The 121,896-nt window shown below is 46.1% G+C and overlaps 4 protein-coding genes across 13 annotated transcripts; 2 read left to right on the top strand and 2 right to left on the bottom strand.

Annotated features, from left to right (window-relative positions):
* Nucleotides 1-3,162: 3,162 nt before the first annotated feature.
* Nucleotides 3,163-77,679, top strand: SIN3A (SIN3 transcription regulator family member A). 4 transcript variants are annotated; one of them, XM_086711245.1, is made up of 21 exons: nt 3,163-3,184; nt 23,542-23,763; nt 27,625-27,801; nt 33,004-33,110; nt 33,804-34,086; nt 35,140-35,391; nt 36,308-36,460; nt 36,602-36,760; nt 38,503-38,592; nt 41,458-41,576; nt 42,129-42,339; nt 42,632-42,748; nt 45,503-45,741; nt 47,289-47,472; nt 48,865-49,438; nt 51,978-52,147; nt 55,846-56,019; nt 64,245-64,337; nt 65,231-65,325; nt 72,234-72,441; nt 76,313-77,679. In XM_086711245.1, exons 2-21 carry the CDS (start codon nt 23,575-23,577, stop codon nt 76,541-76,543), a joined length of 3,825 nt encoding a protein of 1,274 aa, XP_086567371.1. In that variant the 5' UTR covers nt 3,163-3,184; nt 23,542-23,574; the 3' UTR covers nt 76,544-77,679. The 4 variants fall into 4 exon arrangements, with proteins under 4 accessions (XP_086567371.1, XP_086567372.1, XP_086567370.1 ...); XM_086711246.1 differs by lacking the exon at nt 3,163-3,184 and adding an exon at nt 5,492-5,514; XM_086711244.1 differs by lacking the exon at nt 3,163-3,184 and adding an exon at nt 7,388-7,572.
* Nucleotides 77,680-79,633: 1,954 nt separating this feature from the next.
* On the top strand, nt 79,634-91,816 carry MAN2C1 (mannosidase alpha class 2C member 1). Of its 4 annotated transcripts, XM_025918725.2 has the most exons (26): nt 79,680-79,882; nt 80,157-80,282; nt 80,731-80,854; nt 82,009-82,079; nt 83,606-83,783; nt 84,099-84,288; nt 85,354-85,460; nt 85,637-85,747; nt 86,139-86,231; nt 86,355-86,471; nt 86,653-86,748; nt 86,861-87,006; nt 87,371-87,494; nt 87,835-87,956; nt 88,059-88,144; nt 88,271-88,426; nt 88,632-88,723; nt 88,895-88,989; nt 89,245-89,349; nt 89,432-89,588; nt 89,682-89,825; nt 90,187-90,296; nt 90,399-90,478; nt 90,584-90,732; nt 90,815-90,924; nt 90,997-91,233. In XM_025918725.2, exons 1-26 carry the CDS (start codon nt 79,785-79,787, stop codon nt 91,121-91,123), a joined length of 3,114 nt encoding a protein of 1,037 aa, XP_025774510.1. In that variant the 5' UTR covers nt 79,680-79,784; the 3' UTR covers nt 91,124-91,233. The 4 variants fall into 4 exon arrangements, with proteins under 4 accessions (XP_086567375.1, XP_086567376.1, XP_086567374.1 ...); XM_086711249.1 differs by lacking the exon at nt 90,399-90,478 and having other exon boundaries at nt 79,634-79,882; nt 86,139-86,168; nt 90,997-91,816; XM_086711248.1 differs by lacking the exon at nt 90,399-90,478 and having other exon boundaries at nt 79,639-79,882; nt 90,997-91,816.
* Nucleotides 91,705-98,279, bottom strand: NEIL1 (nei like DNA glycosylase 1). 4 transcript variants are annotated; one of them, XM_086711253.1, is made up of 10 exons: nt 98,027-98,279; nt 96,166-96,622; nt 94,138-94,257; nt 93,985-94,048; nt 93,602-93,701; nt 93,078-93,205; nt 92,654-92,681; nt 92,421-92,482; nt 92,123-92,288; nt 91,705-91,978 (listed from the first exon to the last, which is right to left on the bottom strand). In XM_086711253.1, the coding sequence occupies exons 2-10, from the start codon at nt 96,597-96,599 to the stop codon at nt 91,932-91,934; spliced, it is 1,149 nt and encodes a 382-aa protein (XP_086567379.1). In that variant the 5' UTR covers nt 96,600-96,622; nt 98,027-98,279; the 3' UTR covers nt 91,705-91,931. The 4 variants fall into 4 exon arrangements, with proteins under 4 accessions (XP_086567379.1, XP_086567377.1, XP_086567378.1 ...); XM_086711251.1 differs by lacking the exon at nt 98,027-98,279 and adding an exon at nt 97,620-97,876; XM_086711252.1 differs by lacking the exon at nt 98,027-98,279 and adding an exon at nt 97,291-97,526.
* A 6,216-nt stretch (nt 98,280-104,495) lies between these two features.
* COMMD4 (COMM domain containing 4) lies at nt 104,496-110,656 on the bottom strand. Its single transcript, XM_086711242.1, has 8 exons — nt 110,575-110,656; nt 106,529-106,600; nt 106,236-106,301; nt 106,034-106,073; nt 105,606-105,725; nt 105,382-105,462; nt 104,878-105,054; nt 104,496-104,788 (listed from the first exon to the last, which is right to left on the bottom strand). The coding sequence occupies exons 1-8, from the start codon at nt 110,575-110,577 to the stop codon at nt 104,748-104,750; spliced, it is 600 nt and encodes a 199-aa protein (XP_086567368.1). The 5' UTR covers nt 110,578-110,656; the 3' UTR covers nt 104,496-104,747.
* Between the last annotated feature and the right edge of the window lie 11,240 nt (nt 110,657-121,896).

Raw genomic sequence — 121,896 nt, 5'->3', positions numbered from 1 at the left:
ATCATTTAGAACTATCTGGGGACACAATGCTCTTGGAATTAGGGAGGTAAGGTGGGTGGAACAGCAAGAAGGAGGCTGTTTTTCTCCAGAAGGTTCCAATGTGAATCATGGGCCCTAGTGTGTATAGAGACAGCACGTGGGGGAGTGGACAAAGCTCAGGCTTTGGGCCCAGACAGACTCAACTTGGACAAATCATTCTACTACTGCTCTGAGCCTCAGTTTACTCAAATATAATTACGATAATAATCCCTAACTCACACAAAAGAGGCCTCCTGGGAATCAGAACCTGGCTTCCCAATGTGACTTCTCCAAGGAAGGCCCTCATCTGTATCCATTCACTGTTTTGTCCTGATAGAGTGGGGGTGGGGTGGGGGTGGATGTAACCGTTAATTTAGCTGGTGGGCCAATGTCACCAAATCAAATACACACTTTCCCAAAGAGTCTGGGACTGGCTCTCCTATGTAGGCATCAGTGTACTGAGTCAGAAACAATAATCCCTGTGGACACTGGGGGCTCAGAGGTGAATTGGATAGAGTGGCTACCCTCATGGAGCTTTGTCTAGAGAGATCTGTTCAGGAGGGGACTGCCACCCGGCTGGTGTACCAAGGAGGGCAGGGAGTGTCAGCAACATCTGTTTCTCTGAGTGGGAGTAACTACTGTGGTTGCAAATGTTCGTAAGTAGCTTCATCCACAGAATACCACTTGCTGTTTCAGCTTACAGACAAATACTTGGGCCTTTGGCCTCCACAGCAGCTCAAAACTTTACTAGGTGTATTAAAGCACATTTTATCACCACACTGGATCTTCATAACCACGCAAGGATTGCTGTTACACTCTTGTGCAGGACAGGGGGCTAACCCACAGATAATAAGAGACTAAGTGAGAACCACGTGACTCAACTTCCAGACTAGTGTTATTTCGGCTCTACCACTCTGCCTCATCTGTGTCTACAGATGCATTCACACAGTAACTGTTATGCCTTCATCTAGGGTGGAACCTCTTGGGAAATAGAATAGAAATCTGAGATGGGGCTCCAGGCATCAGGGGGTCTCTGTTCTGAATTAGGAAAACTTGGTTCTCACCCTAGGGAACCCCCAGTCTGAGAAGGAACTTCAACCTCCATGGCCCTGCCAGGTGCTAGGCCTCCCACTGAATACACAGTCCTCACGTCCTGGCCTTCCAGCCTCCACGCCCTTTCCTTCAGTGATCTCATCAACCAAGTTACCTCCCAAATTCTAGTCCCCACTTCACCTGGGATGACCACTGCCCTTTCCAAATCAGTATTTCTTCCCATCTGTCCTCTCCCCTTAGTGGCAAGCTTCCCTCCCCAGCAGAAAACACCCTTCCCTATGGACCCTGAGTGGAGGAAGAGTCCTTTGGGCCTTTCTACTTCAATTTCCATCCCCATTTCACAGGAGGGAAACAGCCCCAAAGGGGAAGAAGTACTTGCCTAAAGATATATCACCAGTCACTGGCCAGGCGAAGTCTAGAACTCAGATTACCCAACCGTTAGCCTCAAACTCTCCCACCTCTTCACACACCAGGCCACTAACTCCCTCCATCACCCATATTGAATTAGCCACTCAGGCCCCTTGAATCTCTCTCAAATACATCTCTCCTTTTTTATTCTTTTTGCTTCCTATTGCCACTGCTCTGGTCAAGTCCTTGTTACAGCTCACCTGAGTTATTGGGCAACCTAACTGGCATCAGGCCCCACTCTGCCCACAGGACTCTAACCCCTTCACATTCTGCACACCCCACATCGGCCACACTAACTTCCTTTCATTGATGCCTCAGTCAACAGGTCTTTCTTGCTCACTCTGTGTGCTCTGACCCCAGGCTCAGCTCTGTTGAGCACAGATATGTAGGGTAGCTTCTTTCAACTTCTGGTTGAAAGTTAGGACAAACACTGCAAATGATTCAGGGAAGGATCTGAGTCAGAGCTTTTGACTTGAGGGCTTCTGAAAGTAGGCAGAGCTTTCTGCATTGGGTGGCTGGGAGAGAGAAAAGCAATTTTCCTTTGGCTCCATCACCTATGCATCCCACCAGAAGATGTACCTCTGGTCTCCAAACCCAGTATTAATGACAGCCTTTGTGCTCTGCCTTCACTGCCTACAGGCACCTCTCACTCAACTATTCTCAGCCCCTGTCTAGCTACTGGGATGGTGACCATCTTAAACCATAGTTCTGGGCCTGCAGTCCTGGGACTGTGCTGCTTGGACATTGTGTTGTGCAAGTCTAAGAATTTTAAACAGGTAAAACCAGGTAAAATGCTGTTTGCTTCCATCTTTCCAACCATGATTTTCACGACCACAGCCACACTCGAAGATCCTTAATAATGCCCTTTCTGCCCTTTGCTGAAAATTACCTGCCCCTTCACTTCTGCCTGATGAAAGCTCTAAGACCCTACGTGAGTGCCATCTCCTCCATGAAGACTGTCCCAGTTTTCCTCAACTGGATGAATCTCTCTGCTCTGAGTTCTTATAAATGTCTATTTATACATACATTTCTGCCTTGCCTTGCCTTACTTAGCTCTTGCCATAGCATCAACCTAGTAGCCTAGGTCTACTCTTGAAGGGTGTAGAGTGAGCATCTCATCCAGCCTCTGTAATTGCACTCAGAAGCAGATGCGGTATGAATGTGTCTGCCTCGCCCACTGTAGGTGCTCAGAGAAGCGCCTGTTGCCTGAACGCCGGACTTCCTGCTTACACCATTCATTTTTAGGCAGCCGCCTAACAGAATGGGCCGGACAAGGTTAGGTTGCACAGCCAGGGGAGTCGGGGGACCTTCCAGCCAGTCGCTAGGGTGTCCCTACCAACCTCCCCCTACCCAGCTCCAAATGGGGTGTGAGTGTGAAGGAAGTGGGGCCGGGTAGCTCCGCTAGCTCCTCCTCCTAGTCCACCCTGCGGATCTCTGAGTCTCAGGTCCCCTTCCAGTCCTAGGGTCTCAAACTCGAAGTGTTGGTACCGGAGAGATAGGGGTCTCTGCCACGGATGCGCTTCGCACTCGCGGGTAGTTTAATTTATTTATTTATGTGTTTTTGGAGGGAGGGAGCGTTCAATGAAGGGGAAGAGGTGGAGCGAGGGGAGGAGGCGTGCCCAGGCTGACTGACGCTAGTGCTGGGGAGCCAATGGCCCGTGGGGGGCGTTCCCCCCCATTCAGGACTCCTCGCCTGGCTCGGAAGGTATGTTAAACAGCTGCTTTTAATTTGGTCTCCCCAATCTCAGGCGTTTGGGGGGCTAGCTCGTTGGCCTGTCGCTCTGGCCGGTCCGCCACGGTGCGGGCGCCGCGGGCCCCGGGACGGAGCTAGGGGAGGTTCGGAGTCCGGCGGCCGAGGGAGGCTCGGGGCAGGCCAGGAAGGAGAGCTCTTGGCGCCGCCCGCTCACCAGTGTGTGTGTTTCCAAGCCGGGCCGGATTCGTGGGGAGGGGGTCGGCCAGGCCTGGGGTCGCCAGTGCGCCGGCCGTGCTGCCTAGTTTATTTCACCGAGCAGTCGGTTTCGGTAGGTTTCGGCGGCGGACTGGGTAAAGGGGCGGGCAGGGGGAGATTTCCCCCCACCTCGCTCCTGGAATGCCTTAAAAAAACATATTGTAAAGAAGGAAATAGGGGATATTCCGTACACCGATGGGAACTGAGCCCGGGCTGCGGCGCGCGGGCTCGGCAGGGGGCGGCGGCCTGAGCCCGGCGGGCCAGGCCCACTGAGCCCGCGGCGCCGGGAGTTGGTCGAGAGCTGGAGTTAGCAAGCGAGCCGGAGCCCGCGGCTTTCCCCGCTAACCATGCTGGGCGAGGGCGGCAGCCGCAGGGAGGGTTTTGTTTCGGTCCGCAAACTTGTAGGAGGGGGCGGTGGGCGCGATTCGGGAAGGCGCGGGCGCCGTGGGCCGCGGTTGTTATGGACTCTGGGGGCGGGGGCAACGCCGGACTTGCGGGAGGGGCGGCCGGGGGAGGAGGCCACCGGAAAGAGCCCCTGGCGCCTGGGCACTAGCCTCGCGTGTCGGTCTGTGTTCTTCGAACTCCCGGGCCGTGGCAGTAGAGCCAGCATTCGGCGCCGGAACCCACCAGGCCGCGAGCCCGCGCGGAACTCGGCCCGGGGGTGTGGAAAACCTCCAGGAACTCGGCGGCGGCTTCGACCCGCGGCCCCAGCTGATCCCCTTGCAAACATGGAGCTGCCTCCTTCCCCGCCCACCCCAAGGCGGCGGCGGCTCCCTTCCCCTCCCCCGGCCGTGCCGCTCGCCCGCGGATGGTGCGGGGGCGGGGGCGCGGGCGTGTGAGCGCGCCCACGAGGGGGTGGCCTGAAAGGGGCAGTGAAGGTCGGAAACTGGGAAAACAGTCTCCACGCTCGGAATCGGGAAAAGGAAATGCATCAGCGGGCGGGGAGGGGCGCGGGGGGCGCGCCTGTCAGCCGGGATGGCGGCCGCGGGCTGGAAGGCGGGGCGCCGGCGCTAACCGCCGGGGTCGGGCGGGGCGCAGCCGGGAGAGGAGGTGCCGGGGCCCGAGCCCACGGAGCGCCGGGCTGCCCCTGCCTCCACTCCTTGGCCTAGCCTGTTTACTATCTACTCCAGCCGCCGCTTGTGCAACCCGCCTGGAGGGGAGCTGAGGGGCGGGGCCTTTCCCTCTCTCTTCCACCCACCTCGGGCTCCTCCAGAGGGCCCGCCTTCTCTTGTCTTCCACTGGCTGGGCGAGACTCCCTTTTTGCCTTCTCGGTTCTCGACTGGATGACATTCTCTTGAGCTCCGCCTATCGGAGGCCGGGCTGGAGTTTAAGTTGCTAGGATTTTTTTCCGTGAAGGGCGGAGGGAGGATTCCTGCGGCTTACGTGAGGCGCAAGGTCCCACCCCCACTCCTGATTGGTGAGACGGATAGTCCCGCCCCCTCCGGCAGGGTGAGCTAGGAGAGGGGGGAAGTCCACCCTCTGTTCTCCGCCCCCTCCCCTAGCCTGTGTGCGCGCTCGGCACATGTGTGAGTCCCGCCTTGCTCCTTCGAACTGTCCTCCCGCCCGGAAGTCCCGGGTTTGGAGTCCTTGGCAAGGGGCGGGGGGGGGGGGGGGGGTGAGGAGGGCGGAGAAGGCACACAATGATTTCTCTAAAGCTGGAGATCTGGTAGCTTTGCGATGAAGTTGGTTTGACAGCATGAGTGGATTTGGAGGACCCCGGCTCCAGGGGTCTGCAGAGGCTAGAAAGAGGGGTAGGATCTGGCCTTCCTGGCCAAATACTAAGTTCTGACCCTGCGGCTTGGCTATTCCCGCGCCTCTTGATTTCCCGGAGATCGCTCTGAGCTTAAGCTTGAGAACGCCGCGGACACTGGCAGCCTGTCCTTAGTTGGTTGGCTTTATGTAAAACTCTGAGCAACCTAAGATTGGCCTGGATGCCTTTAGGCAAGATCCAGGGCAGTTCATCTCCTGTTGACAAAGAAGTCGGGGGTGGCCCAATCCTCCTTAGATTCGAAGTGGTTCTTGAGATGCAGATGGGAGCGTCGTGTGGCACCCAGTTCCAAGGAGCAGGGGACGGCCTAGAGTGAAAGGTAACCCTCGAAAGTTCTGTAAAAGTGCCGCTTCTTCCTAACCTCCTAGAGGCTTGGCCCGAGGGTCGCTTCAGTTGGTGTGACTTATTTTTAGAGCTCCGACCTGCTACAGGGCTTGAATCTCATCTGTTAGTTACTCATGGAGTTCCCAGTTTACTGCCTTGTCCTTGAGATTCGAAGCCATCCTTGGAGTCAGGCCCACCTGTTGCCAGCGATGGTTTCTTTGCCATCTCCACTGGGTTGCGGAGGGAGGACAAGATAGGACCTGGGAATGGGTTCCCAGGGGCCTGCCACTTGGGGACTGACACGGCTCTCTTGGGGGAGTAGCCTTTTTTGCTAGAGAGCGGGAAAACTCTAGTCCCGCCCCCTCCTTTCCTGGCGCTCCTTGAGCGCCCCCCAAAGCAGGTCCAGAGACCGTTCTCCGCCCGATTTTGGTAAAATAAATAAAAGCAAGTTAGATGTTGTAAGCACCTTTTGTGTTTGAAGCATTATAATGTACACAGAGACGGCCTAGGAACTTCCATTAATCCTCGTTGGCCAAAGGAGTAAGGTGAACAGTCGTTCTTATCTTTTGTCACTAACTCTGGAATTTTTATTCTTTCTATGAAGTGTGGGGTGAAGGTTCATTTATGTCGTGGGCTGTTTGATCTCCTTCAGTTCGAGTCCGAATGTGCCTACAAGATCTACCCCGGAGATCGCAAATGCCTTACAACTCACGCTCCGCCTTCCGGAGGCTTGCCAGGGCGGTGGCTGTTAGGGCCCTGCCTTCATTTTGATTATCCCCGCCCTCTTAGAACTGCATACTGAAGTTTAGGGATTGTCGGTGTTAGAAGTGTGCAGCCACCCCAACTGCGGGCTGGCAACCACTGGGGCGATTTTTCGGCTTTGGTCTCCAGCGCTTAATTCTGTACGTACTGAAAGCTGTACGGATCCGGTTGCTCCGGATATTTGTGTTTACAAGGAGGCAGCGTGCGGAAATGTAAATTGTAAAGAAAGAATTCGATAGGATGAGGTTCTTTCTTTCTCTCTCTCTTTTTTTTTTTTTTTTTTTTTTTTTTTTTGGTAAGGGGGTCCTCCACGGTGGTAGTGCTCTGCCTCTCCCTTTCAAGTCCCAGGGCATGGGATCCCGGCCGCTGAGCTCCGCGCCCCCTCCTGTTTCGGGCCCTGGAACTCTCTGCACTTCAGTCTCTAGTGTAAACATTCCACAAAAGGACTGCTAAGGTTCAGCCTCCTAGCGCGGGGCGGAGTCAACTCCTTCCTAGACGGACGTCCTGGCCAATGGAGGCTGCTACCGGCGCCGAGATATCCAATCAGACAGTTGGGGGCGGGGCCTGTCTCACTTACGGACATTTTACCCCACATCGGTTACTTACCTTCCTGGGGCAGCGAGAGAGCCAGGGGTAGCCTTCCAATGCGATGACCGGCGAGGGCGGGAGCCGACTTGTTGGGCCTGTGGCTGAGCCCGCACGGGGCGGGATGTGTGGAGTCCTCCAATGAGACGTGAAGAGCTCCCCTGCTTCCTCCAATAGTGTTGAGGCTTGGGGGTGGGATTCTGCAATTCGTCTCCAATAGGCGGGGTTGAGTTAGGGAAGCTCCCCGCCAATAGGGGCGTGGAGAAGGTGAGCGGCTCCCCCCCCTTCCCAGCAGAGGGGGAAGGGGCGGGCAGCCGGCAAGCAGGGTGCTGGGATTGGTTAAGTCTTTGACGGGCGGATAATGCGGCCTGTGGTGGAGCGAAGTTGAGTCTTCCCTCTGCGGGGCGGGCCGGGGAGTGGGCGGGATTTCCCGGGTAACAGAGAAGCGGCCGCGGCGGTAGAGGCGGCGGAGACGGTTTCTCCATCTTTCCCCCCCTCCCCTTCCCCCCTCGGAGTTTCCCTCCCTCCCTCCCTCCCTCCTTCCCAGTCTGGGCACCGGGGCCTGTGACCGTTTCGTTAGCGGAGAGGAGGCTGCCAGTCCGCTTCGGCGGGCCTGTGCCCTGCTCCGTTCTCGGGGCCTCCCTGCTGAGCCCAAGGCTCACGCCGAGAGGGACACGCAGTGAGGAGCGGCCGAAGCAGCTTTGCGGTGAGAGCACGCCGGGCCGGGGTCGGGGCGGGGAGCCTAGTGGCGGGTAACACCGGACTCGAGGGTGTGTATTTTTAGGGGGGGCTGACCTCCTCGGCTTCCCGTAGAGCAGGCGGGCGGGAGGTGTGTGGATGTGTGAGGGGGGTGGGGGGCGGAGCGGGGTAGATCTTCGTGCGGGAGGGGGAGGAGAGCGTAGTCCCGGTGCGCGCGGAGGGGGCGGGCTCTCGCGCCGCCGCTCAGGGGCGGGGCCGGCGCGCGCGTGCGATTGTGGAGAAAGGGGCGGGGCCGGCCCTGGCTAAGTGCTGTTTGCGGTCGACCACCCCGCCTGTCCTCCCGAGGTGGGCGGGGCCTCGGCTGGGCAGCCGCGCTCTGGCATGCTGGGGTTGGGGGACGGGCAAGGGGTCTCCCGCGTGTGGCTTCGGGGCGCGGCAGGGAGGGGCGTGAAGTCGGCTTGCCTCCGCCTTCTCGGGATCCGGTTGGCCGGAGGGGCCGTACAGAGCCGTGATGCCACTCCTCCTGGCCGTCTCCCCCTCCCCCCGGTTTCCGCCTCCTTGGCAAACGAGGCGGGGTTCGGGAAAGCCCGCTGTCCGGTCGGGCTGGGAGTCGCGGCGCCCAGATCTGCCCCGCCCTACGTCTCCGTGGGGTGGGAGGGGCTCCCGCCGACTCTGAGCTGCGGAGGTGTCAGGACTTACTCTTGTGGCTCGGCCATGCCTTTTGCCTAGGGCAGAAGGGCCTGTGCCAGAGCTGTTGTCTCTGCTTAGTTCCATGCAGCGTAGATGGCACCATGCAGCCTTGGAGGGTGGGAGCATGGTCACCGCCACTCCCCCCGGATTGTAATTATTGGGGCGCGGTGCTCAAGGTCCTTTCGTTGGAGCCTGCGGTGGAGTGGCTGCTCCTGCTGTGACCATGCTTCCGCAGCGGTGATGGTGGGGGGAGGGGCGGAGAGTTAGCAGAGACTAGAAATGTGGCCGGGGACAACCTTTCTTGGAGTTCCCTTGAATGTTCAATTACTGTGGCTGTACGGGGCGGGGTTTCCTTGGAGCCAATAGGGTGGTGGGTAGTTAGACTTGGCCACTGTTTAGGTGCCTTAGGACTTCAAACCGAGTTAGCCAGAAGTCTTAACAAGGCTTAAATTTAGAAAAGGGAGGGTTGGGTTTACATTTTACTATTTAAAATGACCTGTTTATAAAAGATAGTAATTTTAAAAAACCCTCAGACTGAATAAAATACTCTCATTTCTTCGATTCTTGCATTTTTGAATGTTTTCATTGTACAGATGTTTCTGCTATGTAAGCTTAATTTCACAAAGAAATAAGTTGCAATTTAGGTAACTATAGGTGTTCTTAAAAAATCTCTTCTGGCTTTAATGCAATTCTGTTAGAACATCTAGATCACTTTCTGTTTATATTCTATAAAATACAGTGCTCTTGTCCTGTTTTATTACAGAGAGGGTGTAGTCGAGGACTAGTGTAGCTTTGTGTATGTGACTTTGGTAGCAGTGCTCTCCGACCTGTATTGGGGAGTTGCCCTAGGGCATTTCATTTTTAATGAACTATTTTAATTTTACATTAAGTTTTTGCTCTGACTTGGTACATTCTCTTTTCTTAAGAGAAATTACGTATTTTTTATATTTTTCATGAGAAAATAAAAATGGAAGGAATATGTATTTATGGACTAATATCTGAGCAAGCCCTCTGGCTGATAATCTGAACTGAAGTTAAACTCTGGATTTGTGCTTTGCTCATTTGGGACTGAGAGCTTGGCCCTGTGCTATACGCATGTGAAGAGAGTCTCAATCTCAGTTAAGGCAGTAGCAATGGCAAAGGTAGCTTTTCCATTTGAGTAATGGTGACTGTATTAGAATTGCTGTGGAGACAAAAAAAACCTGGGTGTTTTTTTCTGGTGCATAAACTGACAAAGATATGGAAGGCAGTGGAGAATTTACCATGGAGGAAGGTTTGGTCAACATAGTTGTTTCCACCATTTGTGATGTTGTCTGTTGGGAAACATGGGAGACCTAATTCATGCCTTTAAAGAATATGTTGTCTGTTGGTGCACCAGGATCGGAAGTCCCACGATGACTGTAAGGATTCAAGTAAGAACCTGGATATACTATGTATGTTAGGAGAGTTTTCGTAAATGCTTCTTATCTCTTCAAATATCTGGGATATATATGTGTGTGTATGTGTGTATGTATATGTATATATATAATCTCCACACCCTATAGGTTTGCCAGAGTTAAAGACCCCAGATAGATTGTTGGCATTTTGTAATTAAGAAGATTTCACCTAAAGAGTAAGATTTTTTTTTTCTTTTTTTTTTTAAGGAAAGAGGTATGTAGTAATTTGATAAGATTCCTGGCAAAACATAGTCCTGTTGACATCTTCAGCGCAAACGATAACTGGAGATCTTTGCAAAGCAGATGTTAATGGCTGTGAATTTTAGTCGGAATTAAAAGATTACGTCCATGGCGTTCAGTAATCTAGTGAAGTGCTTTAAAAGGCTTTCTCACTCTTCTGAATAATGCCATTATTAAGAGTTTGTTAAGCTTTACTTTCTGTCGATTTCTTCTAAAAATGAAAGTTAACATGCTTTTTAAAACTATATCTTCTGTCTCCTTGAGTTATAACTTTCATTTATTGAGCCCTTATTATGTCCCAGGTGCGGAGTTGGGTACTGTTCATTTAGTAATCCACTTACTCTTCATAACCCTGTCTAGTGGGTACTATGAAATCCATGTTTTAAAGATCCAGAAACAGTGACACAGAGAGTAAGTAGCTACACTAGGGTGTGAATCCTGGTGTTCTGGTTCCAGAGTCCATGTTCTTAACTCTGTGTCTCATCTAAGGATAGTAAACAGAAGGAGCAGTGTGCTTTTAAAAACAATTGTGGTAAAATATATATAACAAAACTTACCATTTTAACCATTTTTATTTATTTTTTTTACTTTTTTTAAATACTTATTTTTGAGAGAGCACAATTGGGAGAGGGGCAGAAGCGGGGAGGGACAAAGATCTGAAGTGGGCTCTGCACTGACAGCAGTGAGCCCTGTGTGGGGCTCGAACTGATGACCTGTGAGAACATGACCTGAGCCGAAGTCGGACGCTCGAACAACTGAGCCACCCAGGTGCCCCCATTTTAACCATTTTTAAGTGTACAATTCAGTGGCATTCAGTACACTCGCTTTGTTGTGCAGCCGTTGCCACCATCAGTCTCCAGAACTTTTTCATCTTCCCAAACTGAAACTCTACCCATTAAACAATAGGCCCTTTAAATCTCTACCCAGCCCCTAGCAACAACCTGTGTGTTTGACTACTCTAGGTATCTTATGTAAGTGGAATCATGCCATATTTGTCCTTTTCTGTCTGGCTTATTTAACTTAGAATGATGTCTTCAGGGTTCATTCATGTTGCAGCATGTGTCAGACTTACTTTCCTTTTTAATGGTATGTAATATTCCATTACATGTATGTATCTTTTGTTTTATTCATGTGTCCGTGGACATTTGGGTTGTTTCCACCTACTGGCTATTGTGAATAATGCTGCATTATTATATTATTAAATATCTCTCCAAGTACCTGCTTTGAATTCTTTTGGATATATACCCAGAAATGGAATTACTAGATCATATGGTAATTCTGTTTAATTTTTTGAGGAACCAGCAGTGTGCTTTTTCCCTCAATAGGGAAAAAATTGGGACTCAGATTCTAAAGGGAAATAGAGTCAACACCCGTTTATTGACCACCTTCTTAAACAGCTCTGGGCTGACACAGGAAGAGTTTGTCCCGGAAAAGTTTATGTTCTTAGAAGGAAAGGCAAATATACACATGGTAAATTTTACTACGTATTAGTTTAGGTTGAGTGCCATAAGAGTCAAGTACAAAGAGCTGAAAGGAATTCAGAGGAGGGAGAGCCTGCCTTAGGGGTGGAGGAAGAGAGGACACTGAATGAGCAACAGGAGGGTGAAGTCTGAAATCATAGATCCAGTTGAAGTGGTTGTTGAATGAATGGCCTTAGACATCTCAGAGTACTCCCAGAAAGTGCTTTGGGGGTGTTAGAAGGGGTGGCATTATGTTGAAATTAGCACATGAATTGTAGTCTCTTCCAGAGTTTGTGAATCCTGTTCTCTTCAGTTTGCAGACCTGATTGCTTCTGCTGCTTTGGAAGGTATTTAAGAATGATAGTGAAGAAATTATGGACTTGGCACATATGTTACTGCTACCCTGTCAAGCTCAAGATATATTAATATGGTCAACTGTTGTTTCCTAATACTTTTCCTTCACATGTCTTCTTGTTTCTACTTCAATAAGTGAGTAGTAGAAGTAATGTCTTAAGGATTTTTATCTTGTTACAGATTTAGTAAATAATTCTGGATGTTTGTTTTTTGTTGAGGATAAGATTAGCCGACAGCATACTTGGGTAGTCTGTCATTCTGTCATTTATTACGTCTATTCTTTTCCAGTATTTCAAGGAATTTTGTTTTCATGCCATATTTTTTTCTTTCTTTCTTTCTTTCTTTCTTTCTTTCTTTCTTTCTTTCTTTCTTTCTTTCTCTTTCTTCCTTTCTTCCTTTCTTTTCTTCCTTCCTTCCTTCCTTCCTTCCTTCCTTCCTTCCTTCCTTCCTCTCTCTCTCTTTCTTTTCTTTCTTTCTTTCTTTCTTTCTTTCTTTCTTTCTTTCTTTCTTTCTTTCTTTCTTTCTTTCTTTCTTTCTTTCTTTCTTTCGAGTGTGTGTGCATAAGTGGAGGAGAGGGGCAGAGAGAGAGGGAAGGAGAGAATCCCAAGCAGGCTCCATACTCAGCATGGAGCCCAGTGCACACCGCTCAGTTCCACGACCCTGGGACCATGATCCCAGCGGAAATCAAGGGTCCAAGAGTCCGATCGATGCTCAAATGACTGAGCCACCCAGTTGGCCCTCTTTTTAAATGTGAATTCTAATTATCTTTAGAAAATTAACCTTTTTTTTCTTTTTAAATGTTTATTTATTTTTGAGAGGCGGAGGAGGGGCACAGAGAGAGGGGGACAGAATCCCAAGCAGGTGCTGTGCTGTCACCACAGAGCCCAATGTGGGGCTCAAACTCATGAACTGTGAGATCATGACCTGAGCTAAGATCAAGAGTTGGCATTTAACCGACTGCGCCACCCAGGTGCCCCAACAGGTACCTGTCTTGTCTTTTAACAAGACATTAAAAATACCAAAAAACCTTGGCTTCCTTTAATTTTGTAATTTTCTTTTTGGTCCTTTTTCTCCAAAAGACGTACCTAGTGAGATTCATTGTCATTCATAACCAAGTGCATAGAGGTTTTTGTTCTTAAACATTTGTGGGGCAACTAACTGGCTTTCCTCAGCGAGAGCTGCGCCAATAACAGTCCATCTAGACTGGAACTTAACTTTTTGTGGTGGCCTCAGTGCCTAGGATAAGATTGGCACACAGTAGGTGATAAAAAGTATACAAACTGAACTCTAATTGCATTTTAAAGTTTGTTAACTAGAGGCTACTTCTGTTTAGTTGCAATTGGCTTCAAAGTTAGGCATTTATGAGTAGCAGTTTCTAAGGCAAACCTCTCTTTTTTGCCCCTCCCTTCTTTTGCTTTCCTGTTACCCATGCCTTTCTGTCTTGTGTGTCTGCGTGTTATTTGTGCTTAGAGCATCATGGCTGAGGGCACTTCTTCCATCCTCCAGGGCGAGGCTTGCTGACTTGTGGGCTATTGAAGGATATACAGGCCCATAATCCCTAACCTGCAGCTCTGAAATGCAAGAATTTTTGTTTTGGTTTTTGATAAATTTGGTTCCACAACTAAATAAACTTGGTTCCACAACTAATTAGGGGCCACAACCTGGTTTTAGGCTGTCGTACTTGGTGCAGAAATCTGAATGCACTTAATTAAGGAGAATTACCTTCCTAAAATCCAAACCATGCTGGTACCTCCCAAATTTCTTTAACTGGGGACCTCTCCCCTGTACTATAGATAAGCATAACCAGCGGCCCACATCATATTTCCTCTTGGATATTTAATAGGCATCGCGACTTCTCTTTCTCTGTCTTTTTCATATTTGGTCTTCAACAAATCCCCCTATTTGCTCTGTATTGATCATGTAATGCCACCACCACTGCCACCCTACTCCCAACTATGGCAGTGAATGCAACTACATCTCTAGCTTGAATTATTTCAGTTACCTTAATTGTTCTCTCTTGCTTAGTTATTGCCTCTCTTCAGTCTGGTCTTAGCACAGCAATCCAAGTGAGTCTTTATTTACTTTTTAAAGTTTATTTATTTTTTTCTTTTGAGAGAGAATGTAAGCAGGGGAGGGGAGGGGAGGGGGGGGGAGAGAGAGAGAGAGAGAGAGAGAGAGAGAGAGAGAGAGAGAGAATCCCAAGGAGGCTCCGTACTGTCAGCTCAGAGTCGGACTGGGGGCTCGAAATAACGAACCGTGAGATCATGACCTGAGTGGAAGAGTTGGACACTTAACCAACTGAGCCGCACAGGTGCTCCCCAAGTGAGTCTTTTAAAACTTCTTTTAACTCAGACCATGACATTTTTCTGCTTCAAAGCCACCAATGGCTTCCCATTTCAGTCTGATTATTAAGCTCGAGTCCTTATGACCTCTGAGAACAAATACATATGCTCCCTACCTACTGTCCTCCCCACCGCCCATTACCTCTCTGATTCATTTGCTACCAGTCTATCTTTCCTCCATTCTGCTCTAGTTACACAGCCTTTTTGCTGTTCTTGGAAACTATCAAGCACGTGTATGCATCAGGGTCTTTGCATTTCCTGTTCCTTCCACATACGACGCTTCCTCGCTGATTTCTACATGGCTAGGTCTTCATTTCCTTTACTCAAAAGTTACCTTATCAGTGAGGTATTCTTTGGTCATTTGTATGTAAAATTTCAAAAACCCTTCTCTTCTTTTTCTTCTTAGTGCTTGCCACTGTCTAGTATTCTGAGCACTTGGTATATTGTCTTTTCTGCCACTAAAATATAAATTTTGTGAGGGAGGAGATTTTTGTTTGGTTTACTGCTATATCCCCAGCCTCTAGAGCAACACCTGACACATAGTATGTACTCAAATATTAGAGGGTGCATGCATGAATGAATGAGTGAATGATTTGATTTCTGCCATAGACAAGACCGTATGCTACGCACAGTGGAGGATACAAAGCTGGTTAAAGGTGTATATGTGCCCGTGCTTGTGTGGGGGCACACCTATAGCTAATAGGATAAAGGAAGGATGAGGTAAGTGACACATCTACCTACCCCTACTTACCCTTTAACTGTCTCCAGTCCTATTCTTTACAGTGCTTCCTTTTTTTTTTTTTTTTTTAATGTTTATTTGTTTTTGAGAAGGAGAGAGAGCACAAGGGGCAGATAGAGGGGGAGGCACAGAATCTGAAACAGGCTCTGAGCTGTTAGCACAGAGCCCGACGTGGGGCCCAAACCCATGAACCGTGAGAATATGACCTGAGCCACAGTTGGACACTTAACCAGTTGAGCCACCTAGGTGCCCCTGCAATGCTTTCTTTAGCTAGTTACCTTCTGTTAAACTCAATCTGTTGTTTTATACCATTCTCAGCTAATTTATACAAAACTTGTCACATAAACTAAATGTGTCCTTTAGACAGAGACACAGGATGATTTCCTTCTTTCATATTCTACTGTTAATGCTTAAATTTTTTTAAACTTTTTATTTTGAAATAATTTTAGACTTCAAAAGAAGTTGCAAAAGTAATACAAAGAATTGTCGTATAGGGGTGCCTTGGTGGCTCAGCCCATTAAGTGTCTTGAACTTTGGTTAGGTCATGATGTCACAGCTTTTGAGTTTGAGCCCCACGTTGGGCTCTGTGCTGACAGCTCAGCTCCTGGACTCTGCTTCAGATTCTGTCTCCATCTCTCTCTGCCCTTCCCCTGCTCATTCTCATTCTCTCTCTCTCTCAAAAATAAATAAGCACTAAAAAAAAAAAAAAGTTGTCATGTAGCGTTCATCCAGATCTCCCTAATGCATCTTACAAAACTAGTACAGTGAGGGGCGCCTGGGTGGCGCAGTCGGTTAAGCGTCCGACTTCAGCCAGGTCACGATCTCGTGGTCCGTGAGTTCAAGCCCCGCATCAGGCTTTGGGCTGATGGCTCAGAGCCTGGAGCCTGTTTCCGATTCTGTGTCTTCCTCTCTCTCTGCCCCTCCCCCATTCATGCTCTGTCTCTCTCTGTCCCAAAAATAAATAAACGTTGAAAAAAAAATTAAAAAAAAAAAACAAAAAAACAAAACTAGTACAGTGAGCTAGATCAAAAAGTTAACACTGATGCAGTTTTTAATACATTTTGAGTTGAACTAAAGTTTCCTGGTCATTTTTTGCCTACAGAATCTGTCTGTCTGTCTGTCTGTCTCTCTCTCAAAAATAAAATAAACATTAAAAAAAATTAAAAATATGTATTTATATTTGAGAGAGAGACAGAGTGCAAGTGGTGGGGATGGGGGGAGGGCAGAGAGAGAGGGAGACACAGAATCCGAAATAGGCTCCAGGTTCTGGGCTGTCAGCACAGAGCCCAACATGGGGCTTGAATTCACAAACCATGAGATAATGACCTGAGCCGAAGTCAGATGCTTAACCAACGTAGCTACCCAGGTGCCCCTTTGAGTTTCTTTTTGAGCAGTGCTAACTGCTTGTAAAGATTTATATTTCATGAGTTTTATTCTTTATTATATAGGTCTTTAAAAGAAGAAAGAGAGGGGCACCTGGGTGGCTCTGTTGGTTGGGCATCCAGCTTCAGCTGAGGTCATGGTCTCATGGTTCCTGGTTTGTGTTGAGCTTTGTGCTGACAGCTCAGAGCCTGGAACCTGCTTCAGATTCTGTGTCTCCCTCTCTCTCTGCCCCTCCCTGTTAATGCTGTGTCTCTCTCCCCAAAAGTGAATAAACATCAACATAAGCAAACAAACAAACAGAATTTACTTACTTTCTTTTTAATGTAATAAACTCATTTTAGCTATTACCATTTATAATTCCAACCTATATTATGGGATCTTAATGATCTTCATTTTTCTATAGCTTGAGACATTTTGGTATTACATCATCTTAGGAAGTATTTCATCATTGCTCATCAGATATTCCTAACTATGCTTAAAAAGACTAAGGGGCGCCTGGGTGGCTCAGTCAGTTGGGCCTCTGACTTCAGCTCGGGTCATGATCTTGCGCTCTGAGTTCGAGCCCCATGTCAGGCTCTGTGCTAACAGCTCAGAGCCTGGAGCCTGCTTCGGATTCTGTGTCTCTCTGCCTCTCATTCTCTCTCTCTCTCTCTCAAAAATAAATAAACCTTAAAAGTTAAAAAAAAAAAAAGATTAAAATGATAAGAAAAGGGAAGACTGATAGCATTGCCTAGAAAGATAATGCAGTGGTAAAATAAATCATCACTATTACACTTCAGTTTTCTTACTGCTCTGCCCGAAGCATTACAGCATCTTTCAAGAAAGTCTACAAGAATTGGGAGATGCCATCTTAAACATTCTGTAAGATGTTAGCATTTGGAGAATCTGAGTGAAGGATATACGACCATTTCTTATACTATTTTACAACTTTTTAAAGCTTTTGGTAAATATATTTGGTAGTTCAGAATTTTCCCCCCCCTGTAATGGCAAAGAGAGGAAAACTAACAGAGGAAGATATTACGCAGCAACTGGAGGAGCTAGTGGATAGATACAGTCCAGCAGACAGCAGGCTAGACTGGGATGATGATGGTGAAATTGATTGGGAGCCAGTTTGCAAACTGCGTAGTCTTTAGATGACAATATGATGAATTTTCTCAGACTGAAGACCTTATGAGTGCACAATGTATTTTTGAGGGGGGGGGGGAATAAATAATGATGTCCTCATCCAGGTAGTTCAGCAGGAAGGACTTTGAAACACAGCATTTCAACATGAATCAAAGCTATTTCAGTCTGCTTAAAGGGTATACAAGTGTATTCTTCTAGGATGTTCATGCACCAAAACTAACTTGTAAGTGGACACATGCTAAAGGCAGGTATACAGAGGTGATTGGAAGGAAACAGGATATAGAAATGAAAACACATCATTGGATTGAGCATTAAAAAAGTTTTTTAAATTTATTTTAAAGAGAGAGAGGTGTGGGGAGAAGGGGCAGAGAGAGAGGGAAAGAGAATCCCAAGCAGGCTCCACACCGTCAGTGCAGAGCTCAGTGCTGGGCTCAGACTCATGAACCATGAGATCATGACCCAAGCCAAAATTGAGAGTTAGACATTTAACCAACTGAGCCACCCAGGTGCCCTTTTTTTTTTTTTTTAATGTTTATTTATTTTGAGAGAGAGAGAAAGCGAATCCCAAGCAGAGTCCACACTGTCAGCGCAGAGCCCAGCGTGGGGCTTGAACTCATGAACTGTGAGAACCTGAGCTGAAATCAAGAGTCCAGTGCTTAACCAACTGAGCCACCCAGGCACCTCTGGATTGATCATTCTAATTGGTATTTAGTAGCCTAAAACTGAGAATGCTTGCAGTTATGGAACAAAAAACATGATTGTCCCCTCTTCAACAAAATTAAAAATTTTAATTTTCAAAGTATTATGTTTGGTGATGAAAGAAAAAAGATGTCATTCTGTAGCATTAGTGACGATAAGCTAGAACTTTATTAGAGATGTATCTGGAATCAAAATTTACAGATTTACAGAATGACTGTATTCCAACTTCATGCATGATAGTTGATGACTAATCAGTTGCACTTTAAAGGATATTGCCTAGTTGAGATATTTATATCTTCAAAACCAGGAAAATAGGGAATAAAAATTTGGATTTGCTATTTAAATTCTTACTGAGGTTTCTAATAAAGTTGCTTTTCATTCAAATGGTAAATGATACGTTTTTTCTGATACACCCGAGGGTTCAAGGCAAATCACATGTCATAAAAGCAACGATATCTTTTGCACAACCAAGATGACTATCCTGAGCTACCTTGGTAAAAATTGTCATACCACAGTATGACGTAGTTCCACCAAAGCTCATAAAAGGTATGTGCCAAATGATGTTGTCATTAATTAGATCCAGGTTTCTCAACTTGGCACTATTAATATTTTGGCTGAATAATTCTTTGTTGTGGAGGGTTATCCTGTGCATTTTAGCATGTTTGGGAATTCATGAGATGCCTTAACTGTGACAACCAAAAATGTCTTCTGACATTGCCAAATGTGCCCCAGGGGCAAACTCTCCTGGTTGAGGCCCACATCATTAGAAGAAGAATGTAAGACTGAGTTTGGGGAGGCTTGGGTATTAGATGTGTAGTGTGTTAAGAATGGGTTGTTGGGGTGCCTGAGTGGCTCAGTCAGTTGAGTGTCCGACTTCGGCTCAGGTCATGATCTTGCGGTCTGTGAGTTCAAGCCCCACCTCGGGCTCTGTGCTGACAGCTCAGAGCCTGAAGCCTGCTTCAGATTCTGTGTCTCCCTCTCTCTCTGCCCCTCCCCACTCATGCTATGTCTCTCTCTCTCTCTGTCAAAAATAAATAAACAATTAAAAAAAAAAAAAAAGGATGGGTTGTTAATTTCTGTGTAAAATGGGAAATCTAAATAGGTTGCCTTTTTCATTTATTCTGGGATACTTTTTATTTCCCAGCAGATTTAAATCCAGAACTGGATTCGGATAGGTTTTGAAGTAGACTGGGGGCAATTGCAGGAGATCGAAGAGTGTAATTACATTTCACTTTATGCTTTGATACAAATTTCTTTGCTTTTAAAAAGAAACTTTACATTTTTCCACAGTATTTATTGATGTAAATAAATTTTACATTTTAATGTGATTTTACATGATGCTGACCATCACATTTTAATGTGATTTTACGTGATGCTGACCATCAATAAGAGAATAATTTCAGAGGATTTTTTTCATTATTACATAAATAAAGGAACTTAAAAATGTGTCTAATTCAAGATAACAATACAAAATTAAGAGGCACTAAAGGGTCAACCATATATTTAAAAATTTCAAAAAGAAAGTTTTGTATACTTAAAAGCCTCCGGAATAGGGTAGTTTGGTTTGATCCATACACTTTCCTACTTTGAGCTTATCTTGGCTAAAATAATTCTGTTGTTTCTCTTTAAACTAATTTGTGAAATTTAATCTAAATGAAAAGATAAGATTCTTTAAAGTTGGATTTTTCATTTGGATTTAAATAATCATGGAGAACTGTCTGGGTTTCTAGGAGGCCAACTTTTTACTGTGAATGAAGACATTTTTGGTTGTAGAACTGGAAAAATGTTTTTTTATTTTTATCATTCAGAAAGGGTTAGCTTTTACCTCTGCCTTTCTTAAATTTGTCTAAAATGTGACACATTCGCTCTCCCCAGTTGTTCTACCCTTTCCCAGAAGACCGCCTTGCAGTATCACAGTTACCCTGCTCTCCTTGCTTTATTTGGGTATTACGATTTCTTTGCGTGATGATATGGAGCTATTCCCACTTTTTATTGTAACACATGGCCAGATGACTTTTTAGTGTTCTGCTGCCATTGTTTGTTCACATTAGTCTGTCTTCACTAGTTTCTATCTCTCAAAGTGCTTTTCCTTGTTTAAATTCTGTCTTCATAGACTGGAGTTCTGATAACAGTGTAAGCCCCAAATCTGGAACAGTTGGAGACCAAAGTGGCAGATGAAAATCATGTCAGCTGAAGCAGGGCTTGAAAGTAGCTTTGTGTCTGACTCTTGTGGCTCCATTATTGGCATTCGAATACTTTATAGTCTGGAATTTCACTGTCCCTCTCTGCAAGCAGGTTACTGTTGTCTGTCCAGTATTTCTACTCCAGATTGGTCACGTATTCCAAGGAAAGTCTAGCCTCTTGCCGTGTGACCTTGAACAAATCACTTAATTTCTTTGCGTATCAGTTTCCTTCTAAATCGTGTTCTGGGTATACCCATCTGACAGGACTGTGGGGAGGAGCACAGTAACTTGTACCAGTCCTGTTTGGAAGACTTGGTTGTTGTGGGGCAGGGAAATCTGCCCTACTCAGGGCAGTGCTGGTGCCCCAGCAGGAAGCAAAGGGTCTGGCACGTGTAGATTGTCAGGAATTATTTGTGGAATAAATGAATTGGCAAAGACTGTAAATAGCTCTTTATACTTGTAAGTACCAAATTACTGTAATATTTTAATCTCATCCTGTATACCTGCTATGCCTCAATTCATCCTTAATATTCAAGACATAACCAAATATTCACCTTCTCTGTAGAGTTGTTTTTTTTTTTTTCCGAGTATACACGTCTACTCCTTTCCAAATTTGTAGTACTTACTTGTAGCACTTATGAGTTGGTTTGTATTGTTAGCCTTTTCTCCTAACGTCGTATTAAGAACAATTTCAAATATACAGCAAAGTTGATAGAATTTTATAGGGAACACCCATGTACACACTGCTTAGATTTTACATTACTGTTTTTACAGTACTTACTTTGCCATATAGCCATCTGTCCAATCCTCCATCTATTAATCCAAACTAATTTCTTGATGTATTTCAAAGTAAGTTTCAAACATTAGTACATTTTTACCTAGTTACTGGAATATGCGTGTCCTTATCTAGAGTTTAGTATTTGTTTATAGCTTTTTCCTTCTGATGCGAAATTTGCAATAAAATGCACAAATCTTAAGAGTACATAGTGTGCGGGTGTTGAGATCACACTGTATATATTCTGTAGCTTGTTCTTTTCACTTAATAGTATGTTTTGGAGGGTTTTCTTTATAGAGGAACCCCAGTCTTTCTAATTGCTACATAGTTTTCCTAATATCAATGTATCAAGTTTATTCAGTATTGATAGATATTTAGATTTTTCTTACTTTGCTCTAGTAAATATACTTGGCAGATGTATAAGATACTTAGAAGTAGAATTGCTAGGTGAGAGGGTGTGCCCATTTTAAATTTAATGTTTTTTTTTAATGTTTATTTTTGAGAGAGAGAGAGAAACAGAGTGTGAGCTGGGGAGGGGCAGAGAGAGAGAGACAGACAGACAGACAGACAGACAGACACAGAATCCGAAGCAGGCGCCAGGCTCTGATCTGTCAGCACAGAGCCCAATGTGGGGCTTGAACTCACACCATTAGAGCATGACCTGGGCCAAAGTTGGGCACTTAACCGACTGAGCCACCCATGTGCCCCTGCCCATTTTAAATTTAATTTAAAAATTTAGTGAATGCCGCAAGTTGCCAACCAAACAGTCCAATTTTAAAACTTCTACCAGTAGTATTTCCCTATACCCTTACCCACACTCAGTATCATCATTTTCTTTTAATTTTTGCCTGTTGCTTTGGGGTAAGTTATCATTTTACTTTATATTTCTTTGATTACTAGTGAGGCTGTATGTGGTCTTCCCAACTAGTTTCTAAGCTTTTATAGGGCACCTAACACCTTCATATATGCTCCCTGAATTTGCTAATTGAATAAATGAATGCCGCAAAAGCTTTCTTACTCTGTTGGGTTGAGGCTGAAAAAAAGGATGAATGAGCCTAGTGTGGGAGAGGTTAAAGAAAGCTGAAGTTGCTCAGTGCATGTGTGTCTTAAATAAGTAAAGGGACTCTTCCTCCTTTATTTCTTTTTCTGTGAGAGATAGGAGATAGTAAAGTGGGTAAGAATTCAGGCTCTGGAGGCAGATTTGGCAAATTGCTATTCCAGCTTTGCCTGTTAGCTGTGCAGCCTTGAGCAGTTTACTTAATCTTTGTATTTCAGTTTCTTCTTTCGCAAAATAGAGAATAATAGCACCTTGCTTATAGGGTTGTTGTGGGGATTATGATAATATTTGTAAACTGTGTAGAATGGTCCTTGGGTTTCATTATATGCTATTTTTTAAAGTTTATTTACTTTGGGAGAGAGAGAACATGAGCAGGGCAGGGGCAGAGAGAGGGGGAGAGAGAATCTCAAGCAGGCTCTGTGCTGTTGGTGCAGAGCCTGATGAGGAGCTTAGTTCTGTGGCTGTGAGATCATGACCCAAACTGAAGCCAAGAATTGGACTCTTAACCGACTGAGCCACCCAGGCAATCCAGATATGCTATTATTATGTTAACTATTATTGTTATTCTTTCCCTCTGCATGGTCAGTATTTGAGTGTCTGTGAGAGGACTGTGGGCAATGCAGACAAAGTTGAAAGGACCCTACCTAGAAGAAGCTTATAGATGTTGGGAAAGCCCTGAGAAGAACAGACTGGATTCCCAGCCAGAATATTATTAGACTGTTTGTATCCTGTAGGAAAGAAAGGGTCCTTCCACAGAGGAATATTAACAAGGGACTCTGGAATCTCCTCAGTGTTAAGGATTGTTAGAGTCAGAAGAAATCTTAGAAATGATCTTTTCCAACCTTCTCATTTTGTAGTTGGAGAAACAAACTCACATGGAATGAGGAAGTTGTTGAAATGTACATAGCCCCTTAAATTAGCAAGTCTAGCACCATTGTCCTCTTACTCCTGGCCTGGTGCTCTCTCATGATACCATTTAATTGTTAAACAATTGATATTTTAAAAATTAGACCACAATTATAGTACTAGGTTTTGAGTGGAGTTACGAAGAAGCACTTGAATGTTTTTGTAGCATGTAAACATGTAATTAATATTAGGAATGATGGCATTTGAGGAGAAAACTAGAGAATAAAGAAAAGAAAGGTATACTTTTGTCTTTTTATATTGGAGGTTATTTTTCAACTGTGTAGTCCCAAATTCAGACTATGTGATTATTTACATTTCTGTCTTTTGGTTATGGAACACTATCTACTGTGGGGGCTGTGTGTGCAGTCGTGCACTTAAACTAGCCAGTGATCACATCTCCAGCATGGAATAGACAGTTGGTTCTGGGAGTTGAGCTTATAATAAATTTGGGCGACTTGTCCTAAGTTGTACACATCAGGGGCACCTGGGTGGCTCAGCCGGAAGAGCATCTGACTCTCCATCTAAGTTGTGTACATCACATTGGAGTGTGAATTTGGTTTGCATGTCAATGTTTTTGGTTTCTGCAGGTTTTGTAGTGCATCACTGAGCATGAGCACAGAATGAAGCGACGTTTGGATGACCAGGAGTCACCGGTGTATGCGGCCCAGCAGCGTCGGATCCCTGGTAGCACAGAGGCTTTTCCTCACCAGCACCGGGTACTTGCCCCTGCCCCTCCTGTATATGAAGCAGTGTCTGAGACCATGCAGTCAGCCACGGGAATTCAGTACTCTGTGACACCCAGCTATCAGGTAAACTGGAGCCTACCAAGGGACTAGGTGTAAGGGAGGAACATTGGTGATTTCATCCAATTAAAAAAATTGTTTACCAAGCATTCAGTTACATGTAAAATTATATTTATGGTATATGTGTAAGTAAGATGTAACAAATAACAAAAATAATGTATACTTGTGTACCTGCCTCACAGACTTTTTAAAATTATTTTTATTTTTTAAGTGTTTTTAAGTAATCTCTGTACCCTACCTGGGGCTTAAACTCACAACCCCAAGATCAAGAGTTGCATGCACCACTGACTAAGCCAGCTAAGTGCCCCTAAATCCTTTTGTTTATACCGCTAGACAATAAAATTGTTTAGTTTGGTATTTTTGAATGTTATGTAAATGAAAACATATATTTTCTTCTTCTTTTTTTTTTAAGGTTTTATTTTTAAGTAATCTCCACACCCAACTTGGGATTCGAACTCACAACCCTGAGATCAAGAGTCACATACCCTTTCCACTGAGCCAGACAGGCACCCCTTTATTCTTTAACTCACTTTTTTTCTCTCAGTGTGGTTCCCAAGACTTACCTGTATTTCTGTGTGTAAATAATTGAGTCATTTTTACTGTTATTAATTACATGAATATATTCCATTTATCCATTTTTCTGTTGCTGCACAATCAGGCTGTTCCAGATTTTCATTGTTTTAAAGGTGCTGTATGGCTGATTTTAGGTATTTCTCCTAGTGCAGTGGTGCTCATGGTGGCAATCCATGACAAGATAAGCTTGCATCAGAATTTAAATCAATGTGCTACTTTTTTTTAATTAAAAAAACCCTTGCCATGGGGGAAAAAAAGACAGCTGAATTAAACAGTGTACTTATTAGTGAAATAGTTGGTTTACATTCTGGTGCAAACTCCTTCTTATCTTGCAGACCGCTCAGTAGGTTTGAGGGCACATGAAGAAGACTTTCTTGGGTATCTAGGAGAGAGAGGGATTGCTGGGTCATAGAGTGTGAGCGACTTCACCTTTAGCAGGTAATGTCAAATTGTTTTTCAGAGTTGTACCAATTTATATTTCCACCAGCATTGTATATTCCTTTCGTCCATGTCCTGGCCGATGATGATCTTTCATCTCTTCTGTGTTTACTCTGTTTTGTGGAAATGGAAGGAATTTGGGTTTTGCCCTTTTTAATTATGAAAGTAAATATCACCGTGGTTATTTATTTATTTTTTTTAAAGATATAAGATGACTTCTTCCTCTGACTTTTCAGGCTTTAACCGATTTGTGCATTTCTTGGGTGTCCAAAACTGTATGCATATACAAGCGTATCTGTATTTACCTGCCTACCTATCTGGATACACTTCTTTTTACATAATTTGTATGATACAGTATACATTGTTCTGCTATTTGCTCTTTTCATTTAATATATAGCGGACAACTTTCCACTTGAATACATATGTATAGATTTAAGTAATTTTTTTAAAAATCACTGCATTTATATTCCTCCATTCTAGGTCAGTCTGAACCATAATTTATTTAACTGGTCTGGAGAGAGAGGTGTTATTCAGCCTAACTCATTAGTGACTTTTAGAACAATATGGCTGGTACGGGGAACATAAATTGGTGTAATCTTTCTTGAGAGCAATTTGACAGTTTGTGTCAGAATCTTTAATTCCATTTTGACCTAACAATTCATAATTCCATAAATTTCTCAGAATTTAGTATAAGAAAACAAAGAAGATGGAAATCCAGGTGAAGTAGGTGATGGTGAGTCCTTAGGTGTCATACTTTCTCAGGAGTCCCCCTTGAAGCAGTGTCATGCCCTCATATGGGGCTGAGGACTGCAGTCAGAGGACTGCTGCAAATCAAATCTTTAGGTTTGGTCTTAGAAGAAAGAAAGGCTGCTTGTTTTCCTTGGGACTATTTCCTACACTTGGGATGATCACATATATTCACATGCTAGAAACTATAATGTGCTCACATAAAACCTGTCATCTCAAGTGTTTATAAGCTCCAATTAATAGTCTTTTAAAAAACTGTTCAAAACATGCATGTTGGAATATAGAAGCTCAGAATAATAACCCTTCTTGCAGGAGACATATTAGAGCATTTAGAATTGTCTAAATAGTGTCTTTTTACTCCTAATGTGTATTGTATTGTTTGTGTGGATTTGTAAGTAGTCGTCTGTCTCCCACCCTCCCCTCTGTCTAGGGGAATCCTTATAAATTTATGGGGTCTGGGTGAGGGGGGAAACATCCTCTCTTAAGTTGTGGTATACAACTTCCATTGTTTAGACGAAGTCTCAGGTTGTTCAGACTCCTTATTGTGGAGACATGGCAAATCAGGTATCTTGTCCTTAGTTGTCTTCTGTGGTGATTAACAGTTCTGAAATAGGAAAATGAAAAAAGCTTTGGAAATTTTATGTAGCATTTTCTGCAATAGAAATGGAAGGAAAGGAGCTTGGGCTTTATTTCACTCTGATCTTACAAGAGGATGAGAGAAAGAATAGAAAATAATTATGTTTGAGGCCAAACCACTAACAGTTTGGAAGAAAGTTTTGTTTAGCAAATGAGGATAAACAAAATAAACAAATAGGGATAAAAGTAGCAAATAAGGATAAGCAAAATAAAACAAAGTAAAAATCTTCTCTAATCCTACCACAAGATAAAATGCTAACGTTTTGCTGTATGTTCATCATCTAAGGTTTAAAATCTTTTTATTGATTTTTAGATACTGCTTTTTAATGTGCTTTCTAAGAAATATTTAAGTTTAAGACTGTGTACAACACATGAATACATTCAACTTATGGATTGTGAACATTTTATAATGTTAAAATCTATGCATCTGTATCAGTGCTGTTCCAAGTGTGGTCCACAGATGGTTGATGCGTATACTTTCTTACTAGTCTATAATGACATAAGTATAGAAATTGAGAATGTTTAGAAACTTAGCGATTTGGACACAGTAATTTTGTAATATATCTGTAAAATGTAATGAAAATTTTGAGCTTATGTATTTTTTTATTTCACTTCTCTAGTAATTCATTTTTATAGTATTTTATTAAAAGTAGTGCCCCATGATGGATTGGAATTTAAGAAAAAACTGGTCCTTTGCCATAGATAGTTTGAGAAGTATTGAGCCATATAATTTTTGGCAGAGAATTCTGTTATAATATGGGTGGGCTATAATTTATTTCACCAGTTCCCTTTTGTGGGAACTTTGGGTTTCTAATTACAGATAGTTCACTATTTAGCATAGCGTGACTTCCAATTTTTTGACTTTATGGTAGTGTAAAAGTGATGTGCAGTAGAAACCATACTTGGAATTTTAAATCTGGATTTTTAAAAAAAAGTTTACTTATTTTGAGAGTGAGAGCACATGCACACACACAGGCAGGGGAAGGGCAGAGAGAGAGAGGGAGACAGAGAATCCCAAGCAGCTTCCGTGCTGTCAGCCCAAGAGTCCCATGTGGGGCTCAAACTCACGAACCTGTGAGATCATGACCTGAGCTGAAATCCAAGAGTCAGATGCTTATACCCTTATGACCATTGCATTCTGCTTTTCACTTTTAGTATAGTATTCAACATATCACATGAGATACTCAACACTTTCCTATAAAACAGGCTTTGTGTGAGATGATTTTGCCCAACTGTGGCTACCGTCAGTGTTCTGAGCACATTTAAGGTAGTAGGCTAAGCTGTGACGTTCAATAGGGTAGGTGTATTAAATGCATTTTCAATTTAGGATATTTTCAACTTAAAATGGATTTAGTCAAGGAAGATCTGTAATTATCTTTGTGTGTGCAAAGATATGCATGCATGACTTTTAGATGCATCTGGGGAAGAATGCAGAAGCCTTGAAGTTTCTTGTCTGCATTTTGTCCACCCCAGGTTTCAGCAGTGCCACAGAGCTCTGGCAGTCACGGGCCCGCCATCGCAGCGGTTCACAGCAGCCATCATCACCCAACAGCTGTGCAGCCCCACGGAGGCCAGGTGGTCCAGAGTCATGCTCATCCAGCCCCACCAGTTGCACCAGTGCAGGGACAGCAGCAGTTTCAGAGGCTTAAGGTGATATTCAGCTCCTCTTCTTCCATTAAAAAGTTTTCTCTCTCAGCAGGAAGCACTGGCTTCAGCCTATTAGTAGTGACATTATAACTTTTAACATGCTAGATGAGGGATTGAATTACAAGAAGTTTTACTTTGTTTCTGTTTTGAGACCTACTTAGATTTCCCATCTTAGGATCAGTGCCTGATCCAGAGAATATATTCAAGAAATGTTTTTGGAATGTATGAATGCGTAGTACTCAGACGTGTCCAGGATTGAGGGACTGTTTTCATACGAAATAAACAAAGTCCATTTTTTAGATACCTCCCTTTGAACTCTTAGTTCTTAGCATGGCATAAGGTTTTATTGAGCATACACATGGTTGGCTGCCGTACTGTACGGTAACTGGGTCCAGTATTATCTTAGGATTTAATCTTTTTATCCCTGTTTATAAATAGCTGAATGGGCTGTCATCTTCAAGTCCATCGTTAGTAAAACACATGCTCCTTTTTTGGGAACCTTTATAAAGATTGGGGAAGACTAGAATTGTGAATGAAGTGTCAGTGTTTTCATCTGTTCTGCTGAGTATGTGCTGTAGGTTTTCAGTGCTTTTGAAATTCATGAGGCATCTGTGGAGAAGTGAAGCTTGTGTTCCCAGCTAACCCTCTCTCTGTGCTTCCTTGAGTGTTACTTTTCAAAGTATGTGATTGTTGCAGCAAATGTTCCAGATTTCAATTTTTCTAATTTTACATTTACATAAAATTTAAAATCAAGTGCAGGAAATACAGAATTGAAGAACTATAAAGAGATAAGATGTTGGGTCTTTATGTGGTCATATTAGCATAATTAAATAGCTTCCAGGTAGGAATGAACACTGTGCCCTTGAAGAACACATCCATGTGTAGCAAACATTTCAGCCTTCTGTTTTCCTTGGTACTTTATCTAGTTCTCCCCGATTCCTGCCCTCATTTGTTTGGGTCCTCAGGAACTTGTTTAATATTGGCCTAAGGAAATTAAATGCTACATAAATATAAAGCATACCAAAGTTAAGCTATATAGAGGGATTTTGTAAAATTTACTTTGTCTGTATTAGCTTAAGTAATGAAGAGTTGACCATACTTAAGCATAGTCTTTAAAGAGAGTACAAATTATTTGGGCCTGAAACTTCACTCTCGGCTCTGTCTTTGGGAAAATTTGTGTAATATATTGATGGTTGACTGCTTGTAGAGTGATGGCTGTGTACCAAACTGTATTATTGCTGTGAATTTCACACTTCACAAAGTCCTGAAAATATTTTTTAAAGTTGTATTGGTATGATTTAATTCCATATTAATACTGTGTTCAGCAGTTAATATCCTAATGTTGCAAAAGAGCTTCCAAACGTGCTATGAAACTAACAAAAATATATATTTGTATATCCTTTTTCAGCCAATTCTGTCAAAGCACAACACTGATTTTACTCACCTCCCTCACCTGGGTATAAGTATATAGATTGTGCTTTGTCTGTTTTACAGAAACTGTCAAGAAAGCAAGAAAGGGCTTTGGAGTTGGGGTTATAGATAGAGTGAGTCATGGGCAGACAAGAAGCAGGACTTTGTGCTCTTTCTCTTCTTGCTCTTGGGTATAATTCCTGTGCACAATAACTTGTTGAATTTCCCTTCTGACGAGGAGAGGTAAAATGCCTTCTGTGCCTCCATGTAGCTTCATTCAGTATTCCCACATTGCCTGCCATTTTTGGATAAGTCTTAAAATGCTTTACAAGCATTCGAATCAACTTCAATAAACCGTTTATATTCTATAATAAGGAAGTGTTCAGTGAAAATACTTAGGTTATTTCAAGCATCAGCATTGTCTATACTTTCTTGTCTGTCTTTGGCAGGTTGATGACAAGGAGGATTTGAATAATTTGAGGCATATTTGGTGTGATTTAGCTACTTGTTGAATGTTAGCAGCATAGATGTTTGGCACATCTCTAGCAAGTTCTCTTTACAATTGTTTGTGTTTGTCTTCCCCAAGATTGTGAACTTCCAGAGGGTAGGGACCTCAATGATAAATGCCTGTGGAAGTGAGCCAAGAAAATGCATCCACAGCCTGGAAGCCTCCCTAAGTGCTTTCCTAAATCTGTAGCTTCTGAAGGGCTACCTCCGGGTTGTTTTCTTCTAAGTTGTGGTTCCCAGAGCCGCGTATTATAAAGAGTTGATCTATACTTCTAGGCAATGAGACAATTTCCTCACTATTCTTACATGCAAATAGTTCATTTATAATGTGATTGTCATGCTGGATGTTTTTTGTTTTTTAATGTTCATTTATTTATTTTGAGAGAGCACGTGCGAGCCAGGGAAGGGGAAGAGAGAGGGAGAGAGAGAGTCTCAAGCAGGCTCTGCAGTGTCAGCAAAGAGCTCAGCGTGCAGGATTCGATCTCGCGAACCGTGAGATTGTGACCTGAGCCGAAATCAAGAGTTGGACGTTTAACCGACTGAGCCACCCAGGTGCCCCATCCTGCTGGATGTTTTTAAGCATAGAATTATAACTAATTTAAACAGTAAATTAGTTCACACCGGTTCACTGTGACCAGACATAAACACATCACATATAATTTCTTTCATTCAGGTTTTGCAGTTTTTCTCTCTCTATAGTAATTATTATTATGCCATAGCGTGCTTGTTTATTTTTTTATTCAAAATTTTGTGTTTATTTTTATTTTTTGAGAGAGAGTGTGAGCAGGAGAGGGGCAGAGGGAGAGAGAGTATTTTTTTTTTTTTTAATTTTTTTAAACATTTATTTATTGGGGTGCCTGGGTGGCTCAGTCGGTTAGGCAGCCGACTTCAGCTCAGGTCATGATCTTGCGGTCCGTGAGTTCGAGTCCCGCGTCGGGCTCTGTGCTGACAGCTCGGAGCCTGGAGCCTGTTTCAGATTCTGTGTCTCCCTCTCTCTGACCCTCCCCCATTCATGCTCTGTCTCTCTCTGTCTCAAAAATAAGTAAACGTTAAAAAAAAAAAAAAACATTTATTTATTATTGAGAGACAGAGAGAGACAGAGCATGAGCATGGGAGGGGCAGAGAGAGGAGGAGACACAGAATCCGAAGCAGGCTCCAGTCTCTGAGCTGTCAGCACAGACCCCGACGTGGGGCTCGAACTCACAAACCGTGAGATCATGACCTGAGCTGAAGTCGGATGCTTGACCAACCGAGCCACTGAGGCGCCCCGGGAGAGAGAGAATCTTAAGCAGGCGCCACGCTGTCAGTGCAGAGCCCAACGCAGGGCTCAAACTCACTACCGTGAGATCATGACCTGACTCTAAATCAAGAGTGGGACGCTTAATGGACTGAGACACCCAGGTGCCCGGTCATGCTATTTTTGATAATTTCTCCTTTGTCATGTCGTGGTGAATGCTATTTGTACATATCTTCCAAAGTCTTTGTTTCTTTTCTTTTTTTAAATGTTTTTATTCATTTTTAAAGGAGAGAGAGACAGAGACAGAGCATGAGCGGGGGAGGAGCAGAGAGGGAGACACAGAATCAAAAGCAGGCTCCAGGCTCTAAGCTGTCAGCACAGAGCCTGACATGGGGCTCGAACCCACAAACTCTGAGATCATGACCTGAGCTGAAGCCGGGCGCTCAGTTTACTGAGCCACCCACAGTCTTTGTTTCTTTTGCAAACTTAATGAGTTTTATGTTGATCAGTTTGGTCCTTAAGGTAACATTTCAATATGGAACGTTCTGAATATGAATTAAATAGTCCATTGAATTTCAACAAAAATTGTTGTGTTATTTCTAAGGTACAGAAAAACCAACCATAAAATGAGTGGGCATTGACAAAGTATACAAATTGTGCTCTAGCAACACTGAAATACTCTGATTAACCATGGCATAATGGTACCCATAATGGAGCTTCCCATAATGGAAGTTTGGGCAACTCTTGAAATACCATTTAGTGGCTTATTTGAACATAAATGTTCTATTTTACAATATATCACAAGAGTAGGACTTACCAAATCATGTTTATTTCTGAAACTTCCCCAAACTCGATATTTTGTACAATTTAAATAATCCCCAGAGTATATAGGAAACACCTAGTAAGTAGTTTCCTTGGATGTCTCCTGAGTAACTAAAAATTAAGTTGTCCTAAATCAGACTCCTAACTAGAAAGACCTTCAGTCTTTTTTCCTCTTTGTGAATGGCCAAATAATTTATAATTTAGTGAATATTCCCTCTCCCTTATCTCCCATATCCAGTCAGTCCCCAAACCCTGTCACTTCTACCTCCTAAAAAGCTTTTGAGTTTGTCCTGTTCTCTATTCCTTTGGTTGGTACTATAATTCAAGCCACTGTTGTTCACACAATTGGTTGTCCTGCCTCCTTTCAGTATATCCTTCCTTTACACCAATTCACTGTCAACTCTGTAGCCAAATTGAGTACACTAACATGCAGATGTTAAAATCTAAACTGCTTTTCAATAAGATTTACAAGGCCTTTTGGGATCTAGGTCCTGCTTCCTCCCTTGTCTCCTCTTTTGTCACCTCTTGCTGCCACCATTGCTCCTCTTCAGCACAGATCCTTCAGCCAAACTAAAGTGTTTTCAGTTTTCCCAGTGTACCAGATGATGTCCTGTCTGGGATATTGCTCATGCTGCTTTCTCTGACTCTCTTTGTAGACACTTTTGCTGGCTTGTACTCATTCTTAGGACTCAGTTTAGGCATCACTTCTTGGGGCCGCCTTCCCTTCTGTCCCCGTGGGTTTTTCTTAGTGCAGAGGTGCCCTCCCCTTGTGCTCTCTGGGCATTCGGTGACCACCTACCTACCCCAGTGTATTAGGATTCCCAACTAGATGAGAATGAACTTCTATAGAGCAGAGACTTGTGGCCTGTTTGTCATTGACTCATTAGTGTCTCATGTTGGGCCTGGCGTGGTATGTTTTTAGCTTAGTAGATATTTGTGAAATGAATAAACGAATGAATAAGTGAATAATATTAACGTGATGATTTTTCACTAAATCACCCTCCCCAGAATTATTTAACACAAGGCTACAGACTTTATGAGTTGATTTTTATTTTAGGCTCAGGTTTTATTATTGGCGTCCATGCTAACTTTTAATATTTTCATGTACATTTACTAGATATTTTTCTTTCATTTACTGCGTTAATTTTATTTAGGCATAAATCATTTGTTTTTTTAAAAATTCTTGGCTTATTTTCTTTTCATAACCTTGAGATTTATCCCTGCCTCAGGTGGAGGATGCGCTGTCCTATCTTGACCAGGTGAAGCTGCAGTTTGGTAGTCAGCCTCAGGTCTACAATGATTTCCTTGACATCATGAAGGAATTTAAATCTCAGAGGTAAAAGATATATGTGGTTGTATTCAAGCTTTGCACTTGAAATGTTAATTTTGGAGGGAGGATATGGCTTATTCTCATATGCTGAAAGATAAAGGATGCCTCCTTTGGGGGGGGTTAATTTTTAGAGTCATGCTTTTATTTATGGATTGCTTTATTGATGAAAACGATGGGCTCCAGACCTTTGTAGCCTCCATATTGATAAATTTTTCATAACTAAAATTTTTCTCAGTCTAGGGAAGTAGACTGGTAATGATTAGGCTACCAGCTCTTTGAGTCATTTTAGGATACACTAATATTCTGGCATGGTTAACTGTTAGAGTAACCCATGAAAAATGTAGACACATAATGATTGATACTGGTGTGTCAGAGGGTGGATCTTGTATGGGAATAGCAGCTTTAGATAGGACCATTATCATGAGTGTATATTCTGTTCAAAATTGTGACCAAGTCTCATTGAATATGAGGCTAAAATGGCTTTGGAATTTGAGAGTTCTTTGTGTTTTGTTGATTTTGTAATACACAGGTTGATTTTTACCTGTCTTACTGTTCAGAGAACCTAGTGGAATGTGAATTTTTTTCTTACTATGGTGTTGGTCAAGCTTGCCACTTTAATTTTTGTGGGTTTTTTTTTTTTCCATGTGTGTATATGTGTTTTGTTGTTGTTTTGTTTTGTTTTGTTTTGTTTTTAATCAGCATTGACACTCCAGGAGTGATTAGTCGTGTGTCCCAGCTGTTCAAAGGCCACCCCGACCTGATTATGGGCTTCAATACCTTCTTGCCCCCTGGCTACAAGATTGAGGTGCAAACCAATGACATGGTGAACGTGACAACTCCTGGCCAGGTTCATCAGATCCCTACCCATGGCATCCAGCCCCAGCCTCAGCCACCACCCCAACATCCTTCCCAGCCTTCAGCCCAGTCAGCCCCAGCTCCTGCCCAGCCAGCTCCTCAGCCCCCACCTGCCAAAGTCAGCAAGGTGAGCACTTGGGAACTTTACCTCATGTAAAATACATCCCTAGAAAGCACCCTCCTTGGACATTTCCCCTTTATTTAAGTCTCAGAGACATCAGTTGCAGTGATTTTATTAGAGAAGATGCTATAGTCACATCCCTAGAAGATGGTTCACATTTACCTTCCACATACTTCGATATCTGTTTAAATCAACACATTAGCAACCTACAAGGATTCTTTTTGTCCCCTCCTGCATAGTGAACCCATGAGCATCCCAACAGATAGCAACTTTATTTGTACGGTAGTACTTTGACAGCACAGGCAGAAATGGTCATCCTGTGATCAGATTATGCTACTGCCCTTATGGTCCTCATTTTTATAAAAGTCACTCCATTTATCAAATTAGGTCATATCAGGCTAAGCAGAAGATCCTATTGATGGAGGTGATGATGGCGGGGGGTATGTTCTTGGTCTGCATCTGTATTGTCTGATATAGTAGCCACTAGCCACATGTGACTGTTTAAATTTAAACTAATTAAAATATAAAATAAATTCAGTTTCTCAGTTGTACCAGCTACATTTTAAGTACTCAGTAACCTCATGTGGCTTGGTGGCTATTGTACAGGACAGTGCAAATAAAGAACACTTCCATCATCTCAGTTCTACTGGACAGAGGTGGTTTAGAAGGTTTTTATGTGGAGCTTCTGCAACAATTGTCTTTTGACATTAAAGATTTATGGAGAGTGAGGTTGGTTTTTTTTTTTTTCCTATTCTGTTTGCACCTGTTGAGTGAGCTTAAACACTGCATTAGAAAATATTCTCCCCTGTAATTGGAGATGTTGCCATTTTTAAGGTTGCATTTAGAAAATTTGAGACTGAAATATCTGTATTAAAATGTGTGAACTCTCTACTCTCCCCACCCCTGCCCAGTGTGATTTCAGTTGGGCTAAATGGCCTGGCCAGAGTAAATAAAGGACATATGTTGATTAGACACTTTGTTTCTCTTTAGTTTGACCTTTTCTTTCCTATGTCAGACCATCTGTGTTCCTGAGGAGAATAATGACTTTCTTCTTTTTAGCCTTCCCAACTACAAGCACATACTCCAGCCAGTCAGCAGACTCCCCCTCTCCCACCATATGCATCCCCGCGTTCTCCACCTGTCCAGCCTCATACACCAGTGACAATCTCATTGGGAACGGCCCCATCCTTGCAGAACAATCAGCCTGTGGAGTTTAATCACGCCATCAACTATGTTAATAAAATCAAGAACAGGTTCCAGGGCCAACCAGACATCTACAAAGCGTTCCTGGAGATTTTGCACACATATCAGGTATGAGTGTTGCTCAGCCTTTCTTAACCAGGTCACGTGCCGAGGGCATCTGGGCTGAGAAGAACTTGAATACCCATTATTATGTCCCCTAATTACTACTGGAAGTCAACAGGTTAGAAACTGATGTGTGTTTATAAAGCCAATTTGATGTGCCTGACTTTAATTGCCTTGTAACAGCAAGACAGGATTTTTAAGTTACTGCACTATGAAAGGGATGCTTATTATCTGGACAGTAAGAGGGTGGTTTACATAGTGTAGTTCATCTGCAGTAGGAGACATTTCTCTAAGGTTTTGTGTTTTATTGGTTGGTAGTGGTCCCCTGAGCATTCACATATACTGTCCTAGTTTTTTTGTTTTTTTAAGTTTATTTATGTATTTAAGTAATCTCTACACTCAGCATGGGGATCAAACTCATGACCCTGAGATCAAGAGTTGCATGCTCTTCTGATCTAACCAGACAGGTGCCCTGTCCTAGATTTTGTTTTTGTTTTTTTTTTAAGTTTTTTTTATTTGTTTTGAGATAGATGGAGGGGAAAGCGGCAGAGAGAGGGAGAGAGAGAATCCCAAGCAGCCTCCCCACTGTCAGCACAGAGCTCCATGCAGGGCTCAAACCCATGAACCATGAGATCATGACCTGAGCTGAAATCAAGAGTCACACACTTAACTGACTGAGCTACCCAGGTGCCCCGCCCCCGTTGTAGTTTTAAAAAATTGTCAGTCATCACCTTCTACTCATTTCTCAACTTAAAAGCTTGCAGTTAAAACAGTGCTAAGAACATAGACTTTTTTCTTAACTACAGCCCAAGTAGATAACATACAGAGCTCCTCTCAGACATCCCAGAAAGTGTGCAAAGGGGAGTCATTTGAAACAGTGGCCCCCTAATATGGTATCTTCCTATTTGCAATTTCCTGTCAGAAAGAGCAGCGAAATGCCAAGGAAGCTGGAGGAAACTACACTCCAGCATTGACCGAGCAGGAGGTGTATGCCCAGGTGGCTCGTCTTTTTAAAAATCAGGAAGATCTGTTGTCAGAGTTTGGACAGTTCCTACCAGATGCCAACAGCTCTGTGGTAAGTTTTATTTAGAAAGAACTGTACTATTTAGAATTATCATCTTAAATAAGTTAGGAAGCTGGAAATAGGAGGGGACTTCCTCTAAATGATATACTTGCTTTGGTAAGAGAATTAATCTCTTTCATCTGTCTTAATTAGCTTTTAAGCAAAACCACAGCTGAGAAGGTTGATTCTGTGAGAAATGACCATGGAGGCACTGTGAAGAAGCCCCAGCTGAACAACAAGCCACAGAGGCCCAACCAGAATGGCTGCCAGATCCGAAGGCACTCTGGAACGGGAGCCACCCCTCCGGTGAAGGTGAGAAAGGGTGGCACCTGTGCATTTTGACTTCTGGGAGAAGTTTTCATGGACAAGTATTCGAGGGTTGATCTTATCCTAAGTGTGTTGAAAGTTGGATCCTGGAAACTCAGTGAGTTGGTATATGTCACAGAAACTTGATGCAACGCTTCTTATCTGGCTTTGCAAAAGAATGTTAGAGTATCACTAACTGCACAGATTACTTTTTGGGTTTTTAGTATTTTCTCTTTTCTTTGCTATTCGCTGTCATGTCTCTTTTTGTTTGCTGCCAGAAGTTTGAGACTTACACTGATTTTTCCCTTCTGATTTGATCTTCAGCCTGCCTTGTGCTGAGAAGGATGGTTATTAAGCTTGATAATTGTTTCACAACTAAGTCAGGGATCTCTAAGTCCTCCTGTGAGTAAAGTATCTATACATTGTGAGATCTCTTTGGTTGAGACACCCAGCCTGCCCAGGATTCTTTGTTGGGTTGCCAGATCTTATCTGTATCATCCTAATCTCTAAGGCAGGACCTTTGGGCTATAGCAGAGGGAGATCTTAAACTTCTGTTAGTGACCTGTCATACAATGCTTCTTGTTACAGTAAATGCTGATGGTCTGCCTGCAGAGAGCTAAGCCTGCTCCCTTCCTCTCGGATGTAGTGCAGCTGTGCTGGGGAGAGAGTTAGGTGTATGTACTGGATGTTGCTTCAGTGATTTCTAAAGCAGTATGTAATGTGGAAGAGATGGCCATGTCTGCAGGATCTAAAGAATAAAAAGCTAGTGGAATTTTTAACAGTAGAAAGTGGTGAACAAGCAGATGCCTACAAGGACTAGCAATGTTAGGTGTTGCTCACACTTTAGAAGGACTGTTTTTTAGTGCTTGTAATGGCTTTTCCTTTTGAAGGCAAGTTGAATGTAGTAATAGTTTATATTCACTTGAGGAAAGAGTGTTGGTTATATGGGTAACCAGAATCAGGTTGGCAGATAAGCCCCACTCTTGCGTTGGTCTCCTCCCACACTTGATTACCCTCAGGTGGAAACACTAGAAAGAGGGATTAGAATTCCCTACCTGTTTTCTCCTTAGGCATTGTAAGCAACTTTGGCTCTTGAGAGGGTGTACTCTGAGGTGATCAGGGTAAGTGTGCATACTTTCTCCCAAAGTTTGTACATTTCTTCACAGGTAGTTGAGAGATGGCTTTTGAAAAGTGAATTCTTGCTGACAGTTATGTCATGGCTTGTTTATTCCCTTTGAAGAAGCAATGTTAAATTGGTCTGAGTGGATATTGCTGACAAGATAGTCATTCCTTCTCTTAGGGAAATAAACTGTGCTTTTTTTCAGGGATCTTTAAATTGAACTATAATTAAAGGTTAAAGATTGATTTCTATCTAGGTCTGGCATTGTGCTCTAACTCTTTGCCTCCACAGCTAGGGAGATGAGGTAGTGGCACTGGATTCCAAATAAAGTTACTTTTGGCTAATGGAAAAAGTAAGGATATTCTGTTATCACAGTAATGCTGAGACCATTTGTAGAGAGAATATCTGTGAATCTCTGGTGGGGAAAAAAAAAACCTGACAGGCAAACCGAGATAGAGAAGATGGGTGGAAATCTTTTGGGGGTATAAAGCGAGTGAGTGATTTGAATTCTCTCATTTGTTGCAAATTATTCATCAGCAGTGGTCAGTGATGGACCCATTGAACACAGATGAAAATCAGACTCTGAGAACTCTGAATCTTACGTATTTGTATTTTTTCTTTTTTGCAGAAGAAACCTAAACTGCTCAGCCTAAAGGATTCTTCTATGGCAGATGCCAGTAAACATGGTGTAGGAACTGAGTCGTTATTTTTTGATAAGGTAATTGTTGAATTATATTTAATATTGGTTATTAATGCCACAAGCAAATTACCCTGTCCTCAAGGGGATTTTGTTTTGAGTTGCATCAAGCTGATGAAGACTTTCTGCTTATTAACATAGTTTCTAAGTTGTAGGTCCTTTCAGACTACTGGAACCATTAGTACAGCTGAGAAATAGTAGCATTGTCTGTGTTACTTTTGTGAAGTAGTTTACAGCACTTTCCATGGTGGAAGATGCTTTTGAAAAATACATGAGGTTACTCATGGGACGCCTGTGTGGCTGAGTTGGTTAAGTGTCCAACTTCAGCTCAGGTCATGGTCTCGCAGTTCCTGAGTTCGAGCCTCACATCAGGCTGTCTGCTGTCAGCACAGAGCCCGCTTCAGATTTTCTGCTCCTCCCCTGCTAGTGGGCGCGCTTGCTCTCTCTCAAAAATAAATAAGCATTAAAAAAAAAAAGAGAGAAAGAAAGAAAGAAAAATGCATGATGTTACTCTTGGAAGATGTTTGGAGCTCCTGTTGTAGACTTCCAGGTCTGTACCAGTTGTCGAGGACTTAAGATGACTTATAATCTTCTCATTGCTTATGGTACTTATTTGCAGTATCGAATATAGGGTTTGTGGGAATTCTGATTTGTTGTCAAAGTTCCCCAGGTGATCCTGATAAGCTGCCAGGGTTGAGCTTACTGGTGTCAACCGTGTTGTGTGGTGTATTAGTTTGACTTCCTCCTGTGTCTGACTTCCTCCTTGGAGTCAACTTGATGATTAGCGGGCTGTTTTTATCAAGGTAATTGGCAACTGTCAGACTTCTCACTGGCAGGAGCCAGCCTGGATTGGTCTGGTACAGATTTACCCTGTCTTGCACCTTTGGGTTTTTGCAAAAGGGCAGGTGTTTTAGCATCCCCATGATTGGTGCCTCCTGATCTCTCTAGCCTGCTGTGCCTGTGTGAGCTGTCCTGTCTGACAGCCAAGTCCCTGGCTCTGACTTGAGCAATTTCTGAGGGCTGCCTGGGCACTTGGTACTTCTAAGGGAAATTTGGAAGTCCAGGTCACAACCATTACATGACAATGAAAGAGTAGAGGGTAGGGTGTGAATAAGTTAATTTTTTAATGAGTGATGTCAGTTTTTTGTTTTTTGTATTTTTAAAAAAAATTTTTGGAGCACTTACTTCTTAGAGATATATACTGATATACAGTTGACCGTTAAACACTGTGGATTGAAAATCTGAGTATAACTTGTGACTCCCCCAAAATTTCCTTTTGACCAGAAAAGCCTTACCAATAATGTAAACCATGGGTTAATACATATTTTTTATGCTGTATGTATGATATGCTAATAATAAGGTAGAGAAATTACTTAAAATCATAAGAAAGGGAACATACATTTACAGTACTGTATTATCAAAATCTGCATATAAATGGACCGGTGCAGTTCAAACCCATGTTGTTCAAGGGTCAGCTGTACAGATGAAGTGTCTGAAATTTGCTTTAATTTTTTTTTTTTTTTTAATGTTCATTTTTGAGAGAGAAAACGTGCACGCAAGCTGGGAAGGGGCAGAGAGAGAGAGGGAGGGAGACACAGAATCCGAATCAGGCTTCAGGCTCTGAGCTTTCAGCATAGAGCCTGGTGGGGCTAGAACTCATGAACTGTGAGATCATGACCTGAGCCGAAGTTGGATGCTTAACCGACTCAGCCACCCAGGCACCCCTAAAATTGCTTTAAAATTCATTGGTGGGGAAAATGGTTATTGATGAAATAGAATTTACTTTATATTGATCATTGAGGCTAGGTAAGTACAGGGGGTTCATTAGACTATTCTGTCTACTTTTGTGCATGTTTAAAGGCTAATAAAAAGTTAAAAGTAAGTGAATCTGGTGTATAGTACAAGAAATACGGTTCTCTTTCATCTTTGGCTTTGAAAATGCATATGCCATATAATGTCTACTGACAAATCGTTATAAAAATATACAGGAGCCTGAAGAAGAGGTTGTTGCTAAACTACTTGGTTTGGTGAGGATCTGTTTGCAGTCCTCACTAAAGTACCACAGTGCTAAATATTCACTTTTGGAATTGAAACTCCAAATTGCTCATCTAGTCAGGCTGGTTTTACTGTGTGTATACCATTGAACGTTTTTAGGTTTTCGGATGTTGAAGTGTTCAGCATAGTAGGTGGAGGAAGGGAAAGGATCAGCTCAGAGGACAGACATGTCTTATTTAGAAAATCATTATTCGAGATTACCAGAGTTTAAAAACAGTACTGACAAAGATTCTCGCCATAAACATCTGTTAGGAGCAGTGGCAAAAACTTGGGTAACTCTGATATGGTTGGAGAATCAAGCATATAAGTAGATAAATGTACTATATACTCTAGGATCTTGACTAAAAATTTTTTATTATAGAAAATTTTAAACGTGTGAAATTAAGGAGAGGAGTAAGATGTACCCATCATCCAGCTTCAGCAGTTTCCACCTCCTAGCCAGTGTACTTGTTTCATATGTACTCTAACCTACCCTGGGTTATTTGGAGACAAATCCCAGATATTATATTATTTCATACATAAATATTTTACCAAGTTTCCTTTTTTTAAAAATATTATTTATTTATTTTTTTGAGAGAGAAAGAGTGTGTGAGCAGGGGAAGGGAACAGAGAGAGGGAGAGAGAGAGAATCTCAAGCTGGCTCTGAGCTGTCAGCACAGAGCCTGACTCAGGGCTCGATCCCATGACCCTGGTATCATGACCTGAATCAAGATCAAGTGTCAGATGCTCAGCCAAGTCACCCAGACACCCCCAAATTTCCCCAATCTTCTAAAAGCAATCCAGGATCTCCTAATTCCCCATTTAACTGTTTCTCTTCTGGTGTCTCCATAGGTCCGAAAGGCTCTGCGGAGTGCTGAGGCCTATGAAAATTTCCTGCGCTGTCTTGTTATCTTTAACCAGGAGGTGATCTCTCGGGCTGAGCTTGTCCAGTTAGTCTCTCCTTTCCTGGGGTAAGTGGAGAGAGGGGCTTAGCCCTGATGTGTGGTATGGAGGTGAGGGTATATGATAGGCAAAAATAATTTGATCACAATGGGTCTGTTGACTCATATAATGTCAGAGTCACAAGAATCCTTTGGGAGTTCTAGTTTAACTCTAGAGATGGAAAAATAGGGCATCGGCTAAGACTAGGGGGTCTCTTGATCCCCTGACCAATGTTGGATGTTTGTAGAGACCAGTCTCTTCCAGGGTTCTAGAATCTTGACTGTATTTGACAACCTAAGAATTATCTGAACATTAAAGTGGTCTTCTTGATTAGGAGAACAGCTGGGTATTGCTTAATTTCAGTGCAGCTCCTCCATCAGCACCCTAACTAGTCTTGGAATACTCGATAAGAAAAGGGGAAGCCAGATGCTCAGAAGCAGTGCTTCTTAGGCAGGAAATAATAATTGTCATTGGAATTTGTCCCTAGTAGCAGAATTCTGACCCAACACCAAATAGCCATACCTCAGGGTAACTGCATCATGCTTCTAATTGCTCACCAGTTTTTGGTTTTGATTCTTCAGGAAATTCCCTGAATTGTTTAATTGGTTTAAAAACTTTCTGGGCTATAAGGAGTCTGTACATCTGGAAACCTTTCCAAAGGAACGAGCCACAGAGGGCATTGCCATGGAGATAGATTATGCCTCTTGTAAACGGTTGGGCTCCAGCTATCGGGCCCTACCAAAGAGTTACCAGCAGCCCAAGTGTACAGGACGGACTCCTCTCTGTAAAGAGGTAAGGCTTTCTCTGGAAAGGATCAGTCCTGACGACTCAGCTTCCTCCAGAGGGAGTGGTACCAGGGATCAAGAATTTATATAAATGAGGAAATCAAGATCCTTCTCTTTTTTCAGAAGAAATTGTTTTATACTTATATCCATATTTTCCATCTTTTGCAAACTTACTAGAGGTGAAAGTTGGCAATGTTGATGGTTTCTTCCATCCCCTAGAGTTGTGTCTTTTTGTTGAGAATGCTTAATCACCAGAAAGCTTTTAGGCTTGCCTTCAATTTCTCTTCCTTTACTCCAAGGTTTTAAATGATACGTGGGTTTCCTTCCCTTCCTGGTCTGAGGACTCCACCTTTGTTAGTTCCAAGAAAACCCAGTATGAAGAACATATCTATCGTTGTGAAGATGAACGCTTTGAGGTACAAGCTCCTTTATCATTTGGAGGTTGGGGAAATGGGAGGTGCTGAATGCTAAGCTATCTTAAATGTCTGTGAGGCTTGGCTTTTAAGATGGAAGAGCCAGAGGCTTGTATCCTTCAGTAGTAAATGCTTATTGTCGTATTTACCATGCTTTACAAGTTCGTCAAATATATTAGTAATGTTTTATGGCGAATGTGAGCTATCTAGGCCACTTTAACCTTTTGAGTAAAGTTATCCATTGATGGCTGTGTAATAATCCCTTGAATTTTTAACGGCCTTTTAAAAGTTACTGCGTTTTACAGGGTATCTAAAACAGTATCGTTTAAGGCTGTCTGGGTTGTCGTAAAGAGGTTGAATTATTTATTTTGAAGTGTGTATTGTTATTCTTAGCAGGTATCTTGATACGGTTATTAGCAAAGCAGCTCTCCTGTGAGAACTGGAATTCTTCTCTCCTATCTATATCTGATTGATTTGGCTCCTTATGAAAGAAAGCAAATTAGGGCTTCATTTTAAAGTAGTTGGGAAGGGAAGAGCCCGAGTGAATAAGTGAGCTGATAGAGCCTCTGTACCAGCAAGTAGGAGTACTGAGAGTGTAAAAATGGCTAGTTCGCTGATCTCATCAATAGAAAAGGGACTGTTCATTGTGTTTAAAGAGGTAAAATGATGTGTATCCTATTTAATGCATTTATTACTTAAAAAGTGACTGTCTCTGCTTATTCATATAGATAGAAGATAGCTTGCTCTTTTTTAAAATCCATATGGTTTCACTCTGCCGGCCATCCCTCTTCATGCTTGATTTAGCTGTTTCTGGCATATTTTGAATGAAGAGCCACATGTTGCTTGGCGTCTGGCAGGTGACTGGCCCCAGTGTTCATGAGGAGTTTCAACCTTTTGCATAAAGTGAAATCATGACAGATGCCATGGAAAGTTTTATCAGGCTGAAGAAAGCATTTCTTTGTTACCTGTGTTGAGTAAGGGTACATGATGAGTTAGAAAGCAGAGATTGGCATCTTCTTCTGACAGGGTGTTCCTATTCTCAAATGGTATGCCTGAAAAAGGCAACATCCTCCTTTCCCATTTCTGATTATAGGCATGATGATGAAGGATTGGGGGCTAGTTTGATGGAGCATTCCTTTATACCTCAGGATACGTTAGTGATCGTGTAGTGTAGACAACCCCCAAAGTTCAGTGGCTTGAAAAAACAGATTTATTTCTTGATCATGCTACATTGCATTAATGTTTAGTAGGGGATCCTGCTCATCAGAATTACTTCAGGGAACTAGGCTGACTAAGTGCTACCATCTTGAATATTGCCAATCACTAGAGGGAAAAGAGCTCAGGAGGGTCTTGCTCAGAAGTAGCAAACACTGCTTCAATTTACCTGCCCATACTCATTTGCCAGAACTAGTTAGATGGCCCTGTCTTTTCACAAGGGAGCCGGGAGGTTCAGTTCATCATTTGTCCATAATCAGAAGAGGGACCAGAAATTTTGTACAAAATTACTACCACAGTCCCTAAACTAGAAAATTTAGGGAGTACTTCTATAGACATTTGGTCATAGGGCCCTAAGATTGCTCGTTTACTTCATTTTCTGTTTCTCATTTAGAGAATCTTGTGTTAAGCCTAGGAAAAAAGTTAGCTCAAAGGTTGCCAATCCTATCCTTAACCAGGTCTGGCTAGGCCCTTGCCACAAAGTAAGTTCCAGGAATTCCGTTAGAATTTAGATGGTTACCTACAGATACAACATTGAAGTCCTTTTTAAAAAATTTTTTTTTGTGTAACATTTATTTTTGAGAGACAGAGACAGAGCACAAGTGGGGCAGGGCAGAGAGAGAGGGAGACACAGAATCCGAAGAAAGCTTCAGGCTCCGAGCTGTCAGCCTAGGGCCCGATGCAGGGCGCAAACATACAAACCATGAGACCTGAGCCAAAGCTGGAAGCTTCACCCAACTGAGCCACCCACGCGCCACCCTTCCCCTCCCCCCTTTTTAATGTTGACTTATCTTTGAGAGAAAGAGAGAGACAGAGCACAAGTCAGGGAGGGGAGAGAGAGAGGGAGACAGAATCCGAAGCAGGCTCTAGGCTCTGAGCTGTTAGCACAGAGCCCAGTGCGGGGCTCAAAGTCACAACCCACGGGATCACGACCTGAGCCAAAGTCAGATGCTCAACTGACTGAGCCACCCAGGTGCCCCAACATCGAAGTCCTTAAGGAATGATAGTCACTGCTCTTACTGGATGTAGAGCAAAGCTATTAAACATTTGAACCCTGAAAAACCTTACACCTAAGACTGATTTATCATCTTGAATGGTCTTCTGGGGATTGTTGTATTTTGTTTGTTTTGTTTTGTTTTATCATTTGTAACCGATCTTAGCAATCCAGGAAAGTTCAGAGGGATGGAAGTGTCGGTAAGGTTGCCCCCCTGTGTGATTCCTCTGGTCTGGGGTCAGTAGTCCTAAGGAAAGTGCACTGATGGTGTTAGAAGTAACAACTACCACTTATCTATCATTTGTTGCATGTTATGTGCCAGACCTTGCACTAAATCCTTTATGTGGATTGTATTGTTTAATCTAGAAAACCACCTTATGAGAGTAGGTGATGTTATCCCTATTTTATTGGTAAGGAAATAGACTTTTGTGTGGCTGCTACAGCAGAGCTTAGGATTCACATCCAAGGAACTTGACTCCTTACTTCACACTCTTGACCGCTATTCTGTTCTGGTTTGGGTCCTGAGCACACTTTGTCTTTTGCTTTAGCTTGATGTAGTTTTAGAGACCAATCTGGCAACGATCCGGGTTCTGGAAGCAATTCAGAAGAAGCTCTCTCGCTTGTCTGCTGAGGAACAAGCCAAATTTCGCTTGGACAACACCCTTGGGGGCACGTCGGAAGTTATTCATCGAAAAGCACTCCAGAGGATATATGCTGATAAAGCAGCTGACATCATTGACGGTCTGAGGAAGAACCCCTCCATCGCTGTCCCAATTGTCCTTAAAAGGTAACTGACTGAATGTGCCCTTTGTGCTTTAGTGTGCTTGATGACAGATTCAGTGTCCCATTAAATAAGGCCCTCATTTTCAACCTGGGTATTATCCCATGAGACCTCCATATCTCCCCAACCCTGGTTGTTGGAAGTCAGGTGCAGCTTGGGATAGTGGAACTTCTGTGAGACCAGCAGTAGAGAACAGACCTTGAAAGTCCATAGTGGAATGCTCTGTGTGTTTAAGGGAATATTTTGAAATACAGAAAAGGACAAAGAAAACAACCACCCACATTCCTGCCACTCAGTACTAACCATTTGTTAACACCTTTGTTTTTAGTAAGGAAAATCACTTCTTGTAAAATTTATTTTTTATTTAAAAAGACTTACTAGCTCACCACTTTTTTTTTTTTAAGTGTTTATTTACTTTTGAGAGAGGGAGAGACAGAGTGCAAGCTAGGGAGGGGCAGAGAGAGAGAGGGAGACACAAAATCCGGAGCAGGCTCCAGGCTCTGAACTGTCAGCACGGAGCCTGACACGGGGCTCGAACTCATGAACCGTGAGATCATGTCCCTAACTGAAGTGGACGCTCAACCAACTGAGCCACCCAGGCGCCCCACTAGCTCACCACTTTTACCAAGAATGTCTTACTTTTTTTCTCCTGAAAAGCCTTCAGCCTCAAGTGTTGAGGGCTATTGTACTCACCTAGACCAGGCATCAAGGAGGAGGCCAGGGCCAGGGCTGAGCCCGGGCTCCTTCAAGTCCATGGCACTCTGGACCACAGTGTGAATCCCAGCTAACAGACGGGTCCTCTCTTAGTATCACCTGAAACAGTGGGAAGGGATTCTTGTCTGCTGCACAGTGTGCAAATGCCCAGATTTTATTGTGCCTCCCTAGCCCTCTCCTCAGGAGCCGGCCTAGGTGTTCCTCTTCTTGCCATGCCCATAGCATTTAACTTTTGGCTTTGAGATGTAGGGTATTCCTCTCTAATGCTGGTTTTGATTTTCTTCTCCTCTCTACTGGAGTGCTCAGATCAGTCGTTGCCATCAGAAATTCCCAGACCATGTGCAGAGGAGCTTTCCAGTGCAAATGCAAGTTCTCTGCTCTGCACTTCTGCATTTATGTTAGCATAGCAAATGTTTGCAGAAGTCCTATAGCTTATTTTAGCTGGCCAAGAAAGAGCACCCCCCCCTTTCAAGGGTATTCTATGGAATGCTGTTGAGAAATAAATTCTAGGTAAGATTTCTGAGTTTGGGACAAATTACTTCTTCAAAATAAGTCCTGGATGAGTAATTTCCTCGTGTAACAGTTCAAGCCTGGTTTGAATAACAATATCCCAAGTTGCCAATAATTATGACAGACCTATTGTATCTTCTGACTTTTGAAATAAAGTAAGTCTGTCATATTTCTCACCTCGAAACCCTTAGAGAGTAGGTCTCGTTATCTCTGTTTTACCGGTAAGAAAACAGAGTCTAGTAGAGCAGAGCCAGGATTCAAAGCCAAAGAGTTTAAGTCTCTCCCTTATAATTCCCATGTCTGGTTGTTTCTCCCTCCTCACCCCCCAGGTTGAAGATGAAAGAGGAAGAATGGCGGGAAGCTCAGAGAGGCTTTAACAAGGTGTGGAGAGAGCAGAATGAGAAGTACTACTTGAAGTCTCTGGACCACCAGGGCATCAACTTTAAACAGAATGACACCAAGGTCCTGAGGTCTAAGAGTTTACTCAACGAGATTGAGAGTATCTATGATGAGGTGAGCTGGAGGTTTCTACATCTGTGAGAGCATGGCTTTGATTCCTGGAAATTACATTTGTTACATGAAAGTGAGACCCTCCAAGACATGTTGATTCTTGCTTCGTAACTGTCACAGACTTCTCTGTTCCTGATTTTGCCATTTAATTAATTCATTCATTCGTTCATTTTTGAGAATGAGTGAGAGCGGGGAGGGGCAGAGGGAGAAGAGAGAGAATCTTAAGCAGGTTCCATGCCCAGCGGAGCCCAGTTCGGGGCTCAGTCTCACAACTGTTGAGATCATGACCTGAGCCAAGGTCGAGAGCCAAGACGCTTAAGTGACTGAGCCACCCAGGTGCCCCTTGATTCTGTCATTTTAAATCTAAGCCTCACCTTTATGACTAAGTGGCTTTACTGGTTTCCCAGTTTAACATCCTGACTTCAGTCTGTGCCTGCCACCTCCCTCTTCCACTTGTCTTCCTGTCTCTCTCCCTCCAAATGATACCTTGTCTTCATTCACGTAACCCTTCTCAACTTTCCACAGGTGAAACACTGAGCCTTAATCCCCAAACGCTTTCTAATCCGTGTTTACTCAGCATACTTACCAGGAGTGTATATAGTACTGGGAGCCAGGATACAGAGATGATTAAGAAATTAATCCTGCTTTCTTGGAGCTTACAGTCATGGGGGATGGATAGAAACATAAATACAGTGTGATTGAGCATTCCTAAAAGTTGTATGATCTTGAATTTTAAAAAAACGTTTTATTATGAACATGTTAAAGTACATGAAAAGGGGGAAAGAGTGGTAAAACGAGCTCTTAAATTAGCACCCCTGTTGGGTGCCTGCGTGGCTCAGTCGGTTGAGCATCTGACTTTGGTTTGGGTCATGATCTCACAGCTGGTGAGCTAAAGCCCCACGTCAGGCTCTGTGCTGACAGCTCCGAGCCTGGAGGCTGCTTCAGATTCTGTGTCTCCTCTCTTTCTGCCCTCCCCCACTCACATTCTGTCTCTCTCTGTCTCTTAAAAATAAATAAGCATTTTAAAAAATTAAAAAAAAAAAAAGCATCCCTGTTTTGCCAGTTTTATCACATCTGTCACCTTCCACACTCCCACCCCAGATTGTAGACCTCTAGTCCTAGACCTCATGTTGTATCCTCCATATCCATAAACACTACTACAGAATTTTAAAAGATGGTCCCAGTTTTGTCCCATTGTCCCAGTAAGTCTTCGCAGTCTAGAAGATACCAATACCTTGGTGTCAGACCACATCTCTCACCTTATCTTTCTGTTTCTGGAAGTGTCCGGTTGGAAAAGAACAGACACTGTGGTTGATAACGGCATGTACTGCTGGCACAGTCGCACAGCTCTGTTGACTGTTGTTGTGGTAATACTTTGCATCTCTCTCCTGTCAGAGGCAGGAGCAGGCTACAGAAGAAAATGCCGGTGTACCTGTCGGCCCACACCTCTCGCTTGCCTATGAAGACAAACAGATCCTGGAAGATGCCGCTGCTTTGATTATCCACCATGTGAAGAGGCAGACGGGCATTCAAAAGGAGGACAAGTATAAAATCAAGCAAATCATGCATCATTTCATTCCAGATCTGCTCTTTGCTCAGAGAGGTGATCTCTCGGATGTGGAGGAAGAGGAAGAAGAAGAGATGGATGTAGATGAAGCCACAGGGGCAGCTAAGAAGCACAATGGTGTTGGGGGCAGTCCCCCTAAGTCTAAGCTACTGTTTAGTAACACAGCAGCTCAGAAGTTAAGAGGGATGGATGAAGTATACAACCTCTTCTATGTTAATAACAACTGGTATATCTTTATGCGACTGCACCAGATTCTCTGCTTGCGGCTGCTGCGGATTTGTTCCCAAGCTGAAAGACAAATTGAAGAAGAAAACCGAGAGAGAGAGTGGGAACGGGAAGTGTTGGGCATAAAGCGAGACAAGAGTGACAGTCCTGCTATCCAGTTGCGTCTCAAAGAACCTAGTGAGTGCTTAGACTGTTGGTTTCTGGATGGTGTGAGGGGTTGGGGGCCTCAGAGCCAAATTAGATTTGGGACCGCTTTCTTTTATACATACAGCCTCAGAGCCTGACCAGGGTTCAGATCCTAGGTCTGCAATTTACTGGTCGTGTGACCTTACTTCAACTCCCCTTACCTGTTTACCTGTAAAATGGAGGCACTCCTTAATACCTTGTGGAGTTGTTGGGAGAATCGGGGAGAATATGCAAAGCACCCTCTGCAGGGCTTGGATCACGGATGCTCTCAGTGGTTCCTACTGTGGACACCTGGGCAGGGGGTGTCAGCTGCCATCAGTTTCCCAAATGGCAGCTCTCTGGGGTATTGCAGAATGTTTTAAAGGACAGGGTGGGACTAAAACGTCACAGTCGGTTCTGCTGCATGACGGAACATAAATTCCTAGTTGTTCATGCCTGAGCCAGATGTGAATTTTCTCAGATATGTTTGGGCTAGACTTCTCTTTAGCCAGTAGGGTTCATGGCTCATTCCTAATGAATAGAAATACTTTATGGAAAGGAGATTGGAAGTCAAGAGATGGTGTGAGGCAGCAGACCATGAAGAACGGGAGTGCAGTTAGAGACCACAGGAAAAGGAAAATAAACATGGGCTAAGGAAGCCTCCGTGTGCTTTACGGAATTCTCTGTTGCCTGCTTCTAGATAACTGTCCTGTTCGTAATTAGGTTCTTGAGCTGTAAGCCAAAAACTTTTCCGTGGAGCTTTTCTTCTGTGCCCTTGAAGAAATAGCCAGTTTGTGGAATGAATTATCTTTAAGACTTTTTTTAATGTTTATTTTTGAGAGAGAGAAGAGTGCACAAGTGGGGGAGAGGCAGGGAGAGAGGGGGACAGAGGATCCAAAGTGGGCTCCGTGCTGACAGCAGAGAGCCTGTTGTGGGGCTTGAATTCACGAACCGTGAGATCGTGACCTGAGCCGAAGTCCGACGCTTAACCGACTGAGCCACACAGGCTCTTTTTTTTAAGACTTTTTTTTTTTAATGGAGTGAATTATCTTAAATTTTTTTTAGCTGTTGCTGATGTAAGTAGCCCATGTGTGGCCCTAACTTTCTGTTGAAGAGCTCATAGAGATATTAATTTTAAAAGCCTTTGTCTGGATTAATCCTAGCTTGAGAGAGATCGCTTTTGGACCTCAGTGTGGTGAATTCCATCTGCTTGGGTAGAAATGAGAAAGCAAATGGCCTAATCCTGGCTTGACCACTGACTTAACCTGGTTTGAAGCTTACATTGTGTCTTGAGTGGTAACGCCAAGCCTCACACTGATCATAGCTTGTGGGCACAAGTGTTGCCTGTGCCCCTAGCTTTATTCTGGCATAAAAGCACCTGCACAGCAGTAGCACAGCCTGTGCCTGTGCTGTGGGTCTGAACAAGGTGATATTCTGTGATGAAAGTCTAGCCAGTTGCTTCTTTTCAACAGTTAATTGTTCTGTTTTGCATGGTCTTCAGTGAGCCATCACACTTCAGATAAATGGGGAAGGATTTAGGTTTTTGCTCTGCGCCTGTTTTCTCTGTATAAACTTTACAAATGGGTAACCAGATGTCAGTGACAAAGAGTTCTTGTGAATTTTTTTTCATTTTAGTGAACTTTTTGTTGAAGTGCAACATATGTACAGGAAAATCTACAAACCCAAATTGAATAGTAAATTTTTACAAAGTGAACACACCTGTGTAACCAGCACCTGGGTCAGGAAACAACATAACCGATACCCCAGTGGCCCCCTCATGCCACTGTCTTGATTGCTAGCACTGGAGATCAGTAAATGGGTCTTAAACAAGCTAAAGGCAGAGTACTTTCATGCTTCCTTTTGTACTCCGCAAGTTGCCAAATGTCTCTGTGACAACTGATAAGATTCCAGCTGCTGGTTGACGTGATTCATGTGCAGCAAGTACAGATCATTTAATGCAATTTGTGAAGTACAACGTTGGGAATCCATTTTTAAACAAAAGGACTTTGACAAATGCAGATTACTTCATTATTCATAGGGGATTTAATTTGCACTTCTATTTTTCTGTTCCCGAGAGGTTTCCCAGGACTTGAGTGTGGCGCTGTCTGCCTTTTCTCATCTGCACTTGATGCTTCATTGAAATAGCTTTATGAGCAAGTGACCCGTGTGAGGAATGCTCTGTGCAGGCTGGGAGAGTAGGTTTCTCTCTCAGAAGGAGAGCCAACAACTGTTGAAGAAACTTCTTCCCTGGGATATTCTGCTCTCCTGAGGCAGAGCCCAGTCGTACTGTAATTTAGTGTCTTTCTAGCATGGACAGAGTGTCAGAGCCCCTGTTAAAGTTGCAGGGTCACTGTCCTTTGATAGCCAGCGCTGGCCATTGTAGCCACCTGTCAGATCTCATCTCTGCCTGCAGCCGATTGAGAGGGTATGTCTGAATACCTAGGGTTCGTTCTTTCAAATGCTCTTTAGGCCAGCTGTGGGATTTGCCTTGCCCTCTCTCCCAATCTTTTCGTAGCAGGGTAAGGCCTCACCTCTCCCATCTCTCCCACAGTGGATGTTGATGTAGAAGATTATTACCCAGCTTTCCTGGACATGGTGCGGAGCCTGCTAGATGGCAACATAGACTCGTCACAGTACGAAGATTCGCTGAGAGAGATGTTCACCATTCACGCCTACATTGCCTTCACCATGGACAAACTAATCCAGAGCATTGTCAGACAGGTGAGGGCACGGTGGAGGCTAGGTTTGGTGAGGGAAGAAGTCCTTACCTAAAGATGGATGAGGCAAAGAGGAAAGGCAAGATTTCGGTTGGAATTAAAAGGGCAGTTTGCGCATGTAATGATGTTTACAAATGTCTGGTTCTCTAGAGGAAAGGGGGAGGTTAATGTGATTACGGATCTCTCGTGTTAGCAGAGTGGGAGTACTTCAGCCGCTAAATTGACTCCTTCGCTTTGCTCAGTATGCCCTCACAGTTGAATGAGTCTACAGCAGACCCTATGTTTTGCCCTGTTCTCACTGCCTGCCTATAGAGTGAGTGTTGGTACTGGCCCGGCTCTTACCTTGGCTCCCAGTGGGGGGCTCTCAGTGGGTAACTCTTCCTCTTCTGTAGGTGTTGGTTTAATTCTGTGTACTTTCCTCCTTTTAAGATTTAAAGTTCCTTTTGTGGGAAGGGTTTCATACAACATCTTCTATAATACTGTGCCCACCTCACTATCTGAGGTTCCATTTGAGTTGAATTTGTGGTTGGTTTTGTGGTTTGTTCCTGTGGCACCCTGGAACTTTGTAAATATGTTGTTCTTCACAGCAGTGATAATTTTATAGCAATTGGGTAGTCAGGTTTCCACTCTTTTGGCTTAAGGTCTGCATTGTGAAGGGCTCAGAATCTGTTGTTGGTGCACTACTTTCTTTAAAGTGAAAACTTGTACAAAGAACATTCTGGAGTCCTCACTGCCACTATGGGGAGGGCGGGGTGGAAAGCTTGTGTGGCTCGGTACTTTCTTGGAGTGAAATGTGGGATCCTTTGCAAAGTACCCATGCCTTTGCCTTGACGTCGGAAGGACATGTTGGAAAGGTTCTGCACCCTTTCGCAGGATCTGCTCAGGGTCAAGGAAGAACACTTCACGTAACTGAATCTTGGCATCTTCAGGAAGGTTGTCAGGTATACAGGTTTTTTCCTGAAAGTCAAAGATGTTAATAGGCCTTCCCATAAGGAGTCTGTATGGTGACTGAGCGAAATCATTACATGGGTGCCAACAGCTCTGGTCCTAATTTTGAGAGACTGATCTTTGTTAACACCTTCTGAACGTATGTAAAATAAAGCCTCCAGTTGTCATGTGCTTCTGCTGCTGCGTATTGCTGCTACGGCTGGAAGTAAGGTCTCCCACACTGCCAGCACAGCAATTTTAGAAATCCAGGAAAATTAACTTTTTATAAACCCGAGCTTGGTTTTTGAAACAATAGATATAATTAATCCACACATTAGAAGCACCTGGTTGCAATTTTGAGTCAGTAACACATAATGTCTAATCTTTTTAAGAAACAGGTTTTGTCCAGATACCCAAATCCAGTGTTTTAAAAACATATGTTCATGCTTCTCATCTTAACTCCTCAGTTGGAGGCATATCTTCTCTCATTCTCCCCATCTTGTTTGATGTTCTCCCAGAGATTATTCCTGACTGGAGGCAGAACATATATTTCAAGGTCAGGCTTCCAGACTACAGTTGATGCTTGAACAACAGGGCTTTGAATTTGAACTGAGCTGGTCCACTTCCATGCAGATTGTTTTCAATAAACACAGCATAATACTGTAAATGCATTTTCTCTTCCTTATGATTTTCTTAATAATACTTTTTCTCTAACTTACTTTTTTGTAAAGATGTGTATAATACATCTAACAAAAAATACTTGTTAACTATTTAGGTTATTGGTAAGGCTTATTGGTCACTAGTAGACTATTAGTAGTTAGGTTTGGGGGGAGTCAGAAGTTATATGTGGATTTTCCACTGCATGGAGGGTTGGTGCCCCTAACCCTCACGTTGTTCAAGGATCTACTATGGTTTAATAGGGATTTGTCTGAACACAACAGGTGGTCTCACAGATAGCTAGTAGAGAACTCAGAAAATGGCCAATGTAGGGATTGGGCTGGGAATCTTTTTTTTTTTTTTTTTCTCTCCTGCATGCCTTCTTTCTGAACATCTACTTCATTCTCATGCTTTTCTCTGCAAATAGATATTTGGCCACGTACTCAAGGCTTCTCCAGCTCCCCTGGAGCTTTGGCTTGCTATGCCAGTGCCTCTGGCCCTAGCATTGACCTTTCCATGTAGATGCTCCTCTGTAAAATGTCTACCAAACATGTTCATTGTGTCATTTCAAATTAGCAGGAGAGAGAATCTGAGCAACCTAGCTTGGGAGTGTAAGCTGTCCAGTTGTCCCTGATTTTATAGGTCTGCCCTTTCCAAAAACTCTAGGAGGGGCCAAATATCCAAGAAGAGGGTGTGAATAGGGAGTCAGTGAGTTTACTTTAGTAAGAAGGTCTTGAGCGGAAGTGTCTACGTGGTATGCACCATGCTTTAGATACACTTTTATTACACTGCTTTCCCCCTCCACCTGCCCCCTTAAACACTATATCTTAAGCTGCTCTCTCTGTTATCAGGTTATCATAGACATTATTTTAATGGTCACATTAGAATCCATTGTCTGGGCTAATTGTAATTCAGCCATCTCCAGTTGCTGGCCTTTCAACCACTGTCAAATCAGTCACCCTTCTGACCTTGCGCTGTGTCCATTTATCTACAAATACACATACTTGTCACTTAAGACTTTTTTAAATGTTAAAAATAAGTAGTTGTCATAGTTACTAGTGCTTCAAAAAGGATGTATCTTCCTAAAAATAGAATGGCTTAGTGGTTTTTGAGAATTTTAAAGTAAAATAGACAAAATGATAGTGCAGTTAACATCTTGCTTTTCTCTGCTTGTAGGTTTTTCACATTCTCTGGCATTTTTATGGGTAAAGTTTCATTTGAGGGGAATTTTTATTTCACAATAGAAAGATCATCATGACCTATGAGAATGGAAACTCTGAAAGGTTCAATTTTCTAGTCATTAGATAGTTTAAGAATGTAATCACAATAATTACCAGTAATCACTCATGATTGACCTGTGTTGAAATTGAGTTAATTAATAGTGTTTACAATTTAAGGACTGTATTTTTTATCAGATGTAGAAGCAGAAGTAACGTATTAGAATATCAGCATAAGGGTCAGGAATCTTGAATATTAGTCCTAACTGTGCTCCTTCAACTGAGTGCCCTTGGGTAATTGATTCAGCAACCAATTCTCAACTACCTAATGAGTTTCCGACTTTGTGCTAGGGCTGGGAACATATAGACAGGGGTCTAGCTTTCATGGTTTACCAAGGCCCCTGACCTCACCTTGGCACACAGTGAGTTTTCTCATCTAAAATGGACATTTGTCTCCACTGTAACTGGGTGTCCCTCTTCAGCCTGCTCCCCGGGCTGGTTGCATAGAGCAAATGAGAATGTGCGTGAAACCAAGTTGTAAACCGTAAAGAAGCACCATAAAAACAGAAAGCCATGAGATTTCTCTTTCATGTAACAATTTTTTTTTATTTTTACATTTCCTTAGAACTTTAAATAAGCAGCATATTAACATGAACTGCCTATGCTTTTGCTTTTAAATACATAGAAAAGCTTTTTTCATGGCCCAGTGTTACTCTTGAAGGTTTAGGCTTAGTTATTCTCCAAGAATATAAAATACTGGTTCTGTGTGATTAATTTTCTAAAATTACCAACCAGAAGTCTTTTTAAGCTGACTGACTGGAACCATCAGAGGAAGGTTGACTGTATGACAAGGAGAAATATTTTCTTGGTTCACTGACAGCTTGCCTTTGCTTGATTTCAGCTGCAGCACATTGTGAGTGACGAGATCTGTGTACAGGTGACTGACCTTTACCTGGCAGAAAACAATAATGGGGCCACAGGAGGCCAGCTGAACACACAGACCTCCAGGAGTCTCCTGGAGTCAACGTATCAGCGGAAGGCTGAACAACTCATGTCAGATGAGAATTGCTTTAAGGTGAGAGTTACTCATGGAGTCAAGGACCATGCTGGTGACAGCAGACATTGTTGGAACTGTCTCCACCAGAAATAAAAGCCATGCCAGGGTACTTTGATCCAGTGATTCTACTCCTAGAACTCCTTAGAGTTCCTATGAGCTCACTGGAGGGAATTAAAAAAAAAAAAAAAAAAAAAAGAAGGTAAAGTCTCCCTTGGATAGTCTGTTACTTCCCTACCTTAAAAAAAAAAATTAGTTGGGGGTGCCTGGGTGGCCCAGTCAGTTAAGCATCCAACTCTAATTTTTTTTTTTTAATGTTTATTTGTTTTTTGAGAGAGAGAGGGAGACGCAAAATCCAAACAGGCTCCAGGCTCTGAGCTGTCAGCACAGAGCCCAATCCGGGTCTCAAACTCAGAAACTACGAGATGATGACCTGAGCCAAAGTCGGGTGCTTAATCAACTGAGCCACCCCGGCGCCCCATCCAACTCTTGATTTCAGCTCAGGTCCTGATCTCAGGGTCATGAGTTCAAACCCCACATTGGGCTCCAACCTGGGAGTGAAGCCTACTCAAAAACAAAACAAAACAAAAACATTAGTTGTTGTGTGTGATTTTTACAGTTTTGTATTCTGCGTTTTTCTCTTGTGAATATTTTTTCATAGTATAATGCTTTGTAAATATTATAATATTCTGTTTAAAAATGTTAACACAGTGGCGCCTGGGTGGTTTAGTTGGTTTAACCGTCTCACTATTCGTTTCATCTCAGGTCATGATCTCACAGTTTCGTGAGTTTGAGCCCCACGTCGGGCTCTGTGCTGATGGTGCGGAGCCTGGTTGGGATTCTCTGTCTCCCTTCTCTCTGCCCGTCCCCAGTTCGTGCTGTCTCTGTCTCTCTCAAAATAAATAAACCTTAAAAAAAATAAATAAAAAATAAAAATGTTAATACAAAGGGGCGCCTGGCTGGCTCAGTCTGAAAACCATGTAGCTCTTAATGTTTGTTTATTTTTTATAGAGCGTGTGCGAACAGGGGAGGGCAGAGAGAGAGGAAGACACAGAATCTGAAGTAGGCTCCAGGCTCTGAGCTTTCTGCACAGAGCTGGACTCAGGGCTTTGAACTCAAGAATCACGAGATCGTGACCTGAGCCGAAGTTGGAAACTTGACCGACTGAGCCACCCAGGCTCCTCAGAGCACACAACTCTTGATCTCAGGGTCGTGAGTTGTAGCCCCATGTTGGGGGTAGAGATTACTAAAAAGAAAATAAATTTAATAAATAAATAAATATGTTAATACATGTAATCTATGATCATTATAGAAAAGATAGGAAATGTAGAGAAAAGAAAAAAGTTGTCACCTGGAGTGCTTCCCAGAAATAATTACTGATGACATTTCTAGACTCTATGCTTGCATTTAAAAGAGAGTATACTGGGCAAAATAATCTGTAACTTATTTTGCTCACTTAGCAACACTTGGGTCTTTAGCATCTTTTCATGACGTTGATATTTCATCTTACAGAGAATTATGCCTGCCTTGTCGGGCATTTAGGTGGTTCCCATTTTTCCGTTACTCCACTGTTGTTGCTAGTTAAGAAAGCAAATAGTTGGAAACAGCCTTGATGTCCAACCCACTGTGGGAATGGATAATGGCAGCCTATTTTGTGAATGCTGGGTGGCACATTTTGCAGCCCTTAAAAGTTAATTATAAATTATAAAAATACCGAAGCAAATAAAAGGAGACAAAAGTATGTGTATTATGATTGCAGCTATGTAATGAATATAGTATGGCTGAACAAAACTTGTATGTATTTACATAAGAAGGATGGTTTTGGTGGCCCAGAATAAGGTTTGTAGTTGGCTGAGCAGAGAGAGCTAACATATCCTTGTTGGATGTGTTACATGTGCTTTTATTTTACTTATTTATTTAAAGTTTATTTATTTATTTTTGAGAGAGAGAACAAGCAGGGGAGGGGCAGAGAGAGAGGGAGACACAGAATCGAAAGAAGGTTCCAGGCTCTGAGCTGTCAGCACAGAGCCCGAGGAGGGGCTCGAACTCATGAACTGTGAGATCATGACCTGAGCCAAAGTTGGACACTTAACAGACTGAGCTACCCAGGCGCTCCCTGCCACCCCCTCCCCCACCGCCATTTATTGTTTTGAAGTTTATCTATTTAGTTCGAGAGAGAGGAAGCCCATGTGAGTGGGGGAGGGGCAGAGAGAGAGAGAGAGAGAGAGAGAGAGAGAATGAGAATCCAAAGCAGGCTCCACACTGGCAGCACAGAGCCCTACATGGGGCTTGAACTCATGAAGCATCAGATTGTGACCTGAGCCGAAACCAAGAGTCAGACACAACCCACTGAGCCACTCGGGCACCCCATGGATATATTCCATGTACTTTTAGGATCTGACCCCAAATCTTCCACCTAGTTGTCTGCTTCTACTTTCAGCTATTTCTTTAGTTTCTAATCTGTCACCTGTACTGTTTGCAGTACAGAAGAAATTTCCTAAGCTTTTCAGGATTGGTTTGTTTGTTTTCCAACGTTTTAAATCTATAAATGTTTAGTAGGAGTTTAGTGTGTTGTTTCCTGGTGAACAGAATTGCCATCCCCACCCACCGTGAGTTAACAATGGATTAAATTGTGTGGTGAAGGCCTACGAAGGAATAGGTAGAGTCACCCTACGGATAAGAACAGTTGTCAGAGTGGCAGAGGGAACAGCGGGAACGAAGGCTTCGTAACCAGAAAAATTATGCCATGACATGATCCTTTAAAATGTTCACACGGAAAATAAAAGTGGATAGCATTAACATTAAGCTAAGCATAAGCAGCCCTTCAGATCTCCTGCCCACCTCTGACCCCCAGCCTCCTCTCCATTTTGTTTCTGTGTGCATTGTACACTGCCTTTATTTATTTATTTATTTATTTATTTATTTACTTACTTACTTACTTATTTATTTACTTATTTATTTATTTATTAAGTTTATTTTGAGAGAGAGAGAGAGAGAACACGCACTTGGACGTGTGAGCAGAAGAGGGACAAAGAGGAAGAGAGAGAATCCCAGGCAGGCTCCACACTGAGCATGGAGCCTGACTCGGGGCTTGGTCTCAGGACTGTGAGATCATGACGTGAGCCAAACTCAAGAGTCAGACACTTAACTGACTGAGCCATCCAGCTGCCTCTTACACTGCTTTTCAAAAACTCAGCCATGTGTAGCTCTCTGTGTACCTGTTCAGACCGTCTTCTGTGCCTTTACATGCATCTGTGTGTGTGTATATGTGGAAATACATATTACACTGCGTATTCTGCATCATGCTTTTTTCACTTAGTCTGGCTTAGAATTTCTCTGTTTTGGTTTATAGAAGTCTAGCTCAATTTTACAACTGCTTTGTCATACCTAAAGAGTAAAAATGTATCATAGTTTTAAAAGATATTCCCTTCGGGGCGAACATTTAAACTATTTCCATTTTTTACTGTCTCAAATAGTGCTGCATCCTAGTGCTTATATCCTAGTGTGCATGTGTTAGTCTTTGTCTAAGGTAGGGACAAAGAAATGAAATTACTGGGTCAAAGCATGTGCATATTTAAAAAAATTAAAAATGTACATATATTATACGTATTTTAAGTAGGCTCTACACCCAACATGGGGCCCGAACTCACGAACCTGAGATCAAGAGTCTCATGCTCTACCAGCTGAACAAGCCAGGCACCCCTAAATGTTAAATTTTAATGGATATCACCATTTTATTCTCCACAGCAACAAGCTATATATACTAGGGTACAGTTTCATAAGAGCATTTATTTTCCCATCCTTAGTCAACTCTGGGTATTATCAAACTTCTTTATTTTGGCCATTTGGATGGTTAGAAATTTGTGTATATATATATATATATATATATATATATATATATATTTTTTTTTTTTTTTTTTTTTTTTTAATGTTATTTTTGAGAGGCAGAGAAAGAGAGACAGAGGGAGGGAGAGAACACGAGCAGAGGAGGGACAGAGAAAGAGGGAGACAGAGAATATCCAAGCAGGCTCCGTGCTGTTAGCACGGAGCCTGACAAGGGGCTCAAGTTCACAAACCGTGAGATCACGACCTGAACCAAAATCAGGAGTCAGATGCTTAACCAACTGAGCCACCCAGGAGCCCCAGAAAATTATTTTAATTCATATTTTCCTGTTTTCTGCCATTGCCCATTTCTTTTTCTGTGTATTGCCTGTTCATATCCTTCACCCTGGTTTTGGAAGGGGTGTAAAGTTATTTAAGTTTTATTTATATATTTTGAGAGGGAGAGAGAGAAAGAGGGAGAACATGAGGGAGGGGCAGAGAGAGAGAATCCCAAGCAGGCTCCACACATCCAGTGCAGAGCCCTACTCGGGGCTCGAACTCATGAACCATGAGATCATGATCTGAGCCAAAATCAAGAGTTGGCCATTTAACTGACTGAGCCAAACATGGCAGCCCTCCCCTCTTTTTATGTACTTTTAAAAATAGGGTTTTCTCTGTTGTAGTTTTTCTGAAATGGATTGGTATTCCCCTATCCTTCAGTGACCACCTGAGTGCCATTTCAGTGATGTGAAATCTTTTTCAGCTCACTGAGGAGAAATTGTTTATTCTCACGGGGTATTGCCCATGTCTCTAGAATAGTACCTTGGTAGTTACCTTAGTTGTTTTTTTTTTTCCTTTCTTTTTTTTTTTTAATGTTACTTTTGAGAGAGAGGGGGGAGACAGAGGATCTGAAGCAGGCTCCGTCCTGTAATGACAGAGCCCAACGAGGGGCTCGAATCCACAAACCATGAGATGATAACCTGAGCCAAAGTCATATGCCTAACCGACTGAGCCACCCAGGTGCCCCAGTAGTTACCTTAGTTTTAATGTAAATAATAGCTCTTTTATTTTTTTTTAATATTTTTTTAATGTTTATTTTTGAGAGAGAGAGATCCACGGAGAGAGAGAGGGGAGGGAGACACAGAATCTGAAACAGGCTCCAGGCTTCGAGCTGTCAGCACAGAGCCTGATGCCAGGCTCAAACCCACAAACTGAGAGATTGTGACCTGAGCCGGTTAGATGCTTAACCAGCTGAGCCACCCAGGTGCCCCATAAATATAGCTCTTTATATTCCTGTTTCCTTTACTAAATTGGGCTCCTCCAAGCTAGAAACTGTGTTCTCTTCTATAGGTGCCTGAGGATACACATTAAGTGACCACATGTTGAGTGACTGAAGTATAGAATATTGGTGAAGGAGGTGTGTAGAACGAGGGTCCAAATGAGGATCCTCGGCCATACTAAGTAAAAGGTGTGAAGTTTCTTGTGGTTGGTAAGCGGTAAAGCATTTTTAGGGACTAAATGTCCTACTGGATTTGAGCTTTCAGGAAGATCAGTATGGTAGCCCTGAGAAAGGAGGAGTGGAGAAACCAGAGGTATGTTTACAACTGTAGGTAGTTACCGTTTGGGTTATGGATGTGGGCAGTCAGATAATGAAGCTAGTCAAGAACTGGGGAGTGGTTGCAGAGTGCAGAGAGCCAGGGTAAACACCTGGTAAAGGGCCTAAGAAGACAGGTGGCAGGTGGAGGAGCCTGTTGAGGTGAAATGAAGTTCAGTTTCAAGTAGAGAGGAGATGGTCTTAGTATTGTTTCAAAGGGTGAGTTCGTTAAGAAGTAGAACAAATCTTGATACTCTAGGTCATCCTAGATTGGGGTGTTGGTGGGGAGCAAACTCCTAGGGGCAGTGTTTTTGAAATGTTTTAGAGATAACTGTGGTTTTATATTTATGTTGCGTGTATTATGTTCCTGTCATGTTCTAAATTTTACTAGTGGATAGGAATTTTTTTTTTTTTAATGTTTATTTATTCTTGAGAGAGGGAGCATGAGCAGGGGAGGGGCAGAGAGAGAAGGACAGAGTCTGAAGCAGGCTCCAGGCTCTGAGCTGTCAGCACAGAGCCCTACGTGGGGTTCGAACTCACGACCCATGAGGCCATGACCTGAGCCGAAATCAGGGGCTTAACTGACTGAGCCACGCAGGTGCCCCTGATAGGGATTTTTTTTTTTTTTTAATCTATTTTGCCAGAGAGAGTGCTCACCTCTGCTCTCTCCTCTGTCTCTTGCGTGCGCACACACGCTCTCTCTCTCTCTCTCAAAATAGACTTTAAAAAAGAAAAAAAAAAAAGTCAGACACTTAACCAACTGAGCCCCCTGGGTGCTCCACAGATAGGAGTTTTTAAAGCTGCTTTGGAAGAGCACTGGGAATCAGAACTGGCTTCTGGTCCTGTTTGTTTACTGGCTGTGTGGCCTTGAGAAGTCAGAACTCTGAACTTTAGGTTTTTCCCTGTGTAAAATGAAGAAGGTTGAAATAAATGATTCTCAAGCTTCCTTATATGCTCTGCTCTTCTCCTTGTGATTTGGACAGTGAGCTTGTCTGCAGCAAGCCTTTAGGGTAAGGGCATTGAGAGTCTTGGGATTCTGACGGGGAGATCCCATGTGCCACCACCATTTCATAGTTCTTTTGTACAAAATATGACTTTTTTTTTGCCCCTGTCAGTGTATTGCTTTTAAATTTTTTTTTTTTTTCAACGTTTATTTATTTTTGGGACAGAGAGAGACAGAGCATGAACGAGGGAGGGGCAGAGAGAGAGGGAGACACAGAATCGGAAACAGGCTCCAGGCTCCGAGCCATCAGCCCAGAGCCTGACGCGGGGCTCGAACTCACGGACCGTGAGATCGTGACCTGGCTGAAGTCGGACGCTTAACCGACTGCGCCACCCAGGCGCCCCGAGTGTATTGCTTTTAAATATGAATTTTTAAGGGGCACCTGAGTGACTCCGTCGGTTAAGCATCTATGACTTTGGCTCAGATCATGATCTCATGGTTTGTGAGTTTGAGTCCTGCAGCGGGCTCTATGCTGACAGTGTGGAGCCTGCTTCAGATTCTGTCTCTCTCTCTCTGCCTTTCCCAGATTCATGCTCATGTGTTCTCTCTCTCAGAAATAAAGTTCGCAGGGTCGCCTGGGTGGCGCAGTCGGTTAAGCGTCCGACTTCAGCCAGGTCACGATCTCGCGGTCCGTGAGTTCGAGCCCCGCGTCGGGCTCTGGGCTGATGGCTCGGAGCCTGGAGCCTGTTTCCGATTCTGTGTCTCCCTCTCTCTGCCCCTCCCCCGTTCATGCTCTGTCTCTCTCTGTCCCAAAAATAAATAAACGTTGAAAAAAAAAATTAAAAAAGAAAAGAAAGTTCGCAGAACTCAAAATATTAAGAACCTCAAATATGATTGATACCATTACAGCAGATCACTTATTAATATGTTGATGTTTTGTGTTCCTTACACCACAGAGTTTGTGATGCTTTGGATTGGTCTTTTTATTTTTTTTCTTAGATTTTATTTTTAAGTAATCTCTACACCCAACGTGGGGCTCAAACTCACAATCCCAAGATCAAGAGTCACATGCTCCACTGACTGAGCCAGCCAGGCACCTCCTTGGGGAGTCTTTACTGCTGTAAAAATGTGATTGCTGCTCTCTGTTGGGTTTGATGTTTTCCACTTCACTTTCTGTTAGAAGTTTCCCTCTCTCCCTCCCTTCCTTCCTTTCTGTTTCATTTTTCTTTTCTTCTCTTTCTTTAATGCTAGAGGGTCATTAACATCTTTGTATTGTGTTCCAGAAATGGGATTATCAGGTGAAATGGCATTGATGTTTTACGGATCTGGCTTTATGCTATATTTCTTTCTAACGAACAAAATAATTTCTACGTTTTTTTTTGGTTTTTTTTTTTTTTTTTTTTTTTTTGGGACAGAGAGAGACAGAGCATGAACGGGGGAGGGGCAGAGAGAGAGGGAGACACAGAATCGGAAACAGGCTCCAGGCTCCGAGCCATCAGCCCAGAGCCTGACGCGGGGCTCGAACTCACGGACCGCGAGATCGTGACCTGGCTGAAGTCGGACGCTCAACCGACTGCGCCACCCAGGCGCCCCACGAACAAAATAATTTTAAAGCATTCTTGACATTGACTATTGTTTTAGCTAATATAAGAGGTATGAAACGTGGAATGATACTTTTTGCTCTAACCTTTCATTTTGCTGGTAGCAAGATTGGACTTTTGCCTTTTTTATCATCTGCCTCCTAAGCTTTGGAGTGTCTGCCTCATCCCTTCAATCAGAGCAAAGTTTTATAAGTTTATTGCCTCCCTACCTCCCAACCCTTGAGCAGCTAGATTATTACAGCTTTGGAGATGGTCTTTTGTTTACACCCTGGTTTCTTATTTGCAGCTTATGTTTATTCAGAGCCAAGGCCAGGTTCAGCTGACCATTGAGCTCCTGGACACAGAAGAGGAGAACTCGGATGACCCTGTAGAAGCAGAGGTATGGACAAGTATATTACAGAAACCGTGTGCTTAGAGGGCCGTCATGTCCTGAGGCTCTGCCTAGGGATGATCTTCTAGAAGGCCAAGACAGCCTCAGACCTGTTAAGGGTAGAACCTGATGCCTGAAGTATAGGCCAGTTCAGCAGAAGAGAAGGGGGCTGCCTGGTGGTAGATACTTAGGGTTGATGGCAGTCTCATCTAGCTCTCAGTAAATCCATCTCTCAGGAAATGTCCTGTTTGGCAGCTTTCCTGTTTTTCTTTTAAAGTATAAGAAACAACAAATGAGGTGCCATCTGCCTGGTATCATCCTGACTCTGTGTCATGTTTACTTTTTATTGGGCTAGGTGAAGCCAGGAGCTCTCAAGCCTGCAGAGTGGGTAGAGTGAGTTGGTTATCCTAGCTGGGCCTGGCAGGTAATGTTAATGAGAGATGCAAGCCATGTGTATGATGTTGAGATAGGGAAGGGAGATTGTTGTTCTGTGGGAATATTGGTTCCTGGGTGCCAAATCTTTGGGGAAAAAAAAATTTGAGATGCCAGAAGGCCAGGTTGTAATGTGAAAGATCCCGATTTTCAAACATTTGCCACTGTGTATTTTGTTCTTTAACAAAACCCTCTGTGGTGAAATAAAACTTGTCAGTGAGCCAGTTTCTACCCATTTATGACTTCTGGTAACTTTTAAGCATCTCAGACAAACTTTGGGTTTGTTATGTACCAGAATTTTGAAGCTGTGTGTCAATACGTACCGGCATGTCACTATGGCAAGATTTTTTTGATCTTAAAACTTAAGGATTTCTGACATGTTAGTCGTAGAATTTGCTAGAATACCTGAGGAGGGTGGAGTCCAGTTTTTGTGCTCTCTCTCCACCCCCATTTTGTGTTTATAATCCTAGCGTTGGTCAGACTATGTGGAGCGATACATGAACTCTGATACTACCTCTCCTGAGCTGCGTGAGCATCTGGCACGGAAACCAGTATTTCTCCCGAGGTGAGTGAACGAAGTCACAGGTTGGCAATATGTACTGGTACACGGCTGAGGAACGGAGAGTGAAATGGCTTTCAGATCCTTGGTTTTCACTCACTTCATTGCTCTGTCTGCTGGACAGCGGGGACACTGAGGACACTAATTCAAGGTTTCTGTGGCTGTTACACCATGAGCTTACCTGGAGCATGTGCCAGAGAAGCATCAGAGAAGTGAGAGTTTTAGAGATGTAGCAGTAATTTGCCTATGTCGGATAGGACTGTGTGTCGGAGTCTCCAAGTTTTGATGATTCACTAGAAAGACTCAAGGATTCCACGTGTAGTCATATTCCCAGTGATGATTTATCATGGCAAAAGCATGCAGAGCTAAATCAGCAAGGGGGAAAGGCGTCTGTGACAAAATTCAAGGAAGCCAGGCGCAAGCTTCCAAGAGTCCTCTTCCATTGTAGCCACACGGGACGCTCTTAATTCCTCCAGCAGCAAATTATGACAATACGTTTGAAACGCTGTCTACCAGCGGAGGCTCATTAGGAGACTCAGTGCCAAGGTTTTTTATTGGGTGCTAGTCATATAGGCCAGACTCCCAGAAAGAAAGTAGGTTTTCAGCATAAACGAAACAGCTGGGGTACAGTGAACCACTTTTATTGTTTAGGGAATAGCGGAAGCTCTCCCCAGATTCAAGATTCCAGAACCCAAGCAAGGGACAACCTTGAAAGTGGGGCTTTCAAAAGATAGCAGTCTTACCAAAAATAGTAAAATACCTAGGAATACATGTAACTAAATAGGTGAAAGAGCTGTATTCTGAAAACTATAAAACACTGATGAAAGAAATTGAAGAAGACACAAAGAAATGGAAAGATATTCCATGCTCACAGATTGGAAGGACAAATATTGTTAAAGTGTCTATACTGCAGCAGTCTACAGATTTAATGCAAACTCTGTCAAACTACTACCAGCATTTTTCACAGAACTAGAACAAAAAAAATGCTTGAATTTGTACAGAATCACAAAAGACCCAAGTAGCCAAAGCAGTTTTGAAAAAGAAAAGCAAAGCTAGAGGCCTCGTAATTCCAGACTTCAAGTTCTATTACAAAGCTATAGGCATCAAAATAGTATGGTACTGGCACAAAAATAGACAAATAGCTCAGTGGGACAGAATAGAAAACCCAGTAATAAATCCATGATTATATGGTCAATTAATCTTCGACAAAGAAAGAATGCACAATGGGAAAAAGTCTCTTCAACAAGTGGTGTTAAATTGGACAGCAACATGACAAAGAATGAAACTGGACCACTTTCTTACACTATATACAAAAGCAAATTTGAAATGGATTTCAGACCTAACCCTGAGACCTGAAACCATAAAAATCCTATAAGAGAACACAGGCAGTAAATTCTCTGGCATGGACCATAGCAACATTTTTCTAGATATGTTTCATGAGGCAAGGGAAATAAAAAGAAAAACTATTGGGACTATACCAAAATAAAAAGCTTCTGCACAGTGAAGGAAATAATCCACAAAACTCAAAGGCAACCTACAGAATGGGAGAAGATATTTGCAAAGGACATATCTGATAAAGGATTAGTATCGAGAGTATATTAGGAACTTGCATAACTCAGCACCTAAAAAACAAATAATTCAGGGGTGCCTGAGTGACTCAGTTGGTTAAGCATCCAACTCTTGATATGGACTCAGATCATGATCTCACAGTTTGTGAGATCAAGGCCCGTGTCGGTCTCTGCACTGATAGCATGGAGCCTGCTTGGGATTCTCTCTCTGCTTCTCTTCTGCTTGCACGCCGCGTGCTCTCTCTCTCTCTCTCTCTCTCTCTCACTCAAAATAAATAAACTTAAAATAAACCTACAAATAATCCAGTTAAAAATGAGCAGAAGACATGAATAGACATTTCTCCAGAGAAGACATACAGAAGGCCAACAGACACATGAAAAGATGCTCAGCATCACTGATCATCAGGGAAATGCACGTTAAAATTACAATGACATATCACCTCACATCTGTCAGAATGGCTAAAATCAACAACACAAGAAACAACAGGTATTGGCGAGGATGTGGAGAAAAAAGAACCCTCATGCAGTGTTGGTAGGAATGCAAACTGGTGCAGCCACTATGGAAAACAGTATGAAGGTACCTCTAAAAGTTAAAAATAGAACTACCTTACAATCCAGTAATTGTGCTACTAGGTATTTACCCAAAGAATGCAAAAACAATCAAAGGAGTACATGCAGCCCTATGTTTATTGCAGCATTATTTACAAGAGCCAAGATCTGGAAGCAGCCCAATTGCCCATTGATAAATGAGTGGATAAAGAAAAGATGTGGTATAAATGTACAACAGATTATTATTTAGCCACAAGAAAGAGTGAAATCCTGCCATTTTCAATGACATGGATGGAGCTAGAAAGTACTACCCTAAGTGAAGGACGTCGTTCAGAGAAAGACAGATACCATAGGATTTCACTCATGTGGAATTTAAGGAACAAATGACCAAAGGAAAAAAAAAAAAGACAAACCAAGAAATAAAGTCTCAAATATAGAGAACAAACTGATGGTTATGTGAGTGGGGAGGGGTGGGTGGATTGGGTGAAACAGGTGATAGGGATTAAGGAGTACACTTGTCATGATGCGCACAGAGTGTTATATGGAATTGTTGAGTCACTGTTAGTGATGCGCTATTAGTGATTAGTTCACTAATAGTGAACTATTAGTTGCAGTACACCTGCAGCTAATACAACCCTGTATGTTACCTATACCAGAATTAAGGTTGAAAAATAGTAAGAAACTAGAGCTCTCTTCTGATGATGATAGGAAAAAACTCAAAGATAGAAGTCTTAGGCCTGCTGCATTCACTCCAGAATTTTTAAAAATCTCCCTATTTATGGGCAAAGCATATTGTTGGTCTTCTTTCTGAGGATGAAAGTGGAGTTTCAGAAGTAGAAAAGAGGTTTTGCTGTAGTAGAGTGACTCTCTTCCTTCCCAAGAGCTTGGAATTGAAATCTCACATCTTACATTTCCAGAAATGTATTATCCCAATACAGACGATCCCCGACTTATGATAGTTTGTCTTAAATGATAGGACTTTACAATGATGTGAAAGCGATACACACTCAATAGAAACCATACTTCAAATTTTGAATTTGGGTCTTTTCCCAGGCTAGTGATCTGTGGTACAACCCTCTCAAGATGCTGGGCAGGGGCTGCAGCTCCCAGTCCGCCTCATGATGACTGGGAGGAGGGTCAAGAATTGATACAATCTTTCTGTACCCATACAATCACTTTGTTTTCATTTTCTTTCTTTCTTTTTAATGTTTGTTCATTTTTGAAAGAGAGAACATGAGTGGGGGAGGGGGCAGAGAGAGAGGGAGACAGAGGATGTGAAGGAGACTCTGTGCTGACAGCAGAGAGCCCAGTGCGGGGCTCTAACTCAAGAATCATGAGATCATGACCTGAGCCAAAGTCGGACACTCAACCAACTGAGCCACCCAGGCGCCCCTGTTTTCATTTTCTTTACAGTAGTCAATAAATTACATGAGTTATGTAACACTTCATTATAAAATAGGCTTTGTGTTAGATGATCTTGCCCAAATGTAGGCTAAAGTAAGTGTTCTGAGCACTTTAAAGTGGGCTAGGCCAAATTATGATGTTTAGTAGGTTTAGGCTTATAAAATGCATTTTTGACATACAGTATTTTCAACTACTTATCAGGATGTAGCCCCTAAGTCCAGGAAGATGTGTGTTATTAGACTTAGTCCTAAATAAAACATGGAAAAGGGTGTGAGCAGAAGGGCCCCGCCAGGCTCTTCCATTCCTTGATTCATTCAGCAGACTTCAAGCAGCTGTTCTGTGCCAGGCCACTCTTCAACAAAACAGACTTAGTCTCCATGTTTATGAAATAGTACAATAAACATATCATGTATTTCTCACAGGTCAGCCAAATTTTTTAAATATTTGTAACCTGTATAGTAGAGGGTATGTTGAAGGAAAGCACTTTCATATACGGTGGGCGGGGTGGGGGGTGGAATATGAATTGATAGAATCATTCTAGGGTCAGGGCAGATAGATTGTATGGGACCTTTACCCTATAACTTTGGTTTCTAATAATTTGCCTTACAGCTATTCTAGCTAAGGTTTTCAGTGAGACCTATATTCTTAGAAAAGGAATATCCCAAAAATCTTTTGTTTATGTGGATTATATTTAGTAATATTTATGTTCAAAATTAGAACAGAAATATTTAAAATGTTATTTGAAAAATATTAAATCCATTATATATTATCATAAATAATATTTTAATGATGGGGCACCTGGGTGGCTCAGTCGGTTGAATGTCCAACTTAGGCTCAGGTCATGATCTCACAGTTTGTGGGTTTAAGCCCAGTGTCGGGCTCTGTGCTGACAGCTCAGAACCTGGAGCTTGCTTCAGATTCTGTCTCTCTCTCTCTCTCTCTCTCTCTCTCTCTCTCTCTCTCTCTGCCCCTCCCCAGCTCGTGCACAAGCTGAAATAAAGAATTCGTTCTCTCAGAAATAAATAATTTTTAAAAATTAAAAAAGTATATTTTAATGAAAAGCGATTTTAAAACAAAAATTGGTACAAATAGTGGCATTGCTTTCCATTTTTCCAAATCTGTTTCATGTCAGATTTAATAAAAAAACAGCTGGTTTCTCATCTCTGCTTTTATATTCAATCTGTTGCAGTATGTTGTTAGGTTGAAATATGTGAAGAAAATGTGGCCTTACTCAGATATGTAGCTGGAAAAAAGTATTTTCATATGCTTTCAGGTAATTGTGGATATTCTTTGACATGACATCAAAACTCTTCCAAGTGGTAGTTTCTTAAAGGTTAGTTGCAGTATCAGTGAAAATATCAATGAGTTTTTCATACAGTTAGGTCAGAATCTGTGGGTTTACCTTGTACTTTGAATCTTTTTTTCATGCATGATTTTTTGTAAGTTCATGCGATTGGTTATTTGGAAAATATTAATTCACTAAGTTATGCAGACCTACCAGATGTTGACACATGTTCATTTTACCATCTCCTCCTCCCCCCATAAAAACCTCATGTTTATTAATATCACCCTTGACCTCATCAAACACATTTGTAAGTAGTAGGAAGCTGTCAGCTTGTGGTGGCCAATGCTAGTTTACCAAATTTTAAAGTTTTACTTGAAAGGTTAAACCTTCTCATTGGCAGCCAACATTTTCAGTTGTTTTCTTGGAAGTGCCAGACCTCATTGTATGTTTTTTGAGAAAATAGCTACCAGATACTCCAGGCTGGCTAGCCCATTGTTCTTTCAGGTAAAAATAGTGATCCATTTGCGACTCAAGCAGTGCTCAAGTGCTTTTCTGTAAGAATCCTATTGTGTTTTGGCACACTAGGGTGCTTTATGTGTAGTTCCCATTTTATTGCACAGCGTATGAAAAAGATGGGAATCTTTCAACTGCCAGAGCATGGCCAGTGAGGACACAAAGATTCCTGAAGACAGTTTGGTGCCACCAGCATTTTTATTCACCATTACCTTTTGCACTGCCAGTGCAAATGTTAACACAGGAAAAAAAAAAGTTTCATTTTTTTGAGAGAGGGAGAGGGATAGAATCTTAAGCAGGCTCCATGCCAAGGGTGGAGCCCAAAGCGGGGCTCCATCTCACACCTGTGAGATCACAACCCGAGCCGAAATCAAAAGTTGGACACTTAAATGACGGAGCCACCCACGTGCCCTAGGAAAAAAAAGGTTTTCCTATACATGTTTCCGTGTTAGTACATTTTAGTATTATTATGAAAATAGTTTTGATCTCCTAGACCTCCTAAAAAGTGTCTTGGAACCCGCAGAGGTCCTTGGACCAAAGAACTGCCGTCCTGCAGAAATACATGTATACAAAGATACTCACTGAAGCAGTGTTTTGTTTTTTTTTTTTGTTTTTTTTTTTTAAAAACTCCTTCTTTCTCTCTTTTTTTTTTTTTTTTTTCAACGTTTATTTATTTTTGGGACAGAGAGAGACAGAGCATGAACGGGCGAGGGGCAGAGAGAGAGGGAGACACAGAACTGGAAACAGGCTCCAGGCTCTGAGCCATCAGCCCAGAGCCCGACGCGGGGCTCGAACTCACGGAGCGCGAAATCGTGACCTGGCTGAAGTCGGACGCTTAACCGACTGCGCCACCCAGGCGCCCCTGAAGCAGTGTTTTTCATAGCATAGTATTGGAAACAATAGAATTGTCTAGCTGATAGTCTTTCTGCTTACTGGCAGAGAGGATTCAGCACTAAATACCTGCCAAGACATCCACTGATATGAATTGTCTTCTTAACTATGTGTGTAGAATAGCAGGAATTAAGTACTCTCTTTGCGGTAATTGAAAAAATAGGCATTCAAATAATTTTCTTTGGTCTGTGGTTCAGGTGAGGAGCCCTATTGATTTTTGTTAAGGAATGGTTAAGGCATGTTCTCTGCAGCAGTTCAAGAAAATGTGACAAATCTTTGTGTGATGAATTGACGATATCTTCACATTAAGTGAAAAGTTGAGAATAATATAGTATGATCATGTTTTGTCTTAAAAAACAACCCCCAAAACGGAACTATAGCAAGTGATTACATATGTTACTGATTCAGAGAGACCTAGAAGTTTTTAAATCAAAAACTGCTATCCGTGGCTATCTCTGCCAAGGCACGTGGGATTTGGAAAATCAGGGGTAGGAGATGGTTACAGATTCCTAGTTTTTATTCTATGTATCTCTGCATTTGAACTTTTTTTTTTTTTTTTTACAATGAAACCATTGGGCATTATATGTAAAATCCTGGTAAGTGCTATGAAGACATATATATGATAAGGAAAACCCCTCTGAGGGGACTTCTGGGAATCTGCGTCTGGATGAGCTCTTATCCGGCATGGCTTCTCTGCATTGTAGGAATCTGAGGCGGATCCGGAAATGTCAGCGTGGTCGAGAACAGCAGGAAAAGGAAGGGAAGGAAGGAAACAGCAAGAAGACCATGGAGAATGTGGATAGCCTGGATAAACTGGAGTGTAGATTCAAGTTGAATTCCTACAAGATGGTGTATGTGATCAAGTCAGAGGACTACATGTATCGGAGAACTGCCTTGCTCCGGGCTCATCAGGTAAGAACGAGTAACTGAATTTCTCCACACCCCTCCTTCCCCAGCCAGGCCCAGACCTACCTCAGAGGCTTCTGATTGCTTCTCTCCCTTTATGAAAACCACCTCGCAGATTTGAGAATTGTTGAGTAAGCAGGTGTATTAGTCTATTAAAGATATCAGGGGGCACCTGGGTAGCTCAGTCAGTTAAGTGTCTAACTCTTGGTAATTGGCTCAAGTCATGTTCTCACAGTTCCTGAGGTCTAGCTCCACTTTGGACTCTATGCTGACAGCACAGACCCTGCTTGTGATTCTCTCTTTCCTTCTCTCTCTGCCCCACCCCCCCACCCCCACTTGCTGACTTGCTTGCTCTCTTAAAAGTAAATAAATAAACTTAAAAAAAATGTCCAAACAAAGAACCACAGACTGCGCCTTAAACAACAGAAATTTTTTGTCCTACAGTTCTGGAGGCTAGAAGTCAAAAATTGAAGCGTTTGGCAGAGTTGCTCTGAACCAGGGCTGTGAAGGAGAATCTGCTCCCTGCCTCCTGTCCTAGCCCCTGGTGTTTTGCTGGCAGTCTTTGGCCTTCCTGGCTTTCAGGTCTCTGCCTTCATCTTCACATGGTGTTTTTCCTATGTGCCTGTGTCCAATTCACCCTATTTATTTATTTATTTACTTATTTAAATTTTTATGTTTAGAGTGCAAGCTGGGGAGAGGGGCGGGGGGATCCCAAGTAGGCTCCACGCTGAGTGTGGACGTCGGGCTTGATCCCGCAACTCTGGGATTGTGACTTGAGCAGAAATCGAGTCAGACACTCAACTGACTGAGCCACCCTGGTGCCTCCAATTTACCCTTAAAAAAAAATTTTTTTTTGTTAACGTTCATTCATTTTTGAGAGATACAGCATGAATGGGAAAGGGGCAGAGAGAGAGGGAGACACAGAATCTGAAGCAGGCTCCTGGCTCTGAGCTGTCAGCACAGAGCCCGACGCGGGGCTCGAACCCACGAACCCAATTTACCCTTTTTAAAGGGTGCCAGTCATACTGGACTATGGGTTCACCCTGCTATAGTGTGACCTATCCTAACTAATTACATCTGCAACAACCTTATTTCTCAGGTCACATTCTCAGGTACTGGGGTGAAGACTTTAACACAGTGACTTGCAGGGAACACAGTTCACCCCATAACAGCTGGTGGCACCTCAGTGAAATGAAGCTACTCCCAGCATTTATATTTCAAGTGCTTTTGCTTATTTGAATTCTATCCGTTTTCACATGCTGTCTCAATTGTGAAGCTTCCTGATGCAGTTATATACCGGGTATTGTGCTAGGCCCTGGGACACAACCAAGGAGTAGAGCATATATGCACTATGAGAGAAAGAAACTGGGTGAAGTGATCGTGGGTAACTGGCACACAGGCCCTGTTTTTGTTGGGGGAGACCTCTCTAAAGAGGAAACGCTTGAGGCCTGAACAATGACAAGGATCCAGCCTGGGGAAGAGTCAGAGGTTGGTACTTTCCAGGCAAAGGAAACAGGCAAATGCAACGCTGGAAGGGAGGAAAGGACTCGGCATGTTTGAGAAGCTAGAAGCATCAGTGTGCCTTGAGCCATAGGGAGAGTGGCATGTTTGAGGTCGAAGGGTGGGGGAAGACATCATTGCTAGTCTCATAGACCATGGTTGGGATTTTGTTTGTGGTACATTGGGACATTGTTGACAAAGATGGCTCGAACTGCTGTGAGGACAGTGGGGTGACTTGAGGCATGATGCTGGAAAGGCAGAGACTGCTTGAAAGACTGCTCTTGTCCAAATGAGATGTGATGGTGACCTGGGCTATCAGGGTGGCAGTAGAATTGTAAGAATTAGATCAGTTTGGAGATGTAATTGTCAGGATGTGGTCATGATCGGATGTGAGAAGGTAAGAGAAAAGAGAACATCAAGGATGATGCCTGGTGGTTTTTGTTTTTTTGGTTTTTGTTTTTGCTTGAGTAAATCAGAAGTTTAGGGATACAATCTGTTAATACGGAGGTGGGTTAGGGGGCATATAAGGCACTGTGTTTTGAACTGTTTTTGGTTTTTTTTTTTAATGTTTATTTTGAAAGAGAGAGCAGGGGAGGGGCAGAGGGAGAGAGAGAATCCCAAGCAGGGTCCGTGCTGTCAACCCCAACGTGGGGCTCAGTCTCACTAACCGCCAAGACCATGACTTGAGCTGAAACCAAGAGTCTGATGCTTAACCGACTGAGCCACCCAAGCGCCCCTGAACTGGTTATGTTTGAAAGGACTACAGGGGTGCCTGGGTGGCTCAGTCGGTTAAGCATCCAACTTCAGCTCAGGTCGTGATGTCATGGTTCGTGGGTTTGCCCCCGTGTCAGGCCCTGTGCTGACAGCTCAGAGCCTAGAGCCTGCTTTGGATTCTGTGTGTCTCTCTCTCTCTGCCCCTCCCCTGCTTGTGCCCTGTCACTCTCTGTCTCTCAAAGATAAGTGTTAAAAAAAATTTTTTTTTGAAAGGACTACAGTTCAAGCAGGAGAATGTTGGATGGGTGTTTTAATGGACTTCTCTCATGACGCTGTGTGTTGTATGTTTGATGCCAGATTATTTGGGGAGCTAAGTAACACCTAATTCATCTTTGTATCCCCTACTCTGCCTTGCACATAGGCCCCAATAAATATTTACTAGATGGGTAGGTGAAAGCATAAACCTCCCCTGAAGATCTGCTGTGTCCTCATGCTCTGCTGGGCAGGGTGGGGTAATACTGTGAAGAGAAAGTGGGTTTTAAGCCCTTTGCCTTTGCACTGTTTTACTTAGAAGTGGATGGTCACACTGCCAGGGTGACCTAACAGCTGCAACTCATAGGGTCTCATTCAGGGTATGCTAGAAGCACCTGTGATGCTAGTTTCAAAATGGGGGGTGGGGGGCGCCTGGGTGGCTCAGTCAGTTAAGCATCTTTGTTTCTTTTTGAGAGAGAGAGCACAAGTGGGGGAGGGACAGAGAGAGAGGGACACACAGAATCTGAAGCAGGCTTCAGGCTCTGAACTATCCCAGAGCCCGATGCAGGGCTCAAACTTGTGAACCATAACACCCTAACCAAAGCCAAATTTGGACGCTTAACTGACTGGGCCACTCAGGCGCCCCTCCTTTTTAAAAGTTTGAGAGACAGTGCAAGTGGGGGGAGGGACAGAGAGGGGAGAGGGAGAGAGAGAGAGAGAGAGGGAGGGGGGGGGGAGAGAGAGAGAGAGAGAGAGAGAGAGAGAGAGAGAATGAGAGAGAATGAGAATGAATGCCAAGCAGGCTTTGCAACTGTCAGCACAGAGCCCAATGTGGAGCTCAAACCCACGAAACTGCAAGATCATGACCTAAGCTGAAACCAAGGGTCAGACGCTTAACCAACTGAACCATCCAGGCGCCCCAGGCACCTAACTCTTGATCGTGAGATCGAACCCTGTGTCAGGCTCTGCACTGACAGCACAGAGCTTGTTTGGGATTCTCGCTTTCCCTCTCTACCCCTCCCCTGTTTACGTGCCCTCTCAGTTTTTTTTTTTTCAATGCAGATTGATGGAAACAAGGAAATCTGTGTTTTTATCAGGTTCCCTAGTTGATCCTGATAAATGCTAAAAGCGAGAAGTGCTGAGCTAGTTCTGCTCAGACCCCATGTTGGCATTTCTTTAGGGGCTTTATGGATTCCAACTCTTTATATACTCCATGTTCTTCATCTCTTTCAATTTTCTTCTTTAAACAGGGACTCCTCACTAACCAGAGGTATCAAGGCTTGACCCCACACCTTTTCCTCTGCTACTTTAGAAAAAAATTAGGCTTTGTATTTGAAGAGGTTTTTTGTTTTGTTTTGTTTTGTTTTGTTTGTCTTAGTTCATGGTTTTTTTTCGTTGTTCTGTTTTGCAGTCCCATGAGCGTGTAAGCAAGCGGCTACATCAGAGGTTCCAGGCCTGGGTAGATAAATGGACCAAGGAGCATGTGCCCCGTGAAATGGCAGCAGAGACCAGCAAGTGGCTCATGGGTGAGGGGCTGGAGGGCCTGGTGCCCTGTACCACCACCTGTGACACAGAGACCCTGCACTTTGTGAGCATTAACAAGTACCGTGTCAAATATGGCACAGTGTTCAAAGCCCCATAACTGCAAAGCCAGAGCAGATAACTTGAGGGGGGTGTGTGTGGGGAGCACTTGCACTCACACACACTGAAGAAACAAGGAAGATGCCTTTCAAGCCTCACTGGGCCTCTCTGGGACATGGCCACCTGATCAGTGTGTGGCTGGTGCAACATGGCACCAAGTGGGCTACATATAAGGAACGTGGATACCTTACAAAGCCGGAGCTGGAACTTTTCCCAAGGGGTTTGGGGTATCACCCTGCTCTGGAGGGGAAGGAAATCCATGCAAGCACAGAGACATGCAGCTTGCTTGCACACACCAGCAGAGCTAAGACTGGAGTCCCCTGGGGCCTGACCTTCGATGAAGGAGCCAGATGCTGTTCACACCTTGACTGGATGGGCATGCACTGACAGACTGGGGAAGGACTCACCGCTCAGATGGATTGTAACTCTGATGGTCACTGCTCCTCTCCCCTCCCCCCAAAAGGAAAAAAAAACTGGATTTGATTTTTTTTTTTTTTTTTTTTTTTTTTTTCCTGGTCACTCGAGCACATCTAGATCACCCATTAGATTTTATCTGGGACCTGCAGTTTGGCTTTGGGATTGATCATCTTGTGGGTTTTTCCTGACGAATCCCTCGCTGCCCACCCTTTACTCTCTCCTCTGGTTCTCAACCTCAGCAAGTTCAAATCCGTCGTCCTTTTTAGCTCCCGTGGAACTGTTTTGTACCTGCTTCTTTACTAGTCTACCCTAGTGCCATCCACCAGCTTTACTCTCTGACACACACACACACACACACACACACACACACACACAATTTTAACTTGGTTTTTCTTTTTTTTTTGTAAATAATGTACATACTGTCGATTTTTTATTAAAAGAAATATGCTTTGATGTGCTAGCATAACTGCTCTAGCTTCTTGTGTACCATAGTTCTATGTGGCTTCAGATTTAGTACCTATGAACAGATGTACAAGACATTTATTACACTTTTTACCAAAGGGAGTTACCGTTGTAGTACTTTTGTGTAAAACTTGTCTTCCCTCTTGCCCCAACTTTTTTTTTTCTTTCTTTTTTCTTTTTCTTTCTTTTTTTCTTTCTTGGGTTTTTTGTTTTTTGGTTTTTTTGTAAATAAATAAAGCTTGGTTCTTACTTAAGGAATGAACTCTCAACCCAAGTCCCTTGTCCTCACCAGAGAACTATTGTGGAGTAGGGATTTGGGCTTCAGTTCCTTGTCCTCAGCACAAACAAGAATTTGCTTTAAATAGCGATTCATTGCACTTGTCCCAAATCAAAATATTCCAAAATTTTCAAATAGAATACTTAATTCTTTTAGTACATGTTTTTCCCCTTATTTCAACTGTTTGGAAATATTTTGTATTTCGGCAAGTTGTCCAGCTATTTGCATTTCTCTGTGTGTATGTGTGTGTTTATATATATATATATATATATATATATATATATATATATATATTCCTTAATTGGAAATGGGGGTGAACAACTTAAACACAAAACCAGTATTTAAAAGAAATATGTACAAGGTGTATGGCCTAAATAGGGTTGGGAGAGAAAAAATTTGCTACATTATTAGCAACTGCAAATGGACTTTTATATATTATATATATATATAATTGCATAAATTTAGACTAGCAAACCAGATAAACTGATTAGGATTTTTCTGTCTTCAGCCTGGAGTTTATGAACAAAGACATACTGAACCCCTCCCAGTATGGTAGATTTTTCTCCAACCATCACCCTAGTCTTAGTTATAAAGTAACCAACATGTTTTGTGTGGACTTGTTTGCTTAATTAAAACCACCACCACCACAAACTACAAATTTTTTGGCTTCTGAACTTTAAAAACACATGGTATAGATTTCTCTGCTTTTAGACTTTTTTGTTGCAGAGGTAACAGGAGACTCTGAACCCGGAAGTGTAGGGGGTGGTCAAAGAGCCCTGTGGCAGCAGATTCTAGGATGAAGCTGAGCCAGTGCCAAACCTGGAGGCACATACAGGCACATACTGAGGGGAAGGCTCTTCCAGCTTTTTCCAGCAATAGCTCACCTGTCACCCTCTGCTCACTCAAGAAAGATTGTGTTAACCTGGAATTGTGGAGGAAATTGATGGGGTCTGACCAGGGGTAGCCCCAGCTGTTGCTGTCCCTGCACTGCTTACAGGTCAGGATAGGGTTTCAGGGTCAGTTCAGGAGAAAACCCAACCCACCAGTGCAACCAAAAAAGGAGGGAGCCTCACCTACACCCAGGGTTTTCACAAGCCCCATCTTTATCCCTCCTGCCTTCTGAAAATTGAGCTCCAAGCTCTAAACCCAGCCTGTATTGTAGCAGTCAGTTGTCTTTATTTTAAATCACGTTTGGTACTCTGCACTTAGTCACTTTTCCCTGTGACCTACACTTGAAATGTGAACTTGGTCAGTATCTCCATTAAAAAATATCAGGGCTAGTGTGTATGTAATTTTTCTTAGTAATGATTTTATAGACAAGCACTGCCTGGCAATTCTAGAAGGAAAAAAAAATACCAGTGGGCTACTAAGGTAAGGATGAAATTGGAGGTGTTTCTTGGATCAGGCTTTTCTGAATTCTCCAGTCCTGTGTGGTGAAATACGTTATTCAATTGGATTTTGAATGCTATGACTGATCTGCCATCTCCCATCAAAATACTCCCAGGGTTTCTGGTGATAACTGACAGCTATATACACAAAACATGTAGGAGAGGAAGCTCAGGTTACTGGGGGTGCAAAGCCCTCCCTATTTAAACAGATGTCTGCCAATTAGCGTCAAAGCACCAGCCCTGGCTCCTGGCTCTTCACACGTTAAGCAGACAACAGGTTTTCGAAGACAGAGCCAGAAGTCGGGCTAGGCGTGGAGAACTAGCCAATTCCCACTCGCTGCTTCTAAGCCCTGGTGACCTGCGTCTGCAACAGCCGAGGCTCCCACCCGTCGTGCCTAAAATCCCCGGTCTCTGTCTCGGTTCTTTCGGAGAATCTAAGCGGCGTCAAACTTGCCGTTTTATTGAGGGATTTGCCCAGTGGCCTGCCAGTTCAGACGAGATAGCCTCGGAAGCCGCTTCTTGGCTTTCAGCTGCACGTTCAAGATTCAGTGTAGCGGGACTTCCGAGAGCCGCCAGTGTTCCAAGAAAAGCTGCCCGGGGCTGGAAGGCGCCCTTCGGCCCCGGAACCTTTGGTTCCCGACCGTGGGCCGCGCCGGCAACGACAGGGGCCTTCCGGGGAGAGGAGTGGGCGCGCGACGATGGCGGCGCCGGCCCTGAAGCACTGGCGCACTACGCTGGAGCGGGTGGAGAAATTCGTGTCGCCGCTCTACTTTACCGACTGTAACCTCCACGGCAGGTGGGGTTCCTCCCGCCCAGGGCGCCGGCCGGCCGCGGCCGCGCGCCTCAGCCTTCCCTTCCGGGGGGAAACTCAAGCTGCGGCCACCGGGGCCGAGGGATGAAGTGCCCGCCGCCGACTGGGCAAGGGCCCGGGAGGAGGGGTCGGGAGACGCTGTGCTGTGGGGCAGCCTTCTCGGCGACGGGTCAAGGGAACGCGCGTCCCCATCCGCCGACTGGCCCACGGGCGGCAAGGGGCGGCCTCGAGCCCGCGCCCACCCGTCCCTCCCGCCCAGGCTCTTCGGGGACAGCTGCCCGGTGGCCGCGCTCTCCAGCTTCCAGACGCCCGAGAGGCTACCGTACCAGGAGGCGGTCCGGCAGGAGTTCCGCCCCGCGCAGATCGGCGACAGCTTTGGACCCACGTGGGTAACGCCCGGGGGCAGGGTGGGGCCAGCGGGCAGCGCCCCTCCCCTCTCGCTCACCCCCTCTAAGGGCCACACCTCCATTGCGGCCCTAGGTCCTAGACAGCCGCTTGGGGAGGAGCGGCGCCCTCTGCTGGAAACAGCTCCCTGGTCTCTCAGTTTCCATGGGAGAGTTTTCATCCCCCGCCCCTCCCTCCTCCCAGTACCTAGAGCCTACCCGTTAGGAAAGGCACTCTAGCACGGATTACAGACCCCTGACTTCTCTGCCTTTTCCCCTCACCTTGCTGCACACCTTGTTGCTCCTTTCTTGTGGATCAAAGCTGACTACCTTGTGACGCTGCAGATGCTTGGAGACAGTCTCCAGTCCCTGCTGACCCTTAATCCGAGGAAGTGTGGCAAAAGGACAGGGCTTCGACCCCCTAGGCCCATCTCAATGGCTGTCTTGCAGATGGTGGACCTGTTGGTTTCGGGTGGAGCTGACCATTCCGGAGGCATGGGTGGGTCAGGAAGTTCACCTTCGCTGGGAAAGTGATGGAGAAGGCCTGGTGTGGAGAGATGGAGAGCCTGTCCAGGTGAGGAGCCCTGCCCTAGGGATAGGTAGGGCCCCATTTCAGCCCTTGTCTGTGAAGAAGCCACAGCTTAGTGGCTCTGCCTGCAGGGTGGTATCAGGATATCAGGATTGGGGAAGTTGCCACTTGGGCCCCAGTGTAATTGGTCCCTCTCATAGTGGGAAGTTCAGTGGATGGTTTTAGGTCCTAACACAATTAGTGCTAAACCAACAGCTGCCACTGACTGGCCACCTTCCCATTCTGGGCTGAATATAGTTGCTAATCAAGTACAATAATAATAAATACAGCAGATCCATTTATTAACCCTCTACTAGGTGCCAGGTGCCAAGACTGTTGGCTTTGCAGACCATAACACTTTTAAGTTTTGCATAACCTAGTTTTTATTATATGTAGCATATACTTACGAGGGGAGACTTTCAAATGGTTCTCGATGGTATAAAGTATAAATGCAAGTCCTCTTCCCCTGAAGTAATGGCTCTCTCCCTGCCACACCATTCCCAGTTCCCCAGATATAACTATTGACTGTCTATGCATCCATCCATATCAGGTTTAATCTTTACAGTCCTATGTGGTGGGTCTTTATGCCCATTTACAGATGAAGAAACAGATCTAGCGGTCAGTTCACTTGCTCAACCTCCATTCCAATTAGACTAACTTCCTGTCTCAGGTTAGGACTCTTGTTTTTGTATGGAAAGATGGCAAACCCCTCCCTCCCTCTCTCTCTCCTTCCATTGGCTCAGCAGATGTCTCCTGAGTGCCCTCTCTGGGCCAGGCCCTGTACTAAGCACTGGGGATTTAGCAAGGAATGAGGCAACCCTGCATCTGACTTCATAGAGTTCCCCTTCAGATACTTATTCAGTGGTACAGAGGCCACCAGAAGCCATACCCAGACATCCTAATACCTGCCCAGGACTCTTCCCATAAGACCAGGGGCTTTTCTGCTGGTAAACGGGTGCCATTCGTGCTCATGGCACTCCAGCTTCTGTAGGGGTTGGGCACTGGCTATCAGGGGTCCCCAATTTGTCAATCCTGGCCTTGCATGGGAGAGAGGAGCCAGGGCTGAGGACTAGGCAGAGAGGCCTGGCCTCCCTCAGCTTAAACTTCACCTGAACTGTTCAAAAGCCTCAGGCCCTGTCTCTCACTTCATTCCCCATAAGGGTTTGACCAAAGAGGGAGAGAAGACCAGCTATGTCCTGACTGACAGGCTGGAAGAAGGAGACCCCCGGAGGTGAGTGAGTTCCTGTGCTCTAGTTGACCACCAGTGGTTGAGGAAGAGCTGAAGTCCAGCGTGACCCAGAAACGCCAACCTCCAACACAAGCATCCTCAAATCTCACAGTTTTTAAAGAATAGGATTTTTTTTCCTGCCTAGAAAGATAATATCTGCCTTCTTGTGGTAAATACAGGAAAGCACAAAGAAGTAAATGACTCCCATTATCCCATCACCTAGAGATGACCGTTATTAACATTTCAGCCTTCACCACAGGAACTCATTCAGGCATAGTTCTTACTAGTTAAGGTTGTATTTCTTTGATATTTTGCATTCTGATTTTTTCCATCCCATATTATAACATGGGCATTTTATGTCACCATTAAAAACTCCAACATAATATTATTATATTTTCTCATATTTATTTTTATTGTTTTATTTTTATTTATTTTTTAGAGAAAGAGAGAGACTGAGGGTGAGTGGGGGAGGGGCAGAGAGAAAGGGAGACAGAATCCCAAGCAGGCTCCAGGCTCTGAGCTATAAGTACAGAGCCTGACACAGGGCTCTAACCCATGAACCGGGGAGATCATGACCTGAGCCAAAGTTGGATGCTTAACTGGCTGAGCCACCCAGGTGCCCCTATTTTTATTTATTTTATGTTTTTTATTTTTTTATATGTTCATTTATTTTGAGAGAGAGAGTGTGCGCACACATATGCGTCTAATGAGGGAAGGGCAGAGAGAGAGGGAGAGAGAATCCCAAGCAGGGTGCTGTCAGAGCAGAGCCTGACACAGGACTTGAACTCACGAACCATGAGATCATGACCTGAGCCAAAGTCAAGAGTTGGATGCTTAACTAACTGAGCCACCCAGGTGCCCCTCTAATGTTTACTGAACACTGTATCTGATGCTTCCAGATACTAGGACAGGGTTAGCGAGTAATCTGGTCCTTGACAGCAAGGGGGACTCACAGATACTTACAAAATTACAAAACCAATGGCGGCTCTGAATGCAAATACTGGGAGCTCAATATGGGAAAGCTGTTCCAGATTTAGGAGAGGGGTGGGAGGTGGATTAGGGAAGGCTTCCCCAAGGAAGTCGTGTTTGTTCACTGAAGTCTAAGTAGAACCACAACACAGACTACTGTGTCACTCCAAAGAACGGCCCTGCCCCATGTTGGCTGCTGGCTCTTTGCTCTGAAGGATTGGACCTGGAGGATCCAAACATGTTTTTAATCGGCAAAGAGGGTTCTGAGACCAAGGGAGTGTATTGTAAAGACAGCTGTGGAAATGGAAACAAAACGCTAAGCAGCAGCATAATTCACACAGTTCCGAACTTGGCTACTCATTGTCCCTGCCCAAAGCAGGACCCTCATCAGCAGAACATGACCTTCTTGTCCACACACCTCAGATACTGTGGGATCTGGGTAGTGGATCCTGGAGGCGAACAGGGAGAGGCCAGATGGATGCTCCCTTGGTTCTGGCTCCCCAAGCCCCCAGGATCTTCTGCTAGTCCCTTGGCCTGAGGTTGCCTGTCCACATTCGTAGCCTGACCCTCTACGTGGAAGTAGCCTGCAATGGGCTCCTGGGGGCCGGGAAGGGAAGCATGATCGCAGCCCCTGACCCAGAGAAGATGTTCCAGGTGAGCCGGGCTGAGCTGGCTGTGTTCCGCCGGGATGTCCACAGGCTCCTGGTGGATCTAGAGCTGCTACTGGGCATAGCCAAGGTAATCGACACCCCTGTCTCACCTAGTCACTCTAGAGCCCTTCCTGGCCCCCAGGAGCAGGTTATTTCTTGTGTCAGATAGTTGGGAGTCTGGGAATCCAGATTAGGGAGAGTGTTTCTGCCTGCTTGAGTATTGAAAGGATTTCCCTATGTAAAGGGGAGGAGGGAGACAGTGCTAAGCAGGGGAAACCAGAAGGAGCAAAGGGTCAGAGGTAGGGAGGAGCTTTGCTGAGAGCCATTGAGAGGTCAGCCAGGGCCTAATTCTGGAGACTCAACTTGGTTGAGACTGGGATTAAGGGACAGAACCCTGCTGCAGGGCCTTGGGGAGGACAACCAGCGCAGCTTCCAGGCCCTGTACACAGCCAACCAGATGGTGAACGTGTGTGACCCTGCCCAGCCTGAGACCTTCCCAGTGGCGCAGGCCCTGGCCTCCAGGTTCTTTGGCCAACGTGGAGGAGAAAGTCAACATACCATCCATGCCATGGGGCACTGCCACATTGATACAGGTAGGGCAGCAGCTGGCCAGGTTGGGGGGGGAAGCAGGAGTGCCCTTGAAGCCCTGGATGTGCCCTGGAAGCACTGTGTCATCCCCAGCAAATTCTTACCCTATTGGACCTCAGTTTTCCCCATTTATAAAATGGGGTCAGGGGCCTGGACTGTGTCGCTTCATTTATTCTTTCGACAAAATCTGATGCCCCATGTGGCCCCCTGCCAGATAGTGGGAGGTAGGATTATAGAGACTGGTGACTGTAAAATAGGCAGACAGAGATGGGGCCATAACGGAGGAAGGTCAGGAGAACTCAAGAGAGGCTCCCTGTAGGAGGTGATCTTGGAACTGAGTGAGAATGAGTAAGTTTGACAAGAGTGTCCAAGTACTCAGACAGGACTGGCCTAGAAGTAATTAAGATAGGGGCTCAAGCACAGGGGCAGGCTTCTAGCTTTGGACTTGATGAGTTTGCAGCATCTGTGAGGCTTGTGGGAAATCTACATTTTTACAAGCTCCCCAAGGTACTGATTCCGATGCAGCTAACATTTCTGAACCACAGAACAAGGGCTTTCTCTGCTGTGCCAAGGTTTGCAGTGGAGTTTGGGGGTTCTGGGCTGGTAAGGAAGGATCTGAGGCCTAGAGGCCAGGAGGCTGGAGGGCTTCATGCAGGATAGCTGGTCCCAGCAGGTCCATCTCGGGATGCTGTGCCCCCCCTGTTCTGGGATGTCCCTCAATGTGTTAACACCCTGCCACCTTTTATAGAATCCTTTCAGGAGTGGGGTGGGGTCTCAGCCTCAGAGTGAGGCTATTTCAGGGTGTGGGGCCTCCATTTCCTGACCTATAAAGCTGACAGCCTCCTTTCCCCACCCCCTACTTGCACCTTGCTGGTGTGTTTTGAACTGAAAGCTCAGGAGGGGTGCCACAGGGCCTTGCAGGGAAAGGGGCCTGGGGTGGTAGGGGGACAGCCCTCCGGAGGCCCAGGCTGGGCCTGGTCTGGTGCTGGGAGCCAGGGATGAGGCTGGAGATCTGTGAGGAGTTGTGGACCTTGCTGCTCTCCCTCCACCTCTGCGCCCTTCCTGTCCAGCCTGGCTTTGGCCCTTCAAGGAGACTGTGCGAAAATGTGCCCGGAGCTGGGTGACAGCTGTGCAGCTCATGGAGCAGAACCCTGAATTCATCTTTGCCTGCTCCCAGGTCAGAGGGACAGCCGTGTGGGGGCACCTGGAGCCCAGTAGGGCCAAGGGTGAGGTTCTGAGGGCTTCTGAGGAGGAGGACTCTTCCCCACCTTCAGCTGCCCACTGGCTCCAGACGCTCAGGCCTGGGTGGTGTCCTGGTCACTTCAGACCGGCTCGGGCCCCATCTGCCCACAGGCGCAGCAGCTCGAGTGGGTAAAGAGCCACTATCCTGGCCTGCATGCCCGACTCCAGGAATTCGCCTGCCGCGGGCAGTTTGTGCCTGTGGGGGGCACCTGGGTGGAGATGGTAAGTACCATCTGCACCCCCTCCACCTCAGGCCACCCTGTCAAAATAGCCTTCCCCACTCGGCCTTGCCGGTAGGTGGCTTTCTGCATGCCCTTCATACCCTCTCTGTGGCAGCACTTACTAGTCCACGGAATCCCAAGGCCCGGGACCCCAAGGGGGAGGAGGGCCTCAAGTACTGTGGCGGGCTGTCTTCGTGACCCCACCCTGGATACCTCCCCTTCCAGCAGGCAGACAGTTGGGCCTGATGGGAGGAGATGGACCCCTCTGGGCACTGGCTGTAACCCCTATGTCAGCCGCGGTTTCTCTTACACGTGAGGTGGGGGTGGCCAGATCTCCTGCCTATTCCCCATCTATGCTGACGCCGGCTACCTCCGTCTTCACTCACTGCCAGGATGGGAACCTTCCCAGTGGAGAGGCCATGGTGAGGCAGTTCCTACAGGGCCAGAACTTCTTCCTGCAGGAGTTTGGGAAAATGTGCTCTGAGGTAGGCTGGGAGCTGCTGCACCTGCGGGCAGATGGGGTTGGAGCTTGACCTTGAGAGGCTGAGGCTGGGGCTGTTCCACCAAGAGCCCTGGTTCCCCTGTCCCAGAGGCCCTCTTCCCCGCAGTTCTGGCTGCCAGACACGTTTGGCTACTCGGCACAGCTCCCCCAGATCATGCGCAGCTGTGGCATCCGGCACTTCCTGACCCAAAAACTGAGCTGGAACTTGGTGAACTCCTTCCCGGTGAGCAGACCTCAGGGGGCCAGGGGCCCCACGTGGAACGTTCATCTCCCCCTCATTAAGGGGTCCTGGACAGACCACCCAACCCCCACTCAGAGAGGCCGTGCCTCCCCAGGGTTACACAAAGGTAGGACAGGTCCGGAATGCCCTGACTCTGGCCGCTCTCCTATCTCCCTACCCGCAGCACCATACTTTTTTCTGGGAGGGGCTGGATGGCTCCCGTGTGCTGGCCCACTTCCCACCTGGCGACTCATATGGGATGCAGGGCAGTGTGGAGGAGGTGAGGGGACACCTAGTGGCTGAAGTTGGGGGGGGGGCGGGGGCGGCGGGCCAGAGAGGGCTGGGTGTCCTGTTCTCAGCTGACCCATGTTGACCTATCCCCGCCTGTCCAGGTGCTGAAGACCGTGGTCAAAAACAGGGACAAGGGGCGGACCAACCACAGTGCCTTCCTCTTCGGCTTTGGGGATGGGGGTGGTGGCCCCACCCAGACGATGGTGGACCGCTTGAAGCGGCTGCACAACACAGATGGGCTGCCCAGGTTGGACCTGGCCCTCCGGCAGCCCTCACTGTTCACTCTGCCCTTGCGCAGCCCTGCTTTCTGCTCAAACATCGGGTCCAACTCCTCCACTGAACCTTATCCTGCTCCAATCCCGGACCACTGGCCCTTCCCAGCTCCCACCCTGGGGGAGGGGTGGGGAAAAAGCTGATGGTGGGAAGGAGCTTAAACCTACCAGAGAGAGAACTCTCCTGGCGTGTCCAGAACTGGCTTTGTGTGGACAGGGAACTTTCTGGGGGTGGCTCCTTTCTGTTGGGGCTGGATCTCTTGTCCACTCTGGCGTGGAGGAAGGGTGAGCCACGTAGTAGCCCCAAGACTGGGAGACCCAGGCTGTGGTCCCCCTCAGGGTGCAGCTGTCTTCTCCGGGGAGACTCTTCTCGGCACTGGAGACCGACTCAGGGCAGCTGTGCACATGGGTCGGGGAGCTCTTTCTGGAGTTACATAATGGCACCTACACCACCCATGCCCAGGTCAGGAGCTGGTCATTGAGCCCAGCGGGGAGGGTCTGCAGAGGGTTAGAGGAGGAAGTGGGGGATAGAGTCTAGTCTAGACCTGGGGGAAGAGGTTTGTGTTCCAGGGAGGCGCTGAGGGGAGAAAAGTACAGGAGCTGAATGGGTCAGGGGCCTGGAGGAGAGACAGGGCTGGGTGTCCCTGAAGAAGGGTGGGTGTGGGCTGAGGGGAGAGGATGAAGGCATGCGGGGCAGGTCAGCCACAAGAGGCTTTATCCGGAAGGCCCTGGGGAGCCTCAGGTTCTGAGCAGGGGAGGGCTTGGAAGGTGTCCTGGGACAGATCCCCCCCATCCCTGCTCAGATCAAGAAGGGAAACCGGGAGTGTGAGAGGATCCTGCATGACGTGGAGCTGCTCAGCAGCCTGGCCGTGGCCCGCAGTGCCCAGTTCCTGTACCCGGCAGCCCAGCTGCAGGACCTCTGGAGGTCAGCCTGGCTTCTGGCCCCTGCCACCAACCTGACCTCCTCCCCGACACCTCTGTGGCCACCCTTCCCGGCCTCCCCCATCCCTGTCCTTGGCTCCTGCAGGCTCCTGCTCCTGAACCAGTTCCATGATGTGGTGACCGGCAGCTGCATCGAGCTGGTGGCAGAGGAAGCCATGTGCCACTATGAAGGTGAGGCTGATGACATTCCCGCCGCTGTCCCCGATGCCAAGGGTGGAGCCCTGAGGGTGTCCTATGGGATACTCAGGGGTCGTCCCAGACCCACTGCCCACCCGTGACCAGCCAGTCTCTCCTCAGACATCCGTGCCCATGGCAACACACTGCTCAGTGCTGCAGCCGCAGCCCTGTGTGCTGGGGAGCCAGGTCCTGAGGGCCTCCTCATTGTCAACACGCTGCCTTGGAAGCGCACTGAAGTGTTGGCCCTGCCCAGGCCTGGTGGGGCCCACAGCCTAGGTATGAGCTGGAGAGAAAAGCTGCCACTGCAGTAGGAGGGACCGAGGCCCGACCCAGAGTTGGGGACGCTGCCCTGGGGGTCACTGCCCTGGGGTGCCCCAGGCTGGAGAATAGTAGTGGAAGTATCTGCCCCTCCTCCCGCCCCCCTGAACAAGGCTCGTAGAAGGGCAGGGAGGCTGCACTGATACCTACGCCTCATCCCCAGCCCTGGTGACAGTGCCCAGCATGGGCTATGCTCCTGCCCCCACCTCATTGCAGCCCCTGCCGCCCCAGCAGCCCGTGTTTGTAGTGCAAGAGGTAAGTGTAGGCACGTCCTGGTGGGCAGGGCCCGTCCTGGGCCGTCCCTAACAACATGGGGATGCTGAGCTCCCCAGCCCGGAGCAAGTGGTGAGGTGGGGCTGGGCTGGGGGTGCTGTTGGTTGTGGGAAGCCCTCTGCAGACTCAGCTTCAAGGACCCCTCCCACCAAGACTGACGGTTCTGTGACTCTGGACAACGGCATCATCCGGGTGAGGCTGGACCCAACCGGCTGCCTGACGTCCCTGGTGCTGGTGGCCTCTGGCAGGTGCCAACTCCTTATTGCCCTCTTCCGGTGCCTGACAAGTAGACCCCAGACCCTGTTCCCTCTGTCTCCTGGCCACAGCACTACCCACGGCAGCCCTTCAGTGGGTCTGGACTGCAACCCACACATGAAGCAGGGCAGACTGGGCTAGGAATCCCCTTGTCCTTTGGGCCTACTCTCCCTGCCCCCACCCCACCTTAAGCAGCTGGAGAGACCAAGGTCATAAAGTTCGAAAGCACCAACCCCGTGTCCTTCTAGGGAAGCCATTGCTGAGGGCACCGTGGGGAATCAGTTTGTGCTGTTCGATGATGTCCCCCTGTACTGGGATGCATGGGATGTCATGGACTACCATTTGGAGACACGGTACGGCATGGGCAGGACCCGGGCGGTGGTGGGCCCCCTCCATCAGCCTGCCCTGGCTCAGGTCTGCCACCCCGCCCCACAGGAAGCCAGTGCGGGGCCAGGCAGGGACCTTGGCAGTGGGCATCGAGGGTGGCATGCGGGGCAGTGCCTGGTTCCTGCTGCAGATCAGCCCCCACAGTCGGCTCAGCCAGGAGGTTGTGCTGGATGTTGGCTGCCCCTACGTCCGCTTCCACACCGAGGTAGCAGAGGGCAGCGTGGTGGGCGTCCTCCCCCAGTGTGGCTGGTGAGGGGGGAGCCGCCCAGGCCTGTGTGCGTCTGGCCTCCCACTCCAGGTGCACTGGCACGAGGCCCACAAGTTCCTGAAGGTGGAGTTCCCCGCCCGTGTGCGGAGCCCCCAGGCCACCTATGAGGTCCAGTTCGGGCATCTGCAGCGGCCCACCCACCACAACACCTCCTGGGACTGGGCTCGATTTGAGGTCTGACATGGGGTGGGGTGGGGGGTTTGGATCCTGCCCAGCTGGGGAGGGCGTGGTTGTGTGGTGTAGGGTCAGCAAACCGTGATCAAGATTTGCTGGCTCCTACTTTGTGCTAGGCATTGTTGCTAAATGCTTTGTTTAGTTTGACACTCATGCGCGTTTGGTGGGGTAAATTCTGTTAGGCCCATTTCGCAGAGGAAGAACTGAGGCCTGGACAGTTTGGGTGGTGTGCCCAGGGTCTCCCGTAGTGAGAGCTGGAATTCAATCCTGTGGTCCCCAGGGCTGGCCCTCAGGGTAGTGACAGGAGCTCAGGAGCACGAGGAGGCAGGGCCACCAAGTGAGTCTGGGGTCTGCCCTCCAGGTGTGGGCCCACCGCTGGATGGATCTGTCGGAGCACGGCTTCGGGCTGGCCCTGCTCAATGACTGCAAGTATGGCGCCTCAGTCCGAGGCAACGTCCTCAGCCTCTCACTGTGAGTGGAGTGCCCGCCAGGCCCGGGGTGCTGGTGTGGGGGCGCAGGTCTTCCTAGCTGAAGCAGCTCCAGCCCGGCCCATACCCACCCTCCCCACCCCAGCTTGCGGGCACCTAAGGCCCCCGACGCCACCGCTGACATGGGACGCCACGAGTTCACCTATGCGCTGATGCCGCACAAGGGTGAGGGCTGCTGCCGGGCGCTTCTCTGCCCTTCTCTGAGCCGGTTTCTCGCAGCGGCCAGTGAAGAAAACGCCAGCACACTCACGCCCGTACCCCCATCTCCAGGCTCATTCCAGGACGCTGGCGTTATCCCCGCTGCCTACAGCCTCAACTTCCCCCTGTTGGCGCTGCCTGCCCCGGGCCCGGCGCCCGCTGCCGCCTGGAGCGCCTTCTCGGTGTCCTCGCCTGCTGTAGTGTTGGAGACGGTCAAACAGGCAAGGGGCCGCGTGGCGCCGGGGGCGGGGTCCCCGGCTGGGTCCACCCTCGGCCCCGCCCACCGCCCGCCTCCCTCCGCAGGCGGAGACCAGCCCCCAGGGCCGCACGCTGGTCCTCCGGCTGTACGAGGCCCACGGCAGCCACGTCGACTGCTGGCTGCACACGTCGCTGCCGGTTCAGGAGGCCGTCCTGTGAGTGGGGGCGTGGGGTGGGGGTGGGAGTCCTGCCCTCGCGGGGACCTCGTGACCCCTCCTGTTCTCCAGCTGCGACCTCCTGGAGCGGCGCGACCCCGCTGGCCACCTGCCCCTTCAGGACGACCGCCTGAAGCTCACCTTTTCTCCCTTCCAAGTGCAGTCCCTGTTGCTGGTGCTGCAACCCCCACCAAACTGAGCCTCTTGAGGGTGGGGTTTTGTTTGTGGAAGGCCTGGGGGGGCGGTGCTCACTTCCACCTCCCCAGCCTGATTCATCACCTCTTGAACAATAAACCCTTGACTCAGGAACCCTGCTGTAGTCCCTGCTCACTCCCGAAGGGCCTATCCCCAGACTCCCAAGGGAGGAAGACTTTTCCCCAGGCATTTGGGGGCAAGGGCAAGATCTACAAGGTCTGGGTTGCAGCCCCTGGGAGAGATTTGGGATTTCAGTGACCACAGGGTGGCTAGGGGATCTGCGAGAAGAAGTTCCTCCCCTGGGGAGGAAGCCAGGGCTTCTGATGAGCCACCCACTAGGAGAGGAGCACTGACCAATGTCAGTGCTGGGAATTCTGGACTGGAGGGCCTGCTGAGGGCCGGGATCTCTGTGCTACCTCTGACAGGCTGTACCTGCAGAGGCAGACTATTGCGTGAGGGCCAGGGCCCTGAGGACGGGGATGGGGCTCAGTCTGCCTTGCCCCAGTGGCTCTCCTGTCTCCAGGGTCAGGCAGCAGGTCCTCCCAACTTGGCCTTCTGCAGCCAGCCCAAGAAGTGCCAAGAAGCTCAAGTTTATTAGTTTATTAAAAAAATTACAGTATCTTTCACATGGGCTTAAAAAATGGGGAAGGTGGGGTACAGTAAAACATCATAGCTGTGCAGGGAACAGCCACAGGGGCATCCAGGCACCTTCAGCTCCAGCCTGCTTCCAGCAAGCTACACAGGCCCCTCGATCCAGGGCAAGGCAAAGGGAAGGGGTGGATGCAAGCAGGGAGACCCTCCTGCTAAGAGGCTCAGGTCCCCCCATTCTCAGCTTTGATCTTTTGGGGTCTGCGGGGGCCTGGGAGGAGGACAGGTGAGATGGCAGCTCAGACCACAGGCTGAGGACTCCCCCCAACCCCCCCGCCCCTGCCTCCTGTACAGCCCATTTGGTGGTGCCCCTCCTCTCCCCAGAGGACAATGCTGAGGAAGGCCTGTTGCCCACCTGAGGTTGTTGGTCTCCTTCTCCTTCTTCCTTTCTTAGGGACTAGGGGGACTTCTGGGTCCTGCGAGAGGCTGGTCCCCTCGGGCTGCCAGGCTGTAGTTTGCTCAGAAAGGCCTCTCTGTGCCCCACGTGTTCTGGAAGGGGCCGTGCTTGGAAGGAGAGGGTCCTGAGTAGAGGACAGCCAGGTCCTCAAGGGGCTCAGTGAGCAGTTCAGAGGTTGATGAGGACCCACCACTGCCCCCCATTGTCAAGGGAGGGCACCTGGGAGCTGCTACCACGGCAGAGGAGAGAGCCATACCTCTGATCCGTGCTCAGGACCCTGCTGTGCTCCCTTGGATTTCTTCTTGCGGGACTTGCCCCCTGCAGGACATTGACACTGGGCTTGGAGGGACCTGCGGCCTCAGCCCCCTTTCTGGAGACTCTCCCACTCTGGGAGTGGAGTGGGGACTGGGGTGGAGAAGGGTGAGGTAGTTCTTGCAGGCCATCTAGTTCTTTGTGCTGTCCTAGCTTGTTACAATAGGAGTAGCCTACCTTTGGGTGCCAGGGGTCCGGGATCCCCCTGAAATGGAATGAGGAGAATTGAGGAATCAACCTGGTTGGGGCAGGGGTACCTTCTCTTGGAGAGGCAGAGCTCACCATCCTTCCAGATCGGTGGAGCTTCTCCTCAGGTGAGAATCCTCTCTGACCACCCCCTCTTCCCCAGGTGAAGGACACCAACAAGGCCACTGTGCCTTGGGCTGCTGTACTAGCTGGGACCCTTGGATTGAGGAGAGGAGGGGCATAACACAGGGAAGACATAGACCATGCAGAACAGTGTGATCCTTGGGGGTCATGACAGGCCCTGGGCATCTCCACTTCGGAGACCCCAGCTCCTGCCTCACTGTGACCCCAGATCTGTCTGCCCCACTAGCTTCCTTGGGATCTCCATTTGACTGTGTGAGATTAGGGCCCAAACCTGGAACCAGATGGTGCGGCCACGCCCGTCCTGCAGGGAGCTCATGCCCGGCATGCCATAGCACTGTAGCCATGCCCGAAAGGCAGCAAAGTCCTCCTCTCCGCTCTCCGGCCCGTAACCTTTGCCCCCTGTGGGACAGAGGAACCAGGCGGAAGTCAGAGGGCTGACTCGGGCTGAGAGAAGGGGGAGCCTGGTCAACTTGGCCCAGACCTCAGCTATATAGCTGATGGGCTGAGTCAGAGGGCCGAGGCTCTCCCTCCTCCAGCTGTGCATGCCCTCGGGCTGGTGTCTTCCCCACTCTGGGCCATGGCTTTCCCAACCTGGAGTGGGGTTGGTAATCCTTGTCCTGCCTGCCTCATGGGCACCTCAGAGGATACAGATACCTGACAAGTGAGTAGGCCTAGTCCATTCAGCAACAACTAGATCTACAAACATCCATGCCCCAGGTGGGGCAGGAATTGCCCTGAGGTTACACAACATGCTGAAGCACAGGTAGTTAGCCATCTCTGCCTCCCAGGCCTCACCCAGCTGGACCACTTCCTTGGGCACTGAGTGACACAGTTCCAGCAGGTCTGGGTTCTGCAGCTTCGCCCTGATCTTCTGGCTCAGGGTTAGCTCCGGGCTCTGGAGAAGGGGCAGGGCAGGACCTGGCTGTCAGCTTGACGCAGGACCACTGAGAAGGCAGCTGAGTCCCAGGGAGCAGAACCCCTGAGCTTGACAGGACTCAGAGACCATGCCTTAGCAGCAACCCCCCGCCCAACCCCCTACCGCCCACACTGCAGGGAAAGGGAAATGGACCCAAAGCCAAGAAAGGATGTACTTGAGCTAAGCTGGAGACACCTGACCCAGCCATACACTTGTTGGCCTGCTCTGATAGGTACATGCACATTCCTTCCTGCACTCTCACCGGCCTGTGCTGCTGCAGCGCCTCCAGAACCTCGCGGGCTTTCTCGAAGGGGGGTATCTTCAATCTGAAGTGGGGTGGAGAGGGAGCCAGGCTAAGTAGTAGGGAATGTGGGTGCACCCAGCCCTCCCTAGTCCTCGTGGCTTGCCTGCTGACCGGTACAGGATCTCTGCCCGAAGATAGTTGCCAATGCCGTTGAAGAACCTCTGGTCCAAGAGGGCCTCACAGATGGGCTTGTCAAAGACCTTGTCCGCTAGGTTTCGCAACACATTCTCCCTGGAGGAACACAGCCTGGGCCCGTGAGACCCATTCTCTACCCCCATCCCTAATGCCTTGCTGCAGGATAGGGGAGAGGGGCTGGGAGTGTCTATTCCTGGGTGCAAGAGGAAGGAACACGGGAGTCCCCGTTCCCCTTTCCCCAACCTCAGTGCTAGTTTGGCAGCAGGAACCTCCATTTTCCTATCCGTTAAATGGGAACATCAGAATAAGACTGTAATTCACAATGAAAGGTGAAAAGTACCAATCAAAAGCAATGTGTTCAAGGAAATACACGAGTCTGTATATGTTGTGGGTATATCACCAAAGTCCTCAGATTCAAGACTCTGCCTGCAGTCTGAAACTCCCTGTCTAGAACTTCTGATTGGTTAGCTCTGAGGATTTGACTTTGGTGGGGTCAACTTTTCTCAAGACCCTGAAGATCTCCAAGGAAGCTGGGACTGGTTCTGTGTAGCAGGTAAGGCAAGTCCTGGCTAGTGAGTGTCCCAGCAGCCCCCACCCCACCTCCAGGGGTCATGGATCCTTTCTCACCACCACGAAGAGGAGATGCATCTTGTTTCTTTGTGGGGAAAGACCATGGCAAGACTGACTCAGTAATGGGCATGAGGAGCATATGAAGTAGGGGCCAGAAGACAGAGTGTGGGGTGAAGGTAAGAGTGGGCATTAGCCTAGGTGGTCAGGTCACTGAGAGGAGCAGATCCCTGCAGGCTCCCCAGCTGTGAGACCAAAGAAACGGCCAATAGGCCTCCTCGTGTGACAGGAACTTCAGAGCCAGCTGGCAAAGAGTTAACTTGTGGCATGACTTCCCAGGAAAGATAAGATGGGAGGAATCCAGGACCAGGACAGACACTTCCCTGGGGAGCACTGGGGGTCATGCCTGGAAAGGCCAGGAGTCAAGTGGCTTCTGTGGTGCTAGAGACGCCCTGACCCACGGGCAACCAAGTCTGAGGGCCAACAGAAAGCACGCCGTCCCCAAGGAAGGGAGGACTTGCCAGGTCCACTGTGGGCCTTCATGTCTGTGGTGCTTGTCTGTTATATTGCTCTTTCTCTAGAACTTTGCAAGCCCAGCTCCTTTTTATCAGGCAGGCCTCAGCTCAAATGTCACCTAGAGTGGCCAACCCCCGCCACCCCCCCCGCCACCCCCCCCCCCCCCCCCCGCATACCCAGCCTAGAGTCATTCTCTACCTCTTGGATTTTTCTTCAGGCGTGTACCTATGTGAATTCATCTACTTTGTCTCCTGTCCCCCCTGGCCCATCTGAACTTTAGCTCTGTGGGGGCAGGGGCCACATCCATCTGGATCATTGCTGTACCCCCAATGCCTAGAAGAGAGCTTGGCATGAAACAGAAACCCATACGCAGTTCACCTTTAGAGGAAGGGAAGGGCTGCCACCGTGTCATCCTCTGTGACACGCATTACATCCCTCCCACAGAGGAGACCCCTCCCACAGAGGAGACCATGGGCTGTCACAGACCAGTGGGCAGGCAGAATGTGGGAGACCACAAAACCTGATGCAGAAATCATGTCATTAGGCAGTCCCCTGCCCACCCCCTTGAAGCCATTCCTTCCTTCTCAGCCTCCCTTCTTACCAGGTCGTTAAAGCCCCTTCACCTTTCTTCTTAGCCTCCTGAGAGCACCAAGAAACAAGAGTGGGATGCTGATCTGACTCGAACTGGCCATATGTCCGCAGGGTACGCCTAGCCATCCTCTTGCCCACCCCCATACCAGTTTGGGGGTTCCACATCCATTAGCTCAGAGAGCTGTCCCAGGAAAGGACGCCGTCTTGGTCTACACAGGAAGGGACTGAGGGCCAGAGGGGGCTACACTCGCCCCTCACGGGCCAGCGAGGCGCTAATTAGAGAGCCAGGCCCGGAGCCCAAGACTTCATCACACCTGGTGCTGGGCCTACCTGAACTGCTCATACTCCAGCAAGACACAAGGCCCGCGGCCTGGCTGCCACTCGCCCCCGATGTCCCAGTGGCCGAAGCGGCGGATGTCCACGAAGCAGAGGGCGAGTCGGGGGCCAGGTGGGGCTGTGTAGAAGCGCAGGTGGGCATGGGCGGGCAGTGCCTCGCTGGGCGCCAGCTGGAAGGAGCCGGACATGCCAAATCGGAAGACCAGGGCCAGTGGCTCCCGTGGGGGCTGGGCCCCAGGCAGGGGGCTCAGGGTCAGGCGCAGCTCTTTGCCACGGGTTGAGGATGAGATGCAGTAGGCGCTGCTCTCAAAGGGCACCTCGGGGTTGCGGCTGACGGGTGACTTCTCCACACACCCGCCGAACACCAACCCCCTGCACGCGTCGTTCACGAAGCGGCTGGCCAGATGCACCTCGGGGCCCTCAGGCATTCTGTGGGAGGGGTGGCTGGGCCCTGTGGGTGGGGGAGGATGACAGCAGGTTGGGTCAAGTGTCCCCCTGTGAGGTGGAAATTCTCAGCCCATTTTGCAAAGGAGAGCCGTGGGGGTCAGAGCGGGCGGCGGCCAACTAGGACTGGCCCGGGGCCCCACCTGAAAGCGCTGGGGAAGCCCTGGGCGCTGTGGAGCTCAGGCTGGGGAAGCGCGACTCTGCCTTATTTAACACTCTCCCGGGGCTCTCATGAGCTGCCACTGCTTTTAGAATAAAGTCCGGATCTTTCCTGGGCCCACACGGTCATGTCACTTCCTCCCAGACTCCCCCTCACTCGCTTGCTCCAAGCACACTGTCTTCCCATCCCCATGTCTTTGCCTCTGCTGGCCCTTCTGTCTGGGACACTTAAGAGTGTTCTTTTCTTCATGGCACTCCCAGAATATGAAGTTATCTTGCTTGTTGCCTGGCTCTACCTCCACTCCCACCCCAGAGTGCAAGCTCTACTCGCCCGTGACTCCACTTCTTAGGACCTGGCCTGCATCTGGTCCACAACTACTGAGGGAGTGAACTAGACCTTCCTGGGAGGCCAGGGCTGGGATAAAGAGGCCCAGGGACTCCTCCTCCACCCCCACCCCACCCCCCACCCCCCCACCCCCACCCCCGGCAGGGCTTGGCCAGCCTGCCACCACCTACTGGTCAGGACCAGAACGAGGACAAGGAGGAGGGAAGGCAGGAATCTCCAGGCACATCTGCGCTGGAACCAGGTCCCCACGACTCAGAGGGAGGACAGGGGTGACAAGAAGGGCTCCCGAGCTCCAGGCCATGGTCCAGGAGGGTCACAGGAAAACGCCCAGGTCAGCTCCCGGGGCGGAGGGACGCAAACTCCACCCGCCCACCCTCGCCCCCTCCTGCCGGGCCGAGGGAGCGGAGATGGCCACTCGCCTCTTTCTGGACGTGCCGAGATCAAGGTGAAGTTGTGTGTGGGACAGAGGCGGCCGTTTAGCTAGGGCAGACTCCCTTACCTCCTCAGCGCCGTCGGGGGCTGGCACCCGAAAAGAAAAGTTTCGTTTTTCGGGAAAAGGTGAATGTCCAGATTCCTAATTTCCGCAGTGTTCGCCTCCCCTTCACCCTCCTCCTCGCTGCCCGTCCTCGGCTAACCCCAGGTCCCTTCCTTCCCAAGGGCCTCTAATCTCATCCCCTCCTCAGCTCCGCTTTTCCCCACGCCCCCGGACACCTGCGCCCCGCGCCGCTCCCGCCAGCCCGCGGCCACTGAGGGGTTAACGCGGGGGCCGGGCCGCGCCTAAGAGCACGCTGGGAGCTGAGGTCTCCGCTCCCGCGCCTGCTGGGAAGTGTAGTTTCTCGGGCAGGGCAGAGGCTGGGCGGGGTGGGCTGGGGGCCCCGGGTGCGGGAAAGGTTTGGGGGCAGTCACCTGGCTGGGAGGTGGAGGAGGAAAACTGGCTTCCCGCCGGCGCCGAGCAGCGGGGTCAGGTCTGATGTCTCGGGTTGCCGCTGTCTCCGTGGCCGGCGGGGGCGGGGAGAGTCACCCGGCTAGTCCCGGACGGGGTCGACACTGCCAGCAGGAAACAGCAGCAATGGCCCGAGGCCGAGGCGCCTGCAGCTGGGCGCGCACCCGTGCGTGATAAACGCAGACCCTGGGGACCCGGTGGTGGCCCCTAAATGCCAACGTACAGACAGAACACATAAACAGAAACATCATCACCACCTGCCCGGTGGCAAGTGCAGCCGAGCAACAAAATGCGGGCAGAGAAGCAGAACCCACTTCAGATGGTTCTGTGGGGGAGGGACTCTCTGAGGTGACGCTTAGGCTGAGTCCTCAGGAGACAGCTGGCTGGCGGGGGACAGGACGATATGCCAGACGGAAGGAAAGGCCATTGCAAAGGCCTGCAGGCAGAAAAGGGATTGGCCCATTGAAAGAAGGCATGTGTGGCTGGGGTGGGGCCGGGGGGAGGGCTGGGAGGTGAGGACAGACACACAGCAAGGTGAGGTCAGGTCAGGTCTGGTCTCAAGAGGCCTCTGTAAGGAGCCTGCATTCCATCGTCAGTGGAGCAGGCACAGGTGCCGGACCCATAGCCCTGATTTGCCCCTGCCTATTACTTCTGCTTCCTCCTCCTCCATCTACTCATTTATTTTGGTGGAAGTATTTTGAGGTAAACTGGGGAAAATACGACATTTCATCCCTAATACCTCAACAGGCATCTCTAAAAAGCAATATCCTACAAAGCCACAATACGTTTACTATACCTAATAAAATTAGTACCATCTAATACCTAGTCCACATTCAGATTTCCCTAATTGTCCCCAAAATGACTTGTATAGCTAGTTTGTTTAAAGTAGAGTCCGATCAAGGATTATATGACTCTTTAATCATTTTTTAAGGTTTATTTATTTATTTGGAGAGAGAGAAAAGGAGAGAGAGGAGTGGGGGAAGGGCTGGGAGGGGAGGGGGAAAGGAGAATCCCAAGCAGGCTCTGTGCTGTCAGCACAAAGCCCAAGGCAGGACTCAAACTCACGATCTTCGAGATCATGACCTGAGCGGAAAACAAGAGTTGGACGCTTAACTGACTGAGCCACCCAGGCGGCCAGCTTTAATCATTTTTGATCTTGACTGAACCACCCTCTTCCACCCACCTCACCCTTTTTTCTTTTTCTTTTTTGATCTTCCTGGAGTCTAAGCCGGTTGAGATGCCCCATCATATTCTGGATTTGTCTGAACGTTTTCTTAGATAGATCTCTCTTAGGTGTTGCTCTGTACTCCAAAATTGCTTCACATTAGGAGGCACCCAACATCTGGTTGTCCCACTTTAGTGCAGCTGAAATTGATCACAGGTGAGGTGGTCACCAGACCTCTGCTTTGTAAAGGTATGTTTCACACCTTGTGCCCACTAAGCAATCTACGGGGTGATTTATTTGTTGGTTGTTTTGTTTAAATTAAGGTATAATTTATATATAGTAAAATTCACCCTATTAAAGTGTGAGTTTTGACAAATACATACACTCACATAACCATCACGACAGTCAAAAGATAACACATTTCCATCACCCAAAATTTGCCTATACACCTTATTGGTCCACACTTCCACCCCATCTGCTGGCAACCACTGATCTGTTTTCTGTCCCTATAGTTTTTGCCTCCTCCATAACACCATATAAATGGAATCTTCAGTAGGTAGTCTTTTGAGTCTGGTTTTTTAGCATAATGCATTTTTAAAATACTTTTACTTCATTTTTAAGTAGGCTCTACGTGCAACGTGGGGCTGGAACTCACTACCCTGAGGTCAAGAGTCACAAGGTCCACCAACTGAGCCAGCGAGGTGCCCCTTAGCATAGTACATTTGAGATCCATCTGTGTCATTATGATTATCAGTTCTTTTCTTTTCTTTTCTGAGTAGTATTCCACTGTGTAGCTGGGCCAGTGTTTTCAACCATTTACCAACTGAGGAGGTTGGGTTGTTTATGGGAGGGGATTCTTTAGCACCACAAAATAACCAGTTTCACATCACATAAACATTTCACTTTATGGCTTTATTATCCTTGATGATCCTTGCTTCAATCAAGTATTTAACTGGGAGTCACAAAATGGTGTTTTTCTGTCATTCCTTCTACCTCAGCTAGAAATCTCCTGTAAAGAAGAGCTGGACCTCATTGACTAAGGTTATCTGGTTATCCTGAAATGCTAAAAACACAGGAGAGATCTGAATTCTTTCCCTTTAACTATCATTTTCAGGCTAAAAATTTGGTCCAATAACATCCAATGGTGACAAATCAGGACTGATTTGGCTTTTGGGGGGACGGACTGCATCTTTTATAGACTCTTCTATTAGAGACTCAAGGATTTTTTTTTGTTTTTAAATTTTTTTTTCAACGTTTATTTATTTTTGGGACAGAGAGAGACAGAACATGAACGGGGGAGGGGCAGAGAGAGAGGGAGATACAGAATCGGAAACAGGCTCCAGGCTCTGAGCCGTCAGACCAGAGCCCGACGCGGGGCTCGAACTCACGGACCGCGAGATCGTGACCTGGCTGAAGTCGGACGCCTAACCGACTGCGCCACCCAGGCGCCCCAAGGATTTGTTTACATTCAACATCTTTAAATCCGTTCAAGTCTTTATCTTTTCCCCCATCTATTGGAGGAGTACTTTATTAGGCACTGGGGCTATACAAACATGGGAATACAATTCCCATCCTTAACAAACTCAGAATGATAAAAGAGGCAAATGACTAAACACAAAATTACAATCCATGTTATAAGGCCATGAGAGAAGTACCTGTGGGATTCTGTGACCCCACTGAGGATGGAATGCTACCTGGGAAATCAAGCTTATATTAAACGTTTGAGGAGACTTTGAACTTCCTTGTGACTTTTTGCCACTTTATTTTTGTTTATTCGATTTTTCCATTTTTGTCTTCTTCTTGCTCTCCCGTGGGCCACCTGAATGTTTCGAATTCCACTTTGACTTGGTGTTGCTTTTGAGTGTATTACATTGCACAGCCTCTGAACTAGTTGTTCTAGATACGATACACGTATTTGTCATGGTTCACTGGTATCGACGCTTTGTCTAAGTGCCGTGTAGAAACCTTACCTCCCCTTACGCTCTCCTGTTTATAATAACCTGAAATATTCCCTCTACATACTCTGAAAACCACATCCATCAGTGTTCCACGTTTTGCTTCAACTGTCAAACGGAACCGAAAATGCTCAAGTCTAACCGTATCCATAGTTTTACTCCTTCCATTGCTCTTACTCCCCGATGTTCCAAGATTCCTTCATCATTTCCCTTCTGATTAGAGATCCTCCTTTCGCCTTTTTATTTTTAGGTCTGCTGGTGACAACTTATATTAGTTACCCTTCATCGGAGAATATCTTGATTTCCCCCTTTACTCTCGAGGTGATTTTTGCTGAATATAGACTTCTCGGTTGAAATTTTCTTTCAGGGCCTGAAAAATGTGTTTCTTCCACTTGGCCTCTATGGTTTCTGGTGAGAAGTCCACGCTCATTCGAACAGTTTCTCCCCCCATAAGGTAAAGTGTCATTTCTCTCTTGCTGCTTTCAAGATTTTTTTTTTTCTCTTCTTTAGCTTGCGGAAGTTTGATTGTATGATGTAGCTCAACATGGATTTCTTTGGGTCCGACCCACATGGGATTCATTCAGCTTCTGGACTCTGCAGGTTTGGGGAACTTTTGCCATGTTGGGGAGATTTTCAGCTATTTCTTTGCATATTTTTTTTCTGTCCTAGCCTCTTTCTCCTCACGTTCTGAGACTCTGAAGGCATGAATATTAGAGCTTATGTTACAGTCCTGCAGGTCCAAGACTCTGTTTTATTGGTTTCTGTGTGCTTCTTTTCTTTTTTTTAATTTTTTTTCAACGTTTATTTATTTTTGGGAGAGAGAGAGACAGAGCATGAACGGGGGAGGGGCAGAGAGAGAGGGAGACACAGAATTGGAAACAGGCTCCAGGCTCTGAGCCATCAGCCCAGAGCCGGACGCAGGGCTCGAACTCACGGACCGCGAGATCGTGACCTGGCTGAAGTCGGACGCTTAACCGACTGCGCCACCCAGGCGCCCCTTTTTTTTTTTTTTTAATTTATTTTTTTTGGGACAGAGAGAGACAGAGCATGAACGGGGGAGGGGCAGAGAGAGAGGGAGACACAGAATCGGAAACAGGCCCCAGGCTCTGAGCCATCAGCCCAGAGCCTGACGCGGGGCTCGAACTCACGGACCACGAGATCGTGACCCGGCCGAAGTCGGACGCTTAACCGACTGCGCCACCCAGGCGCTGTGTGCTTATTTTCCAAATTATCTGCTGTTGTTCAGATTGGATAATTTCTAGGATTTATCTTCAAATCCATGGATTCTTTCTTCTAATAAGTCCATCTATTGATTTCTCACTTTGATTACTACAGATTTCAGTTCTAAAACTTATATCTGCTTCCTTGTATCTTCTATTAAGACTTGAGGCATTTTTACATTGGCTGCTTTAAAATCCTTGGCAGAGGCGCACCTGGGTGGCTCAGTTGGTTAAGGGGCTGACTTTGGTTCAGGTTTGTGAATTTGAGCCCCACGTCAGGCTCTGTGCTGACAGCTCAGAGCCTGGAGCCTGCTTCGGATTTTGTGTCTCCCTCACTCTCTGCCCCTCCCCCACTGACACTCTTGTCTCTGTCAAAAAAAAAAAAAATGGATGTGTTAATAATTTTTTAAATAAAAAAATAAAAAATTTAAGTTCTTGGCATAGAGGTGCCTGGGTGGCTCAGGTGGTTGGGTGTCAGACTCTTGATTTTGGCTCAGGTCATGATCTCATGACCGTGTTGGGCTCTGTGCTGCTAGCATGGAGGCTGCTTGGGATTCTCTCTCTGGCCCTCCCTCTGTTCACATGCTCTCTCAAAATAAGTAAATAAAAACATTCAAAAAAATAAAATCTTTGGCATACAAGTCTGTGTTTTCTTGGTGTTGGCATCTGTTGTCTTTTCTCATTCAAACAGAAAGTTTCTTGGTTCTTGGCTTTTTTTTTTTAATCCTGGACATTTGGGGTATTGAGACTCTGGATCTTATTTAGATCCTCTTTTTTAGCAGGGCTTCCCAGACAGCACCAGTGAGGAAAGGAGGAGGGAATGCCACTTCCTTGTTGCCATGTGGGGTGGGAATCTAGGCACCCACTCAGCCTCTGCGGGGGGGGGGGGGGGGGGGGGTTGGGCACAGGGGTGGAAAAGGGACTGCAGTTTCTCTGTGCTGTGACTGGAGGCCAGCAGTGAGTATCTGTAGTTTTCCGTCTTGTTGGTTGGCCCCTTTCCTGGTCCTTTGGCTCAAGAGAGGATGCTTGTCAGGGTTTTCTGTGTGCTGGTGTGTCCCAGGCTGCCAGTCTCCCGCCTCCAGGCCGGGACACACAAAGCAAAAGGAAATCTAAGATCTATTCTGCTGCGATCCTTCAGTTCCTGAGGATCCTAGCCGGTCTGCCTTCTCTTCACCTTTTAGAGTCTTATGTTTGTTTCGTAAGTAATGTCCAAGGTTTTCAGCTCTACTTAGTGGGAGGAAAAAATGCTCCATTTTCCCAGAAGCAGAAGTCAGGAGTGGTCGGTCCTTAAACTTTCTGATGCTTAAATGGAACCATCTTTGGCCAGTGGGACATGCTGGATCCTTTTGACAGGACTATTCTTTGATGGCTTTCCCGCACCCTAAGATGTTTTAGGCTTAAGGTGCTGTAATAAAATACAAACTGGGTGGCTCAAACCACATTTATTTCTCATGTTCCAGAGGCTGGGAAGTCTGAGATCAAGGAGCCAGAAGATTTGGTTCTTGGTGGGGCTTCTCCTGCTTTGCTGTTCTCATGTGGCCTTTTCTCAGTACATGTTTGTGGAGAGAGTCCCTCTGTCTTTCCTAATCCCATCATGAAGGTCCCACCCTCATGACCTCATCTAAACCTAATCACTCTACAAAGGCCCCATCTCCTAAAACCATCTAATTGGGCAGTTAAGGCTTCATCTGGGGTGGGGGGGGGGAGGACACATACATTCAGTCCCTACCCCACTCCTCTTGACAATGAGTGGTTTGAGGGGGTGCAGGCTTCCTCTCTTCTAAATGGACACAGCAGGAAGAGCAGGGCTCTCTCCTTTCTCTCTTTGGGGCATCTGGCACTATGGCCACGTGCTTGCCGCCAGCCTGAGAGGGCAGTGCCATGAGTGTCACGGGACTAGGAACCAGAACCCTGATTTTCTGGTCTACCGACAAGCTGTTTCATTTTGGTCCTTGTTCTGCCTCACCCCTGACCTGCCTCAACCAGCAGATAGAAAGAGAAAAAGAGTGACGGGCCGGGGACATCTGTATGTTGCTTGGCTTCTCTCACAAAAACCTTTCATTTGAACCCAAAAAGAAACCTGTGCACACACTCCTTTACACTTCTGTTTATTCTTCCTGCTTGTGAAAACTGTTGACAAGTGCCTCTCGTGGGGGAGGGAGGGCAATGCTGGAAAAATCCTCAGAATCCTTATGCTGAATTCTCAAGTGGTAACCTGGCAAGCCAGAGATCTGGGAGGCCAGGCCTCCAGGGTCCTGGAGCTGGAGCCACCCCTCAAGAGTTTGGGGGGCAGCGACTCGACACGGGCAAGGCGGCTCCACAGGGGCCCCAAACACCATTCTCCTCAGCCTAGGGAGCTCATCAGGGTCTGAGCCTGCTTCAGTTCTGCGGGAGGAAGAGGCGGGGGTAGGTGGGCAGCACTGGGGTGGGATCTGGGAGGGGCCCTTCCCCCTCCGGGTACAGCGGAGTCTCACCTGCCAGGAGGACCTGGAACTTGTCTGCTGAGAGGGACATGGCCACAGGCTGGGCCGGGGCACCCGAGGCAGCTGCCACCTCCAGCCTCAGATGCACCATGGGCTCTTCCACGGACCGAAGCAGGCTGGAGCTCAGGGTGTAGTCCACGCGCCAGCCCACGCCCGCCAGCCTATTCACTGCGGGGTGGGGTGGGGCTCTCAGGATCACAGGCTGGTGAGCCACACAGCCCTTAGCCCACACCTGGGTCAGCTCTCAACCCTTCAAAGCTGCGTGATCTCTGAGAAGCTCTCATCCCTCTGACCCAGGGCAGACACACCACAATCAGAAGCTAGATAGATTATCCACAGATCTCAGAGGAAAGAAATCTGGGCTGGAGTCAAGAGTCCTGGGCTCTGTAACTCCTCCACATGTGACCAGGGTCAAGTCTCCTTCCTGAGGTCAAGCACCTCTCGGGCAGCAGGCACCTTCTAGAGTGGAAGCCAGACCCCACCCCCCACACTCACCACGCAGGCTGCAGGCCCGCAGGTGCTCTTGTAGAGGACTCTGCTTCTCCTCATAACAGCGACAGAGGCTGGCTGCGTGCTCTGGGGGCAGAATAGAGGTCCCCTGAAGTAGCAGGTAGGGGCTCAGACTGCTCACAGGGAACCTCTCAGGGCCACCCGGCCCTGCCTGCTGCCCAGCAGCCTCTGGCACACAGGTTACCTGCCCGCTGCCTGCACACCCATACCTTTGGGCAGCCCCAGCTGCTGCAGTTCGCTGGACAAGGACTCGCCATCCACGCTGTGCTTGGCTGCACTGGAGAGGATGAAACTCAGCACTGCCACCGTGGCCTTGACATCGCCCGACTCTGGGAGGACCCATGGGTGGGGTAGGGGGTGTCACTGTGGCCTCGGCCAGCTCCTTGTTGCCCTACTATCTTCAGCTCAGAGCCCCTGGGCCTGCTTGAGCCCATGAGCACTGTTACTGCTTCACCAGGAAGTGGAAGAGGACACTGGCGAGCGGGGGTGGGGAATGTCAACACCTTTCTTCCCCTCATGCGCCTCTGCTGAGGCAAGTGCATCAGGGCAGACTGCTGGGAGGAGGGGCCTCTGTGCTAACCCCCAGGCCTAGTACCTAGAGTGGCCCAAACATCTGTGGACTCAGTGGGGTACTCACCAAACCTGGCATCGGCGGTGAGCTTCAGGATCTTCTCGTACTATGGGGAAAGGAGGCCCTCAGGGGGTGCCAGACCCCTGCTCACCAGCCTCTTGCACCCCAGCCAGGGTCCTGATCACCCGCCTCCCTGGGTCTGGTGCACTTTCAGGGCAGTAGAGGTCACAGGCTCATGGGACAGTGGGGTGCTGGGCCCGGCACTCACGTCAATCCCCTGTCCCAGGAGTTCTTTCAGCACCTGGCTACACAGCAGCCTCAGCTTCACAGAGGACTGGAGGGGAAGGCCTTGCATTAGTCAAAGTGTCCCACCTCACCCCTCCATGCTGGGGGGGCGGGCTCAGAGAGGGCTGGCCACATGATCAGAGTCATACAGCAGGCTAGGACAAGCTGAGGGCACTGAGGCCCCAACCTCTGAGTGACCTCACCACCCTTCATCCCCAAAGCCCCCATCCCCCATCCCTGCTCCTCCCACCCTCAAAAAGATCCCATGCACTCAACAATCTTGGCCAGCGTGCTGATCTCCGCCAGGACCCAGTCAGGACAGTCCAGATCACCGCAGAACCGGAACCTCTGCACAAGAGTGAGGCAGGTGGTCAGGCTGGGGCAGGGGGTGGGGGGGTGGGGGTGCCGAGGTGTGGCCAGGTGTCTCCCACATTCTGTTCTTTAGGGACCCCTGCTCCCTGTCCAAGATGGAGGCCGTCTGGCCACTTGTTCTCTCCGATTACCAGGCCATTTAGGGAACCCTCTCACTGACCCCACCCGCCACCAAGCCTAGTTCTGACGCCTGTCCTGGGTGTTCATGTGCTCAGCAGTGACTGTGGCAAACTTCTCTGTGGCAGATCCTGCTCTAAGTGCTGGGGGTACAGCATAGAAAAAGTCCTTGTCAGGGCGTCATGACCTCTCACTTCCTCCTCCTTCCCTTCTCCAGCTCCAGCCATGCTGGCCTCCCTGCTACTCCTGTTACAACGGGCGCTCTCCCGTGTCCTTGCCACCCCCTCTGCGCATCCTGCTCTCTCATCTTTCATTCAGGTCTCTGCTCAAATGGGCATTCTCTGACCATACTTTCTAAAACAGCCCCTTACACAAGGCAATTCTGGGGGCCAGTGCCCCAGTGATCTTGATTGTGGTAAAGTTTTCAGGAACATATACGTGTTGAAACTTATTGAACTGTACATTTACAGATGTATATTACTGACTTTACTTCAGTTAAGCTGTTAATAAAATAGTTGGGGCTCCCAGGTAGCTCAGTCAGTTAAGCGTCTGACTCTTGATTTCGGCTCAGGTCATGATCTCATGGTTTCTGAGTTTGAGCCCCCCCTCAGGCTCTGTGGCATTGTGGAGCCTGCTTGGAATTCTGTCTCCCTCTCTCTCTCTGCCCCTTCCTGCTCGTGCTCTCTCTCTCAAAATAAATAAACTTAAAACAAACAAATAAATAAAATACCTCTTCTCCATCATACTCTAGCCCCTATCCTTTTTATTATTTTGTTTTAATATTTATTTATTTTTGTGAAGGGGGGGGCACGAGTGGGGGAGGGGCAGACAGGGAGGCAGAGAATCCCAAGCAGGCTTTGCGCTCTCAGCATGGAGCCCGACGTGGGGCTCAAACTCAGGAACTGTGAGATCATGACCTGAGCCAAAATCAAGTCAGGCGCTTAACCAACTGAGCCACCCAAGGCATTGCTCTATCCTTCTTTCTTGATCTCCACAGCATTTATCACAGCAGACAGGTTTTATTATCTATTTGAGGTCTGTCTCCTGCTAGAATGCAAACCCACTCTGTCAACCACATCTTGCCCATACCCTCCATTCCCCAGACCAGCTCCTGTCCGCCTGGCAGGACTCTAGTGCACAGCAACATCCACGTCCATCCTTCCATGCCTCTTACCTGTTGGCAGCTTCCTGCTGCTGGGAACAAAACCGCATAAACTGAGGACACCGCAAACCCATGCTCTCCTGATCCCACTGGACCCTCAGGCAGCCTGGAAACACCATGTCCTCTACTTGGCCCCCCCAGTCACCTTCTCAGACACTTCAGACCTGCTCCACGACCCTTCAACCTCCAACCCTCTTGCTCCTCTTCACCTGACCCTACTGCACTGGTGCTTCTATATGGGCCTCCAGTGAAGTCCCATAGCCATGGTCACAAATGACTGTCACTAAATCTGGCCTTCCTCTTCCTCAACTCCTCAGTGACATCTGACACAAACCCGTCCTTCCTGGTGAAACAGCATACTCTTCTGGACTTCTCCCGGTCCTGGCCTTGGTCTCATTCGCTGGCTCACCCTCCTCCCCCCACCCCCAAATAGTGATCTCTGCACATCACCTGCTGTCATTACTCTGGGGCAGGAGCCTGGACCAGTTGGTGAGGTGATGGGGTGTTAAGGACAGTGACAGGCTTGCACTCGTCTCTATTTCAGGGGTTTTTAACATTTTGGTGCCATCGACTCATTTGGCATCTGGCAAAACCTGCAGGCCTTTCTCAAAACAATGTTTTTATTTTTACTTTAATTTTTTAAATGTTTATTAATTTTTGAGAGAGAGAGAGACAGAGCATGAGCGGGGAGGGGCAGAGAGAGAGGGAGACACTGAATCCAAAGCAGGCTCCAGGCTGAGCTGTCAGCACAGAGCCTGACATGGGGCTTGGACCTGTGAACCCATGAACTGTGAGATCATGACCTGAGCCGAAGTTGGAGGCTTAACCGACTGAGCCACCCAGGTGCCCCTCAAAACAATGTTTTTAAATGCATAAAATACATAGGATTGCAAAGGAAACTAAGTTATCAAAATCTTCAAATAAATTGGTGATGTGGTGTATGTTTCAAGTCTGATATCCACTGTAATTTACAAATGAACATAAATACATACATGAACAATGTCAACAACTGTAATGTGATAGGCAGATATCTCTCATTTCTATTGGTGACAAAGTCAGAGATGCTAATATTGGGGCTTACTGCCAACATTCATGATTGAAGGCAATGCTGAATTTCAGTTTGAAGTTAGTGAAAATTAAGATGTGAGATTTCTCCTAAGTTCATGGGCCCCTGACTTCTACCCACAGAAGTCTTCCATCTCTGTATTATTTACATTTTTTTACTACAAGAATGTGTTTCTTGCGTCCGTTTCTTAAAATGCTGGCATTTCTCAAGGTTCTGCTCTAGGTCCTCTCTTCCCAATTCACATCACTCAGGTTACTTGTTTTTAGGGTTACCGTGATCACCTTTGTGCTGATGACTCCTAAATTTATAACTTCACTGTAGATTCTCTTCTGAGCTTTAGCCCCTGAAATCTAGACGGTCTTCTCCCAGCTGCACCTGGTGGCCCACAGACACCTCCCACAGCGCCTGGCAAAATGTGCTCTTCCCACTGAAGCCTGCTCCCCTTCCTGGGTTTCCCATCCCACTGAGCACAGCCACCTGGGAACCAAGCCCAGACACCTGCCTCTCCCTTTTCCCTCAAGCCTCTGGTCCTTAGGCCCTGATGATTTCTCCACTCTCTCTCTGCCCTAACTCAGGTCACCACCATTTCCTGGGGGGTCTGCTGCCCTAACTGGGGCCCTCTGCTCCCCTCCTGCTCCCACCACAAGTCAGCCAAAAATAGGAAAATATCTCTAATTTCTGCTGGAAAGGATCTTCCTAGCTTCTCAGTGCTCTCTTCTTCTTTTTTTTTTTTTTTTTTTTTTTAGTGCTCTCTTCTTAAAGTAAACTCCTTTCCCAGCTCTCAAGACCCAGCAAGATATGGTCTTTGCTTACCTGTTGAGCCTCATGTTTCACTAACCTCCAGTTGGTCCCTTTCCAGATAGGTGAAGTGCGTCTACCTAGGGAGCCCTGCTCTCTCTCCCCTGAAGTCTTTAAACATGCTGTTCTCTGTCTGAAGATACAGCCCCCACCCGCAAAGCTTCCAAACCTCTGGTACACAAACTGCACTGCAGCCAGCCAGCTTTCTTCCCTGCCCCCGCCTCCTCAGGTTGCTGTCAGGCTCAGGAAGCCTTCCTAACACTACACACGTTAGGTCCCGTCCCCTCAAGTCCTAACTATGACCGCCAATTCAGGCCCCCTGCAGCTGAAGTCCCAGCGCCTGGCACCCTGCCTGGTACAGAGCAGGCACTCGAAGTCTGTCGAAGGAATGAATGGATGGAGGAGTGGAGAAGCCTCAATCCCACGTCTAGTCCTGTCTGGTTCTGGGAAGGGCGAAGGGGCTTCCTAACAGTGCGGAAGACTCAGCCTAATTCCAAGCAAATTATTCTCCAGGTCTCACAGGAGGGCCGGGAAGCGGGCACCTCCCGCCGCAGGCAAGCCCAGTTCCTGTCCGGGGGGTGCGGGCCCTTCCTTTCCGCCGAGGAAGCACCCGGGACACCAAGGCCGCAGGGCGGGCGCCCGCCCGCCCGCCCTGCCAGCCGGACGCTCGGCCCTCACGACCGCAGGTGTCTGCCGAGGGTCCGGGACCGTCTCCACCTGCCCGTCCCGACGTCCGCCCGCGGTCGCAGCCACAAGACTCGGGGGCCCGCCCCGGGGCCCCGCCTCCCGAAACCCCGCGGCCCTCACCATCGCGCCAGAAAGCCGCCCGGCCTTTCTCCTCCCTGCGCGCCTGGTCAGCTGACTTGGCCCTCACGTGACGCGGGGCGGGGCCTCTGCGGGCGGGGGCGGGGACGGGCGCGCGTGTGCGCGTCCGGAGCTGCAGGGGGCTGGCGATGAGTTCCGTGTCTCCCCGGAACCTCTTCCCGGAACTGCCCGGCGCCGGCCCCCAGTTTAGCTAGAAGAGAGGGACAGGGAGCCGTTGAATGTGTTCAACTTAAGAGACCAGGAGTCCGGGAGCCCTTTTTGGCACTTGAGATGATACTCTTGAGAAGGGGGGGTTCAGGTCGTTCCGTGTATGCCGCCAGTAAGCCGTGCCGTTATAGTTAGCTGTGGGCTGCGGCAAAAGACAGTTTAAAAACTTTACTGAAACAAGATACACATAAAGAAAATTGTGGGGCGCCTGGGTGGCGCAGTCGGTTAAGCGTCCGACTTCAGCCAGGTCACGATCTCGTGGTCCGTGAGTTCGAGCCCCGCGCCAGGCTCCGGGCTGATGGCTCAGAGCCTGGAGCCTGTTTCCGATTCTGTGTCTCCCTCTCTCTCTGCCCCTCGCCCGTTCATGCTCTGTCTCTCTCTGTCCCAAAAATAAATAAACGTTAAAAAAAAAAAAAGAAAATTGTACACTCTGTAAGTATAAAGCTTAATGAATTTTCATAAACTGTACAGCCCACGTCACCAGCACCCTCCCAGCTCCCTCGAGTGCCTGCGTATTTTATTTCATTTTGATGAATTCCCTTTAGTTGCCTTCGTTACAATTGGCTGTAACAATTGACATGCTCAGAACTTCCCCTGTGGCTTCGCCAACGTTAGATGTTATACCTTAGTTTTTCTAATGGGAAGAGAATAAGTTGTTTGAAGTTGCATTAGTCCGCTTACTGGTGAGTTTGAGCAAGGGATGAACTAGGAACAGTTTCCAACATTCACTTAAAGAGGTAAAAGCAAAAATCAAAACAGCAACAGCACCGAAAATACCCTAGAGAATAGACTAATAACCAAAGAAGAAATTGAACAATTTGAGAGCTCTCTTCAATGACATATCCCGCCCCCATAAGCCAGGCCCAGCTGGTTTTATTGTTGCAGCCTTTCAAACTTTCAAAGGACAACCCATCGCAATTAAACTCTCCATAAATAGAAAAAGATGGAAAGCTTTCCTAATTCATGCTAAAATCGATCTCATTTATAAAGAGCTTTTTGAAAATCATAAACGTCAGCATGTTTAAGTCAATAGTGTTTTAAAATACTACACGATGTCAAAGAAAACTTACATTTTAAGCATTATAAGACTGGCTCAATTTCTATTTCATCATATCAGTAGGTTACAGAAGAAAACAGTTGATAGACTGTTTAATCAAAACCAGTTTTGATTAAAAAGAGAATTTAGGAATAGGTGGAAACTGCCTTAAGTTGATAGGGTATTTGAAAAACGAAAGAGCAAATATGAAATTTAGCATCAGACAGACAAATTATTTAAATCTGGAAACAAGGCAAAAAGGTGGGTGGTGTGTCCTTTTAATGTCATACTGGAGCACTGTCTCGGATTTTTTTCACAAGTAAAGATTATTTGACTATTTAGAGCAGTGGTTCTCAAACTTTACAGTGCATCAGGACCACTGGCAGGGCTTGGGCAAACAGAGGTGGTTCCCACCCTCGGAGTTTCTAATTAAACAGGTCTGGGATGGGACCCGAAAATGTGCAATTCCCACCAAGTTCCCAAGTGATACTGATGCTTCCCCTTTGGGGACTATACTTTGAAAACCACTAATGTAGGAAAATGTACCTGAAAGGTTATATGTTAAACTACAGATTTCCGTCTAGTAGAAAAAATAACCCCAAAGATTACAGTTTTATCACCCTGTCAAACATTGACAGGGTTTCTCTCTAATTCAACACACATTAGAAATACTTTTCCTCAAATGTTACTTGAACTAGCTTTACAATTTACCACGTTACTAGGTATTTACCCAAAGAATACAAAAACACTAATTCAAAGGGATACATGCACCCCTATGTTTATAGCAGCATTATTTACAATAGCCAAATTGTAAGCATTCAAATGCAAGCAGCCCAAGTGTCAAGTGTCCATCGATTGATGAACAGATAAGATGTGGGATGTGTGTGTGTGTTTGTGTGTATAAATGTGTGTACACACATACACAGTGGAATATTACTCAGCCATAAACAATAACGAAAATTTGTCATTTGCAATGTACAATGGATGGAGCTAGAGAGTATAATGCTAAGTGAAATAAGTCAGAGGAAGACAAATACCATATGATTTCACTCATGTGGAATTTAAGAAACAAAACAAATGAGCAAAGGGAAAAAAAAGAAAGACAAACCAAGAAACAGACTCTTAACTATAGAGAACAAACTGATGGTTACCAGAGGGGAGGTGGGTGGGTGGACAATGGGTAAAACAGGTGATGGGGATTAAAGAGTGCACTTGTCATGATGAGCACTGGGTGATTAACATAAAAACCTAAAATAGTAATTCATTTTGAAATAAACACAAAAAGGCATGTAAATAAATCACAAAATACAGAAAAGTTAAAGCAACAAAAAATTAGCAAAGCCCTTCTCTCCCCAGGTAACTTCTCTAACAGCCCTTTCTGGCTTTTTTCCATACGTACACAACTGTGACCTAATAAGAAATATATATTTGGTCTCTGCCCTCAGTTCCTGACACAGAGCTCCTAAATCCCTTGGAGTTTCCTAGGTAATAGGAGTCCCTTGACTCTTGGTGGGCTCCTGGATAGCTTCAGGATGGGGCTGGTCACCAGGAAGACCAAGCCATGATTGGAAGCTTGGAGAAGAGCTACAGACTGAGTTAATGACTGATCATGTCTACATGATGAAGCTTCCATAAAAACCTCTGAACTGCAGAGAGCTTCCGGGTTGTGATCACATCCATGTGCTGGGAAGTAGCATGTCTCAACTCAATGGAGACAGAAGTCGTGCACTCAGGACCCTTTCAGGTCTTGCCTTGAGTATCTCTTCATAGGACGGTTCATTTGTACCCTTTATTATGTGGGCATGTTTCCCTAATTTCTGTTACATGTTGTAGCAAATTAACTTGAGAGGGTTGTGAAAACCCTGATTTGTTGCCAAACCAGACAGAAGTGGGGGTAACCAGAGAACCCACTGCTTCCAATTGCTGTCTGAAGTGCGGGCAGTCTTGTGGGACTGAGCCCTTAGCCTGTGGGCTCTGATGCTAACTCTAGGTAGACAGTGTCAGAATTGAATTGAATTGAATTGAATTGTAGGGCATTCAGCCAGTGTTGGAGAATTGATTGGTGGAGGAACACCTTTGATGTCAGTGTATTGTCTGTTTTATCAACTATTAATATAAATTTCATAATGGTATCTTACCCTGTATTCTGTTTTGGAACCTGATTTTTCACTGAGCAATGACTAGGGGCAGGCTTTGAACACACTAGGAATTGTGCTAGCCCTGCCCTGAGTCCTAGCAGGGGTGAGAGCACTGGAAGAGGAGTCTTATCGTGTGTGTGTGTGTGTGTGTGTGTGTGTGTGTCAAATTAAGGGCAGGAAGAGGTGTGAGTAGGACTAGATCAGTGTCTGTGAGTCAGAATTGTCACATAAAGCTGTATAGGCTGTGTACTGCACAATTCCAGGGGGAGGGGAATTCACATCATAATCTGTGGGCATGGAACCCCCAGAACTGGGCAATGAACGTGTCCTGCCCTGAATGTGGTGTGTGAACCTGTAGGTACGCAAGATGGTTTCAGGTGGTATACCATAAATAATTGATATTTACAGTTACCTTCTATATATAGTAAATGATACCTTCTATATATAGTAAATGATAGTCAAGCAAACTGCCATGCTGGCAGCTCAGAGACCACACATGGAGAACCACAAATTTGGTTGCCTTTTAAATACATTGGTTTAGGTGTTAGAAATGAGTTGATTTAAAGTACATAAATAGATGTCCAACATCACTAGCTTTTAGGGAAATACAAATTAAGACCATGGTAAGATATTACTACATACCTATCAGAACAGCTGAACTAAAAAGTCGTGATAATACCAAATCCTGGTGCAGATGCCATTAAAACTGGATCTCTGGGGGCACCCAGGTGGTTCAGTTGGTTAAGGAGCCAACTCTTGATTTTGGCTCAGGTCAAGATCTCACAGTTCCTGAGTTCAAGCCCCACCTCGGGCTCTGTGCTGGCAACAGGGAGCCTGCTTTGGATTCTCACTCTCTCTTTCTGCCCCTCTCCTGCTCATGCTCTCTCTCTCTCTCTGTCTCAAAATAAATAAATAAATAAATAAACTTAAAAAATGGATCTCTGTTGGAAATGTAAAATGGTGCAGATACTCTAGGAAATAGTTTGGCAGTTTCTTTAAATATGTACCTGGGGTCGCCTGGGTGGCTCAGTTGGTTGAGCGACTGACTCTTGATTGGCTCAGGTCATGATCTTGCACTTCAAGGGTTCCAACGTCGAGTAGGGCTCTGTGCTGATGGTGCAGAGTCTGCTTGGGTTTTTTTCTCTCTCTCCCTCTCTCTCTGCCCCTCCCCTGCTTGTGCTTGCTCGCTGTCTCTCAAAATAAATAAATACACTTTAAAAAAAAAGGTAAATATATACCTCCTTGGGGTGCCTGGGTGGCTCAGTCAGTTGGTCATCTGTCTCCAGCTCAGGTCATGATCTCTTGGTCTGTGAGTTCAAGCCCTGTGTCGGGCTCTGTGCTGACAGCTCAGAGCCTGGATCCTGCTTCAGATTCTGTGTCTCCCCATCTCTCTGCCCTTCCCCCTCTCACACTCAGTCTCTCTCTCACTCTCAAAAATGAATAAACATTAAAAAAATAAAAAAATAAATATATACCTCCTATATGACCCAGCAATTACACTCTTGGGCAATTATCCCAGGGGAAAAAAAGAGAAATTATGTCTACACAAAAACCTATATGTTCATGGCAGATTTATTTGTAATAATCTCAAACTGGAAACAACCAAATATCCCTCAGATAGTGAACAGTCAAGCAAACTGTTTGACATCCATTCTATGAAATACTACTCAGCAATAAAAAGGGACAAACTATAGATATATGCAACAACTTGGATAGATCTCAAGGGTATTATTCAGAGTGAGGGGAGAAAGGCCAATCTCAAAAGGTCACATAGGATATAATTCCATTTATATAACAGTATTGGAATGACAAAATCATAGAGATGGGAAGCAGAGCAGTGGTTACTGGGGAAGGGGTGGTGGGAGGGAGGAGGGAGGTGTGATTACAAAGGAGTAGCAGAGGGAACTCTTTGTGGTGGTGGAACAGTTCTGTATCCTTATTACAGGTGGTCACATGAACCTAAACATGGGATAAAATGGTGTAGAACTGTACATTTGACATTGTTTTCATATTGAGCTATGTTTCTGTCGAATGTAACCATTGGAAGAAATGGAGTGAAGAATACATGAAACCTCCCTGCACTATCTTTGAAATCTCTCCTGAATCTATAATGACTTCAAGATGAAAAAGAATTGATTTAGTAAAAAATAGTACTTGGCAGTATGAAGGTCTGGCAATTTTGACATAGTAAATGACTGAGCATCTCTTTTTTAAAATAATTTTTTATGTTTGTTTATTTACTGAGAGAGAGACAGAGCAAGTCTGGCAGTGGCAGAGAGAAGTGGGGAGGAGAAATTCCAAGCAGGCTTGCAGAGCCCGATGCGGGGCTCAGCCTCACAAGTCATGAGATCATGACCTGAGCCAAAACCAGGAGTCAGACGCCCAATCTACTGAGGCACCCAGGCGCCCCCATGACTGAGTATCACTAATCCATCCAATGCACAATTGTCCCCATGAGGCCATGCTCTAGGCCAGACCACTTGCAGGAGGCTGGGATTTTGGATTCTTCTTTCCGCTTGGCATTTGGGGTAGGGTTGCCAAGTAAAATACAGGATGCCTAGTGATATTTAAATTTCTGATAAACAAGGAATAATTTTTAGTGTAAGTATATCCCAAATAATTAATGGGATATACTTATACTAAAATATTATTCCTGAAAATTCTTTTTTTTTTTAATTTTTTAACATTTATTTATTTTTGAGACAGAGAGAGACAGAGCATGAACGGGGGAGGGTCAGAGAGAGAGGGAGACACAGAATCTGAAACAGGCTCCAGGCTCTGAGCAGTCAGCACAGAGCCTGACACGGGGCTCGAACCCACGGACAGTGAGATTGTGACCTGAGCCGAAGTTGGACGCTTAACTGACTGAGCCACCCAGGCGCCCCTGAAAATTCTTTAATGTACTTAAATAGTTGTCTTTTTAAGCCCTTGTCTGCTAATTCTAATATCTGAACCATTTACAGGTCTGCATGTGTTGGCTGGTTTTTCTCTTAATTTTTGAATATCCTTTCTTCTTCATATGTCTAGTAAATATTTTTTGATATGCTGAACATTGTGAATGTACATTGTAGAAATTTGGATTATATTAACGTTTATTTCTTTTTGAGACAGGGAGAGACAGAGCATGAACGGGGGAGGATCAGAGAGAAAAGGAGACACAGAATCTGAAACAGGCTCCAGACTCTGAGCTGTCAGCACAGAGCCCGACACGGGGCTTGAACTCATGGATCATGAGATCATGACCTGAGCCAAAGTCGGATGCTTAACCGACTGAGCCACCCAGGTGCCCCAAAATTTGGATTATATTATCTCACTCTAAATAGTGTTGAAATTTGTTCCAGGAGGCAATTAAATTACTGATGGATTAACTTGATCATATATGTCAAGGCTTGGTTTTAGGTTTTGTTAGGGTGCTTTTTCCATTTTTCCTTGATTCCTAGAGAAGTTTCCTTACTCCAAAAGCATAGCCTTCTAGGCCCTCATGTGACTGGGATGGTTATGAAGACCTCTCCACTCTGGTTGGGTCAGAGCTCCATTGTGTCTCTAGTATCCTGTGACCTTGGAAGTATATGTTTTGCCCTCAGCGCCCTGGCAGCTGTTTTCTGCTAGCCCTTGCAGAGTCTGAGTCCACACATTCAGAGTTTAGGATTTGACCAAAGACCTGAGGAGAAGCTCTGTAATATTTCTGGGGCCCCTTCTCTGTAACTCCTTTCTGCTACTCTACCATATGCATTTTAGCAGCCCTGAACTCCAATGCTCTCTACCTGAACTCCACTTCCCTGTGCCATCATTTGGGGCTTGGAAATGTCTTCCAGGCAGAAAGATGTAAAATTCACTTCATATTATTCCCTTCTCTCAGAGATTGTAAACTTGCACTGTCTGTTGCCCAATGCCTGAAGATAATTTCTGTATATATTTTGTTCAGCTTTTTAGTTTTATGATGGGAGGCTATAATCAATATTCCATCTTGGCCACAGTAGGAGTGCTATTATTCATTCCATGCTAAAAAAAGAAAAGAAAGACCAACAATTCTGAGAAAAACTGGAAAGACATATAAAACTTCAAAGAAAAAGAAATGCAAATTCTCCTGACACATAAAAAAAAAATGTTCAAACTCACTGACAAGAAAGACACAGATTAAAACTAAATGGAGGGAGAAACCAAGATGGCGGAACATCATGGAAGTTTTTTGTGTGTCTTGCATCCATGAAATACAGCCAGACCAACACTAAACCATCCTGCACACCTAGAAAACTGATCAGAGGATTAATACAACAATCTGCACAACCTGAACCACAGAATTAAGGAGGTACATGGTGCAGAAAGGTGAACTGGGGGAGAGAGAAGCTTTAGAGGGCAGTGAGCCACTTTTGCAGGTGGGGAGAGGACAGCAACAGGGGTATGGGTGTGGGGGGAGAATACAGGAAAAGTCATCCCCCCCAAAACAGCTGGAGAGAAAGTAGAAAAGTGGAAGCAGCCACAGGGGCTGAACTAAAAAGGGAGAAAGGAGAAAGGAGAAAGAAGAGGGTTTAAATTCCATTAAGACTATAAACGGGGGGGGAGGAGCGCTTGGGTGGCTTGGTCGGTTAAGCGTCCGACTTCGGCTCAGGTCATGATCTCATGGTCTGTGAGTTCGAACCCTGCGTCGGGCTCTGTGCTGACAGCTCAGAGCCTGGAGCCTGTTTCAGATTCTGTGTCTCCCTCTCTCTCTGCCCCTCCCCTGTTCATGCTCTGTCTCTCTCTGTCTCAAAAATAAATAAACATTAAAAAAAAAAAAGACTATAAACAGGGGGAGCACAGAGTCTGCAACTCCACAGCTCGATACCTGCTGGTGCTCTGGTGGGAAGGGAGAATTCCCAGGAGCAGAGTGGATTCCAGTGTTCTTCAGGCCACACAGGGAGAGGCAGCTCCCCTGCTGGGAGAACACCTGGTAGAGGCTGTGTGGGTCCCCCAAAGGCAAGGCCCCAGTGGACCTGGGAGAACAACCACATTCACTGGTGCTGAAACAAGGTCATTAAGGGTGAAGCCTAGTGCCAGATGTGTGTTGTGATTTTCCATAATCCCTGAAATGCTGTTGCTACACTATCTCACGAAATTTTCCTGGGGTGGGCTGGCACCTGGCCACAGTCTCTGGGCATCAGCAGCAGCACAGCCCTGCAAATGTTCTTGGGTGTGGCTGGCACCTGGCCATTGCTTGCTGAGACCCGCCTGCAGAGGGGAATAACGGGTCAAAGCCACAGTCCCTCAGAAGTAAGGGGTCAGAAAAACAGCTGCATCTGAGATAAAACTCAGTAGGGAGGTGCTGCCTGGGGCTTGGTCATGGACTGTGTAAAAGCGGGGAATAGAAGGAAGCCAAAGACAAAGGACGGGTGCACAATTGCTGATCGGGGAGAACAGAGTTCCAATACTAGAGACTGGGTAGCTGGGTGATGGCCATTTTCACCACTCCCGCACATGCGCATATGCACCTACAAGTGTCACAACAATCCACCCCAGTAAGCTAAGCAGCACCATCTAGTGGAAAATGGAGCCATTACACTAAGCCCACCAAAGTGGGCCAACCCCACTCTTCAGAAACACAAGTCCCTCTGCCTGCTTAGTTTATGGACTATAAAGTGCTTCATAGTTAGACTTCTAGGGGAAAAGGAAGTAATTTCAGTCGTATTTCAGTCTGTTCACCAGTCGATCTATTCAATTTTTTTTCTTTCTTCTTTCTTTTTTCTGTTTTGTTTCTTTTCTTTTTCTTGAATACAGAAAGAGAAAAAATTCATTTTTATTTTCAATTTTTATTAAAAATATTTTCTTTAGGGGTGCCTGGGTGGCTCAGTCGGTTAAGCATCTGACTTTGGTTCAGGTCATGATCTCACAGTCCATGAGTTCGTGCCCCACGTCGGGCTCTGTGCTGACAGCTCAGAGCCTGGAGCCTGCTTCTGTGCCTCCCTTTCTCTCTGCCTCTCCCCTGCTCATTATCTGTCTCTCTCTGTCTCAAAAAAATAAATAAAAAACATTAAAAATATTTTCTTTAATTTTTTCTACTATATTTTTCACTTTTGTGTAAACTTTTTCAAATTTTATTTTACTTCCATCATTTCATTTTAGTCTACTTCAGCGTATTCATTTTTTCAAAATTTCAAATGATTTCCTTTTTTTTCTTCCCCTTTTTTCTCTAATCTATCAAGCCCCCTTCAACACCCAGACCAAAGCATACCTACAATCTAGCTTCATTTATTCTATTTTGTGTGTGTGTGTTTAATTTTTAATTTTAATATTTTTTTAATTTTAATTTTTTTACCTCAAAATTCCTTTTCTCCCTTCAAAATGATGAAACAAAGGAATTCACCCCCAATGAAAGAGCTGGAAGAAATGACAGCCAAGGACTTAACCAACACAGATACAAGCAAGATGTCTGAACTGAATCACAACAGTAAGAATACCAGCTGGAGTCGAAAATAGATTAGAATCCCTTTCTGCAGATAAAAGAAGTAAAAGCTAGTCAGGATGAAATTTAAAAATGCTATAACTGAGCTGCAATCTCTAATGGATGCCAAGGCAGCAAGAATGGATGAGGCAGAACAGAGAATCAGTGATATAGAGGACAAACTTATGGAGAATAATGAAGCAGAAAAAAAAAGAGGGCAATTAAGGCAAAAAGGCACGATTTAAGACTCAGAGAAATCAGTGACTCATTAAAAAGGAACATCAGAATCATAGGGATCCCAGAAGAGGAAGAGAGAGAAATAGGGGTAGAAGGGTTATATGAGCAAATCGTAGCAGAAAAGTCCTAACCTGGGGAAAGACACAGACATCAAAATCCAGGAGGCACAGAGGAGTCCCATTAGATTCAACAAAAACTGACCATCAACAAGGCATATCATAGTCAAGTTCACAAAATACTCAGGCAAGGAGAGAATCATGAAAGCAGCAAGGGAAAAAAAGTCCTTAACCTACAAGGGAAAAGAGATCAGGTTTGCAGCAGACCTATCCACAGAAACTTGGCAGGCCAGAAAGGAGTGGCAGGATATATTCAATGTGCTGAATCAGAAAAATATGCAGCGAATAATTCTTTTTTTTTTTTAATTTTTTTAACGTTTATTTATTTTTGAGACAGAGAGAGACAGAGCATGAATGGGGAGGGGCAGAGAGAGAGGGAGACACAGAATCGGAAACAGGCTCCAGGCTCTGAGTGGTCAGCACAGAGCCCGATGCGGGGCTCGAAGTCACGGACCGCGAGATCATGACCTGAGCCGAAGTCGGATGCTTAACTGACTGAGCCACCCAGGCGCCCCTGCAGCCAAGAATTCTTTATCCAGCAAGGCTGTCATTCAAAATAGAAGGAGAGGGGTGCCTGGGTGGCGCAGTCGGTTAAGCGTCCGACTTCAGCCAGGTCACGATCTCACGGTCCGTGAGTTCGAGCCCCGCGTCGGGCTCTGGGCTGATGGCTCAGAGCCTGGAGCCTGTTTCCGATTCTATGTCTCCCTCTCTCTCTGCCCCTCGCCCGTTCATGCTCTGTCTCTCTCTGTCCCAAAAATAAATAAACGTTGAAAAAAAAATCAAAATAGAAGGAGAGATAAAAAGTTTCCCAGGTAAACAAAAATTAAAGTAGTTTGTGACTACTAAACCAGCCCTGCCAGAAATTTTAAGGGGGACTCTTTGAGGGGAGAAAAGATGAAAAAACAAACAAACAAACAAGTAAAGACCAAAAGCAACAAAGACTAGAAAGGACCAGAGAACACCACCAGAAACTCCAACTCTACAAGCAACATAATGGCAATAAATTCATATCTTTCAGTACTTACTCTAAACGTCAATGGACTCAATGCTCCAATCAAAAAACAGGGTAATGGAATGGATAAGAAAACAAGATCCATCTATATGTTGTTTACAAGAGACCCACTTTAGACCTAAAGACACCTACAGATTGAA

The sequence above is a fragment of the Puma concolor genome, chromosome B3 (assembly GCF_028749965.1).
Source record: "Puma concolor isolate L17-30 chromosome B3, mPumCon1.1.hap2, whole genome shotgun sequence".
NCBI classification, from domain to species: domain Eukaryota; kingdom Metazoa; phylum Chordata; class Mammalia; order Carnivora; family Felidae; genus Puma; species Puma concolor.
The sequence above is the reverse complement of the archived record's forward strand: the minus strand, read 5'-3'. Positions and strand labels throughout refer to the sequence as shown.

What these genes read in the sequence shown, in the direction of transcription:
- SIN3A (XM_086711245.1), top strand. Translation starts at nt 23,575, where the DNA reads ATGAAGCGACGTTTGGATGACCAGGAGTCACCGGTGTATGCGGCCCAG. An exon ending in CTGTGACACCCAGCTATCAG is followed by an intron (nt 23,764 to 27,624) that starts GTAAACTGGAGC and finishes TGTCCACCCCAG; the next exon opens with GTTTCAGCAGTGCCACAGAG. An exon ending in TCCAGAGCATTGTCAGACAG is followed by an intron (nt 52,148 to 55,845) that starts GTGAGGGCACGG and finishes GCTTGATTTCAG; the next exon opens with CTGCAGCACATTGTGAGTGA.
- MAN2C1 (XM_086711248.1), top strand. Translation starts at nt 79,785, where the DNA reads ATGGCGGCGCCGGCCCTGAAGCACTGGCGCACTACGCTGGAGCGGGTG. An exon ending in GTGCTGGTGGCCTCTGGCAG is followed by an intron (nt 88,990 to 89,244) that starts GTGCCAACTCCT and finishes GTGTCCTTCTAG; the next exon opens with GGAAGCCATTGCTGAGGGCA. An exon ending in ACGTCCGCTTCCACACCGAG is followed by an intron (nt 89,589 to 89,681) that starts GTAGCAGAGGGC and finishes CTCCCACTCCAG; the next exon opens with GTGCACTGGCACGAGGCCCA.
- NEIL1 (XM_086711253.1), bottom strand. Translation starts at nt 96,599, where the DNA reads ATGCCTGAGGGCCCCGAGGTGCATCTGGCCAGCCGCTTCGTGAACGAC. An exon ending in GCCGCACCATCTGGTTCCAG is followed by an intron (nt 92,682 to 93,077) that starts GTTTGGGCCCTA and finishes ATTCCATTTCAG; the next exon opens with GGGGATCCCGGACCCCTGGC. An exon ending in GTCCTGAGCACGGATCAGAG is followed by an intron (nt 92,289 to 92,420) that starts GTATGGCTCTCT and finishes TCCTCTACTCAG; the next exon opens with GACCCTCTCCTTCCAAGCAC.
- COMMD4 (XM_086711242.1), bottom strand. An exon ending in GCGGGCCTGCAGCCTGCGTG is followed by an intron (nt 105,055 to 105,381) that starts GTGAGTGTGGGG and finishes CCCACCCCGCAG; the next exon opens with TGAATAGGCTGGCGGGCGTG. An exon ending in GTTCCAGGTCCTCCTGGCAG is followed by an intron (nt 104,789 to 104,877) that starts GTGAGACTCCGC and finishes TTCCTCCCGCAG; the next exon opens with AACTGAAGCAGGCTCAGACC.